Source organism: Ictalurus furcatus, chromosome 24 (genome assembly GCF_023375685.1).
Source record: "Ictalurus furcatus strain D&B chromosome 24, Billie_1.0, whole genome shotgun sequence".
In the NCBI taxonomy this organism is placed as follows: Eukaryota; Metazoa; Chordata; class Actinopteri; order Siluriformes; family Ictaluridae; genus Ictalurus; species Ictalurus furcatus.
This window is the reverse complement of record NC_071278.1, coordinates 13,992,384-14,126,746: the sequence shown is the minus strand read 5'-3', so window position 1 is coordinate 14,126,746 and position 134,363 is coordinate 13,992,384. Positions and strand designations below refer to the sequence as shown.

Sequence of the window (134,363 nt, the reverse complement as noted above, 5' to 3'; positions counted from 1 at the left end):
AAAGCATCCACAGTGATTTCTTACAATCCTCAATGGCTTTGATACCTCAGGCACAAGGGTTTCTGCTCTCATATGACTCTTGTGCATTCTGTGTTTTAGAAGAGGAGGCAGGGGTTCAGGGAGAGAAGCGGAAGAGAGACGCAGAAGACGAGGGTGAAGATGATGAAGATGACGACTAACCCCATGTGTCTGTTGAACAACTTTTTAAAAAATGTGTGATCTTGCAGATTGTTTTTCTCTTGTATACCATAGATATATCACTGTAGAGGCTAAATGTTTTCTTTTGATAAATACATAATATACTATATCAAAGGGGTTTATTGATAATTCATTTATAGCCATTCCGAGTTTTTGTCCCAGCATTAGAATCTAGTCATTGTTGCTGAGCGGTGGGAGGGGAGAGGTCTGTGGGCAGTTTTGATGTGTCTCCACACCTTTCCCAGAGGACACTGGGACATAAATACTGGTAGGGGAATTGACACAGCAACCTTGGTTTGTAAAGCATAAACTCACCCAGTTAGCTCATGCTAAACCTGCCAGTGACTTTACCCAAGATCTTCTCCAAGAGTCAGCCTGCTCCTCATCTACCTCTCCGGGCAGCCTCAGTCTCAGCCCACTACGGAGCATCGAGCCAATGATCTCCAGCTAGCAGCACTTGTGGTCCTGGATCGACCAGCCCATGCAGAAGATATCCTCCATGGCACTATCTTTGTAAGGGATGCCGCCTCTTGATTTACCTTAAGCCACGTTCAAATAGACAGCCCAGAGTGTGATGTATGTAAATGTGATGTAAATTAGGGAGGGGGTTTGGGTGCAGTATAGTATAAACATTTTGACAGGATTATAACCTATTTTAATTGGAATTGGTCTTTTTTTTAATTATTATTTTATTTTTTATTTCACAGTGGGACACCATGTTGAAATGAACAGAAACCATTTAAGCATTTCACCCTTTCTTTTAGAATCCAGTTATCCTTGATTTATTGTCTGTAGCAAGGTTTTTTGTTTTTTTTTTCTCTTTTAAGAGGGATATTGCTGGGAAATTTCACATAATGATCAGGTTTAATGGCTTTGTTGGATTAATTATAGTACCCTTATGAAGTTTTATTCCTATATCTTGGTGTGGAAACGGGTTAGTTTATACCTTTTGTGGGGGATATTTTACAGAATAGTACCTTTAAACTAATGTTCGTATGGCAATATGTACAGTATATAGTGTATGTTCCAACTGGTAAATGTTAGTGTGAGGGTTTTTTTTTTTTTTTTTTTTTTTTTTTTTTAAATAAATAATGAAGCTCTTTGGTTAATTGTTTTAATACAAACCATATGTTCAAGACTAAAATCCCTAGATGCGGGTCTCCTGTGTTTTTTATTATTTTTCAGTACTTTGCTGTGTTTCTGATTGTGTGAGTTAAACCTCTCTGGAGGGATTTAGTTTTGTTTGTTTTTAATGTTTGATTTCTTTTTTTCTTCTTCTTCTTTTCTTTTTTTCCCATTTTTTTAGAAAACAAAAAAATAAACACAAAAATGACAATTTAAGATAAATTATTTGATGAAGGTATACATTATTTTATCCAATAATGCATTGTGTAGAGCTTCACAAATTAGCAATTCTTGAGTTTGAAAGAATCTCCACAGGTGCTGATGTTCAAACAGGGTTGCTTGTGTTTCTTTGGGAGTAATGCTGATGATAAAATTGAATTGCTGTAAGTAGTTTATTACCATGTAATAGTGCAGTCATTCTCTGCAAAAGTGGGTCTAAAAACTGACAGGCAAATGTTTTGAATTTTTACAAATTTAGACCCAAATGTTGGGTCTTATTTAGTAGAACCGATGAGGAACAATAAACTGACTTTTTTTTTGTTCAGCTTCAGTTAACTTAAGAGTTACATCAAAATTAAACCTTCATCTAGTGTATAGTAGAATTACATTACCAATTTAGTGAAAAAGATTTTTCATTTGAAGCAAATCGCAATTTAATATTGTGCATATAGGAATGTTCATTTGAGAATATTTGCTTTTTGTTGTTCTTGAAGCTACACAAACAGTATGTAACATGTTTGACCAAAAGCAGGTTTTTTTTGGAGTGGTTTCCTAATAAACAAAGAGTTCCTTTGACTAACTATATTTTTAGTGCCCCTAAAGTTGTGTAAGTAACCTTACCCATGACATCTTAACCAGCTCAGTGCTGTGTGTGGCTTGCAGCATCTCTGAATGCAGTCTGCTGTGTTTAATACTATACAGAGCTGCCATCTGGAAACTGCCTGTACACAGCCTATTAGTTATTTATTAATGCACGTGCTTTCAGCGTTGGGTTAGTGGAAAGGGGTGTGGACTGTTTCAAGCATACAAGAGCAAAACAGACAGGGTTACAAAGAGCCATTAATAACTCATGAGTAGGGGACTGTCCTTTAAGCCAATGGGGTGTGTTGTAGTGCAATATAGGGGTGGAGCAATGAAATTTCTCATTGGTACTTTATTACATTGATGTGTATTGTACTATGGCAAATGAAAGAACAGGATCACTGGAACTGCTATTCTGTTTTCTCCAACAAAATAGGTAACTCTTGCACTGCATGGTAAAAATGATTCACTATGACCTATATAAAAGCATGATCCCTACACACTAATATGTAAACTAATTGTTTGTGTTAAGAGAAGAAGATGCAATCCAATTCTTCAGTAAATAGTACCATACCCCTCTGATAAATGTGTATTTGAGTTCGCATTTTACTATTTTACACATCAGTATACAGTCTTTGTACACATGGCTACACTGAGAATTGTTGCCCTATTTACACTGATGAGATCATGAATCATGAACAGAAAATAAACATGTTCCAAATCTTAATATCCATTTACTAATTTAGTGTCTCCACTGATGAGGAATAAAGAGTGCTGGCACTTGCCAATGGCATCTACCATTCGCAGAAACAATGGTATTTGATTCCAGTGCAAAACATTGCAAAAAGTACTTGAAGTTGACAACAACAATAAGAAGGATATCATTTTTAGAATTACAAACATTTCCAATTAGCTTCCCTGTACTTATTGAACAATATACTTAAAGATAAATAATTGAATAATGATGTGGGACTTCAGGGAGTTAACTTCACCTTCCAAATGTCCAAGAAACCAGAAGTGAGTCACATGTTCTGTGATGGCCAGCAGCTTCTTTCATGCTCCTCGGAAGAGTTTTACTGTGCAAGATGTTAGATGCTACATGCAAGAGTAAAACCTACTTCCAAAAGATAAGTAGAGCTTCTGCGAAGACTGGAGGAGAACATCTGAGGGATCTTAATACTTGATGTGCCAATGTTACCACACACTTACACAGCACTGAGTTTCGCTACTAATAAGGCTATTGGAGCATTTGCTAACATTTGGGCCATCACAAATTGTATACATCTTCACATAGTCATGGGGAAAATTCAGTTATCCTGAATCACTTCCTGAACTGTATTCAGCAGTTAGAAATAGAACTAGTTTTGCTAGCCACAAGATCAAGCTAAAACACTGCCACTGTCAGATTTGTTAGGGTTGTAAACTAACATTTATTTGCATATGTTCACCCCCTACTAATGCTATATGCCAGCTGAGTAAAATTCACCAGACCTTCCATCATTACACTGTAACAGAGTGGAGTTCTAAATCATTACAATGTAATGGCATGGAGTTTTAAGTCATTACACTGTAACGGCATGGAGTTCTAAATCATTACTCTGTAACAGCGTGGAGTTCAATCATTACACTGTAACAGCGTGGAGTTCTAATTTATTACTCTGTAACAGAGTGGAGTTCTAAATCATTACACGGTAATGGCATGGAGTTCTAAATTATTACACGGTAACAGTGTGGAGTTCTAAATCATTACATTTTAGTTCAGTGTGTTAATTTAGAGAAATAACATCACATTTTTAAAATTGAAGTGTCCTGATCAATTATCTGCTTAGTCAGTGGGAGGGTGAGTCATGGGCAATACCATCTTGTACCTTTTGAGTTTAAAACAGGAGCTGAAATAATTTATTTTACTTTAGACATAATGTACATGGTCACTATTTCATTCAAACGGGTCACAGTCCAATAACTTTTGGACTATAATTTGGTTCAATTCCACTAAGCCCTATTTCATTTGCTGCCCTTTTCATAGTATCGTTTAAGGTTTCATAATGTATATTATCTTGAAAACACCTGTGCTTCATCTGGAAACCAATCAGAGCTAAAAACACTCGTGTATGATGGCAGTAGCCCCTTTGATGTTGTGTTGCAGTTTGGCTCTACGCTAACTGATCTGCTGCTTAATAAATTCCAATAAATTAGAATGTCCTCAAAAAGAGAGAAACCACTGGTGTACTGAGAAACAGACACCGAATGGGTCGGCCAAGGAAAACAACAACAGCTGATGACAGAAACATTGTGAGAGCAGTGAGGAAAAGCCCAAAAACAACAGTCAGTGACATCACCAACAACCTCCACAGGGCAGGGGTGAAGGTGTCACAATCCACTACTTGAATAAGGCTTCGAAAGAAGAAATTTAGAGGCCATACCACAAGATGTAAACCACTCATCAGCAGTAAGAATCGGAAAGCTAGACTGGAATACAGAAATACAGAGATGAGCCACAAAAGTTCTGGAACCAAGATTAACCTCTACCAAAGTGATGGGAAGGCCAAAGTGTGGAGAAAGAAAGGACCTGCTCATGATCCAAAACATATGCACTTATCTGTGAAACATGTGAAGGTAGTGTCATGGCTTGGACTTGTATGGCTGCTTCTGGAATAGGCGCACTAATCTTTATTGATGATGTAACTCATGATGGTAGCTGCAGAATTTAGAGAGAAATGCATCCAAATTAATCGGAAGGAACTTTATAATGCAACAAGACAATGATCCAAAACACACTGCCAACACAACAAAGAACTTTATCAGGGGGAAATGTGGAAGTTTTTAGACTGGCCAATCAATCACCAGAGCTTAACTCAATTGAGCAACATTTCAGCTCCTTAAGTGACGAAACACCCAGAAACAACCAACAAGTGAAAGAGACTACGGTAAAAGCCTGGAAAAACATCACAAAACAAGAAACCAACAATTTGTTGATGTCAATGAGTTGCAGGCTTGATGCAGTTATTAATATTAAGTGTTATTTACTTTCATTTATTCCAAGACTTATCTGTTCCTATACTTTTGCACCCCTAAAATTGGATGGTCTAATATAAAGGTTCTATGTTTTATGTTGTTTGACACATCTAGATGTAAGTACCAGGGAATAAAAGCTGAAATTCTAAACTCTCGTCTCATATCCATCTTTTGATCTCAAACCCAAGTGTGTTTGGTGTATAGCACAAACAAACTGAATTGTCCTTGCAGTTGCAATACTTTCAGAGGGGGCTGTATATATATATATATATTTTATGACTTCACTTAGTTAAAACCATCCATCCATCCATCTTCTATACCGCTTATCCTTTTCAGGGTCACGGGGAACCTGGAGCCTATCCCACGGAGCATCGGGCACAAGGCGGGGTACACCCTGGACAGGGTGTCAATCCATCGCAGGGCACAATCAATAGAAACAAAATATATATGTCACAGAAGACACCATCTGTGCTGAACGTGCTGTTAATAAAAATGACTTTTAAGAAAAGAATAAACAAACATTCAGACTATGTAAATCATCCAGCACTGCTTTATAAAAGATTCATGCAACACTTATTAATGTTTATAAAGGCTCCAGTGTAGGTACAAAATGATACCAAGGACCTTTTAAAATTTTAATATTATCGTAGCTGTTAATGATGACCACTTGGAGGAGCTCTTCCACCAGCCGTCACTGATCGAACAGGAGAATTTTTTTTAATAGAAAATCATCCCACTGGTCTGCTCATGACATGATCGAGTGTGTTCATGCAACTCCTTGCATTTGAGAACACAGTGTGCATCTATTTTTCAGGGATGAACAGTAACATACAGTTCATATCAAATACACTGTCTATTCCAGACTCAGTTTACACTTTTAAACAGAATTAATCACACTGTAAAATGCAATTCCTACATACAGTATGTTGGCATAGGTCTGAAATGTAGGTAAGAACTAGTTTTCCACACCAATCTGCAAAGCTTGTAGTAAAATGTGGCTTTGAATTCCAGTTTAATGAATGATATTTGCATACTAGTTTGCCTATTGTACTATTACACAACATCCTATCCACCTGCATTTCCATGTCTACCAGTGCAAAGACACTGGCTTTGTGTTGATGGGAAGCACATATGCATGTGATGAATTGTAAGCAGGTCAGGTGTACATCAGCATTTCACAGCTTATAGCTCATGCAATGTTGAAAATATGAAATATTACATTTTATTTTGTTATATTTCGTAAATATTAAATAAATTCTATGTTGGGTGAATCTCTGCTCCCACATATACTCATACATGTCACACAGCCTAAATCTCGTGCATGAACACATTGCTCCGACCCCCACTGCCTTGCCTGAAGAGCAGAAGCTGTCCAATCAGAATGGTCGATCCTGTGGAAGCCTTATATGGAGAGTATTGGGGGGGGGGGGGGGAGTTGGCTTTTGTTGTGCAGCACAGTGTCTACACTAATCCCAAGGGAAAACATATATAACCCAAGCTCATATGTGCCTTTTTATAAACATTATATATAGAAACACAATCATAAACCCCCAGTCTAACATTATGTAAGCTTTGTACACTCACACAGCTGCACAATAACAGCTTAAAACAAAGCACTCAGGAATCATGACAATATGTTATATATTAACAAGAGCTATACAAATAAAACTGAACTTAATCGTTTAGACAACTGAGTGACAATTACGACAATTAAATATTTCTTAGCCTTTTCTTGTGCAAATGACACCACATACAAAATCGATATTTACAGATGATTCCATTTATTTAGTAATTTAGAGCAAAAAACATGGACATCCTATCAAAGCCAATAAAACCCAGGCTGAATTAAAAACAAAATAAATCTAAATCATTATACATTCCTGATATATATATATATATATATATATATATATATATATATATATATATATATATATATATATATATACACACACACACACACATACACATATACATATATTTTATATACGTTGGTTTCTTTTGACATATTTGGACAAGCAAACATTTGATCATCTTTGAAACAATGCCTATTAATAAAGTTGATACTTGAACAAAACCACAAGGAAAAATTGCTTTTTCAATAATTTATTCAACAGAAATCTTGGCATTAGATCTTGGCATGATGATACCACACACCTCAATAACAAAGGGAACACCAGACACTAGATATGAGAGGGGTATAAATAAGACCGGCTCCACCTGCACTCCCTAAACAGGTTCTAATAAATGGCTCACAATATTGAATATCTGATTCTAACTTTATGGATTTGAAGGTGTGATAAATGTAGGGGTGTACTTACTTTTTCTATGTGACTGATCTGTTTTTTGTTCATTTAAATCGTAAAAATTACTACGAAATGTCAATTTTATGTCATTTGAGTGTATCAACTTTATTAATATGCACTGTTTCAAAGAGGATCAAATGTTTTGTTGTCCAAATATGTAATACATTTTTTACATGATGTGTGTGTGTACAGTATCTCACAAAAGTGAGTACACTCCTCACATTTTTGTAAATATTTGATTATATCTTTTAAATTTGCCATCCCCTCAAAATAACTCAACACACAGCCATTAATGTCTAAATGTACTCACTTTTGTTGCCAGCGGTTTAGACATTAACGGCTGTGTGTTGAGTTATTTTGAGGGGATGGCAAATTTACACTGTTACACAAGCTGTACACTCACTACTTTACATTGTAGCAAAGTGTCATTTCTTCAGTGTTGTCACATGAAAAGATATAACCAAATATTTACAAAAATGTGAGGGGTGTACTCACTTTTGTGAGATACTGTGTATGTATACATACATACATACATACATATATATATATATATATATATATATATATATATATATATATATATATATATATATATACACACACACACACACACACACACACACACACACACACACACACAATCATGGGGGGAAAAAATTATTACATACAATTTTATTACATGTAACCCTGAAATTTATTTTGATTAGTAGGTCATGTTTGTGTGACTCTGTTAATGTCAGTGGGTGCAGGATCTGAAAGGCGCAGTTAAATAAAGTGTTCTGCCCTTTAAATTAATCTTAATGTATGATTATTTAATCAAACTGAGTTTATATTGGTTCCTCAACAGCACACATCCATAGTGAATGCTGACACAGTATTTATGGACACGTTATTTCGAAGATAAATTTGGAATGTTTCGGGCACCACTGAATCAGGAAACATCTCATCCTAGCACAATATATTATTATGCGGTCTAAATTATTTGAAACTATAATTATCTACACAATGAGAGTCATGAATTAAACGTTTTTCCCCTACTGGTATTTTTAAACAACCCTTGTTATTATAAATAAATCCATAATAAATGCTTGGTACTGCTTTTTCATCCTGGACACTCATGTTTAAGGCACGGTCATAGGGATACATCAGATTCCAAGGATGGACAGCACCATATAACTCACCCAGCAAAACAAATACCTATAATGAATGACTGTGGACAGAAATCTTACCATTTTGATTATTTCTTACAACACTGAACATTAACTGGACTGCTTTTTAGTCCAGCTTATTTGCACAGACATTAGTACAGGATCAATAACATCTCCTGACATGCTATTCTGCTAATGCGGTCATAGCACCTCCACAGTGTCAATAACCGCTGTCTCCTTGAGGTGAAAGCTGTGAGCTGACTCACATTTCGGTAGAGCAGTAATACAGCCTGTGATGAGTTCATTTGCTCATCAGTATTACACTGAGAGATGCAGTGGAATGCTTATTGTATTTGTTAATGCACATTTGTAGCACCCTGCTGGTTTTGCATTAATTAACTTTATATAAAACACAATGTAATAAGCTATTGTTTTACAAGTCCTAACATAGACATTATGTACAGTCCCCTCCAAAAATATTAGTTGTGCTCAACTGGGTTAAGGTCTGGTGATTGACTTGGCCAGTCTAAAACCTTCCACTTTTCCCTTTGATGAAGTCCTTTGTTGAGTTGGCAGTGGGTTTTGGGTCATTGTCTTGTTGCATGATGAAGTTCCTCCCAAATAGATAGGACGCATTTCTTTGTAAATTGGAAAACAGATTATAGACATCTGAATTCATTCTGCTGCTAACATCACGAGTAACATCATCAATAAAGAATAGTCTGTTCCAGAAGCAGCCATGCAAGCCCAAGACATCACACTACCTCCACCATGCTTGATTGATGAGCTTCTATGTTTTGGATAATTTTTGGATCATGAGCAGGTCCTTTCTCTCTCCACACTTTGGACTTTCCATCCCTTTGGTAGAGGTTAATCTTGGTTCCAGAACTTTTGTGGCTCATCTCTGTATTTTCTTTATTCCAATCAGAAATGGTTTTCTTTCTGCTCATGAGTGGTTTGCATCTTGTGGTATAACCTCTATATTTCTGCATTTGAAGGCGATGTCACTGTGTGTTGTGTTGGGGTTTTTCTTCACAGCTCTCACAATGTTTCTGTCATCAACTGCTGTTGTCTTACTTGGCCAACATGTCCCATGTCTGGTTGTTAGTACACCATTGGTTTCTTTCTTTTGTATTTAACAGCAAATGCAGTCTTCACAGACGAAACTTGGGCTCAACCAAAGAGTAGAGAGTCAGAACTGTTAATTCTTTAAACAATCAATTTAACAGGGCACACCTGGGCAGCAAGACACACCTAGAAATCAAATGTTCCAATATTTTTGATCACTTGAAAAAATGGGTGGGTTCAAACAAAAGATGCCATGTTCTAAGTTGTTGAACACAACTAGATGTAAATATAAGAAAATGAAAGCTGAAATTCTGATCTATCGCCTCATATTCATCTTTTGAGCTCAATTAATATAGAAAACAACAGATTTGGCCTTACTGTTCTAATACTTTCAGAGGGGATTGTATTGTTGTGCTATGGTAGTCCTTCCAAATGGGTAATATGTAAAAAAAAAAAAAAAAATTCCTGCCTCAGTGACCTTGGAGTTGAGGACAGACAAGAGGATTAGTCTCTGAATCTTAACACTGAAATATGAATATTTTCTGAATATTTTTTCATTCAGGTTAATGGAAGGAAAAATCCTACTGTGCTGGAGTCTACTTTCTCTGCCATATCACATCTTCTAAAATATGCAAAAGCCTGAGCATTTTGAAAGAGCTTTCTGTTTCAATGTTATTTTTTATAACTTGCCATGTGTACTACGGAAAATAATAGTTCAATAGTTACAAGCCCCTGCTCTTCTAGAACACGTTAACATGGCTGTTCACCTTTGTGCTGTGGTATTAATAATATGGGATATGTTTTTATCATTGTTTTTAGTGAGTTATGCCGATAATATAAATGCTGGAATCTTACAGTCAATGAAAATACAGACAGGTGAAAAATGTCAGGCACAAACAACATAAAGTGTCTCAGGTGTTGGGCCACCACTATCCACCATATTGGCTTCAGTGCTCTTGGACACAGATTAGAGTCTCTGGAAGTCTCTGGAACTGGCAGGTAGAGCACCATTCTTCTACAAAAATATTTCCTCAGTGTTGTTTTGATGCTAGCAGTGGGTGTAGCTGGGACGTTGGAACCTGGAATAGACCACTTCCATCAGGATAGAAATGTTTTATCACTTTGTATTGATTTGCAGTTACCCTTCCCCCTAAAGGGACAAATGGACACAAACCATCACAATAAAATGTCCCCAAACCATAATATAGTCACCAAGTCTTCCCTTAGCTTGAAACTTATCCGTATGTTGCATTGTGCTGGTTTCACATTTATTTAAATTAATATGGGATATGTTTTTAGAATTGTTGCTAGAAAATGGTGTTAAACTTGGGAGGAAAATCTTTTGTAACCAAGAGAATAATTTGGTCTCCTTTAACTCTGAATTTAGGACACTGTGGTGGTTTCAGATTTTTTTTCTCAGTCTTGTAAATGCATGCTTTTTTCCTTTACCTTTCATTGTAGTTACTCAATAATATGATTTATGACAAACAGCTGAATAACAAGCTGGGACATTGAGGCGTATATCTTATTTTAGACCTTCATATGTATTCTTTTTTGTTGTTGTTGTTGTTGTTTTTTTACAAACAAACATATTTTAAATTTATTAAATATGCATGAATGTGTAAATGAATGTTGTACACTTAGCATCTATTCCATTGCTTTAAAGTGTTTTATACTGTCTTACTACCTATGAAATGGGCAGTGGTAAGCCTGATGTTGTTTTTATTTTTACATTTTTCTGTGTATTGTGGTTGCCGAAATGTGTCAGTCAGAATCACATGTAGGTTATCCAACATGTATTTCATGCCAATGGTGGTAGTGTCATTTGCTTCCCATGGTGCGTGATGTGCATGAGGTAAAAATGGATGAAGATTTTGAACTCACACAGGGATGACTGACCAATAACATGCAGGCAAGGCATCTCCCAAGTGGAGAAGCCATATGGCCCTCTCTCTCTCTACTGCAGTGAGACTGATGTATTTGTGAATGTGGGTCATTTTTAGCAGCCATTCTTTTTGCCACTCTCCCTATATGGAAAATAGTACTGTCTGAAAGAGCAGGGCTTTAACATTTGGCTCTGGGGCCCCAGTTCCATAATGTCATCACTGTAATGTCTATATTAATCTGTTTGATTCAGCAGAGACACACTAAAGGTTTTCCTGCAAGGCTAATAAGTCACAAAGCTATGGTCCATCTGCCATCACACACAAACACGCTCATGTTTGTTTTATTATACTAGTGAGGACCTTCTAGACATAATTATAAATGCAGTTAATTAATGCTATATTACACCAAATCGAACCTTAGTCTTAATCTCAGTAACCAAAAGCTCTTTTAGCTTTTTTGGGTTTTACTTTTTTTTAAAAAGCCACACACACACACACACACACACACACACACACACACACACACACACACACGCATACACTGTGCTGTTAATGGAGTCATAGCACCTCTATATGAATGTTTCTATATATAAGCAACAGTGCAACAACTCCCAAACCCCTAGTCGCATACCCGGTTCCTTTTGTATCATCAGCCTTTAGACATTATTGATGTGTCATTAATGAACAAGTCAACTTGAGCTGGCTCTTTGAAGTGAACACCATATCTGTAGAGCAGTCATAAATCATGTGTGTCTTTCTTTGAAAGAATGAGCAGTATTTCGTTTTCATAATATGAATGCAGTGTTCATGATCATTATCATACTATGAATACAGTGTTCATACATTGAGATGTGCCGATAATATAAATGCTGGAATCTTACAGTCAATGAAAATACAGACAGGTGAAAAATGTCAGGCACAAACAACATAAAGTGTCTCAGGTGTTGGGCCACCACTATCCACCATATTGGCTTCAGTGCTCTTGGACACAGATTAGAGTCTCTGGAAGTCTCTGGAACTGGCAGGTAGAGCACCATTCTTCTACAAAAATATTTCCTCAGTGTTGTTTTGATGCTAGCGGTGGGTGTAGCTGGGACGTTGGAACCTGGAATAGACCACTTCCATCAGGATAGAAATGTTTTATCACTTTGTATTGATTTGCAGTTACCCTTCCCCCTAAAGGACAAGTGGACACAAACCATCACAATAAAATGTCCCCAAACCATAATATAGTCACCCAGTCTTCCCTTAGCTTGAAACTTATACGTATATAGCATTGTGCTGGTTTCACATTTATTTAAATTAATTTATAGCAAATGTGATGCAAACTATGCAGTTATTTTGTTAATCTACATCTAAATCTGAGCTACGGTATTTAATTAATAGATAAAGCTGAAAGAGTTGGCACTTACTGGGGAGGTGACCTGATTGCTTTCATTCGCTGAAAATAGCTGGAATTCCCATCACTATATCAGGGATGGTTTAACCACAGATCCACACTCTCCAAGAGATTACCTACTTACTGCTAGAATATGGCTAAAACTGACAATACGTTGGTGCACAGCAAAATCACCAGTTTTGATTTAACACCCACAGTGTTGAATTCACACCCTTCAGTGTTTATATAAGTCCACTGGACTCATATAAACACTCTGGGTGTTAATTCAACACTAGGGATTTTACTGTGTGTTTCACATATCATAACATGAATGTTATGTATGGTTGTGGCGTGGTAGTGACTTCAAATGGATATAAATGAATATGATGAAAGAAAATCCCTGCCCCATTGACTCTGGATGTAGTTAAAAGAGAAGTGAGTTGACAGTCAAAAGGATTAGCCTCTGAATCATTTATTCCAGTTGTGGAAACACACACCTTTTCTGAATATTTGAATACTTTGAAGTACTGAATACTGGACTGGATTTGGAATAAATGACTTTCAGTCATGTACTATTTGCTCAATGACAAGAGAATGTATTTCAAATGAAAGTGTGTTTGTGTTCATGAACACCCTTCTCCATTATAGAGGTGTTGATTATGCCCAAAGCTCATACATCCATGATTTTAACACCAGGAATAACTATTAGCGTAGATCTACTAACATGTTCTAAATGAAACAGATCTAGCTATGATCATAACTGCATCCAAGTTCAATCAGACATTAGACAACATGTGACTACAATTAACCTTAACTGTTTGGAGATTTTCACTGTTGTTAACAGTTCATATTGTACATAAAGCAGATGAGGCTATTACAGTTCAGTAATATACAGTGCATCCGGAAAGTATTCACAGCGCTTCACTTTTTCCAGATTTTGTTATGTTACAAAATTTTTATTTTTAATAAATTTGCAAAGATTTCAAACAAACTTCTTTCACCTTGTCATTATAGGGTAGTGTTTGTAGAATTTTGAGGAAAATTGTGAATTTAATCCATTTTGGAATAAGGCTGTAACATAACAAAATATGTTAAAAGTGAAGCGCCGTGAATACTTTCCGGATGCGCTTCATGTTCATGCCTGCTTCAGTATGGTGAGCTCACACTTGCCTTTAAGTACACTCATGTCAGCTGGTCAGAGTGATATGAATACACTCTATGTGATTAGTCAAGCATTCTGCATCCAAATCCGTACTGCATAACTATCAGCTCAATGCCACATTAGTAAATTAGTGACCTATGACTCACACCTATTCTGGCATAGAAAATTTAGCTGTAAATGGATTCTTATCCTAGACTGCCTGTTCCTTAAAATATACTCTAGTCCAGCTATTAGAGTAATCTTCAAAATATTTTATTCACATTGCTGACTTGAAAGAGCAACAGCACTAAAGAGCAAACAGTATATTAAGGGTACTTCTTTACATCCAGCTGACCCTACTTTAACCCTTTACATCCACTGTAATTAAAACCATATAATTACACACTACTTTGGAGAATCAAATGTAATTAATAAGTAGCTTCTGCAGCTCACAAAGATGCCATTGATCAGCATGCTTTCATGGAGTAAATCACTATCATTATTCAAGTCATTACAAGGCCTCTGAGGCGGAAGTGCGCTACTGAACTTTCAATTTAATGTTAATACTGACAAAGCAGTCAAAGTGTGATTAACTAGGTTGGCTGGTGCTTTGAAATAAAGTGATAAAATACACTGATTAAAATGCAGTGGTTCTTTGAGATAAATTGTCGTTTTATTTTGAAGTTTGTGCTAAAGTGATGTCATTTAATAGAAAGATTAGAATGAAATAAAAATGTACATTTTGGTCCAAAGGTCTGTGAGAGAGTATGTATGACAACATGACCACAGGTCTTTATCTGTGTCTGGTGTTTCTGCATCGTAATCATATCATATCTAAAACTGCTGTAAACAGATTTAACAATGACTCCAAACTGTAAACAATATAACAAATACATGAAGTATACTGATATTTAAAAGAAGGGTACAACTGACAGTTAAATTTACAGTCAAAATTTCCAGTGCAAAGACAAGGGCCTGAGGTGTTGAAGGGAATATTAAGAATGAATATTATCAACAATGTGTTATGAGAGAATTAAGTGTAGGATTAATATAAACAAAATGATCCCAGTGCAATTCATGTGTTTATTGTGCTCTCTCATGTCATTTATTTGGAATAGTTCGACTAGTTTACATCATTGTGACTAGGTGTGGAGGTGTCAGGTGGTTCCCTGCTTGCTGTCCGGTGAGAGTGCTGAAGGAGCTGGAGTTTGGTTCTGGTCTGCTTGATTCTGTCTAGCCTGGAGCTCCTTCACCTCTGCCAGAACCTCCCTTGCTTCCTCCCATGAGGAGATTGCTTCCTGTAGCAACCGTTCAGTCGCTGCCCTCCTGCTTTCCCAGTCCAGCAACTCAGTAAATGTGTCCGTGTCCTTCATCCCTTTAAAATGGGGCGAACTCAAAAGCCACAAATTGGGCGAGTCAACAGTCTTTGAATAGGGTGAATTGTTGCCAATGGAAATAGGTGACTCTGAACCTTTAATATGGGTCAGATCAATGCATTTCATACTGGGTGAGCAGGAAGCCTTTGAATCAGGCGAATCAACACTCTTTGAACGGAACTGGTCCTTGTACTGAGGTGACTTTGAGGATTTTGAATGAGGGGAATCCTTCCCTTTGATGCGAGGTGATTCCGTTGTCTTAGTGCGGGGTGAATCCTTGGCCTTAATTCGGAAGGGAGAGTCTGTGCTTTTCCCATGAGATGAGCTGTGGGAGCTGGAACTCTTAGACTGGGGGGAATCTGAGCCCTTTAAATGGCACAGCCATGGGGAGTCTATGCCCCTCAGATGGGGGTAGTAACCCATTCGTCCTCTTTGGGGCTCCTGCCCCTGGATCTCCGCCAGTAGTTCCTGGGTCCTCTGTAGCCGCTGAGTGATTAGGTCTTGAAGGTCTCTTGTGAGACTCATGGTGTTATCCAGTGAGCCACAGTGAATTCTTCCCTGGGCTACAGGATTCTTCCCTTGCTGAGGGGTTTGAGTCTGGCTCTGGTGGCTCCAGGAAAGTTCGCTTTCTCGGGGCAGGCTGCTGGTCTTCACCCTGCCCTCCACAGGGGTCTCACGGGGTCTGGAGACATCAGTGCCAGCACGCCTTCGTGCAGGGGCTAACAAGTCAAGGTTTCCCCGATGGTCCTTTACCCACACAGCATGATCATGTTCCAGCATGCCAGCATCTTCCTCATGCACAAGGTCAAGAGTCAGCATCCCATCTGAAGATGTTGAGGCCTGTGGATGAATCATCGACATCATCCTCACAATCACTGAAGTATCATAAGGACAGGAAGACGTTTAAATCATATTTCCTTATATATTGGTATACAGATATAAAAGTCTCATAGCAGAAAGTCTTGAGCTAAGGGATCATCACTGATATCTCTGAATAACTGACTTCTGACAGAGGTCAAAGCAATACTGAAAAGTCACCCACCACAGCCATAAGATGACCCCGTGTAGGCAAGCGGCGCCCAAGTGGGATCTTGGCGCGGTCTCGTGTTGGGTGAGATAACAGGCTGTCTTCCTCAATTGTAACCTGCAAGGACATAAAAAAACAAGAGAAGGTCTAGATAAACCAGTAAAGAATCTTAGTCAGTTAGTCATTTTCAGCCAGATGTTCTTCATTTGAACATGCCCCCTTTGAGTTAATTATTGACAAGACACAACATATGATGCAGTGAACTAAATTTGGTTCTAAGTGCTAATTAATTGTACATTTTTATTCTGTAGACGTCATAGCAAACTCACAGTTCCTTACATACTATATGCTCTACACAGATCGTACAAATTCACATTTCACACTTATACAGAAAGTGAAGCGTTACCATCACTGGGATTACATGGTTCACAGCTTACATCTGAGTGTCATCTCAGCAGGTTTTTCTTAGCTTTTCCTATAAATTGGAAACTATTGGTAAAGGATATTACAAAACATGTTGGAGTGGATGACAATTGTTTTTTTCTAAAATGAGATGGAAAAATGTGCTTACCACTTTATTAAACTGACCTCATCTGATTTCTAACTGTCAAAGCTGCCATGTTTTATGCAGGCTATGATTATGGAAATTAAGCCATATTTCAAGGAAACATCCACCACAGGGACAGTAATGACAGTTTGTAATTTTTTTTTCATCAGCAGTGGTGCTTTGCATATTCTTCTAAAATGATTACAAACATAAAGCTATCTATCCAATTCACCAAGAAAGCAAAAAAAAAGAAGAGAAAGCTGGGGTCTGGGAGAATGAATTAATATGGACAAATATTATAAGGGAAAAAAAAAGAGAAGAGAAAAGCAGACACTGGAGTGAATGGGTGGAAGTGGGAGCATGTGACCAACAAACAATTATGGGAACAAAAATATATAAATAAAATAGCCAGAAACAAAGAGCACCAGAGGATTTTTTTTAAGGTTTAAAAGCTTACCTCATCCAGAATGCGGTTCTTGGCTCTTGTAATGGCTGTGTTCAGAACATTGATCCAAGACTCCTTTTCCTCTGGACTAACAGCCAAGAACACAAGATTGGGAGTCTAAGAAAAAGAAAAAAATAATGAGAACCTTTATAGACTGTGTGTTTCTGGTGAAACAATTTTGTTGTAAATATATGTATTTCTTAATAACATCTGTCATCAAGAACAGTCATGTTTATTCAATAATGTTTATAGCAGTGCTGAAGGAAGTATAAAGTGGGAAGATAAAAGAAGATAAATTCTGAAGATAAATAAGCACTGCCTGGGGTTATATTTTGTGTGAAGCCTAAAGCCAGGAAAATTCAGGTGCAAAACATATCCATGTGTTCCCTTAAAAATCATGAAAAACTAACACACTTAGAAGAGAACTAAAGATGGTTGATTCTTAGTCCTGAAACCCTCTTTAACCAACACACACACACATACTCGCCCCCTCAAAGTTAGATACAGGCAGCTGTGAGTTTTACATTACACTGGGCACAACACAATCAACTATAGCACAATTTTCATCCAAGAAATTTTGTGTAAAAGTCTAAAAAGCAAGCAAAAATACATAATTTTCTCATAATTACTTAAAAAAAAATGATAAATGGTTAATCTAAATTTCCAGAAAAACGATCCAAAAATAGTATGCATTGTGTGATTTTATGAGATCTAATTCCTACACGCTGAACCTTGACAGTAACCTGACTCAGAGCAAACTGACTGACAATACACTGACAGATGCTGACATATTTCAAGGAGAGGGTTTGTTGTTGTGACAGAGCAATACACTGTAGTCAAAAACAGAAGCTGGACTATAGTTCATGATGTATTCTGTCTTCTACAGAAGAAGATACTCTTAAGGCACTGAGAAATGTATGTTTATGCCAGCTGAAGATATCGAAAAATCAGCTGAATTTTAATTAGTAGGCTGCAGGTGGAAAGCTTGTAAACCCATGTCTGTCTCAGTCAATTGTAATTACGACAGCATAATTTTTTTGGTGGATAAGAAATAGATTATCAAGCAGTTTGCTAAACATACAGATATGCAGCACATCTGTCTACCCTTTACCCTTTAGAGTTAAATGTAACTGATAATGAGGGTAGGAACCCTACCACTGGGATATTCTAATTTCTCCTCGCTAACCCATTATTTACTTCACCACGGTGTGTGTGTGTGTGTGTGTGTGTGTGTGTGCGCATGCAAATAGGACTCACGCGGGCCCCAGGCTGCCGGCAGCGCAAAAGAGTGAACTTGCTGTGGTTCTTCTTGCTGCGACTTTTGGCTTTGCGCACCTCCTCTGATCGCTCGTATTCAGCCAGGTCAAACACTTCATGTGTCTTACCATCATTCTTCATCTGCAAAGAAGTGTAGGGGGGAAGCATGCGCTGTGAGCACAAATAGCCCACTCAACCACATGGAAGGGTGCAAGTTGTTTCTCATGTGTCGATTAATTGACAGCCATCTGTGTCCCTTTAACAATGTGACTGTGCCACTGACAGTGGGGCACAGCAGGCCACATTGACTTCAGCCTGAGGGACAGAGATAATTACTGATCTCTGTTATCATTAAGCACATGCTGTGACAGTGAGGACTTGAAGCTCGGTCCTCACAAACACAAATTGAAAATATATGGACAAAATGGAAATTTTACAATTTATCTAGAAAAAACAGTATTCCAACATTTTTTTTAAAAAAATGACAATGGAACCTCAACAATACAACAGGAATAATGTGTGGGGGGATGTGATAAATTATGACTGAGAGGATCCAAAAGGAAACCAAAGATGCAAGATGCAGTTATAAAGACAAGTTATTAAAGAATATGTACATCACATTCGGAGAGACAGATGCAAAATTTTAAAATATATATATATATTATTAAATGCCCTGCGATGGATTGGCACCCTGTCCAGGGTGTACCCCGCCTTGTGCCCGATGCTCTCTGGGATATGCTCAAGGTTTCCCCGTGACCCTGAAAAGGATTAAGCGGTATAGAAAATGGATGGATGGATGGATATATTATTAAATTAACATTTTAATATTAATAACATCTTAACATTTTAATAGTAGTAGATCGCATTATAAACTGTTTTCTGTATGTTAGATTTAAACAACTGTTTCTACATACTACACGTTCATTTCTAAATTCATTTAAAAATCTTTTCGACTTTCAGTTTTGAATTTTTGTAAAACACCAAAGCTTCAGAGTGGACATTGTGTTTCAGACAAAGGCGAGTGCTGTTCCCAGTTGGTTTAGCTCTTCCTATTATTTTGCCTGTGAGATGGCTGTGAAAATGCCTCATTTAAACACAGGTCAATGCTCATTAAAGCTGGCTGAATGAAAAATTGATATATTTATTGAGTCTGAGCAAAGGGCCCAAACACAATATGTCCGCTGGGAGACTACAATTCCCAGAGGACCACGGTGAAGATCACATGAGTTCACTGTGAAACAGAGACAGAAAGCATCTGAAATAAGAGGTATAAAAATCACCTGTAGATGTCTGTGTTATTGCAGTGACCCCAGAAAAATGGTAAACTAGCAGCTACAGCGTACAGACTCTGAATTCTGTACGGTTACTAAGCTTTCACCATAGCAACAGAAAGGAGCAACAAGGGAATCAGTAAGCAGCTTTGGTCCAAAAGATCAAAGTGGTCAGAGTTGATGGACCATCATATACATCAAATACACACAGCGAGTATGCACTATTATCAAAAATATAGACAAAATTTGACATTTATTTTCTGGAAACCCTGAATATGCCTAATACTATGTGCATAGCCTCATTCCTTCTACTTAACTGGGCTCACACAGAATGTGAGCAATTAAAATGTGAGGTACACTCACAGTCACAGAGAATGTAGGGGTAATGGTTTTATGGGGCAAAAGTTCCCTGGAGGAGAATGCCAGGGTTCTCTCTATCACATCAATATTTCACTCCCATGCTGTTAGGCCAGCATGTTTCAGACAGGGGGCCATCGTGATCCAAGGATTAACCACCTCTAAAAATAACCTGCTAACCAACCAACCTCATACTGACAGTGGGGATTGCAATTAAGTACAAAAAGCATTAGGAGAAAAGCAGACACATTCTAAACTGACCTGCTTGTACTGGTCTTATAACATGCCTGGGTCATTATTAGAAAGAGGGGATTAAAATAGATGGAAGTTTTTTAAGGGACTACAAATCACTATATAATGTTTCCTGATTTAATAGTTTAATCATTTATAATTGATTATTATTATTATTATTATTATTATTATTATTATTATTTCAAATTACGATTGCGTGATATAAATAAATTATGTTCCTATATTTCAAGACATTTGTACATTTGTCAGTGAGGGAAAATAGTATCCAGAGACTTCCACCTTTGTTATTTAATATACTTCCAGTGCATATGGATTACAAAATTATGTATTCATATGCATGCAATATGCATGATTTCACAACATGCTCTCAGACTAATGATAAAGAAGGTAAGAGAGGAGCCGCTTGAAAAGCATTGCAGGATGACCTGAAAGTAGCAGGAACAACAGTTACACAGAGAACAATAAACAATGTCATACACCTCAATCATCTGTGTTCCTAAATGCCACACCAAACTCATCTGCTGATAAAGAAGCAAAGGGATGCGCTTCTAAATGCATTTAGTCAAATCAGAAGTTGGCATGTTTGGAGAAAGAAAGGTTGTGCTTATTATCCCAAGCATACCATACCACATCTCTGCAAAGGGTACTGGGGCATTACATGTCACTGAAGGAAACATAAATGGAGCAATGTACCAGAACATATTAAAGGAGAATTGCATCTCGTTGGCCAAGAAATTGAATCTGGGGAGAAGATGGAGACAGCGACCCCAAACATACAGACAAAATAACTAAAGAAGGTCTTGCATTGCCTAGCCAGTCTCCTGTTGTGTGTGCCATTGAAAATGTATGGGTTTTTTTAAATTTTGAGTCCTTCAGAGGAACCCTTGTAACCTTGGGGAATGGAAGACGATACTTCAAGGATATTTATTTCCCCTCAATGTATATAGGTTTCCTAACTTACAGCAAAACAGTGGTGCTGCATTTAGAAATAAACCTTTAAAAGTTAATTTAATGATACTTTTATTTATTTATTACGGCAGTGCAATGCACTAATGATTTTTGGAGCACATGCCTGGAAACAAAGGCACAGGGTTTCAAGTGTAGCTACTCGTTAAGTATTTAAAATTAGTGTAGACCAGAGCAGTGGGATTATGTACACACAGCCTGTGCTGAAAACCTTCACAGGGGAGCAATAAAACACGTTCTTATTTGTTTGGCTCCAAGCTGTAGTCAACATAATCCAAGTACCCTGCAATTACATGTCCAGTATTGCTTGTTTGTCTTGGGGTTTTTTTTTTCTTTTTTTGCACAAGCCAGGTTGGAATTAAAGGTGGGAAATGGGTTTGCAAAATCTCTTCAATCACTATGGAAAATGCTTTAAAATCTGATTGGCATTATATTGATGTAACAAGCTTCCCCATAATAAATATCTAATCCCAAGCATCTGCTACTCTAAATAAATTAAATATGGAGTGTAACACAAACTGAAAGGTCATGATTCACTGTATGAATAATTACACTGCTACTGCAATGGCTACATTAGATAACATTTTATACCACAAATATCATGTCTCATGCATGAATGACACACTCCTACTGCTGTGTGGTGCAGGTTGTGTGATACATTTCAACTCAAAGCTTTTGGAAAGGCCAGATCTGGCATAACTTATTAGCGTAACACTTGTGTACTCAACATCCAGAAAGAGCTACCTCCTATGTTGAAATGTATTTGCTAATTAAATGGAGGGTTACCTAAGAATACACACTGTACATATTTTCAAAAATAACATTTCCCTGATTAAAGAACAAAAGCATGTGAAGTATATAACAAGTTGTGTCCAATTCAGTCGTGCAATGTTTCAGCCAATAAAACGCTTGTCTAAACACAAATCTAAATACTTAAATGTTACTTAAACTATAACTGATTCAGTATAAACATCCTTCATTACATATAATAATCCCTGTTGCTTAGCATGAGTCTTCTACTTTCTCTCAACATGTCAATGATACAATGCACTTACGTGGCTTGTAACCATAGATTTTGGTGGGGCGGGACACCATTAATAAAGACACAGCCTCAAACAAACTTAGATAATTGGCTATCACACTTGACTTATGCCATAGGCTACGATCTAGTGAATTTTAGAGTAGTTTTAACATTTGACAACATATAGTCATCCAGTATACAGTTTATCAATGGAAACGTACATTATCCACACCATAATTCCCTCTTTCCCTCTCACAATCTTTGCACTGCATCTTACAATAGAAATGGCTCTGTACATCATAGACACACTGTATGTACTTACACCTTAACTTGCAAGCGCTGTTTTCAGAGAATTATTGGAGTTAATTCTGATTATTTGCTAGAAAACAAGTTCCTGGCGGCCGTTGACTATTTTTAAAATTAGCCCACCCTGGTCATTAACTGTCCTGTCCGCCGCTTCTCCCCTAAGCAAGGGGCAGTGTGATCGATCCATGCCTCAATGTCCCTCTATTAGCGCTCCTTCCCATTTTTGACCACTATATGCAATAATAACTCTATGGAGCTAAATATGGCAGTGAGCAGGCTGCCCCATGATTTCGTAACATCTTGAAAGGAGAGCAAAACAAGAGAACCTCTATTTATATCTGTCAAATAACATTATTTTAAACTGTTGTTCAGCCAAAAGATGTGATTAGTATTTCAACTGTATTTAAAATGTATGGAGTTTTCTGAATGAAGACTTTATGGAGATTAACTTTTGTTAAATAGCTGATATAAATGGTGGTGCTCTGCAGTACTCTATAGTACAAATATTATATGGCACACAAGTTAAGCACGAATAGTCTCGGCCTTTTTATCAGAGATAGATGGTGTGTAACATTTCCCCCTATGCCTATTAATCAGAATATATATCATATAGTTACTTGCACTGACATCATGCTGGCAGGCACAGGCCTGTAGCAGATATAGTAACACGTACTGTAGTGTATTCTGCCACTCAGTCTGGAGATCTAGAACCCTGTACATTTCACCCGCAGGTACCTGAGACAGCCAGCAGCAGCAGCAGCATGATGCAACCCACTGACACTCTCTGCTGCAGAAAAAAATAGCTCTGGGTTCTTGAGTGCTGAGATGGTACTAATGGAAGGTGATATAAAGCTTATACATATTTTATGGCATTGTAAGGCAGGTACATTGATGAAAGAGATATAAACGAAAGAGATATAAATAACATCTGAAATAATGTTTATATTGTTTTACCACACCAATATAAACCACCGTTTAAATATGCCACATAAACCAACTAAGGAACTTTCTGTATTTCGATAAAAAGATATTGCTTTTCCTTAGCCTTGAACCCACATCCAGTTTGTGCTTGCCAAGTTAATTTTTACAAGGCCTAATTATAAAAAAAAAGGTAACAAAGATAATTAGATTGCACAAATTTGCTTCTCATCACATAGTGCACATCCTGTGCACTTGCTCTGAGAGTGAAAATCCCAAAGTGCAAACTGTCACAGCAGCTCCCATAATAACATAAATGGCTTGTCCTGTCTTTATTCTGGCTTATTTTCTCAATTTACTTAATAATGAGACGAGCAATGATAACATCGCAGATTTAGTTCAATTTGACTCAAAGGGAGCAAACCATTTCCTCTACCACTTACGGCACAAAAATGACTAGCTGTAGAATTTTAATTATAGGATCATCAGTGTGCTGTTAACCATCCTTTCACTGAGATACTGGAATGAGGAGAGCATTTGCAGATAGATAACAGCTCAGTGTTGCAAATGTCTAAGTGTGCATGTGTGTATGGCTTGGCCTTGCATTCAGAGCTTTGGGGATCCTTCTGCACAAAAAGGGGTGCAGCTGCGTCTTTGATCTCCTAAGTGAGTACTCCCAATTGTACCTAATCCAAAAGGCTGCAGCTGAACTTGTAAGGACTAGGCCATGCAGAAACATTAAAATGCAACTGCAGTCATCATTAGAATAAAGGCATGGTCCAGACTGAAATGAGGAGAGGACAGCTGTAGATGGTCTTCTTATTTTGGAACAATCCAATGTGCTGGCTCCCAAAGTGACAGAGTTGCAAAATTAGTCACGCTTCAGGCTATGATATATCTGCTGCACTTCTGTGCAAATTACCATCATTTGCATCATCTTGGTAACACTTTCTATGACGGACATATAAGTAATGTACTACAAATATGTTCAAAACATGTGAGAATGCATGAATGAGTGAAAATGCATGAAAATGCATAGCAAAGAAACTCTGTTTCAGTTTGAACAATCTATTACTCATTGTTTATTTCTTTATCTCTATTAATAACTGCAGTATAGTTGGCTATTATTCCATGTATTAAGTGGAATATTGGGTTTGATTCAAATGAGAGAATTGTAATATTGTCAATCATGTTAAAATATATTGAAAATATCTCACAAATACTACTTATAAGTAGTATTTTTCATATTGGTAATGGGTTATGCACAATACTTAGCTTCATTAGTAGTTACAGAATAAGGTGAATAACTGAATAATAAGCTTGAACTTTAAGCAACTAAATCACAACTTCATCTTCAGTAATCACTGGTCAGTGTGGAGGTGAGTCCTATCTCAGAAACACTGGGAATAAGGTGTGAATACACTCTGAATGGAATGCCAGTCCATCACTAAAGACAATGCACACATATTCACACACTCATTCACACCTTGGAGCAATTTAGAAGAGCAGATCCACCTACTGGCATGTTTTTGGGAGGTGGGAGGAAACTGGTGAACCGAGAGGAAACCCACTTGGAGAGCATGTACAGGAACTCCGTACAAACAGTAACCTGAGCTCAGGACTGAACCAGGGACTCTGGAGCTGTGAGCAGCAACACTATTTGCTGCACCACTGTTCCACCCAAAATCATAATTACCATACTGTTTTCCAAAAATTAAAATGGCATGTTTAACCAATAGAATACGAAACATGTAGTACAGTAAACCTATGCCTTAGTTTATTAAACAACATCATACGTTTATTAAGTTCTACTGTACCTATCAAATTCTGGAAGATGGCCAGTTTTGGAGGCCGATAAATTTTAAGTGACAATCTGCAATAAACACAAACCTCTGGGACATCACAACGGAAAGAACGGTGAAACTAACTACCTAGGTCCCCTAGGGGGTAGGGGGCTCATAACTGGTCTGGAGTGGGAAGAAGATGGGAAAAGGGATCACAGGGATTTGCTTTGCATTTGTATAGTCACCAGACAGCCGACTTTATTGTATATCATTATGTATCGTGATACCAGAAATTCAGAAAATCTGACTCACTTCTTTTTCGAAAATATACAGATGGTCACCCTTGAGCATCACAAAGCGATTTCTCCAGATTTCTCTGAAAATGCCTTTGCCACAAAACTTCCGGATCCAGCCCACTTTGTCTGGCTGTGAAGATATCGGCACAGCATCCTGAACACCCTGTTAGAAAGAGACAGAGAGAGAGTAAACCTTGGCTTATATTACATAACAGAGGAATTAAAGTGCTGGGGAAAACTCTTTTAGACAAAGACTCTCCTATAACACACAGCAGTAGCCTGTGGTGCTGCTGAAAACATTGTAATGAACAATACATAGCTGCTTTAAATGGACTTTAAGGGCGTGGTCAATTAACTTAAATACTCAATTTTAGATTAGACAAAATATATAAACTTTATGTTCTCTACAAATGTGGGTAAAGAGTATTTGAAAAGGTTCTGTGCTATACGTTAGATAAGGCAAGACAAAGGGGTTAAACACAGTGATATCATGTACACTGATTTATGTGTAAAAGCATCAGCCTTGAATTAATATAAACAGCATCTCAATTTCGCAGGATAGCACATGTATAAAATTCCATATAAAACTGCTGCAGTGAAAGAGTAGATTTGTTCAAAATCTTACCCTTTTGACCAGATGGCTCTTCTTCATGGTGAACGCGAACTGTAAGACTTTATTTCCTGAACTGATCCCGCTTGCTTGATATAATCTGAACGGTGCTGTTTGTTGTACTGTTCTTCTTTTGTTGACTTTCTCCGTGTGCACTCGAAGATTAGGAGCGTTATGACGCCACTATTCGCCGTCGTGAGCCGCCTGCTCTCCAGACTGGCTGGTCGGCTCGTATATTGTAGGTTTACAAATCGCGGGCATACACACTCTCTCCATTGGCTTTTGGGTGGCTCCCTGAGAGATGCTGCGAGTTGCAGTGAAGCACCTAATCGACAATAGTCCGGGTTTATAAACGAACCCAACTGCTCCCCCTACTGGCTATATCAGGCTGGTGCTGGAGCTACAAGACTGATAAGGTGGAACACATGTATTGTTAACTAGGCTTACTTTTGAGTTGTTAGTCACTTTACACGTAAAGGGGATTTTTAAGTCGTAACACTTTTGTAACATTTGGAAAAGTTTTCCTGAAATGCTGGTAGTTGATAGTCAATACTTTATATGTTTATAGTGGTCTCTAAAGCAGTGGTCACCAACCCTGCTCATGGATATCTACTTCCTGCAGAGTTCACTTCCAGCCATGCTGAAAAGAAGAACAATAGAAATTGTGAAAGAATTTCTAATGGTTTCCACTACGAATACCATTACAAACTATAAGCTGTTAACCATTAAAACCATTACCAAATGTCAAAGGTGTTCTATTGGGCCATAATGGTATCCACAACATGGCACCAATAGAAGGCAACAAATTACCAGTAGAGACCCACAGGGACCATTATAGTTTGCATTAAAACCAAAACAATTCCCATTATAAACGCATTAAAACCATTACAAATTCTATGAGGGTTTCTTTTTTCCAGCAGGAAATCCTGACTGAATCTTATCAATATGAAAAATCCTCTTCATTAGACCAGGTGTATTAGATTTTGGTTGGAGCTGAATTCTGCAGGAAGGCAAATCTTCAGGAACTGCATTGGTGAGCACTGGTTTAGAGGGTTTTCTAAATGCAATGTTGGATCATCAGCATCCAACTATCAGGACAAGGAGGTATCTCTACTTACTGTTCAGTCATATTACTTGTCAATTCAGAAACCTAATTTGGGTACTTTGTTACTTTTACTTTGTATAGAGTTCAGGAATTAGAAAAGGCTACACATTTAAACATGAACATAATTATTCTCACTGTGAAATGACATTTTCAGTGATACATTAATTCATTAATTTTCTGTAACTACTGTGCTTCAATTATCCCGGAAACACTGGGCACCAGGGCAGGACTATACCCTGGATGGGATGCCATACGTTCACTCACTAGGGGCAATTTAGAATCACCAATCAATCCACCCATGTTTTTGGTAAGTAGAAAGAAACTGGAGAACCCAGAGGAAACCCACATGTACAGAAGGGAATATGTGAAACTCCACACAGACATACATATGTTAAGCAATGAATTGGGGACCCTTGTACTGTGAGCCAGGAACACTATCTACTGCACCACTGCTCCCATTTTCCCTTGATTTACATCATTAATTTTATTTTGATCACAAACAGGCTTATATACTGAAACAGATTTCATAGAAATGAACCTAGTAGCAGTGGCACTTTTAATCAGAAATATAGAATGTTAATGCCGGAGTCTACAAGTATTGGTGATTCATTCACATGTGTTTTGATTCATATGCAGTTCTAATAAGTGAAGTGTTAAGAAGTCTACAAAATAACACTTCCCTTAATAATATGAAAATGTGGAAAGAAAGAAAAAATTCATAGGAAAAATCTCACACAAGTTCAATGATTACCAATACTGTCATTTTGGTTTATTAAACTTAATTTAAAATATTCATTCTTCAGAATATCTTTAAAGTATATCACACTGTATATCTGCAAAGAGAAATCAAAAGAGTAAACAAAACATATATGTGATTCAGAATAGGCAGAAACAGTCTGCATTCATGACCTTACATTAAGAATCTCCTTAAGTGCAAATGCCCATGTGTCCATTCAGTAATTTTCTGAATGTCATCAATGATAGACCATGTATGTCACATACAAATCTAATGAAATCAATTAAATAGTTTTAATCACATAATAGCTAAAGGTTATTGGTGGCTGAGAAAGTTTGTAGTCAATAATAAAAAGCCCATCATATGCATTAGAAAGTATGTAAGTATACATAACCATTACACTATTACAGAAATAAGCTGTTTAATAAATTACACCAGTATCACATATGCATACAGTTACTTTTTTAAAAACATGTTTGTAGTTAAGGTCCAGTTTTGACTCTGAAGGGAGAAAATGTATCTCTGTGCAGATGGGTATTATAAACAATAATGTGAAATGTATATCAGTACATATGGACATAAGAGACTGTTATAATGTGGGTTACACCAACATGGAGACAGACCGCTCTGATAGGTCCTGTCATATTACATTAGCTGCAGTCAGTCCATTAAAAGACACAGCCGATCTATAGATGCCTCTAAATTTAGTTTTTACAGGAAGAACCTTATTTATATACAGCAGATCAGACACAACATACCGGCTGTACAGTCAGGTTTTGGGAGGGGCTGAGGGGGAGTGTTCTTGTTGTCATAATGCTGTCATAAGAAGTCATATTGACCACATTAACAAACATGACAGATCTTGAGTGTAACTCGCATGTACAAATCACTTTCTCTTGTTTTGGACACCAGGATCATATCATAGTTTTTCTTTGACTCACAATACAGTCTACTCCGGCCATTGGAGAGAGGAATGTTTGCACTGAGTGGGATGGTTACATGAAAGTAGCTTTCGGCTCTGAGCACACACAACACTATATTATATTAATAAGAGAACGACTGATGAGTGTTCAGCGCCTGGTTGGTGGACGTCCAGCTCCATGTGACACCCTGTCTCCCCCATGTCTCAAGCCAGCTGCTAATGTCACCTCCTCTAGGAAACTGTGAAAGAGGGAGGAGAAACATTACCATGTTTACACACAGTCAAATCAGCACTAACATACATACTAATCAATGTGCTTGGCGGTTCATCATATTTCTGCTATCATCTGGAACTCAACATCAAGTCTAGATAATAAAGAACTAGTTCATCTTAATCCTGGCCAACACATATTTCAGTTTATTCCTTGCTCTCATAAGGCAATCTTGTATCTCTGAGATGATATCTTTACAGAAGACTCGGACATTGTATATAAAATAGCAAAAATCTTTAAAATAAACAAACAAACAAACAAACAAACAAACAAACAAACAAGCAGTCTGAATACTTTCACAATAGTCAAAATATATAATACTACAGTACATACATATTATTACAGTAATATACTTTTTAAACAAATGCTGTTGGTACCGTGTGTAATCTTAATAACCTGTATGCTCTGTTATTTATTACATTTATACTGATATTGACTCCAGCACAGCACAAAGCCACAAATGAATATTATTAAGGCACAGTGCTGTCATTTACATGCCAAATAAAGATATATCTAGAATAAATCTAACTCTTATCTAATCTAATCTAGTCAGGCTGGGTAACTATGTTCTGAATGTTAAATGATGAATGAAGTCTCCTAATGAACAAGTGTAGATAGATGGATCCATATATGCACACTCATTGCATTTTAAATAACACAACTCATGGCTACCATAAAACTATCAAAACATAAAGATGATGCAAGTAAAATGTGAAGGGTTAGAAGTCAGAACAAGAGGTGAAGAATAAAAAGCTCCTGACCTCTTGGTGTTGTGAATGGTTGTTCCTCCAAGCACAATACGAACTCCTGGCATGGTGCGGTTCAGGTTGTACACAGTCAGTGCTTCTTCATACGTGGCTCCTCCGATGATGAACACAATGATGTCCTGTGGCCTGAATTGGAGGGATCCACAGTGTGTGACATACAATAACTACAGCAGTCTGCACTCATAAATGCATACAAGATGAATAAATATCAGCAGATTTTAAAAAGTATAGGTAATTTAATTAAAGTATTAAGGCCCTTGGAAATTTTCCAAATTTCTCTCTTTTTATTTTACACTTGCTGCAGTGTATTAATAGATAACTTAAAGCTAGATAACCTCTGCAGCTCTCCAGCTCCTCAGAGAATGTACAGTCATTAACAAATAATTACATAGCTGATAAGCTATACTCCAGGTTAAGATTTTCAGCCGCAATTTTCAATTTTCTGTCCATCATATGGATCATTAAAAGAAAGCATTAGAATATCTAGAGGCGGTGTTATCTACGTTCTCAAATTACATTTACAATATTTCTGCTATAAATATGTACTGTTAACCTTTAGTATTTAACTATTAAATGCCATACTTTTGCTCCCAAAACATTTTCAGCATGTTAAAACTCTAACGAGAAGAAACAATATGCTGGACTGTTGTTATAGTGATGTTAACAAGGCTTTTAGATTTCTCCTCCAAACTCTTTTTTGGTAAATCTGATTACTTATCACTTTTCCTTCAACCAACATCAATACACGCAGAGGACTAATAAACCCCAAAAACACATCATCTGGTGCTGGTCGGCTGGTCGGCTTTCTTTTATCACTGAGCAATCATATTGCAGCTCAGAATACACCTGATAACAACCAAGAGCCATCTCCTACTTACCATAGTTAGACTAAATGGTGAGAAAATAGTATCATCTTTATTACCGCCAAATTATAAATATTACAACGCTAGTTCATTAACCGGTAGAACGCAGTGTTGTGGTGATTGCAAGGTGAATTATATGAAACATCTAGTGGAAATACAGCTTTTGATGTATTCATGAGTCATTATGAGTCATTAGAGTGCTAAAGCTAAAGTCAAATTAAGCAGATTAGACATGCAAGACAGACCACAAAGAATCACAGCCATGAAGAAGAAAGGTTTAGCAAAGGTATATAATTGTCAGTGTATGTATCCGAGTATGTGCTGTATGAACCTGTCTCGCAGAGAACTCGGCCCGAGGTAGGGAAACTGACTGTCCTTCAAACGGCCTTTAATTAGCTGATCCAATGTGTCATGCAGCAGGGGCTGGTGCTGGGTATAGACATTCTCAACACCCTACACACACACACATAATTGTGTATTTTTGTCAGTAGAAGCGTACAGAGTGAGATACAAATATATACAGACAACCACTGGTTTACTCTGTGACAGTTTCACACAAACTCTCAGTAATCCATCAATAACTCTATGTCTAAAATGAGTTTGGAAGAACACTTATTGCCACTCAGTGAATAACTATGTACCTTGAGTCCTTTGAAAAACTGTTTGGTGATGGCCACAGCATCTGTAGGAGTAATGAGATCACTTCCTCTGACCCGTTTGCCTCCGTACTCGATCACAGCTTGTACCATCTGTTGTGTGGGAGGAAAAAGTAGAACTAGAATTTGCCAAAAAAATATTGCCATGACTCAGTTTAGCATACACTTGCCTTATTTACTAGCATGATTGCTGTTGCAGTGTAATAAACACATCAACAGAATCAGCATTTTATGAGTCATCACCTTGCGGTATTTTTCAGACACTCCTCTCCTGTTTAGTTCTTCCATGAGACTGGGCAGGATGCTGCTGCTGTGTCTCTCATAGCGCAGAGCATATAGCATCACCAGACGCACCGCATCAAGCTCCGTCAAACGTGGGTTCTGCAGCACACGCCGCACATACTGCAGGAACAGGGAAACACCTCAGCAAAGGTCCAAAGGACCAACCACAAATCCTTAAAACTCGAAACCAAAGCCAATAATGTCTTTATTCCTGTCTCTGTGCTCTTAGTTACCTTTGCTCCACTTTGGAGGAAACAGTCTAAGACTAAATAAAGCTGTGTGTTTTCACTTCAGCTTCAACTGTGAGGCATGTGTTAATGAGTGCGAGGTGTGCGAGGTACCTGCTGGGCGTTAGAGTGATCATTCTGGCATGCAAGCTCCTGCTCCACCTCAGATACCTCCATTAACTGCCTCTCACTGACTAGACGAGACAACTCGCCCACCACCGTCACATGCTTGGACACCGTGCCCGACATCTTCTTAAACTGCGGGTAGTTATCCACAAATGCCTGCAGACAGAGGGTGGGGGAGTATATATAAAATTTTGACATTGTAAATTTAAGTACTTACTAACTAAGCAGTAAACATGGAAATGTGGGTGGAGCCAGAAATGGAAAAAACTGAAGAAAATCGATTGATCAAACATAGTCACAGAATCAATTCAAACAATCAACATGTTGAGAAGAAAATACTAGCAAACCCAAATCACCTTTTTTTTTTTTTTTAACCAGACAGTATAGCACACTAATTTTAGTACTACTGTTACATTCCCATTGAGTACAATGGAAAACTGGGAAAAACAACATCACATAAAACTAAATGCTGAGTAAAAAGTAAATTAGACTTTAAACGTTCCTGCATAGTTGCTAATCTTGTAAGAGTTTACTGTTAACCTCCAGAGAACAAGTCCTACCTACTGTAATGAGATGGAAAAAAAGGACCCAGGTGTTCAACTGGGGAACCAATAGTTCTGGATTTAGAGGAGTAATGCTACAGTGCCAGTGGAAAATTGCTAATAAATAACTCTGCTTCAAGCTGAATCCAGAACTAAATAAACTTGACTTCACTCAATATCCTCACCTTCATGTCAGCAATGGACTCTAGTTTTTGTTGGTCCTTTGGCTTTTTCTTCTGAAAGTCCTCCATCAAGTTTTTAATGTTTGTTCCAATTTCACCAAAGTTCAGGTACAAGTTCTGTATCAGAGAAAGAGCGACAAGGAGGGATAGTTCATACCTCATTCCATGATATCTTTCTAGACAAAGATTAATAAAAAAATAAAAAGGATTAATTAATTTGAAAAATCTCCATTAACCCTAATTTGACTGGTCCAAAAAGTCCATGAAAATACGAACATGGACAACATTTTTATACACACAGCTTTGAGTATTAATTCCTGAGGTACCCACATTGGCATAGAATTCATCATTCTCTGCAGACAGCACCACCTCTCTCAGGTCTTTACTGATGCCAGGCACCCGGGACAGATCTATTCGGTTGTTGTTGAGGCCAAGAAGCTCATGAACCATAGCCTGATATGTCCACTAGAGGGGGGAAAATTACAGGCCAAGCATTCCGGTGTCAATTACTGTATCGAATTGCTGGACCAGGAAAAATTTTAAATATCAAAAAGGAAGAAACATTTGTTTAAGTAAACAAGAAATATAAGTATAATGAATGATTCTGGTTCCCCTGGGAAGGCAGTTCCATTAATAAAAGTATTAAACATTTAATATGAGCAGCATCATCTGAACATTGGGCTCTACTTCCATCCAGTGACCATAGCCAGGTTATACAAACTAAGCTATACTGTTTCATCGAAATGATTGATAGGTTAAAAACAAAGGCGAGACAAATCAAGAGATGAACTTTCACCTGGTTAAGAAGGGGTGTGATCGCATCATCACTTCGGTCCAGAATGAGCAGAAGAGGGGGAACTTCAGTTTTCCTGAAGTCAAATAGTTCATACTCCTTGCTGATGATTTGCTGCAGGATCAAAGACAAACGTAAAGCATATGATATATACAGTAATCATGTATGCCTTAAATATATAATGCAAATACAAATACATTTTAAAATGCTATTTACATTTGCTCTAATTGTGCAACATCCTGCAATTTATAATTAATAAGAAAGGAGTGAAGTGACAAATTGTAATTCACTTACAAAAGAAAACATGCTAAATCAACGTGTTACACTGTAAACAATAAACGATATAACATTGGCTCAGGCAGTAACTTGGAGCAGAGGAGTTAGAATGAATACATTATTCTCCGTTGTTACTTACAGATTTTAGGTTAACAACTTTATGTTATTTTGGATGAAACTAGATTTGAAAATCTTACTGCACCAATATATTTTCAAAGTAACGCCCTCATTGCATCACTTCACTCATGTCAACACAGGACCTTTCATTTCTGACAACCATGATAGCAACTGGATGAAAACTAAAAAAATTAGCCTACACTCAACAGAATGTGAAATACATGGGAGGAATGTCTGTAAGAACATACATCATACCTTAACACTTTCAGCCAGTCTCTTGGTCATGTCAGAGGAGAGCTGGTAACGAATCATGGGACATTTCTTTAAGGCCAACAGCACAGAGGTCAAACCTTGAGTGACACGTGGAAGAACACTGGGATCCCAACTGCGACCCTGAGCCAAACCACATAAACACACCTCATGGATCAAAAACAATGCAGAACTTAAAATAAAGGAGAAAACGTTTCACTAAATTAACAATAAAATGTTAAAGAGCTTTTTTTTCCCCGTATTGATTCTTATTGATGTTGAAACTAAACAATGAAACTCAGCTTCTTTAGTGTCTTGCATGTACTTTTTACTACACATTACTGAAAATAAGGCATACAACAGGACTACAATAGCCCAGGTTTCCTACCCTGGATACTCCTTGTAGATTGAGGGAGAAAAGATGAGGATTCACAGCGATGAAGTCTCCATAAAACTCCTACAACATTAATTTATCACAGTGATTGTCACAGTGATCTGTTAACCACAACTTATAAGGAGAATTGAAAAGATAATGATATAAATGTGTATGACCATATGTTCAGTCAGACAGACACAAACTTACAGACCTGCACATCTGCAACAACCTCCTGCTCATCAGCTTCTGCCAAGGCCTTCACTTCACTCTTACTGATGACATTGCTGAAAACTAGATGAAGCAAATCACAATGGTGTGAGAGCAGAGTGCTGCTGTTGGAATAACACAATCTGTATATGGAAACATGGGCTAGACAATTTTTTTTCCAAGTCAGTGCCATTACTCACAGATAAAGTAGACGCTATATTTGGGACGTCGCAGCTCCTGAATCAGATTCTCTACATTATCCTAAACACATCAAATTTTGTTAAAAGCAATTAATAAATGTCTGATCATGCCATATCCTTACAGGCTCATATAAAGTTAATATATAATAATTGCACACTCTACCTATGTGTGTGTATGTACATTATATTATATATATATATATATATATATATATATATATATATATATATATATATATATATATATATATATAATATAATGTACTATATATATATATATATATATATATATATATATATATATATATATATATATATACACACACACACAGTATCTCACAAAAGTGAGTACACCCCTCACATTTTTGTAAATATTTGATTATATCTTTTCATGTGACAACACTGAAGAAATGACACTTTGCTACAATGTAAAGTAGTGAGTATACAGCTTGTGTAACAGTGTAAATTTGCTGTCACCTCAAAATAACTCAACACACAGCCATTAATGTCTAAACCGCTGGCAACAAAAGGGAGTACACTTTTGTGTACCTCATGGCAAAGAACTCTGAGGATCTGAAAAAAAGAATTGCTGCTCTACATAAAGATGGCCTAGGTTATAAGAAGATTGCCAAGGTCCTGACACTGAGCTGCAGCACGGTGGCCAAGACCATACACGGTTTAACAGGACAGGTTCCACTCAGAACAGGCCTCGCCATGGTCGACCAAAGAAGTTGAGTGCACGTGCTCAGCATCATATCCAGAGGTTGTCTTTGGGAAATAGACGCATGAGTGCTGCCAGCATTGCTGCAGAGGTTGAAGGGGTGGGGGGTCAGCCTGTCAGTGCTCAGACCATACGCCGCACACTGCATCAAATTGGTCTGCATGGCTGTCGTCCCAGAAGGAAGCCTCTTCTAAAGATGATGCACAAGAAAGCCCGCAAAGACAAGCAGACTAAGGACATGGATTACTGGAACCATGTCCTGTGGTCTGATGAGACCAAGATAAACTTCAGATGGTGTCAAGCGTGTGTGGCGGCAACCAGGTGAGGAGTACAAAGACAAGTGTGTCTTGCCTACAGTCAAGCATGGTGGTGGGAGTGTCATGGTCTGGGGCTGCATGAGTGCTGCCGGCACTGGGAAGCTACAGTTCATTGAGGGAACCATAGAATACCAACATGTACTGTGACATACTGAAGCAGAACATGATCCCCTCCCTTCAGAGACTGGGCCGCAGGGCAGTATTCCAGTATGATAACGACCCCAAACACAACTCCAAGATAACCACTGCCTTGCTAAAGAAGCTGAGGGTGAAGGTGATGGACTGGCCAAGCATGTCTCCAGACCTAAACCCTATTGAGCATCTGTGGGACATCCTCAAACGGAATGTGGAGGAGCACAAGGTCTCTAACATCCACCAGCTCCGTGATGTCATCATGGAGGAGTGGAAGAGGACTCCAGTGGCAACCTGTGAAGCTCTGGTGAACTCCATGCCCAAGAGGGTTAAGGCAGTAATGGAAAATAATACTGAAAAATATTGACACTTTGGGCCCAATTTGGACATTTTCACTTAGGGGTGTACTCACTTTTGTTGCCAACGGTTTAGACATTAATGGCTGTGTGTTGAGTTATTTTGAGGTGACAGCAAATTTACACTGTTACACAAGCTGTACACTCACTACTTTACATTGTAGCAAAGTGTCATTTCTTCAGTGTTGTCACATGAAAAGATATAATCAAATATTTACAAAAATGTGAGGCGTGTACTCACTTTTGTGAGATACTGTATATATATAATATATTCTGTATGGAGGAATGGTCTCAGATCCCTTGCCATGTATTCTCCAACCTCATCAGGCATTATAGGAGAAGACTCAGAGCTGTTATCTTGGCAAAGGGAGGTAGCACAAAATATTGATTAAAGGGGTGCCAATAATTGTGGCACACCTTTATTTAACAAAGATTTATTTATTTTTTATAAACCTGTGTTGTGTTTGCAAATTGTTTGATATCCATGAGAGCAGAGTATTTTTGTTAATTTTTTAACAAAAGATTAAACAATAAAAACAATTTTTCACAGCCTTCTTTGTTCATGTTTACCAAGGGCGCCAATATTAGTGAAGGGCACTGTATATACCGGTCTCCTTTGTAAACCCACCAAAACTAAATAGAGTTGGTAGTGTTGGATGGAACACTGACACATCGCTCAAAAGATACTCTGCATTATTATTGTTACCTATTTAGATCGCATTTTGTAATAGTAGATTGTAACCAAAAAGTAGTGCTCTCATAGGTTCCATGGTTTTATTGCTAACTCATCCAACAGTTCTGCATTTGTATTTGTTTGCGTTATTAATTTAGGCTACTTTATAAAATCATATTGTGAACTGAAGTGCACTTATTCATTCATTCATCTTAAAGGTTGCAGTGAATCCAGAGCCTATCCCAGAAACACTTGGCACGAAGTGGAAGGGAACCAGAGAACTCAAACAAAACCCATACACACATAAAGAGGACATGTGAAACTCCTGACAGACAATAACCCCAGCTCAGAATTGAACCAAGGACCCTGGAGCTGTGAGGTGGCAATGCAACTCACTACAAAACTGTGCAGTCTACTACATGCACTGCTTACTTATTCTATCTAATTATCACAAAACTGCAATGTGTGTTCTTATTTGTATAAGACTATATAATGTAGTCAATATATACACAGTAGTGTGAGAGTACACTGCCTTCAACGCTGAAGTGAACTTTTTCAGCCCCTGTGGCACCCTACACAAACACTAATGCTAGACAGCGTTAGCTACATGAGGATGAAGTTGATGATCCAGAAGCATCTGGAGCTTTTCTTTGAAGAAATTTGTCCATATTCTTTTGCTCTACACATGCATCGTCACACGCTAATTATTAGGATAAAACACACGCATATGTTATGCATACTGATGTTGACATGCTGCTGACAGGTCAGTGAGGGGGGTCGAGGGGGAGGGAATTATTATTTTATATATGATTATTATTATTGTCATTATTAATATTATGCGTGTGTGTGTCCGTCTTATTATTTCTGTGTCTGTGTTATTTCAGACATCAGATATTTATCATATATATTAAAAGTTTTATACACATTTTAGAAATGTTTGAAGGATTTTTACACGCCACCCCTGCTCTCCTCAGATGGCACCCTGGTCGGGAAACACTGCACTAATCCATGCAGTTCTCTCCAAGAACCCAGTCTAATACCACAGGTTTATACTCTGCACAGGTTAAATGATGTTAAGTATTCTCTACCACTAATAACCTGACTCAAAGCACAGGCACCTTGGTTGGTCTCAGGAAGCAGATGGCCTTCAGATGTTTCATGTTGTCACGGTTCTGTGAGTCTATCCGTTCAAACAGGTAGACCTCCTTTTGCAGGATCTCGGATTGTGTGTAAACCATACTCACAATGCTGGTCTATGGTCAGAAGAATAAAGCAAAGTGGTTGTAAATTAGGAATTCCTAATTACTGCCTGGACATCTAAGCATATTTTTAGCTAATCTTGTATAGAAGAAACATTTATGTCATGCAAGACAATAGTGCAAAAAGAATTGTCACTAGTAATTGTACCATTTGTAACCAAGAGCAATGGTATGGAGGTGTATAGGTCATATTATAGTAGATCATTTACATACCGTTTCTTTATCCATGAGCAAAACCTTCATTCCTGGTCCGCTGCTTTCTATCATTTTGGTGACATACTGTTTAACAGCTAAAGTCACGTTCATTTTGTCAACAATCCTTTACTGTGTCTATTTAACCGAAATTCCGACTGAATCTTTAGCCTTTGTAAATGGTGACTAGTTAACATATACTGCGTATCTGATGATTTTATTGGCAATGGATGAAAAACAATGTATCGCCCATGAAAGCGGATTACTTCCGGTTTACAGAACGAACTTTAAGGCTGATCTGAGATCTGCTAATAGAGAGTTCAGAGGAAAGAGTTCTGCAGAAATTCTCAACGTCACAACCGATCTGGATTCAGCTCACAGGCAAGCGAAAGGCTATCCCACAATGCAACGCGCCACTGTAGCGTAGAGTAAATAAAACGCCATTTTGTTAAGGTAGCAAAGCGATTATAAGGAGTCCAATCACCCTTGCTTAGAAATCCTCTTGCTGCGAGTAAAATGCTTTCAAGAATTCAAACCGCTTTTCAGTTGTATGCACACTAAAACACACTACTGAATCAGAACATAAAATCCATATTGTGTCTTTCTTTCATTATATGTATGTCATATAAACATTATTATTAATTACACAGTAGTGAATTGTTAATACATATATTAGTGACTTTAAAAATAAATAATAAAAAAAACATTTTAACCCCTTAAACTACAGATACAACTGTATACAATTATTTATTAGAAAGTATATTATTTAGTGACAAGTAGGATTCATTCAGAAACTATAGAGAAAATAATAGGAAAGGTATGTAGTTAAGACAGTGAGTCTGGACCCAATGACATGTCCAGGGAGTTTAATTTAACAAAATGTCACATTTTATGATGTTTTATAAAGTGTACAGTAAACATTAAACTAATTTAAAAGCATACACTGCAGGCATATGATGGTGATGGAAGATCACTGTTTCTTTGGACCCTGGCTGATGTCAATCCTCTTCTTTGTAGCCTACCAGTTGAGAACTCACATCCCAAAGTTTGACTGCAGCAAGGTCATCTTTAGCCTCTAGTGGTGGCTCCTTCAGCTGACAATCACTGATATAAACAATAATCGTATCATAATTGTGCCAAATTCCCTTTTTTACTTTTATTTTAGTCTCATTTGTGCACACATTTTCTTATCATTTTAATTATTATTAACCATTAATTCTTATAGCAAATTTTGCCTTCTGCAATATGCAGATGTCAAATTTTGTAATATAGTAAAATGATGCAAAAAAGAGCCCTAAATGAAATTTCTTTGTGCATGTATACTGATATGATGTGATATAATGCAAAGTGTTTTGTTATACAGCTCTCTAAATATATAGCAATGGAATAAGATCATAATGCAACTCATTCATATACTTGGCTTTATATACATTTTAAATAACACATTATCATACATTAGGTAATGCAGGACATTATCATAAATTCACCTAAAGTAGCAACCACTGTAGTTTTCCAGCCCCTCAGCAACAGCGCAGTAGATAGAGGTCTGAGCTCCCTGCTTAGGGGTCTTCATCAGGAGGAGGGCTGGAATGATTAAAAGGGTGCTGAGAACAGGGTGGCGTGTCTGTACATACCGGCCCAATTCAGTGTGGATCACTCCAGGGTGCAGTGCATACACTGTTACTCCGGAACCTGATCAAGACAAAAACAAGCCAAGCAAACGATATACACATATATAATTAATGAGTCAATATTTGAATACGTAACTGATATCTAGACATATTTAAAAATCACTATAAAATATGCAGGGGTCAGTGTGTTTAAACCTTTGGTCCGACGTGCTAGCTCTCTGGTGAAGAGCATGTTCGCAAGTTTGCTCTGCCTGTAGCTAATCAAGGAGTCATATGGTGTTTTGGTGAAGTTGAGATCATTAAAGTGGATCTTTCCTGGAGGATAAACAACTGAAATTAATCATTTAAACCTGCAGAATTTTTAGAAATAGAAGGTTGTTACATTTTTATGACAAGCAAAATAAATTTCCACAAACTACACAGGTGTATTGTAAGAGATATAATTTATTTTAAAACGAGTAGAAAAGTAATTGCAGGCTCAGTGTAACAGATAGGGCCTACCCCCTTTATGAGCAATGCTGGACACGTTGACTACACGGCTGGGGGCAGATGTCTTCAGCATGTCCAGGAGCAAAACAGTCAGGAGGAAATGGCCCAAATGATTGACAGCAAACTGAGTTTCATACCCATCCACTGTTAGACTGTGGGGACACATCATCACTCCTAACAGAGAACAATAACAGTGTGTGTGTGTGTGTGTGTGTGTGCATGTGTGTGTGTGTGTGTGTGTGTGTGTGTGTGCATGTGTGTGTGTGTGTGTGTGTGTGTGTGTGTGTGTGTGTCCTGTTACCAAATGTAGTACATCACTATTTCATTATTCACTCATATATATCAATCTTAATAACTACTAGAAATGACCCAGTCTTATAATATATAAGGATTTTTTTAAATCCACGTAAAATGTTAAATCCGTGTAAAACGTAATTAATAAAATAACAGGAATATTTAGACACTTAAAGTCTCACCTCACTTGGTTCAGTAACAACCATGAATTATTCAATATTACAGTGAAATTAATAAGAAATGTATGAAGTTACAAGAGGGAGGAATACAAGTGTGGACCTGCCAGTGTTTGAGTTTAAGGCGTTAATGAAAACCCTTCTGAAACATTTGCTCTTGTATATTGCACACATTAAAAAATTTACTTTGTATTAATAATGATGATACAAACATATTTTACTATATAATACTTGAATGGTCTCACCAGCATTGTTAATTAGTATGTCCAATCGGTCTTCTGTGGCGATGTATTCCTGTGCAAACTGTCGTACTGAGAAGAAGGAGGCCAAATCCAAATGCCGTACCACCACATTACCATTTCCTGTGGAGCAGCGTATCTCTTCTGCAGCCTTCTCTGCTCTTGAGAGGTCTCGACAAGCCATCACAACACGTGCTCCTAAAAGGTATCAGAGACCCAAGTGACTATTTCTCTCTCATATATACTGTAGCTCCTAACTACCATAAGGAAAAAAATAATAATGATTGCATGGTTGTAAAGGTGGTTATTAGATATGTTTTTACCTCTCTTAGCCATATCATGCGCTGTCTCTTTTCCAATGCCAGTGTTGGCACCAGTGATGACAACAGTCCTGCCATCTAATCGCACACAACTGTAGCAAACTCCTCCTGCAATCCACTTTCTCAACACAGCCAGACCTGTATTTCATATAACATGATTACACATTCACTCAGGTCTGACTTACCATGGTAGTTACTACTTGCATACAATAAATCTTCGACATAGTACCATTACTTATACAGAGTAGAATGGTTAATTGAATTACAGTAGAACTCAATGAATAATTCCTTGCACACTGAGTCACAAGGTCCATATGGAGCTATTTTTCTGGAGCTGCCTCACCAGATTAGCTCTAATAATCTCTTGAAAGTGGAAGATTTACCTTGAGAATTGAATAAACCCTTACAGTCAACAGTATTTAAATAATTTAATAGAGCCTAAATTGTTTACGGTGATCCTTTGTATGTCTCTTCCTGTGTGCTGGAGATTCAACACAACAACAAACTATAGTATGAAGTGACACGAGAATAAACATATAACTTACTAATAACTGTAGCTGCAGTTATTACCCCATATTTAGCCAGATGATTCAACGTCATTTCCTCCCACAGATGAGAAACAGCGATATATAGATTCATGTCATATGCAAAATGGAGATCTCAGTTTTGCCAGCCAACAGAAAGTTAACTTCCAAACACTTGCCTGCTCATTAAATGTGCCTTGCAAATTGTATTATTACAACCTTGCACAGAGTGTAAATACGACTAAGCACCTCCCACATGGGCAGGGTTAAGGTTTTATAAGCAGATTAGACTGAGATCATGTTAGGCGATATGGCTCAGGGTCATGCAAGAAAAGCAGTGGTGAAGAGCAAAAATACTGGTGGATTGGTGGATAATATATAATCAGGTCCTGTTAAGGCAAATGGACTGCATACATACTAGCAAAAAACACTTTATTAGGTATACCTACTTTGTATCTAAACCGATTGGTCATTTTATCAGGTGCACTTTCCCATTCAGGCTCACACTGTATTTATACAAGTAATATCTAATATTACCTTTAACATTACTAAATGAATGTCTGATTATTGATGTTCTTTTTGTAGTTACAGTCTAATGATGGACAGTGTAGAGGGTTACTGCTAGATTGTTTGTAGTTTGTTGTTTGCCAAACAGGCTACAGTTAGTTACTGTATACCTACAAATTAGTAAAAGAACCAATAAGTCTAGGTACAAGGTATACCTAATAAATGGGGCATTAAGCATAGATCAATGAGTATACACTCACTAACCAATTTATTAGGAATGCCTGTACACCTGCTCATTCATGCAATTATCCAATCAGCCAATCATGTGGTACCAGTGCAATGCATAAAATCAAGCAGATACAGGTCAAGAGCTAGGCGGTTGAAAACTAAAAAATTAAATTAAATTATTTTTTTTAAATAGCTGACTAGTCAGAGTTTGGTGAGTTAGTGGCCACTGTAGCCTCAGGTTTCTGTTTATTAACTAACAAGATAGAAATCCGATGTGGTCTTCTGCTGTTGTAGCCCATCCCAGTCAAGGTTTGTGATGCGCATTCTGGGATGCTTTTCTGCTCACCATGTTTGCAAAGAGTAGTTATTTTAATTACCATAGCCTTCCTGTCAGCTCAAACCATTCTGTCCATTCTCCTTTGAGCTCTCTTATCAGCAAGTTCTGCCCCCAAAACTGGCGCTCACAATATGTTATAGTTTTTTCCCCCGCAGCATTCTGTTTAAACTGTACAGATTATTGTGCATGAAATCCCAGGAGTTTCTGAAATACTAACACCAGCCTGTATGGCACCAACAACCACACCACAGTCAAAGGTGGTCCTCATAAAGTGGTCACTGAGTGTTATTCTGTCATTTAGACTATCCATTCATTTTCAGGAACTGCTTTATCCTGGTTAGGTTTGTGGTGGATCAAGATTTCAAGTTTAATATTATGTTAAGTTTAATGTTAATGTTTCAAGATCAAGTTTAATGTTATGGCTGATCAGTGTATGGCAAATCCTGCATATTGGTCCAGCATTTCAGACCTGTATCAGCCTCAATATTCGATAACTATCACTTTGGTACATACTTATAATCTATAGCATTCAACCAAAGGGGAAAAACAGGACCCTTGGTACCAATAAAGATCAATCGGTATTACTGTAGTTTGTTCCAGGTACTAGTTAGTGGTAAGAACATGGTGTTGACCCAACCCCTTACAGCAATGACACCTAGCAGAATAGGCTATGCAGTGTTTTGAGTTGTTATTGAGTACAGAAATGTTTTAAAACATCAAAATGTTTGTCATTGTCAATTCTAGAGCAAATTTAGCTGTTCACACGAATTTACAAATTCATACAGAAAAATAATTTAGATGATATGCTTGTAAGTGTGCAAATGTCACGGTGCTGATATAGTTATCGTCGTGTCATACAAATATCGTTATTAGCACCATAACTAGCTAGCTGTTTGATCAACTGAGCCGAATTTTCTGTGTAACGTTGCAATCAAAACTATTCAACCCCCATTGCAAATCAGGTTTATTGTCAAATTGTATAGACTTTCAGCTGTTTGAAATGAGCAAGTCAAACAAAAGCAATTGAAATAGTTCAATACAACGAATTCTTCAAATGGTTTCCCCAAATTCAACTGAAAATGCAACTTATAATGACTTATAATAATTTATAATAGTTTCAAAATTATTCAACCCCTTCATGGCAAGCATCTTTAGTACATAGTAGTGCACCCTTTTGCTGTTATGACCGGCTGCAAATGAGATGCATAGCCAGACACCAGCTTCTGGCAGCATTCCTGAGGAATCTTAGCCCATTCGTCATGAGCAATGGCCTCCAGTTCAGTAATATTCTTGGGTTTGTGTGCTGCAACCGCCTTCTTCAAATCCCACCAGAAATTTTCTATGGGGTTCAAGTCAGGTGACTGTGATGGCCCTGTAGAATCTTCCAGGATTTTTTTTGCAACCAAGCCTTGGTGGAAATTGAGGTATGCTTGGGGTCATTGTCCTGTTGGAAGGTCCAATGACGCCCAAGCTTCAGCTACCTCACAGATGGCATGATATTTTCTCCTAGGATTTCCTGATACTTCAACGAATCCATCTTGCCTTCCACACGCTGCAGGTTTCCAGTGCCACAGGATGCAAAGCAGCCCCAGAGCATCACCGAGCCACCAACATGCTTGAGTGTGGACAGTGTTCTTTCTTCATTCTTCTTCCTCCAGACATACCACTGATCCATCGTGCTGAAAAGTTCCAATTTTGCTTCATTGCTCCACAGAACAGAATCCCAAAACATCTGTGGCTTATTTATATGATTTTGAGACGAATTTTCTTGTGCTTTTGGCTCAGTAGTGGTGTACGTCTTGGAGTTCTGGCATGGAAACCTTCTGCGTTTAGTATGCACTTTACTGTGCTCACTGAAACCTCAGTGCCTATTGCCACCAAGGCTTGCTGTAGGTCTTCTGCAGTCACCACAACCTGCCTTCTCAGAAATCTGGTTGCAGCCATTGATAGCTTCCTTTTTCTGCCCCGTCCAGGTATTTCATGAATTTTCTTCACCTAGCCAGTTCAGGTATTTCATGTGTTCCTGTTCAAGAACACCTGGTGCAACAAGTGAAGCCCTTGCTTAGTTCCATCAGGTGTGCTTGAGACAACACCTGTTTTGCATATTTGTGCTATTGTGAGTGATTCTATTCAGGGGGTTGAATAATTTTGAAACTGGAGAAGTCATTATAAGTTGCATTTTCAGTTGAATTTGGGGAAACCACTTGAAGGATTCGCTGCGTTTAACTATTTCAGTTGCTTTTGTTTGATTTGTTCATTGCAAACAGCTGAAAATCTGTAAATTTTGACAATAAACCTGATTTGCAATGGGGGTTGAATAATTTTGATTGCAACTGTAGATAGCTATAGCTCCCATATAGTTACATATTACTGACTAAACACACAATTTCTCATTTTTCTGTAATCACTGATGTTTTCTTGGTAGCAAGCAGACTGGAAATGAGCTATAAAAGAACTAATATATTCAGAAAATAAATCAAGTAACCAACGCAGTCAGTTATACAGTAATTATCACTGTAAAAACGTATTTATTAAATAAATATGGAACTCCTGACGTTATACATTTTATTCTGGGGATAGTAGAAACAATATACACCTCACATTTAGGATTATGTATGCTGAGTATCTACTTATTCAGCTGCAAACTGATTATTAAAGGAAAAGGACTTTCTTGGAAGAAGACAACTGAAATTAACGGGGCTAGCTAAACTAGCCATCGACAGACATGAGAGGAAGTGTAGACAACACCCTGTATCAAACAGGAGCATAGCAATAAAAATAAATAAATAAATAAAATTTACCAAAAAAAATCCTCAAAATGGATGATGGACGCGGAGTTATTCTGGGAATATTAGTCACTCATTAGAATGAAGATAAGACAAGTTAGTTTTGAGCTGCCAATTTGAAATATAATTTCAAATATAAATGTATTAATATGAAAGGCTAGCCGGCTATATGTTAGCTGAACTGGATTAGCTGTGTTACGTCACCATAGCGACCAAATTTAACAGGAACGGCATGAATCTTGTAAATACCTATAAATATAAATATGTAGTACGTTTCACAAAGCACACTTCGAGTTCATGTTTTTTAAACCTCGAACTAATAGCAACGTCACTCAAGTAAAATGTGATTAATGATGACTTTACTTGGTTAAAGCATATCTACTGTTAGCTGCCTAAGCTAGCCACTCTACTAGCTAGTTCCTGCTTAGCATGCTACAGCTAGTAGCAGCAAACTCCAAAACTAAACAACACATAACCTGTAGCAGCAGTAACGAGACAAAAAACTTATTAAGTACATATACATATACATTCAGTCTAATTTGACATGGATATTACAATGCTGGTAATTTTATTTATTTTCTGATATTATTTAGCTCTTTGTATGGTTAGCCTGAGGTGTCAAATGTACTTTAATAAATGTACTGATATTCAGGACTACGAGCAGTTGCAAATCTGCTCTGCATATCAAAACGCTGCATCTATATTCTTAGGAAAAGCGCAGCGTGTTAAATGAGTTGCAAGAATATACACATATACTATGATTATTTCATCATTTTTATTTCATAAATTGTACTAGGAACGATTATCCCGCCCCAAGACCAAAGATCGCAGCCAATCAGCGTGCCGATGAGAGTTTGGGGAAGTGACGTCACACCCTGTTCAACCTACCAGTGCGCGCGAGCTGGGGGAGTCAAAACGTTCGCACAGCTCAGATCATTGTTTTTCTCTCTGATGGCAAAGCCCGCGAACTAACAAACTGTCCGGGGAAAACTGATGCCCTTCATCTGTTTGCAAGCTCTATAAAAAGTGTACGAGGTAAGATATTAATCGCTTGTCTCGTTCACAGCGGCGAGTCGCGCGCGTTTGTTTGTAAGTTGTTAAACTCGTGTAGCCAGAGCAGCAGCAGGCTAATGCTACACAGTGCGGCTAACACAGCTGGAGGAGGACCCGAGCAGGAGGAATACACATGCAGTTAGCCGTTGTGGCTAATGTTAGCCTCGGACACTGGGGGGAAAGTGAGGAAGCGCAGATCGGGAGCCCGTGTGTGTCACAGCGGCCGTAAAAACTCAGATTTATCAAACAATTCTCCTGCTGAGAAACAGAAACTAAAATCAACATGACGATCCATCGCACTTTATACCGTTTATACCAGTGCACGTGCGCTCGTCCTGACTAAAAATAAAGCCAAAGTTTATATAATATGTAAAGGTTAATATATTTTATAATATTACTGTATAAATAAATAAATAGAATTGTTACTTCATTTTAAGTTAACATGAACAGTCGTTTTATATTGTACGTTTGTGTGTGTGTGTGTATATATATATATTTATATATATGTGTGTGTGTGTGTGTGTGTGTATATATATATATATATATATAAATTTGTTTCTGCAAATTAACATAAACTGTTAATGTTTTGAACGTTAGTTATAAACAAAATTAGATAATAAAATAAATCAAACACCACAGCAGTACGCACTATAATAAACAGTTAAAATACATGAAATATAGAGCATCATTTATTTAAACAAGCATAATTTAAGTTTAACATCATATTTAGTTTAATTAATTGAATCACAATTATAAGTAAAAAAAAAAAAATTATTCAGCTCTAGTAAGGTTTGAGTGATGCACTGTATGGAGAAAAGTTTCTGGACACTTGACCATCACACCTATATGTAAGCTTCCCCCAAACTATTGACACGTAGTTGGAAGCACACATTTGTATAGGATGTCTTTGTATACCGTAGCATTAAGATTTCGCTTCACTGGAACTAAGAGGTCCAAATCTGTTCCAGCATGACAACGCCCCTGTAAAAGCTAGCTCCATGAAGATACAGTTTGAGAAGGTTGAAATGGAGCAACTCAAGTGTCCCTGACCTCAACTCCACTGAACACTTTTGGGATGAACTGGAACGCTGACTGAGCTCCAGCCTGCCTCGCCCAACACCAGTGCCTGATATCATTAATGCTTTTGTGGCTGAATGAGCACAAATCCCCACATCCACGCTCCAACATCTAGTGGAAAAGTACATGTGGGTGTGATAGTCAGGTGTCCACAAACTTTTGGCCATATAGTGTATGTCAGCAAATGACACTGTTGAGAACTTATGACTAGTGAAGTGATCTAAGTAAAGGCACAGTTAAATTAAAGGCCTTGCATACAAAGGTCTAAATAAGCACCTATGATCACTGAATTTTGAAAACAGTTACCTTTTAAAGTCCCCATGATTTTTTAATTTGAATCAATGAAGTTTTGTGACTTTTAATATGAAGATGTTAGCTTTAAGGTTATCTATAAGCTAGTGTGCGCCAAAACAGTGACAAAATTCACTTTTAGAAGATATATGCATTAATAATATACAGTCTCTCTCTACCACTGATACGGATCAACAATTTTGATGACATCATTCTGCACTTCAGCTTCTCATCAGATTTTCCGTCCAATCAAACGCTCTCTAGAATCTGAAGTGTCCCGCCCCCGACACTATAAACATCACCTTGCTGAAGTTTCTGTTGTTGAGCGAGAAAAATCATCTCAGCAAGAATGGGTCATAAATGTGTCTCTGGCTGTTTGAACACAGGTTTTATTCAGTTTTCCAGCTGTACGTTGGTTAAGAAGGAAACGTCTTTAATTCATTTACTTTATTGCTCTGGCTCGTGTCACTGTCAACTGTCAAGTGTGGCTTAGGTAAGCTTACCGGGCTGAGGTAAGCTAAACGCTATTAGCTATTTAAAAAGGGGGAGGGGCCACTCGATATGTCCTGCTCTGACAACAGCATTACACTGTTTCAGTGTAAATTACGTCAACACATCGAATAAAGCTGCGTGATTCAAGACACTTCACGGGAACTTTAATGATTATCCATTAGTGATTAGTTTATGGCTGTAAATAAGACAGTTGAAGTTATGTTTTGTTTCAGACTGGTGTTTTACATTAGTACTATTGACTAGCGCTGTGGATTCTAAACAGATGAAACATTTATTTTGAATGTGATGCAGGGAAAATAAGCACATGCCTCTTGGTTTATTTGTATTTAAATGTTGTCATCGACTACTTTTTAAACAAGTAATGTCGTAGGTTTGCTGACCAGACTAGAGAGGGTAAATAAAATAAATATCTATGACAGTCTGTGAAAACTCCCCTTTATGACCACACATCTCTAGCCCTCTAGCGAGTCTCTGGTCCAATTAGCTGCCTTCAGCTAAATAATTTACATAAATGCATGTGTACAAGTACAATCTGCATGTGTTTTTTTTTTTTTTTTTTAGACAGTGTTTGTGTTTCGTTTCTTATAAATATGTTAAAATGTTTTATAGTTTTTATGGACCATGTCGGAGTCAGAATTTTACATGCAGTGTGAGGAGGAGGAACTTGCGCCATGTCAAAGTAACACGGATGAGACAAATCAGACGGACGACATAAATCTTGGTAAGCAACAGTAATAAAACTTGAAATGACCTCATTTTTATCTATAGGTGGAGAATTGATATTGGAATACTGATTTAAGGTGTGCGGTCAAGACTTTATGAAAATGTTTAAACAAGTACTCCGTGGACTTTTAAATAAACACGTATGCTGATTTTAATAGTAAAATATATAAATAAACAGTTTATGTTTTTAATGTGAAAATCTTTCCAGTACACAATGGACATGCAGCAGCTTCACCAGAACCCTCTGCATCTTCTGCTCCCTCTGTCCAGGCTCCAGCCATCAAGACAGCACTTCTGCCAATTGTTCCTGGTAAGTTTCCATAGAAAGTACTATAATGCATCTACACATTATATATGTACTACAAAAATGTATGGTACACAATGTTTCTAGAGATATAGAACATTTATGACAAACAAGTCATAAACTTCACTCAAAGTAAAATATTGCTGAACTTTACTACAAAAAAGATACTACATAAATGTACTGACTGTACCATGAAAATATACTGTACTTTTTAAAATGAAATAAATATATAAAAATGAAAGTAAATAAAAGATATACTTCCAAGCTGAACCAAAAAGTAACACTCCAAATAAAAATAGAGACCTCCAAATTGAATAAAAAAAAACACTTCAAATAACACAACAAAATTTGTTAGTGATAGTTTATATTTCGCCTCTAGAGGCCGCTCTCGTACTGTATAATCACAGCGGACCCTTCTCAGAAGTTCCGGCAACGGACACACCCAGGAAGAACTATCGGTGTGGATTTTTGCTGATAACCGATTTTCCAGCAATTGGTTATCGGTGCCGATTTAATCGGCAAAACCAATCAATCGGTCGACCTCTAACTACTCACTCCAGTCATGTAGCACCAGAGGAAGATGATGCATAGTAATCAGTATTTCCAGAGACTGCAAGATGCACTTTGCAGCAGCATTATGCTGCAGTGAGGACAAGGCTCTGTAAGCACCTGCTGCATATACTCAGGTTCCAAACAATTTGGGCATTTATCCAATCATCCAATACCACAAGTCGTGGCAGATCCTGCATTAAAATACCTGAGAGAGATTTTAAAAATTCACACAAATTATTGGATTATATCTTCCAACTATACATATACTCGCGTACAATTAAAATGTAATTCCCATTAAAACTACTATCGTAATTGTAATATATTTAAAAAGCCACAGACACATTTTACACTAAATTTGGGAGTTAGATGGTCGTCTTGTTTGAAACTAAAATACCAGTTTTCTTCATTTTACATTCACACTATTTGCTGAAAAAAATGTTGGATCCAGAGAAAACAACTTTGGGATTTGCAGAAGGTTTTCTTATGCAGACCACATTTTCAATTTTCCCAGAATTGGATTATTCAGTCATATTTCTGTTACTGTGAGTAGCAGAAAACCTACGTTTAAACATGAAGTTCTCAAGTGTTTGATAACCTTACAAAAGATGGCACTTTTACCACTTAAATCCAAAATGGCAGAATTTGTATTGGTACTAGCATATGTACATACGTATGTACATACATAGTAGTAATGGTTGTTTGTATCAACCCACAGTTTTAATGCTTATTGCTGACAAAAAAATAGTGTCTTTTTTTTGTGTAGGAACAAATTCTACAATTACAGTACATTACTTGGGTATAGTTTTATTCTGTGTTTTATTCAGCTCAGTTACATTTTATGCTGTTCTAAATATTTTGTTTGTGTGAAATCACACTTTTAGGAGCACAGCAAGTTACATTTGCGATGTATGTAAATTTCAAAAGGTCGTTTGTTTAAATAAAGTTTAAATGTTGTTGATCTCTTTAGGTTCTGTTATACCAAGAGCATTACTGGCTGGTGTTCTTCAGCATTTTCAGATTGCTGCAGGTGGTGTCAAGGGGCAGCCCATCTACATCGCTCCAAAGGTTTGCTGCACTTTTCTTTTGTTGTTTCTTTTTGCCTCCTCGGGCATGTTTTTTTCTTTATAAGAAAGAGAACATTTTATTTAGACAATAATCCCAAAACATGACTGTACAGTATATGCCACCTTCAAGTGCTCATCAGCATCTCATTATTTCTGTTTGCCATATCATTATGGTAAATGGAGGGTGTTAATGAAATATAAATTAGGGGTGCTACTTGTAATGTGTTTTCCCTTGTAAGAATTTGCTCAGTTCAGAGTAATTTAAAATTAGATTTCTATTTAAGATTGTATTTCTTGTTTATTTTGTCCTTTGCCATGTGTGTTTCTAGCCATCTGCAGGCACCCAACCGACCATTGCAACCCCAGTCGGTTACATCCTGCCTACAGGCCAAGCTGTCACTTTTCTGACTCCTAGTAAGGCTTAAAGTGCTCTTTTGTTTCTGCCAATAACTGTATAATAATATGGAGGGATGAGAAAGTGAAGCCAAAATGGCTCTGAGGCCTCTAGTGGCTGCAGGACCATTTTAACTCCACCTATTCACCTATGCAAGTGAATGGAAAACGAGCCAAACTTAGATGTGAAGTTACATCTCTACAAATTATTTTTGGGAATAGTGTTCTATCATTTTTACAAGTTATGTGGATCTTCATATCTCCCGGAATGTTTTTCTTTATAATAAATTAGGATTTTTTTAGGATTTGGTGATTTAAATAAAAGGGCGTGGTTGGTGAGGCGATTGACAGTTTTGGACAGTTGAGCCTCATGGCCACACACACGCTTTTCATACAGTTCTGTAGCAAAGCAGCATCTTGTTCTGCTGTAAACTGTTGGAACAGACTGTCGGAGCGACATTTTTTTTTCTGTTGTGTTATTGATGTCCAAGCTAGCTTGTTGATATTATAACTAGCAAACCAACATGAGTGAATGAAGTTATGGCATAAAGCAAGGCAGCTTGGTTACTGTATGCCCTCAGCAAGCCCTCAAAGTATTTTGGTATTGTTAGCCAATCACTGCTTTTTAAACAAACTCCACCAAGAGAACGAGTGGAGAATAAAAGAGCACACCTCCATTTAGATTGGTCATTTGCTTCAGGTGTCAGTGCTAGATGAAAATTATGGACAGCAGCTTTTTTCCCTTCAATCACGTGCGTCGAACATGAGTACAGCTAAAAGGTCTCATTTACCAACAAACATCATTGCAAAAGACCGTGCAAAACAATTTAATGCACTTGCAATTTTGCCAATTCAAGCAGTTTTCTGCAAAAAAACTGCAAGTATTCTCTTTATTGCCTCTGATGTCACATGCTTTTTTTACATACTGAATTAATTCTCTTTCCCAGCTCAGGCAGGCTCCTTGATTTCCCCTCAGCTTGCGTCTTCATCAAGCACACCACAACCAACAGCTATTAAGATCCCAGTCACTATCATCCACACCCCATCTACAGTACAAACCGTCACTACAGTAACCTCCAGTAGGATGCCTGCTGTGGGCACCTCACCCTCCAGCAGTCTTCCTCAAACCTCTCCAGCTGTCTCAGGTATCATCTATCACTTACTTAGAATGTAGTAGCTAGTGGTTTATCGTATTTTTATACGCAAATTTCCACAAGGGTTTTGTTTGGCTCAGTAATACTAATTTGTAGATAAACAGGTATAAGGGTAAATAGGGGCAAAGGAAATTTGTACAAATTTAATCTTGTCCAAAATGTTCTTTTAAAGCAACTGTATATAGGATCATTTTGGTGTGTGTGTTTGTGTCACAGCTTTTAGATTCGTCCATGATGCAATGCACCCTTCCACAAGTGGTTTATAATAACATTTTTCTACCAAAGCACGTGAAATTCTAAAATCTTGCAGCTTTAAGTTTTTGTATACTTTATTATTATGACCCTCACTTTAATATGATGAGTCTTTTCTTGCTTTTGTCATGGTCAGCAGTTGACAGACAATTGTTGCACTAGTTTTTCCACTCAACACTGTTCTGTTCTCCTGTTTCGTTGGCGTGACGTCGCGTCTTATGTATTTATTGTATTATTACCATACCTGTATCTTCAGAACTGCCGTCAACATCATCTTCAGCATCATCTCCTCCTCCTCCTGCTGCTGCTGATGATGATGATCATGAAGTGCAGAACCTGTTAACACAGCCTGCAAATAATGTCCTAGCTATGGGTTACACCAAAACGCCCTCTCAGGTCCCAACTCAGGTCTCCTCTGTAAAGACTCGAGCGCGAGCCCAGAGATCTGCTGCTTCTGCTACTGTTTCCTCCAAAGGTCAGCTACTAATTAGTGTGTGTGTGGAGCACACAACACAGCCACTAATGCCTTTCTCTTTCTTTTTTTTATGTTTCTCATTTATTTATGCATGCTTGTACCTTGCTAATGAGAGATGAACTTGAATGGAAGCTTTCGAAAGATTTAACTTTGATCTCCATTAATGGATGTATGGTTTTTAGGTGTTTCACTGATTTGCCTCATTCAAATATTTATTAATACGAGGGTGTGCTTTATGTTTTGCAGTATTTCAGAATGTTTTAAAGGCCCCACAGTTCTGTTCTCACTGTAATGTGGCCTACAAAGTTGTTCATGAGCTTCGTGGCTACATGTGTGTAAGTTTCATCTCTCTCACACAGAAGAAACACACTGTATTTGTTAACACTCACATTAGTGTATTTGTTTTATTAACCTATCAGTGAGTGTAGGTTATATCAGATAAATCGTTTGAGGCACTAATAGTCAATCACTGAAATTACTATTCGTTATACTTATTATACTTTGTGTCCACATGAAGTCAGTGAGAATATTTGAAAAAGAAAAGGCACATCTCGCAATATTTTGATATTATATTTACTCTCATGCAAGTGGTTCGATATGATGCTCAGGGTCAAAAAGAAAGATAATACTTGACCACTTCTCATCACACCACTAGGGCTGTGCCATATCGTATATTCCCTGATATACCGATACAGTTCCTCCCGATGATCAGAATTTGTCATCCCGCAACGTTGATGATATAGATGATGATGTGTTTACGTGCTGCAGCGTGGGCATCTCACACGTAGAACGAGAACAAGCTTCTAACTCTGGACGAGGAAGAAGAATTAATCTTCAAAAAAGGAGCATCCTCTGTAATACGGAAGTGGTTCGGATACAGAAGATCAGATGTGAATCAAAATTTGTAAAGTGTGTCAAAAGCTCATATCAACAAAGGGTGGAAAAACATCAAATTTATTCCATCATGCCAAACAAAAACACAGACCAGAATATGATTAGAGTCAGAATTTGCACGACGAGAAAGTGTCAACAAGTAATGTAAAGCAAACTCCTTTAATTCAGAAGGGTGTGGCCAGAAAGATAGTGTTGAATGTTACGATTTTCATATCGTCGTTTATGTCACTACCGCAAAAAATCCCATGAAGTATCGTGATATAGGTATAAGTCGCCCGTCACCCAGGATGCATCTTAACACAAGGTGTGAATGGAGCCTTACTCCAGAAGTGACTACACATGAAGCACAACAGCATCATGATCTATTTCATTTATAGAACCTGTGCTCTCACATGGAGCTTTGAAATTATGCACTGGTTTAGTTTATTATCCACTGGTTTAGTAAATAGAACTTATATAAATATTTGTGCTGACCTTAAGATTAATATAAACATGCATTATGACTAAATCCAATGAGATTTTCAGTCTATCACAGTTAGAACCAACACTAAATGACATTGTTATAGTAGCACCACAGGCTGAAATCTTTTGATGATATTTAGTACAGGTTTGCTGTGCTGTTCGTTGCACCACCTGGAGTGTGTTGTTCAAAAATACATGTGAAAAGATTTGTATAGCAGCAAAACCCAATTGGGAGCAGGATTTGGATAGGTACTTGTGACCACTATACCAGCAGCTTAATGAATCACTTGTCAGCTGAGCTATGAAGAAGATAAAACTAGGCTTGTACTTTATTCATTCTGGGTGTCCAGGCTAGTTATTTGTCTGACACTGACTCCTGTACATAAAAGTGGAAATGAAATGCCAGTGTACTGACAGACTGAGATAACATCTGTAATCTGTGGGAAATCATGAGCATGTCAGATCAGTCACTGCACACACTTGTTGAAGCTCTTATTTGATGATTAGTGCTATGTTTCGTTGTTCTCCTCTTATTTAATGTGCTTGCTCCTAAGCAGCAGAATGTATAAACTGTAGCCTTTCACTGACCGCAAAGTCCAAGCAAGTCACAAGTAATTATTGGATGTGATTATTTAAACCAAAAAAGTTCAAATTGATTGATTAATATTCCTGGTAAGTGGTCAGACTTACAATTTTTAATCACTGTTTTGTTTCAGCACTGTAATCCAGAGCTCATAAACAGAGTCCATGCATTGACCAGCAAACGCAAAAGAAGGGCCAAGCGTAGCAGTGACCCAATGCAATCCATGCCCCATATGCACGTTAGCACTATTTCCCCCACTTCCTCCTCAACCTCTACGAGCAGCAGACATCCAGCAGCCTCTCCTTCTCCTCTTCCTCCTGCTCCTTGTCTGAAACACATCACCACATCTGAGATCCCGGAGGGAGTGCACAGCCCTGGCACTGGCGACTATGACGCGCAAGGCAAGCTTATCATGCTAGTGGAAGACTTCTACTACGGGAAGGACCCTGGAAATCCTGTCCTGATAGAGAATAACCAGGTGCCCATTGTGATGAAATGCCATCTCTGCGACAAGAAGCTGAAGAACAACATCAAGTAAGATGCTTTGCTGGGATTTGGTTAGGAGAGCATTTTAAAAAGGATATTTTTGCATTTGGTCTGTAGCGTGTATGGTCCCTAGTGCAGCAGACTACTACATGTAAGGAATAAAAAAATAACAGGACGTTCTTTAGGAAAACAATCAACGATTGGGTAGTGTGATGCAGGCCAATGCGATGTGAAGTTTTTAAATGACATCACATCCGGAAGTGTTTTATTGAACATTAACACAATTTACTGCTGGAACTATTCTCAGAGCTGTGCTGTTAAATTTAATCGACACCTTCTGACCAATCAGATTCAAGATATCACTGCATCAGTGTGGTATAATGCATAATAGGAAAGTTTATTAGATGTGTTTATTACCTCCCTGCAGGCTGATGAACCACATGAAGCACCATATGGAAATGGCGCAGCAGAGGGGTGAGGAGAAATCCCACACTATGTGCCAGCACTGCTTCCGCACCTTTGGCACACCCTTCTCCCTGCAGTGCCACCTCGAGACCGTCCACAGCCAAGTAGAGTCCGCATGTGAGTCCCGTTTCATTTGATACAGAGAAGTTTGGACCTGACACGAAGAGTACTAAAAAGTTATCATTCGTCTTTCTACAGCACTCTGCAAGATCTGCGAGTTGTCATATGACAACACTCCCATTTTCCTGCATCATATGAAAAACTTTCACAAGCCAGGTGAAATGCCCTACATGTGTCAGGTAACCCTCATCTGTCTAAAGATTTCCTAAGACCCCTTGTACTAAAATGAATATTGTTCTCTTACATTCACGTGGGCTCTGAAATTGAATGTGGAGTAATTACATTTTTTTAGGTTTGCAATTTCCGCTCATCTTTCTACAATGACGTTTTAATTCACTTCCGTGAGCTCCACAAGGACACCGCCAATCTTCTATGCCCGTACTGCCTCAAAGTGTTCAAGTCTTGCAACAGCTATCAGCTCCACTACAACAAGCACCAGGTAAGCAATATTGGAGAGAACTAGAGAAGCTAGAAGAATTGTTTGATTTTATTACTTGTCTACAATACCTTCTTGCCTCACATAATGACCTGTCGTGATTCTGATATAATTGTTATATCTTATTTATTACATATTAATTAGATGCAAATGAAATCAGTAAATAGCAGATGCTTCTATAAATTCAACATGGTGCTGTTTTACAGTGGAATTGAAATGGAATTTTTAATTTTTTAACCCCTTTTTGCTTTTGGATATTAAAAATGCAAAAATGTTACTTCTGGTTTAGAGACATACAAAAGCAATAAAAACCCCAAAATATTTCAGTTGAGAAAAGCCTGTCGTTTTCAGTAGAAACAGACGTGCTGTTAGATTTGGTCAGGAGAACGCAGTAGAGCCAGTCACTGTTATAATTATGAATAATTACAGTTCACATGTCATGGCTTGCTCCGTCACTGTGTCAGTGTAGCTGCATTAGTAGCTTGTATGGGAAGTGAGCGTTTGCTGTTGCCAGGTTGTCGCTTGTTAGTGTACACATGGGGTAATTTGCATGTCTATTGAACTGAAGCTGGTGTCTTATTTATCACTGTTTCTGTGTCCAGAAAAAGTCAGTGTTGCATTGCGATAAGTGCCGGCTTCAGTTTCTTTACACAAAGGACAAGGTAGAGCACAAGCTTTTATTTCACCAGACCCATCTCAAGCCTGTGCAGCTGCTGGGGCTTAAGCCTGGTACTAAGGTAAGCAGAAGTGATGCACATTCTAACCAGAATGCCTTTCGTCTTTTATTGTAGTCCTCCTGCTTGATACCTTGAATTTTTTAGTTTAGAGTATATATCACGTCAATAAAGAGCTGCTGTTTGTGTTGAAGCTGATAAATTTATATACTAGTTGTTTATCTGCCTTTCAGATAACCATCCGGGCTTATTCCTTGACTAAGGTAAACGACAACACTAACTTCATTAAACCTAGTACGAACAGTGAAAGCTCTTCTGCGTCCTCAGTTCCTGCACCTCAGAGTGGTGTCCAGAGAATCACGCCTACAAAAAGGAAACCTGTCGAGAGCATGTTGGAAATCATGACCAAGTTTCAGAGACAGTGGTGAGTGAGAGTAATGACTTATCTTTTGTGCATCAAGGGTTATTAAATCACCATAAACGTAAGTCAGTGTTTTGGCTTTACTAATTATATTACAGTAGAAAGGTTTAAAATGCAGAATGCGTATTTTGGAGCTTTTGATGGGTTTTTTTAAATAGTATAAGTAGGACACTCCGTGAGCACTTTATTAAGTACATTCTTAGCAAAGCAGTAACACTGACATGATGGTGGCATGTTCGTGGGAGTTTCGTGGTTGTTGCAGTGATCTGAGTGGATCAGGTGCAGCAGTGTTAATGTGATTTTTGAACACCTTTATGTCACTGCTGAGTCCACCAATGAAAAATATCCAAACAGTAGTAGGCTATGGTCAGAACACTGGGACAGATTAGAGTCTAGAGGACAAACGTAAACCTACAAGGTAAACCAGTAGGGTGTGTGTGTGTGTGTCAGTAAGTTTTTGCAGTATTTAAAACCCCCAACATCGCAGCTGCACATGATAGACTCATAGCAGCACAGTGCCGACTAAGATGCCGCTGCAGTGTCAGTGCCACTGATGTTCTGAGTACGAGTATGGCCAACAACCCAAATAATATCTCACTCAGAGATTGAGAGATAACAAGGGGCTGACAAATTGTACATAGTAACAGATGGGCAAAAATCAGTATTTGTGTACCTACAGGTATGGACAAATCAAAAACTTATTATCCCATCAGGTTAGTGAAAGCTCTAGAGCTTGCCCAGTGTCATATTTTATTTGCCTGGAAACTTACAGGCTAATGTAATTTAACCCTGAAATATGACTAGCTAATATCTCCTGGGAGAGAAAGATTCTATGTAGTCATAGTTTTCATCCTCGCCTGAGAATGCCTTTGACGGTGCAGCTTTATTTTAGTAACATGTTTTGCATTATTAGTTGTCTGACAGCTTGATATTGCACTGTTGTGTATTTTACTCAGGTTTATCACAATTCCCACATCTCTTCATGTTGCTGGGGAGAAAAAAAGGGTCATCATCTTTAAAAGTTAATTTGTTCAACTAATAAAATAGTTCTTACTGTGGTTGTGTGTAGTGCAGCAGTGTGTTGCTCCACTATAAACCATATGAAGCAACTGGAATTTAAATAAACATCAAGTAAAATTGCTTTGTGAAATTGCCTGGTCACTAGACTTAAGAAAAGGGTATCCACCTTCTCAAAAGCCTACAAGCCATCTACTAAACCCATTTGTTTACCAGGACACACCGGGATGGTGACTTGTTCGCCCTTGACCTAGAAGCAACACTGTATGATAGATGAACCTGATAATGTGGCCACTAAAATGTTGTCTTGGGGAATATTTAAGCTGAAAGCACAAGTTTTACAAAAACACTGTGATCTTAACACAACCTCTTTCTTCTGTTTACAGCGAAACTTCAAGACGTTGGTTCTGTATCGAATGTAACTTTGAGATTCCAGATTTTTCCACTCACTTTCCCACGTTTGTGCACTGCTCCTTGTGCCGTTATAGCACCTGCTGCTCCAGAGCGTATGCTAACCACATGATCAGGTGTGTGTGTGTGTGTGTGTGTGTGTGTGTGTGTGTGTGTGAATAAGCGAATAATTAGTGAGCATGTTGGACACCATAAGCAAGAATTTCTGAATAGCAGTTATATCATAATAAATGGATCACTAGTCGTTGCTGCAAAGGTTTCACTAATCTTTCATGTTTCTGTTTGCAGTAATCATGTTTCTCGCAAAACCACTACTAAATACCTGAACTTATACAAGCCCTGTCCAAAGTAAGTGTCCTGATTTTTAGTCTCTGGTTTACTGGTAGAAATGAGGTAGAAGTGGTTGACGATCTAATGATTATGGTTTTCTGGCAGGCTGGGTAACCTAAGCTGCAATACCTGTGGCTATTCCACTGAGATTGGAGATCTGATGGCCACACATCTGGCTAAGAATCCAAGCCACGCCTTCAGCCACTGCAAATTCAATGGTGAGAGTGTTCGACGTATGCACCTTAATCAGAATAAATTAGATTGAGAAGCAAATCCGAATAAAATTTCTATCCGACCAAATGAAGTGGATAATCCATTAAATGGAAGAATCTTTTAAACAGATGAATAATTGTCATGTAAATATTTGAATCCAGTTACTTTCGCAACCGGTGTCTTTATGGATGTTCTGTGCCAGTGTGTTTGCATCTGACAAAATATAAGTCTTGTTAAATACAAGTGATGTAATTGAATATAAGTTTTCACAAATGTTACAGTAACACGCATTTGGTTTGTATTAGATGTAACATACACGTAGATTCAGAAAACAGATTATCTGAATGCTGAGCTTCAGGCACATATACTGCAAACAGTAACTTGAGCTCTTCAGTAGAAAGGCATTCAGACTGACAAAAATCTTTGCATGTAGATGATGACATATCAGTGATTTTCACTATTCTCCCTTTTTTTCCAGAGGGATTTTCTCATGGCTATAAAAGGTAATTTGATTTCTCTTTGTTTATCTACAATCAGTGGTGCACTTGAAAAATAATTAAGAATAATATGATGCAATAGAATACAGCATGCGTATTGATCTATTTCTTATTTATCTTTCTTGAATATTACCAATCCACTTTGAAGTGGATTTGTGTTTTTGCTGCAACAGTGGTGAAATTGGTGAATTAAGCAGAATAGAAACAGCCGAGTGTCGAAGCAGCTGAGACCCGTGATCTCTGATGTGCTGCACATCACAGAACAGAATAAACTGCAAAGGATTTACAGCATTAAAGCGAAAAAGTGGCAGCAAAGGAATGACTTGTATGATGAAGTGTGAGAGCCTTTCAGCTTTTTGTGGGACGTTGGATTTATAAGGTCCTATATGAGAATTATGTGATTTAAGGTATGGTGCCATAACATTTAGTGAGGTCAGGAATAAAAGTCTTTTTAGATGCATATTGATTATTGATAATCTCTTTAAAAGATTCTACATGGATGCATAGCTCTCAATCAGATTAAAACAGTCTAAATACATATTTATATATAATATATATACATATATATATAAATAAAATACACACACATATATATATATATATATACACACACACACACACACACACACATATATATATATATATATATATATATATATATATATATATATATATATATATATATATATAGTTTGTAGTATTTTTATCCAAAATACATTTTTGTACACATGTCAAAACTAGTTGGGTGGCAAAACAAAAAGGCTCAGAGCTGCACTTTTTGTTTCGAAAGCAACCGTGCGGGCATGCCAATGTTGAAAACCCAGGCTTTTGCTCAGTGTTGCACATGCTGGAGCCAAGATACATCACTCTACTTTGTGCTTTAAACCAGTGGTTTTCAATGTTGGAGCTGCCAGGGGGCCTCAACAATTTGGTGTGAAAAATAAATAAATACATGATTTTTTTCTTTCTCACATTCAGACAACCATACACATACACAATCAATTCCTAATGTAATGTAAAGATGTAAGATGTATTTACTAATAAAAAAGGGGGATATATTCAGAAGTCTGTATTTTTAATGTGTCTTAAAGACATCTTGCAAAAGGGGGGACTCGGTCAAATGTTAATGCCATTTGGGGGCCTTGCCCTGGAAAAGTTTGTGAACCCCTGCTTTAAACAGTGGTCACATAGTAACAAAAAAATTTACTCGTGTATATAATCACATCGTAGCACCCCAAATTGAAATTGCATTGAATTGTGGGGGGTTCCTCATAGTTCCTCACCCCTATCTTTGCACCCTCAATAAGGTCAAAGCAGCAGAAAGCTTTATAATTTGTCAGTGGCATTTCAAAAGAAAGTTGTATGTTCTTTGATATGTGCAGGTGTACTATGATTGGCTCTGTTACAGTGATTGGTCTTAAAACAGTAAGCAATGTGTACCCATGTATAGCAGTGTTGTGTTGTGATTTTTTTTTGTGTGTCTGTCTTGTTAACCTTGGGTTGTTTGTTTTGTAGATTTTTCTTCATACCAAGTGGCGTGGTTTGGAAAGGCCAGGTGCTCAACTCTGGGGTTATCATACAGAAGCAAGAAATGCAAGTGGATCAGAATTCACTTCCACAAGCCACTAATCCTGTGCCCCTTCCAAACCATTGCATAAACCCCCCTGATAGCTCTGCACACACCCCGTCTATTCCTGCTGAAGTACAGCCTGTAGTTGAAAGCACTGTGCCTGATGAGAATTGTGGGACACAGCCAAAGGATTTAACACCACAGAAAATGGCGCTTTCCAGTGAAGTCCACGCTGAAGACGGAGCTAAAGCCGGAGGATCTCTTACTGTAGCACAGCTGAAGATTGTACTCTACGCCCTGTGCTTTGGCATTCCTCAAGCAGCCAGCCAGTTTGATAGTCAGCCTGAGGAAGTTCAATCCTTGATACAAAAGCGTCAGCTTCAGCTTGGGCCTCCAAAGAGCAGAGAACGGTTAATTCCTCGAGCAAGTGATCGGTTAGCCGAGTGGGTATTGTGCCAGCGTGAGCAGCAGCTTCCTGTAGACGAAACCAATCTTTTTTCCAAAGCCGCACAGCTCATGAGCGCTGATGGTGGGCCAGGCATCTCTTATGGCTGGGCTGTGGACTTCCTGATAAACCATGATTTATCTCTGCAATCTCTGGCCACATCCCACCGACTGCTACCCCATAAAGTTCAGGAACGTCTGCACACTTTTACTTCTGTTATAAATAAGCAGATCACCTCACACTGCTTGGATCTGCCAGCCATTGCTGCTATGGATGAGCTTTCCATTTTTATAGACATGGAGCAGCTGGATCCTGCCTCAGCTGACTCCTCTTCCATGATGTCCGCTTTTAAGTTGGTTGGCGAAAAGGATCCGCTTCTAGATGTTGTACTTGCCTCTCTAGCTGACGGCACTATCTTGCCTACCGTAGTGTTTCTTAGAGGAGAGCCTCTAAGCCCAGATGCACCGACCTTGCCAGACATCATCATGGAGGCCAAGCCAGAGGGCTTTTCTGATGAAGAAAGACTCCAGCTATGGTTTGATAAAGTATGGAGTCGGCATGTGAAGCCAAACTCTGGAAGCAAGGGATTGCTGGTTATGGACCCGTATCGGGGTCACCTAAGCCACAAGTTCCTAGCATTGCTCAACACTACAAACACTTTGCCAAGTATCCTCCCTTATGCATGCTCCTGTCGTCTGCAGCCTCTAGAGGCCTGTGTTGGTCTGGTGCTACGAGAGTTCCTGCAAGCCCGATGGAGCCAGCATGTGACCGATGCTCCACAAGAACTGATTGGTGCTGTGCCTGCTGACCTAGCCCTTTTGTTCTCAGCCTGGCTCCTTGAAATGCTGGATGTCCTAGCAGAAAGGCCAGAATTTCTTCAGCGCTCTTTTGAGCTGTTGAACTCTAATTCAGAGCTGGCACCAGGAGGATTTTCTGAGTTGGTGCAGAATCTGACTGAAGCCCTTGTGGTGAACACAATTCAGGAACATGAATCTAATGAACCAGAGGCTGAACACAAAGGCAACACGTCATCAGTTGTTTCTCCGAGCTTGTTGCCTTCACCCTCCAATCCCCAAGCTCTGAAGAAAATCTTCGAGAAAGATAGTGATCTCGACTCTTTCCATGGATTTGAAGATGCAGAAATGACAAACTTGTGATTTTCTTAAAAGTAAAATCGACTAGATGTCGATGCTCCAGGTTGTTTTTATGCAGAGCTTTTCTCAATACAATGTTCTCTGATGGACAGTTTTGCTTTTGAATAAGAAAAGAACATTTGCTCAGTAGTTTATTGATCATGTCCTAATATTTCTTGACTGTTCTGTTCATTTTACATACACCGCCTAGCCTCATTCTGTCAGTTTCTTTCAGTCACCAGTGATGAAATAGAATTTATTGGATTAACAGTGTGTCATGTGTCGGTCCTTGAAGGTGCATTGTTTAATATTTTTTTCATTATTTCTGCCCTTCCTTATACAATCCCATGTTGGTAATAATTTCCCAAAGTTAGCAGAACCAGCAAAGGTCTTCTCAAACACTGCTGCAACAAGAAACAAGTGCTGCAGTGATAAATGTAGGTTTGCGATACTAATATTGCTTGCAGTACTTGTTTCGATCATTTACGCAATGTACAAAAGTCCTAAGAACATCTTGGCACACCTTTAAAATGTGTCTCCAAAAAACCCTACTGTAGCCATGTATAGATGAATATAATTATGTCTGCTTTGACTGCTGAACTGTTTTATAGTCCAGCCAAAGTGTTACTGTTCACTTATTTCTTTGAGTACTATTACTGCTGTGAAACGTGCACATTGCAAATGAGCAAAAAAAAGTCCTCCGTGTACAAGTGTTACAGATTATCTACTGTATTTAGGGCTGCTTGTTCATAATTAAAGGGCTGACCTTTGATATTACATAAACCTCATTTTATCCCTAAAACTTTTTTTTTCTAGACTTTTTCTAAAAGGGACATTTTATTTTGTAATCAATAAACACATTGTTAATGTTTGTTTGCAGTGGTTATTTTTTTTTCTTCCCTTGATACTCTTAATGGCAACTTTTCTATGGACTGGATGTGTCTGCAATATAATGCTATAGAACAAACAATCTAAGGGTGTATTTTGCAGTTGCAAATTTACATCATGCATGAGTCTGACCATTGCAAACATGTGATGAGTTTGTTTAGCTGTACCAACAGATGGTTTCATTTTGTCATAATATAATTAATATATACTACCAGTCAAAGGTTTAGACACATTCATTCTTTATTTTTATTTTTCCACATTTTAGAATAATAATAATAAAGTCAAATACAAACGTAAAACAAACTAAGTGTAGTCTTGATAACGCAGTTCCAACGTGGTACAAATAATCCATTTATGAAAGAAATTCAGATGAGCAAAATGAGCCTTCATTCAAAGCCACTGCAAGAAGAAGAAAATAGTACACTTGATCACTTATTTTATCTGGAATAATCAATTTTTTTTTTTTTAAATCTCCAAGATGAAATGAGACTCGAGCTTCAAGTGAGAGAAAGAAAAAAAAAAAAAAGGACAACCGCCACTTTTAAACTTTGACACAACCTATATCACAGCTGCTTCATTATTATTATTTTTCAATAATATTAGCATGTTCAAACACAACCGTCTCTACTGAGAAATACTGCAGATTTATTACTTAAAAAATGTTAATTAGGAAATTGCTAAACTTCTGTCCCGGTGTTTTTCAGCCTCCCACTACAAAAACCCGTCATAACACTTACAGAATAGTACATCATGTAACCCACCTGACCATACGGGCAATTTCCCAGTTTGTTTCTGATGACAGCGGTCCAAGAATCTCAACCCCTTCTTGAGTCACAATGGCAATCTCGTGCTAAAGCAAAACAGAAATAATGTAACATAACGTAATGTGTTCTGCAGATACAAAGATTTAACGCGATAAGGTAAAATGTTTCTTGTATATTTATTCATGAAGATCAGGAACAGTTCTCACTCGGTTGTAAGAACGAGCATCTCGGTAATACAGCACTTTGAGACATCGCTCAATCAGTGCCCTTGCCTCATCCTTGGAAACTTCTACTTTGTTCTCAAGCACCTCTCTCATCAAGGGCTGAAAAGAAACGGGCATACACAGTAACAGATAAGAAGCAATTCACATGATGTCTGGAAAAAAAAAGGACAAATGAAAAGAAGCCCTAAATAAGAAGCTGAGCAGACTAACACTCACCTGAGCCAAGTATGCACCAAATCCTGTGGCCACTGCTGGAGCTTCATATGCAACACCTAGCTTGTCTACATAGCCCAGGAAGCTACAAAATACAAACAGGAGGTTTGTGTAAAATAAAAAATATCCGTCAATTCCCAATAGCAAGTGGCTTGACACTTGCGCACACTAGTTTGTGCTCATGTCCTATAGCCTTAATTTCCAATTCCAGGTGACCATATTACTTGCAGAGACATCTGAGCTTTTTCACACAAAGTATGTGCTTCAATAAAACTACAGAATCCAGACATCCACACTTATAGAAGTCATAGTTCACTATTATTAAAAATGCCACTGCATTTTCAACCTAATCTCACCAAAATAAACCCAACACATATGTAGTGTATGTGCAATTGCCACTAACAAGAATACAGGAGGTACACACACTTCCTTCATACTGAGGAAGGCAGGAGTAGATACTTCCAACAACTGCCCCAAGACTTATAATATAAGTGAGTTTTGAGTAAACAGGTTGTCTGTTCTTTTCTGATTGCAGGAAAACATGGGGAATCGGTGTCTGTGGTAATGTGGTAAATATGCTACAGATGTAGTAGATAGAGATTAGGTTTAAAAAAATGTCAGGATAATTATACATCAATAATCAAATGTCCAAATAATTTTATTATGCTAAATGAAAGTACAACTATAGTTAGTAAAATCCAAGGTACAGTACTGTAAGGCTGTTTGCTTAACAGGGATTAGGAATTGCACTGTAGTTATGGAAAAACTTGTTATTTGAAAACTAACCTTTCTCCATTGTAAAATCCACCGATAACGACCGTGTTCCAGAGTGGGTTCATTCTGCTGCGGCGGTTGTACATGACACGAGTAAGCCAGGAGTGGATGGCTTTGGGACTGTAGCTGTGGCCATCTCCAAGGAGTTCCTCATCAATCCTAAACAATCAGCACTTTTTTTTTTTTTTTTGCTTCATAGCAATATAGATACATTACTTAATGCAAGTTTTCTGATGTCTTAAAATGATTTCCTGACATTTCTCTTGCCACTGGTTCTCCGGTTTTTTCCCTCCTCCCAAAAACATGCCGGTAAGTGGACTAGCTATGCTACATTGCTCCTAGTTGTGAATGTGTGCATGGTGCCCTGTGATGGCCTGGTGTCCCATCCAGGGCATATTCCTGCTTTATGTTCAGTGTTTCCAGAGTAGACTCTGGATCCACCAGCACCCTGACCAGGATAAATCAGTTACTAAAGGGGAAAGAATGAGCTCTCCATCTGGACACTGTATGTTAATTAGTCCAAATATCTTTGCATGCCTTGGCTGTACATGATTGGTAATTCAAAAGGTGTAGTGCGCTAAAAGAGTGACTAAAAGTGTTTAAAGAGCATACAGTGCCTGTCTTAACATAACTCGCACAGACTTGAATAGAGGATTTAGACTGTACAGAATAATACAGGCATAACTCCATGCAAAGACTTACACCATCTGTTCAATGACTTGTTTGATGTACTGGTAGTCTGCGTAGTCCCCTGAAGCTCCAAGGATGGTGGCGTCATTGACTTTCATGAGACGGGAGATGTTGCGGAAACGGGCCAGCGAGCCATAAGAGCCGAGCATGTCAGCAGCGATGATAACACCGCCTGTAAACTTCACCCCAAGCACCGATGTCCCGGTCACCATGGGATTACTATGTTAAAGACACAAAAACACTGAAGGTGTTGGTCACATTATAACGCTCTAAATATCTACATCAGAATTATTATTAGAGTATAATCAAAATGAGAGGTAAAAAAAAAAAAAAAAAGAAAACAGATTAGTGTTTAAATACAATATTTTGGTTGGGAAAACATATGTAAGCCATTATATATCTAACTAGTAACTCACATTTAAGTATTAAGCCAAAGTCTTTTTCTAATGTAGCTAAGCTACATTACAAGCAGAAAACGAGGGCTGTTATTAACTAATAATAGCTAATATTAAAGTTAGATTATACTAATGTTTCCTTTCTGCACTCACCAAATGCGTGTAACAAGATCTGATAGCTCTTTTTTGTTGTTGTTGTTGTTGTTTTTTCCCAATTCTCTACATAACGTAATCAATTAGCAGTTAGCTTATTAGCTTGTTAGCTAGCCAAGCGATTTCCTCCATGATGATACAGCACTGTTAGCTAAACTGAAACTAATACACCGCTAGCTAGCTAGGGAAATTGTGCGTTATTAAACGTCAAAAACACAAAACAGGAATTTTAGAGCTTACAGTGTGTGTCGTACGGGTCCACATCCAGGAACTGTACTATTACCGGCACCTGGAAATGAATAAAATTGTCCAGGTGCTGGTCCATTCTCCCAGAAATTTAACTTCAGTCCACTCGCCTCCATGTTGAACAAAGCCGGAAATGACGCCAAACCTCGCTTTCGGTTCAAATAACAAACGACAGGAAGAACCAATCATTTCTATTACACATGGATCAGTTTTATATTTGTTCTATTATCATTTTTAAACATTTAAACATTTCATTTATTATATTTTGTGGCCACACAAATATAATGCCCCCCCCCACTTGCAAACTAAAATTACATTGTAAATTAATACATTACTAAACAATTCATTACATGTCTCTGATTTAAACAAAAAGATATATAATATCGGGTTTTTTCAGCATGGATGCAAGTGAGGCAATAAATTAAATAATATGTATTTTACAGAATATAAAACATATTTTCCATCAAATGGAGCAGATATTATGCACAATGTCTTGGAAGATTAACTTAGATTTGTTTCATGTTTTTAAACATGCTGAACAATAAAGATACAATTATGACCTGACAGAACAGACGGGCTCATCCTGGCCAGAAAGAATCAGATAATAACTAAGAGCAACTACAGGTACCCCCTTCAGAGTTGGAGCTTGAGCCTTGAGACCGTAGATCACATGCAAACTATATTCATTAGTCTAAATGTATAAAGATAATAATAAAGACTTTTACAAAGAGAGAGTAATGTCCTTAATGCTTTTATTTTTAAGAAGTAGCTCTAATCTATGTTTTAAGTGGATGTTTCAAGAGTTTATTTTAATTCAGAACCTGTTTTGCTGTGTACATGCTCTCTACATGTCCGCATGGGTTTCTTCTAGGTTCTCCGGTTTCCATCCATTGTCCAAAAACATACCAGTAGGTGGATAGACAGTGGTAAATTGCTCCTAGTTGTGAATGAGTATGTGTATATATGTATGTGTATGTGTGTGTGTGAGTGCATGGTTGCCTGCGATGGACTAGCATCCTGCCCCTGGTGAGTATTCCCACCTCGCTCACAGTGTTCCTTGGATAGGCACTAGATTCACTGTGACCCTGACCCAGATAAAGCGAGATGTAACTATGGTGAGGGTCTGAAAGACATGTGTAAAGAATAGCAAAGCATGAGGTCTGGCTTGTGAGACTACTCTAAGAGTAACTGTGTGGTATATGAAGAATAGAACAAAAGTTATGTGCCGTTATTGGAAAATAATATTTTTTTCCATGCTCAGTCGGGTTTTTTCCTTATTAATAACAGCTCACAGTTGCATGAGACAGTGGTTTTCAAGGGGGTCCATGATTTTTTTTTTTTTTTTTACAGTGGTGGAAATCACAACCCACCATTATCAAGTTATTATATTTATTATTGAGTTCTTAGTGATTGAGCCCTGTGATGGACTGGCACCTTGTCCAGGGTGTACCCCGCCTTATGCCTGATGCTCCCTGGGATAGGCTCCAGGTTCCCTGTGACCCTGAAAAGGAGTAAGCAGTAGAAGATGGATGGATGGATTGAGTTCTTAGTAATCTGTCTGACTGGTCACGTAAATTGAACAGGTTTAAATCTAAACCTCAATTACTCGAAAACCAGTAAGCTTAACTGCAAGTGCATGCAAACTAAAAACATGAAAGTTTTGTCTGAGAAGTAATAAAGCAATGGAAATACTGGAAACGTTGATCATAAAACATTGCAACATTAAGCACAGAATTATTAAAAGGTAGACTGCTGCTTCTATGTGACTAAGAACTATTTTGTAACCTTCTGTTAATTGGCATTAAGCAATTTAGCAAACACACAATTTTAACCAGTAAAACATTTATTAAATTATGGCGGTAATGTGGGACAATGTTCACAACTCATTTTGAACAGTTTTAGACAAATCCAACATTCACACACACTCACAACTGTCTCTTTTAGATGTTTTGTAGTGTACGTAATTTTTTGTTGTTTGTTTCTTTTTAATGGACCTTGAGTCTGGAAATAAAAGATCTATCCATCCATCCATCTATCTATCTATCTATCCATAAATCCATCCATCCATCCATCCATCAATCCATCTATCTATCTATCTATCTATCCATCTATCTATCTATCTATCCATCAATCTATCCATCTATCTATCATCAATCCATCTATCTATCTATCTATCTATCTGTCTATCTATCTATCTATCTATCTATCTATCAATCCATCCATCTATCTATCTATCTATCTATCTATTTTTCGATCTATCCACGTATCTATCTATCTATCCATCAATCCATCAATCTATCTATCCATATATCAATCTATCTATCTATCTATCTATCTATTTATCGAACCATCCACGTATCTATCTATCCATCTATCTATCTATCTATCTGTCCATCCATCCATCTATCTATCTATCTATCTATCTATCTATCTATCTATGACATTGACACTGTAATGGCAGTCCATAGAACAAAAGCCATCAAATTATATCTCTGAATAAAATGCTATGAACAAGGCTTTCTGTCCATGGCCACGGTATCCCACAGGGTTTTTGTAGATTTTCCAACTTTGAACAGTTCGATGGAAATATAATCCTTGGTTCTTCTCACTGTAACATGTGTCTGCCAAAAACAATAAAATAATTCTAAAGCAGCAGATATAACGCAAATGAAGCAATAAATTAATTATGTTTGTATTTTAACCAGCTATTGTAATATCACACCACTTCCCCCATCTTATGCAGTCTAAAGCATATACCATATCTACATGGTTAATGCTGATTGACCAACGCAGTTCCAAGCGAGAAGCTCCTTTCACCAATGAGAAACCTTAAGATCCCCCCCCATATTTAGAACATAGTTTTAGGATTACAGTTACTGTTTGAATTCATGTGATTTCTGAGTGATAGAAGCTCCCACAGCATGGGGAAATTGTGGGGTGCTGTGGATGTCCTGTTGGCAGATGTATTCTCTGCTCCATAACCTACCATGAAACCCACCACACCAAGTAAAGGCGAGCTAAGATGTGTGCAGGCAAACCACACACGTTAACATTTAAACACGCAATCACAACTTTTAAACAAACTCAGAAAGGATGGCTACCTATGAAACTGAATTCAACACTATATATGTTGTAAATACAATTTCCCCATGGATGCTTCCAAGCAATGCTGTGCTGCCTGCATTGTGACCAGGTACCATTATTTTCCCAGAAGAGCAATAACTGACTTAGATCAGGGGTTCCCAAACTTTTCCAGGGCAAGGCCCCCCAAATGGCATTAACATTTGACCGAGGCCCCAATTTTGCAAGTTGTCTTTAAAACACATTAAAAATACAGACTTCTGAATATATCCCCCCCTTTTTTATTAATAATGACCTCTTTCATCTTTACATTAGATTACATTAGGAATTGATTGTGTGTGTGTGGTTGTCTGAGAGTGAGAATCATATATTTATTTATTTTTCACACCAAATTGTTGAGGCCCCCCGGGCGCCCCCTGGCGCCCACTTTGAAAACCACTGACTTAGATGATTAATTAAATTTGATAAACTGAATAATCTGTTTGTGTAACTGGTGTCATTTCTTATGTTAATGTCATCATGCTGTTTAGCTTGCTATGTAATAAGTGTACAAAGCGTACAACAATATATAGTGGTTATCTGAAACGTTAGCTAAGTAAAGGGTACTGGAGTTTTCTTTTCTTAATTCTAAAGACAAACTGCCATAACTAGTTCTGAATGGATAACTATAATATGGCCACAACTCAGACGTTAGTTCCATATTTCTCGTTGCCAAGCTAGCACACCTCAGCATTACGCTGAGCCTTATAATTGTAAAATCACTTAGTTGTCCTTAGCCCAAATGTAGTGTAAAGGAACGAAATGCTGTGCATCGTTCCTCACTTTCACTCGCATTTATAACAGTCTGTCACAACGTGAGGGTTCACAGCGAACTCAGTGGGAGGATATGCAAGTGAATGTAATGTTAATGGTCAAAAACTGGAATTGACGTTAGCCTAGCCTACTTCGTGGGTGTGCAAATATCAAAAGTTAATTGATGTTCTTAAGAACAAACCAAGCCATGGTATGATGCCTTCTATACTAAGCTAAGGTTACCTACTATTTAGGGATCTAGTTACTTACTGTCTGAAAAAAAGCTCGTATGTTCTGCTGCACTTTTCTATACTTGGCTGCTGTCTCCATTTCTTACAGACTGAGCTGCTAAAATATATCAATGAACTTGCGTAGAGTATGGGCACAACCAAGTGTACAATTGGAGGGGGGGAACACACCTATTTTCCTTAACAAACGGAAATATATTAAAAAGGAATAGACATAAATAATTAGAATCGAAACGACAGATCCGTTGGCAGGGTTCATTAAAGGGGGACATATAGAAAATATTTTGCACCGTAAATTGGGGGGGGGAGATGGGTATTTCCTCAACATTGGGGGGGGGGGGGGAACACGCCCCCATCCCCCCCCCAAAGAATGCGTGGTTACGCCCATGCCTGGGCTGTATTATTTTATTTGCCTGGGTTGTATTTTATTGGCCTGGGCTCTCACGTTTGGCTGTTTGTCGCTGTATTTGTTGTGTAAAATGTTTCCGCTTCAGAACTGACGACCAAAAGTTTTATGCTGCTTTGGATTTTGTACTTGGACTTGAAACACTTACCTTTGGCTTTAAACCTAGTTACTGTAGACGGGGAAATGAATTTCGATCAGCTGTTGGCGGAGGTCGACGGCTTTGGGAGATATCAGAAGATTCTGTATGTGTTGATTAGTCTCCCACAAATCTTCCTGGCCTTTCATATGATGGCAAGCATCTTCACAGGCTACACTCCAGCACATCAGTGCCGGAGCTCGGCTGCTGAACACTGGAACTCCAACGTGTCTGTAAACTACAGCGACTCGTGCAGCATCCCATCCGCACAGAACCGGACTGAGGACCTCTGTCCACACGGATGGGTTTACAGCCGAGACGTAATCCACACTAGCACTGTCACTGAGGTAAAACAACACACACAATGCAGAAGAACAGATTTTAGTTTTACAGTGAATTCAGTCGAGGTCATAAGTTTACATAAGCCTTGCAGAATCTGCTAAATGTTAATAATTAAATAATAATAATAATAATAATAATAATAATAATAATAATAATAGGCTAATAGGATCACAAAAATTCCATTTTGTTTTTTACTGCCCTGACTAAGCTATTTCACACAACAGATGTTTACATAAAGTCCACAAGACACAACAATAACTGAATTTACACAAATGAACCAGTTCAAATGTTTACATATGCTTGATTTATATAGGGCTTTTATCCCAATTTTAATAGTGTGTGTTGTTGCTTGGATGATCGACAACTCTTTTTATGTTTTGTGCTAGTTGTTCATTTAGTGATGGTTTGTCCTGAGCAGTTAAACTGCCCACTGTTCATCAGAAAACTCCTCCAGGTCCTGCACAATGTTTCCTTTTCCAGCATCCCCTGCATATTTGATCCCTTTCCAACAGCGGCTATATGATGATGAGATCCATCTTTTCACACTGAGGACAACTGAGGGACTCGTACACGACTATCACAAAAGGTGCAAAGATCCACTGATGCTCAAGAAGGCAACACGATACGTTAAGAGCCAGGGGCATGTAAACTTTTGAACAGGTTGATCGGTGTAAATGATGACCATTATGCAGATTCCGCAAGGCGTCTCTAAACGTATGACCTCAACTGTATTGGGACAGACCATTATGGTCATAATAAAATGCAAATAAAACTTAGCTACGTTAAAGCTGAGGTGATGAATCTCCTCAGAGATTTTCTCCATTAATGTTTAAAATAAACATTTATACCACTGCCATATTTCTGTAAAGCCGCTTTGTGGCAGTGTCCATTGTTAGAAGCGCTATATAAATTAAGTTGAATTGAATTGAATTGAATTCTAGATTCTGATTTGTCAGAAGGTGATTCATTTTCTATAACAGCAGGTAGTAAAGCAGATCATAGGATTATATTCATTCTCTGAGGTTATGTGTTTGTTATTGGAAAATCTAGTTCAGGGTGGTAATGGTCCTTGGGGAAACGAGTGCCTAAAAACTGTGGGGATTGTACACAGGTACACAACTTTTACAATCTTTCTTTAATAATCTCTCTCTCTCTCTCTCTCTCTCTCTCTCTCTCTCTGGATTTGTAAACAATACTGTATTTCAAAGTAAATATGTAATTTCTGCACAAATACCATCAAATGTATAAACATGATGCATAAAGGAGCTCTTGGAGTTGTTTTGTGGATGAAATCTAACTATTAACAAATTACATTTTTATCTCTGTTTGTATGTCCGTGTGTGTGTGTGTGTGTGTGTGTGTGTGTGTGTTTGTGCGTGTGTGTTAGTGGGATCTTGTCTGTGACAGGGCAACTCTAAACAGTCTTGGTTCTTCCATGTATATGCTGGGATTGCTTGTGGGAGCTATTGTCTTTGGATCTATGGCTGACAGGCACGTTTGAATCACTTCATTTCTGCACTGTAAAGAGTCACATTCTAGTATGTGTTTGATCAGTCTAAATTCTCTATTCATTTATAATTTATAAGTACATTTCGATTAATTTATGACTATTTAATAAGTGTTATGAAGCTGACAGACAGATGGAAGAGGCTGTGTTCTAAAAGAACACACACACACACACGCTTGCAGTAATTGTTGTGTTTCAGAAACAAAGAATAAATGAATAATTAATCATTTAATCAATTAATTTGTTTAAAACACTGTTCCATTAAACACACCTTTATGCTAATGCTTAAACGTTATGTGAAGTGCAACTTCACATTACTGATAATACTACATTTTGTTTATCTACAGTACTGTGCAAAAGTTTTAGGCTCCCTATATTTTTTTTAGTACAAACTTTGTTATAGATTTTTATTTTATGATTTGTACATTATCGAGTCAGTACAAAAAAACATGTTAGATTCCCAAACATTAGTTTTCCAGCACAAAATTAAATGTTACAGAAAAAATGTATATCTCAGTAAAGAAAACAGTATATTATGTAAAAGATACTTTTCAGACAAAAAACACAATGAAGGCTGCTGGGTTTTGCTGCAAAAATAAGACGCAGGTGTGAAAGTGAAAGTCTCCAGAAGATCCGTGACTGGTTCTGCAAGATACTCAATAAAACTTACAGCTTCCTTATAAAGCTGCACAAACTGTACCGGATACTACTATTTTTTTATTATTATTTTTTTTTTTTTAAATTTTGTCATACCAAATATTGACTTTGTTTCATTTGCTACTGTTTGTTGCTCTTTACGGTATTTTTATTTAATGTAGAAACTTTTAATTTCATTATACTGAAGGCATCTTTGCTCTAGAGCATTTCTTTGCATGTGCCTAAAACTTTTGCACAGTACTGTGCATGTAACATAGTCTACTATAGAGCACACGTTATACACACTTTATTCTGGTGTAAAATCAGACATGCACCTGGTCACAAAACAATCTCCATGTTAGCATCTTTTCTCAGCTAAAAGTGCTAGAAACCTTCGTAAGTTGATCCAGGCTTGTAGTTCTAAAGACATGTAGAAGTTTCTTACAGTGCAGGAATCTTCCTGGACTGGACCTTAGAAACCTGTTACTCACAGCTACATGTTCCTTCTTCTTGCCCAATTCTGCTGACCATTATTAGTTTTCTCTCTCGCTTTCAGGTTGGGAAGGAGGTTTGCCCTGCTCTTGTCTCTGGCCCTACAGACAGTGTTTGGGGTGGCTGCTGCCTTTGCTCCAAACTACCTGGTGTATGTGACTCTTCGCTTCATCATAGGTACCTCCATCTCAGGCATCATCATCAATGCTTTTGTGTTGGGTGAGTAACTGTACTATATCATAATTCCATTTGAATCACCCTTCATTATCCCCGCATGCTTGATTCAGCTTTATTTGGCTAGTTTGTAGTATGTAGACTGTAAAATTCCTTAATCTAATCTATGACAACCACCTCCAACGGCTCTGTAGGCACAGAATGGACGTCTACAAATAGACGTATGCTGGCTGGAATCATAACGGATTATTTATTTGGGTTTGGTTATATGCTGCTGGCTGGTGTGGCTTATTTTATTCGAAGCTGGAGGTATCTGCAGCTCGCCATCTCAGCACCAGGTTTCCTCTTTATTTTCTACATCTGGTGAGAGAATACAAACACACATACACATGCACACCCATATGTATGCAGAATATAAATTCTATTTTTGTGATGTGCTGATCATGTCTCACTTTGAATAGTAAATACTACAAATGGTAACACACAGCTGGTGAAGCAACTGGCTGAAATTAGCAAAATAGTTATAGAACAGAATGGAGAACATAAAACACACACTTATAAAACAAATGATCAGTGTGCTCATTTTATGTCCAGCAAAGTTACCCAAACTTACACTCTACAAAATACAAACTAGCCAATTAAGATTAGATAGATTCACAACTGAAACATTCCACAGAAAATATAAACAATAAGGATAACTTTTGGCTGGCTATCATTAAGTAGTGAGCTAGCAAATTAGCAAACAACTAAAGAACAGCTCCATGGATCTGGCTCAATGCTGGTTTTAGAATATTAACACTGTCACAACATGTTTATAGTAGCTGGGTCTTCTGTAATACCTAATATATGCTGTATTGTTAACTAAAAAATTCCATGATTCATGTGTTTATGCCTTCATTTTTAATTGTTAAGTGTAAAGTGCACATTTTTCATTGTGAAGTGCTTTCTCTGCCATGCTTCCATGAACTCTCGCAAACTTGGTTAGGTTAAGCTAGATTGTGGGCTAGCTGTGCCAGAGAGTGTAGATGATTCAACCAATAGTAACTTTTGTGAAACAACAGAGATTAAAGTGCATAACAAGAAGTGTTTGGGTTATACAAACAATGGAGTTGAGATCAGTGATTGGTCGTTGTGAAACAATGGTGATCAGTGATTGGTCGTTGGGAAACAATGGTGATCAGTGATTGGTTGTTGGGAAACGATGGTGATCAGTGATTGGTCATTGGGAAACAATGGTGATCAGTGATTGGATGTTGGGAAGAATTGTAATCAGTGATTGGATGTTGGGAAGAATTGTAATCCATGATTGGTCATTGGAAACAATGGAGATCAGCAGTTGCTTATTGGGAAAATAGCTGTAATGTGTGCTGGAAAGCTGTATCGAGTGCAAGACAGTCACTAACATCTCTTCAGAAAATCTCACAAGATTTGTCACTAGGCTCATTTTTTTTTAAATGAAGTCACTAAAGGGGTCTAAGAAGTCACCAAATCTAGAGAGAAGGTTGTTAAGTTGGCTTACTGAAGGACATAGTGCGGCAGACATCCCCAGCATTCTCAGAGTAAATAAAGACTTTAGGAAAAGCTTTATTAATGATGCCCTGATTTTTTTCAACAAGTGGTCCACAAACGTGGCAATAATGGGTGTTCATGTGGTTAAGAAGTCAGGCTAGCCTGTTGGCTATATCATGAATAGAAGTACTCAAGTCTCCCTTTAGCTTTCCCTTGTGTATATCACTCCTTCTTTATTTGTGTGCCTTCTTTATTTAAATCTCTCTTTGTCTCTTTCACCCTTTATCCCACCCTGTCTCTCTTATCCTTCAGGGTTCTTCCTAATTCAGCTCGTTGGCTGTTGGTAAATAACAGAAAAGAGGAAGCTCTAGTTCTTCTACGGAAAGCAGCTATAATGAATGGTCGTCCCTTGCCTACTACAGTGCAGGTACAGTATGACGGACTATCTCTCACACTCTCATTCTTTATTTTGCTGTCTTTTCAGTTACAAATGTCTGGCACTCATAAAACAAAAAACTCCAATGGCTCAATAGCTCCCTTAACATCTCTATGACAACAGGCCTTAACCCCTCGAGGCAGCTAGCCAATCAGGCTACCATTGTACCCTGTAAGTGACAGACTGAAGCTAGCAGATTGCCAAGGCAACTCTGGCATCACCTGAGCACTGGGAGCGAGTTGTCTCCCAGAGGTCCACATTTAGGTGTAATGTGAAATGAAAAAACAAGCTATGCAAACAGAATGTATGTTTGATTTGCTATGATTGTTTACTAGCTTGTTACTTGTAGGATGTTTAAAGTAGTGGTTTTCAAAGTGGGGTCTATGAAGCATAGTCTGTTAATTTTGCTATAGTGGTGGAAATCACAACCCACCATTATCAAACTTATTATATTTATTGAGTTCTTATAAATATTAGCCTGTCTGACACTTGCAGTAAGTGGGTTTATTCTAAAACTCAATAACCATAAACAAGCTGGCCTATAAATATTGATTATTTACAAATACTATATTTAAATGGAATGTATTCTGTTGGTGGAAAGTTCAGGAATAAAAAACTATGTCTTCAATAAATAGCCAGAATATGACAGCCATAAATAATAAGCCTAATACTGGAATAGTTGGATTATGTTCAGAGCGGGTCTGTAGAATTCATTTTTACAGTTAAAGGGGTCACTGTTCGCAAAAAAAGGTTGAGAACTCTTGATTTAAAGGAACAGAGAAGAGTGAACTGTTTAAATCTCCGCCATCTGGAATTCATTTCACCGGATCTGACCTCGTTACCTCAGTCTCCTCTGAATATAGCCCTAGTTAACGGTAGATCTGTGTGCAACAAAACTTTCATTTTAAATGACTTTTCTGCCAGACATAACGGATATTTTATTCCTGACGGAGACCTGGGTTAGTCCTGGTGAGTCAACAGTCTTCGAGAAACTCTGTCTGCCGAACTGTTGTTTTATTAGTACTCCAAGGCCTCCTGGCAAGGGTGTTGGAGTTGCTATGGTTTTTAAACAGTCACTTAACATACTGACAGTCTCTGTTGGGATTTACTCGTCGTTTGAGGTACAGTGTGTTGTGTTAGAGTCGACCTCTTGCACGCTATTCTGTGCTTTGATCTATAGGCCACCTAACCTGGACAATGCTTTTTTAAGTGATTTTTGTGATTTTTTTAACTTCTATTGTTCTGTTGTATGATCGTATGTTATTATTGGGTGATTTTAATGTGCATGTCTGCTGCCCTGGTCGACCCTTGGTTACTGAATTTTGTAATATCTTGGATTCCTTCAGTCTTATTCAACATATAATTCAGGCCACACATGTCCTTGGTCATACTCTAGACCTTATATTGTCATATGGAACCGCTGTTGATAATGTTAATACTGAAGAAGCTTCCTTCTCTGATCACAAGCCCATTGTTTTTAATGTCCCTGCTGCCAGCTCTGCCGTTGTGACTAGGCCTTCAGGATATTACTCCCGTTTTATTAATTCACTCACTGCCTCTCAGTTTAGTGAAAGTTATCGAGCTAATGCTGTTGAAACATCTATCTTGAGTGCTGCAGAGTCTTCCTCTGGGCCTGACGATTTGGTTGCCTTATTTTACACATTTTGCTCTAATATTTTAGATTCCATTTCCCCTTTTAAGCTGAAACAACCAAATCGTAAATCTTATTACTGGCTGGACGATAATACTCGTTCATTCTATCTATTCTCGTTTTCTCAGACAGGCTTGTCGTAAAGCCGAGCAGAGATGGAAGCATGATCATTTAACTGTGTCCTTTCAGATTTTTAAAGATTGTTTGTTTAAGTTTCAGAATGCAGCAAAGTCAGCTAGGTCTAGGCATTTCTCTGACTTAATTACTACACACTGTCATAAACCTAAGATTTTATTCACCACGATAAATTCAATTATTAATCCAAGTTGCCAGTTCCATGGGGAACCCTCGGCTGAACTTTGTGAGAAGTCTTTAAAGTTTGTTGCTGATAAAGTAATTACCATTCGTTCTTCCTTCACTTCGCAGTTCTCAGACCTGTCCCTGAATTTGCTGGTTATACTGGTTTCCTTTGATTAGTTTCAACATGTTTCTCTAAAGGAACTGTGTGATCTGGTTAACCAGATGAAAATAACATCCACTTCACTTGATGTTGTTCCCTCTGTGATTATGAAAGCAACTTTTTCTGAAATTGGCCCCAGTATCCAGGTGTTGATAAATTTATATTGGGATGCTGGGGTGGTCCCAAATTGTTTTGAGCATGCTATTGTTCAACCTTTGCTTAAGAAACAGGGTTTGGATGAAGGTTGCTTTAGTAATTATCAGCCTGTCTCTAAGCTATCATTTCTGTCAAAGCTGTTAGAGAAAGTAGTACAGTCACAATTGCTCCTGTTTTTAAATTCAGCTATGTTATTGGAACCTTTACAATCTGGTTTCACTGCTTATCATAGCACGAAGTCTGCTTTGTTAAAAGTGTCCAGTGACATTTTACTGGCAGTGGATGCTGGAAAAAATACTGTGTTGATGCTACTAGTTCTTACAGCTGCCGTTGATACTGTAGACCATAACATACTTCTTTGGCACTTAGAGCATCTGTTTGGTATCAAGGGTACTGCCCTACAATGGCTCAGCTCATATCTTAAGGACAGGTCCTTCTCGGTAGTGTTGGGTAATTTCTCCTCAATCTTCCGCTCCTATTATTAGTGGTGTACCTCAAGGCTCCATTCTGGGCCCACTTCTTTTTAACTTATATATGCATCCGTTGGGGAATATTATTAGGGCACACAATGTCTCTTTTCATTTATATGCTGATGATACCCAGTTGTACATTCCAGTGAAAGCTGGTGACTCCATTCAGCCATTGTTGGACTGTCTGGACGACATTAAAAAATGGTTAACAAATAATTTCCTCCAATTTAATGAAGACTGAAATAATTGTTTTTGGCCCCCTGAGATTGAGAGATGGGCTCATTAATGAGCTTCGTAATCACTCCTCAATTTCTTCCCAGGTTATGAACCTTGGCATCATTCTGGACTCAGAATTATGCTTAACCAAGCAAATAAATTTGGTTGTTAAGAATAGGATTATTTCGAAACTTAAAACATTTTTGTCTTTCCAAGATTTGGAGAAGGTTATTCATGCTTTTATCACTTCGTGCTTAGATTACTGTAATTCATTATACTTGGGTCTTCTTCAGTCATCTCTGGCTTGTGTCCAGATGGTTCAGAATGCAGCTGCAAGGCTGTTGACTAGGGCAAAGAAATTTGATCGTGTCACCCCAATTTTAGTATCGCTCCACTGGCTCCCAGTCCATTTTAGGATTCAGTTTAGGATTGTGATGTTTGTTTTTAAAACTCTTAATGATCAAGCTCCTTCCTATCTCAAGGATCTTCTTACACCACATTCATCGAACAGACTTCTAAGATCTTCTGATAGGTTTCTTTTGCATGTCCCTCGTTCCCGGTTAAAAACAAAGGGGGATAGAGCTTTTTCAGTTGCTGCCCCTCATGTATGGAATCAATTGCCACTAGACATCCGCCTTGCACCTTCTATTACCACTTTTTAGAGGCCTAAAACATATCTCTTCTCCCAGGCGTTTTAATATAATTTGACTAATTTTTACTATTGTCTGTTGTCTGTTTTTATTTGGTCTTATTCTGTTTCTATTTTTACTTTCCTTACTTTGTTCAGCACTTTGGTCAGCTTTGCTGGATGAAACGTGCTATATAAATAAAATTTACTTACTTACTTACTAGGCTATACATCACTTGGCTTTGTAATAATACAATTTGTACAAAATTATGTTTTGTCAAATAAATCATTGATCATCAATGAATCACTTCTAACATACAATCTTAAAACTCCACATCTACCTGAGACTGATGCTTGTGTACAGTGCTTAGAAAGTAATGCTTTAAGATGGCTACTATTGTTTTTAGCTATGAAGCAATCCTTTGTCAATTTTTACAGATAACAGTTACATTTATTAATTTTACAGTTAGCTACAGTTACATTTATATAAGCTCCTCAACCACCACCAGTGTGTAGCATCCACCTGGATGATGCGACGGCAGCCATAGTGCGCCAGAACATCCACCGAAACAAGCTACTAGTGGAAAGGAGAGAAAGGTCTGTTAAAGATTTTAAGATGCTTTGTCAGCTGTAAAGTTCCCTAACAACATTCTCTTTGTAGCTCAGACACCAAATACGTCTCCAGTGGCTGTCTACCTATACGATATATTTTTGGCTGAATGTTCACTAACTATTTCATCGAGGATATTAAGAAGAGGCGTAATACATCTTCAATTCTGATGTTCTTGCAGTTAGACAACTGTGAGGAGATGCAGGGGAGGAATAGGTACTCTGCTTTAGATCTAGTCCGTACCCCCCAGATGAGGAAACGATCTTTTATCCTGTTCTACATCTGGTAAGTAATAGTAGCTCTTCTATAAGTCAGTCATGGGGAGCCTATGCAGTGTATAGTATTTTCACTGGTTTAACTCATTCAGAGATGTATGCTTTCAACAAGCCTTGGATTTGGAAAAATGTAGTGACTAGTGACTTCTGTGTAAACAGAATGTCACAATGTAGTGACTAAAAATGATTAATTAATGATTAGTTCCAAATTGTCTTATCTATTCTCCATTAGATAGATTATCTTACATTCACTTTTTCCATCTGTAGGTTTGTTACCGTGTTAGTGTATTATGGTCTGTCTCTGGGTGTATCAGACCTGGGCACAAACCTTTACCTCACTCAGTTTCTGTTTGGTTTGGTGGAGATCCCCGCGAGGTCAGTGGTTTTGCTCTTCCTCCCCTACAGCCGTCGGATCTCACAGAGTGTGTTCCTTGCCATGGGGGGTACTGCCTGCCTCCTCATGCTCATTGTACCAGAAGGTGACCAGCAGCTTCATTCTTTACTATCCCTCTTTGAGAATGAGACTTCTCTAGCACTCCTTCAATCTGTCTCTCTCATTCTCCTGGTCTAATGTTCTGTCCCACTCTTCATATCACTGCCCATGTCATCACCATCTGTAGTTTGCTTGCTTTTGTTTCTTTGACCTCGTCTTTCCTCTCTGTTATCCTCTCAGATAGACCTAATGTACGGGCTGCTGTGGCTATGACTGGAAAATTTGGGATCACATCCTCTTTTGCTATCATCTATATTTATACAGCTGAGCTCTTCCCAACAGTGCTTAGGTATTTACTCAAACTTATTTATATAAAACATAACAATAACTGTTCTGTATTATACTCACTATGTGCCAAATAATAATTTCATTGGTTGTTATTGATCAAAGTCTATAGAGATGGGCACAGATGACTTATGATTGACTCTGTGTCATTGAATTGTCTTAGGACATCAGAACTAGAGGTTATGAGATTTGATCGTAGGTGATTTTGATGAATAAGTGCCATAAGGGTAAAGTGGGGTGTTTCGTATGCTTATGACATGTAAATTAGAGATTAGTGGGCAGGAGCTTGCATCCACCAATCATCAATCACGTTTTGTTTTGATATTATTCGACAGTTTTAGGAATCAGATGCAGATCCGCCCCTACATCATTCTGTGCACTCAAATCTGCCCCTGTTCCTTTGCAACCTTGATGAATAAGTGTTATGTGTTTTTCAGTTTTTCTTATGTACATTTATAAAATCTAAAGTCTTCCCCCCCCAGACAGACAGGAATTGGTTTGTCCTCCATGTTGGCACGAATTGGTGGAGTTTTAGCACCAATGATAAACCTGCTTGGAGAGAGTAACTCGGCTTTGTCCACGGTAATATTTGGCTTTGCCCCTCTGCTGGGTGCAGCTCTTGCATTGGGCCTGCCAGAGACAGCCAATAAACCACTTCCTGATACCATTCAAGATATCCAAGATGCTGAGAGGTCGTTACATACACAACACTGAACTGGACAGTACTTACTCATAATATATGCCATATACATAACATCTGCCTTAGTAACTTTTACGAGGTACATTTTATCCTTCTCTTTGTGCAGGTTTACTCCAGAGAATAATGACAGAAATTTCCCTGTAGACACCGTCCAGTCTCCAAACACCACAGAGGCACAGGAACTACAGTGCTTCACAAACAAGTCTCCATAGACTTACATGTGCCTGCATGCACAAACACAAACACTTCACTTCTTTCTAACCTTTGGGTTTCAGATCAGAATATGCAACCAATTCATTTACAGTTTTACATGTAACACTGTGACAAATATTTGTACATTTGAAATATTTTTAATGGTTTCATCTTTGGTCAAGGTCTGTTTGGGACATATTTTTATAGCTTCATGCTGAGAAAGCAGCTGTGTCATCAGAGGTTTTAACCCAAATGTCACAATGGATCAGTGAACAGCAGCTCTCTGTAGAAACTATACTGTTTTATCTGTCTATGCAACAAGAACACACAGTGCCTTTCACTTTTATACGTTGTATAAAAGTATATTATACTAATTTACATTTATATATTTTTCCATACAAGACAATCAGGTCATCAAACATATTCAGTTTCTATGTTGCTCTTGTATTGTTTGTGAAAAGCTTGTTTTCATATCGTTCTTCCTATATTGTTACATACATATGGGTGACAATTTAAAGGAAAAAACAGCGGTTTTGTTATGCTTTGGGGACATTTTGCTGGCATGGTTGGTTTCACGTGTCCACTTAGAGGGAGGACTCACTGCAAAGCTATACAAAGTTATTCCATCTGATCACATTTATCCTATGATGAATCATTTCTATCCTATTTGAGATGACCCTGTCTCCACCCACAGGGCACAGGGGTTCACTGAATGGTTTGAAGAGTATAAAAAATAATTTTTTACAGTCACCAGATCACCTAAAGGAGATTTTGGACCAATATGTTAAGACAGAATTCTCTGCCACCATCATTAAACATCAGCTAAGGAAATATGGGTTGGAAGAATGATGTTCATCTCTCCAGTATACTCTGGAGACTTTTAGAAAATGTGACAAGGTGCACTGAAGCAGTTCTTGCAGCTTCTGTTGGCCTAGCAGCTTACTAAGACATGTCATGTTGGGGTTTTCCTTTAATCTGTCACTCACCAAATACAGATAGTACAGTAAAATCATTTTCTTTGCATCTTCCAGCTTGTTAGAAGCTGGGGTCAGGGTCAGGGGCTGCCATGGTACAGCACCTTGGAGCAGACAGGGCTAGAGGTCTTGCTCATGGGCCCAACATTGGGAACTTGGTGGTGCTGTGATTTAAACTTCTGAACTTCAAGCATCTGATCAGTATCCCAGTACCTTAACCACTGAGCCACTACCATCAAATAATTTCAAACAGCTGTTACTGTAACTGGTACAAATGATGTCCGTGACAACAAATGGCCCATTGCTGATCTACACACCATCATAGAATAACTGCAATTAACTAATCCAAGTCTGACTGCCAGGACACTGACACAATTTACCCTTGATGAGACAGTAGATCAAATCAGAGCTTACAACAGCGCACAATATGTTAAATGTTTAAATAATATACATAACTCTTTAATGGAGAACCATCAAACTCTGAATTTCACTAAGAAGCACCAATATTGTCCCACACATTTTAAGTTTTAAATTTTGCCAGTCACATACGTTACAGTTTGGTTCCATTCCTTTCACAGCTACCAATCATTGCATAGAGAAGCTGGGCATCTGGGTAGGAACAAAATACATCCACTGATCATCAGATATTAAGCACTCAGTATGTGGCTCTTAGAGGCCTACTGAAGGCATGTGTCCAGGTGAATCTCTATGACGTTTTAATGCAAGTCTGTTGTTCAGGGTATGTTGATCTTTGCTCCATTAAAGACACAATGCTTGATTACACCACAAGTTCCTATTGAGGCATTGCTTTATAGAGGTTCTACGGGCTATGACTCCACTGGCTTTCATGTGGATAATGCAACAGATTAAATATGAGTAAATGGTGGCAATGCAGAAGTTCCCACACTGTTAAAAATTGTGGCATTTATAACATCTGTCAAGACAAGTGGGTTTTAATGTCATTTCTTTATATATAACTGGTATACTGGTACACATTGGAACAAAATGTTTCTTCAGGACCATAACACAGATCAATGCAGTATCATGGTAAATAGGACTACATAAAATGTAAATGATACGAGTGCAACAATGTATGATAAATACACAGCAGAGTGCATGTTAACTAGACAGGACAAGTAAACACTATGAGATGCAATTATGCATTACACAGATCTGATACTAAACTGATGCAGAGACAATAATATCTGCATGGAGATACATTAAATCACGCAGGCTAGCCAAGGTCCAACTTCATTCTGTTCAAGAACCTTAAGTAAGATCATGACAGAGTGTATGACAGGAAATGTCTTGTACCAACATGTTATGTGTAGAATATTGTTCATCAATATTACAGTCCTGCTCATGCACCTCCTTTGCTTATTCAAAGAAAAACATTTGAGTATAGCACACATAAGCAGCAAAAATACTAATATTTCATTATTCTTAGTGTTGTGTTTTAGTTGTTAAACCTGCACAATTAAGAGTTGATCACGACACACTCATGACAACAGGCCATTACATAAAAGAGCACCGAAGGGATCTAAGCAATGCTTTAGTTGTAGCATTGTCCTTTAAAGCAGCGTTCCCTTTCTTGGAAATGTAGTTCTGTTTCACCTTTCCCAACAGTCATGGAGGGTGAGACTCACCTGGACACCTTCTTGTGTACATATGCACACACGCCAAAGCCAGAGTACCTCCTATCCATTACATTGAGATGTTACCCATGGATTATGACAGATTACAACATTTCTGAAAATGGTCTTTCTATCCATTCCTTCAAATTGTATAATCCTACTTATTTGATTCTGAAAGACTTCTTGGTCTTTGCAGCTACTTCAGGAAGGAAACACATTCCCCTTCCCAAGTGTTTTGTGACCGTTTTAAAAATTCCTGTTTCTGATCTTCAATGGTTTGAGTATTTGTGAATAAAATATTAAATAAATAAAGTGAGAGTCATATAGACTATGGTAAACATAACTTTAATTATAAAAAGAGCAAACATTAGGATTTCCCAAAGCATAATGAATTCATTACATTTGGACATCCAAGCACTGGGCACCTGGATGTCAATTATTTCATAAAATTACTTGACCCAGATGCAAATAACTTTGCCCAAGAACCCTGCAGGAGTTAAAACTAATTAAAAACAGATTAAAAACTAATTTAAAAAAATATATACTTTAAAAAGTTGCTGTAATTCAGTAGCTAGCATTTCCAGCAGTTAACACTGCCACTACTCTGTGTATGTACAATAAAGCTGCACAACAAAACATAACATAGTGGTATTCATGTTAGTTGTGAAATGTGAAGGAGCATGAACAAACATTTTAATTTCTACATAACTGGTTTAAAAGACAGCAGTACAATACCTACAAAAAAAAAGAGAAAGAAATAAAAATTGCATCTGGCAGATTGATCATGCATGCTGTAATGAAACTTGTTTAACTTGAGTGTCATGTGGTCAGAACACACAATGCAATATTTGTAGCTGTTTTGAGCAAAGGAAATATTTCGAAGGAACTATTTAAAAGTTCAACATAAAATCAGCTCTATTTTGTCAACAGTTAGATCTGAGCATTTTTCTTTAATAATGTAGGCCTATATTAGGACAGTGTAACATATGTGGCCCCAGTTGCCACTCCGCAGTTGTTGTCCTTCATGGACATTAGCACATAACCATCATTACCCCAGTAAGTGGACCAGGAGTTCTTCACCAACCAGTAAGGCTGTCCTTCCAGTACCCCATAACCCACTGCCAGCACAGCGTGGTCCAAGTCATCTGGGCCGTTCTCTACATCATGAAGGGGGGGGGGGGGGACAAAAATCACTTTTATAGCAATGGAAAACGCCACACATATTGTCCACTGCATTTGTAGTATATAGGGGAAAAAAGTCATTTTTCTGTACCGAGTCCAAGAGCTGTTCTAAGAGCATGCTGCAAAATCTGCCATTATACCCATCTGACATTGTCATTATAAAGGAAAAGTCTTTGAATTGAAGTTCTTATTCCTGTACATGAGCAATTTCACTGAATGTGTGCCATTTCCATCCCCAGGACATTGTGTATAAATATGCATGAAAATTAACTGAAAAATACATTTTATTATTAAGCAGTGTCCTGCACATTAATCTAACTGCAAATTTAAAATATCGTTTAAAACATTCATAAAAACTACCTAGAACACCCATGCCACCAATGGTATGCAGCAGGGAAATGAGCAAGACACACCCACCACCTTGTCCATCTCCCCTCCCTCTGTGTCTCCCACCGTCTCTCTCCCCATCTTCCCCTCTACCCCCTCCATTCTTTCTCTTTCTACCTCCTTTGTGGTGAACAAGCACATAGCACACCCCTTCAATGCAGAAATCTCACTTGCATGCACACAACATGCACGCACATCCATGCACACACAAACGGCCACACATGCCTGTTGCCCAATGTTCATTCCCGTTAATCCACTGTTCATTCTTGTTACTAAAATGTCCCCCCACCCCTTCTAAAACACAAAGGTAACCACCATTTTCAATTATGTTTGCCCAATCATTTATCCACTTGTTTAATAAATTGCATGATAAATTTATAAAATGAGGTTTTGGTCTCCTTTAAAAGGAAAAAACATGGCTTTGCACTTTTTAAGCAAGATACGGCTTGTGTGCATATAGTGATTTTTTTTTTAGTCACAAATCAAATATTTGAATGTGTAACCAACCATTTCTTTAAAATAAATACTTTGAGGGGAAAACAAAAGGAATTAGTTGAGAATCTTTTAAACAGGCTTTTTAAAATGACACTCAAGTTTTGGTAACATGACTGAGAAAAATGCAACCATTGTCCACTTAGAAACCTTGTTTAAAAAATTTTTTTTTTTTAAATACAAAATATATAATATATCTAAAATAAAATGTAAATAAATAAATTACCTGAGATGGTCCAATGCACATTTTGAATAGTTAAGTGTGTGTGTGTGTGTCAGATTTAGTGTTGAAGAAATAAAAGAAGAAGGAAAAGGTTTAATTTGGAAGAGTTACAAAAAGCAAATGGCATCCATTCCATGAAATGGCCCAAATATAAAATGAAAGTATAAATGAATAACTTACTGCAATCTGGTTCATAATACACGCCATTACTGTAGAAGCTAAAGGAACGGTGAGCAGCGTCGATGCCGACCGCAGTAGGACCATATTTGTACAGCGCAGCCTTCAGAGCCTCCAAATCTCCACTGGTGACATTGGTGTAGCTTTTCACATGGGCAGTTAGAGAGGAGTCATTATAGTGACACAGGCCATTCTGAAACAAATCCAAAGAGGATGTAAATGTAAAAACAACAGTACAGTATGTGTAAACATTTACATATACCAGTTTAAAATAGTGCATTACAGGTTTTGCCCTTTCCATCCCTCTTAATATTTGTACTACAGGATTATTAATAATAAACAAACCCATTTCAAAATGAATCTTACCCTGTCAGGCACGAAAAAGCTTGTTTAAAAGCCCAAAAGAGCATGAACCAGTTGATTAGACAGCCAGAATACTAATGTAGTAGCCCCATTACTGCGATGTAGCATATTTTAACATCAAGTCCCTCTGCAATTTGATCCTAAACAAACCATCTTCTACTCACCTCCCTGACAAACATGGTCACCATGCACTACCATCTTACTTACTAGTCAACCCATCCTGTGGACTATCCATACATCATGTTATTGATTATCATACTATATTCATAGATCATATATGCTAGTCATTATGCACCGATACAATATAAGCACAGAATTATACAGGCTGTCTTTGTATGCTGTAGCTTTACAACTTCCCTTTATTAGAACTAAAGGACCCAAACATGTGTCAGCGTGACAGTGCCCCCTGTGCATAACATGAAGTCCATGAAGACATGATTTGTCAAGGTTGGCGTGGAAGAATTGGAGTATCCTGCACAGAAACCGAGCTCAACCTCACTGAACACCTTTGGGATAAACTGGAACAGTGACTGCACCCCAGGACTCCTCACCCAACATCAGTGCCTGAGCTCACTAATACTCTTGTGGTTGAATGGGCAAAACCCCATAGCCAAGCTCCAAAAGCTACTGGAAAGCCTTACCACAACAGTGGAGGTAATTAGAAAAGCAAAGTTATAACTAAAACTAAATCTGGAATGGGATGTTCAAAAAACAAATGCAAGTGTTATGGTCAGGTGTCCACAAACTTTTGGCAATATACTTATGAAAACTTGTGTTAAAATGTGATAAAATGTAAAACATGGAAAGTGTTGTATTTGGAGTTTAAAACATGGCACTCTTGTTGTATGTACATCTTTACCCATTTTCATGAGTGGTGCCAATAATTTGGGAGTTAACATCTTAAGTAATATCACAAAATATTCATTCAAACAGTATAAATAAATATAAAATTAGGATTTGGCAGTGGAGGGTAACTTGCAAGTTTTAACTGGGGGAGTGACATACATCTGAACTATGGTGGTAACATTAAAATCCTTAAGAGTTGTATGACTACAGTACACATGCCACTTGTTACTCATGGGTAATTAATACACACCATGCCAGTGTATCCACCATAACTCTCCGCGGTTGAGATGCCACCATGTTTCATGATCCATTCAAATGCTCTCCACTCCTCGCCTCCATCACAGCCATTGTTCCCAAAGCCCCATGTACAGTCCACTAGCATCTGCTGAGACAAAACCACACGCTCCCCGGTCTGTTAGGAGAAAGAAAAAGAAAGGACACGGTAAGAATGCTTAGCATTTGCAAGTTTTTCCGATGATCAGTGAAGGGAAGAGTAATAAGTGTGAAATATTTCAGTCATTCAACAGCACCTAGGTTTCATTAGTAGTTCATGTGTAACCAGAGTTCTACAAAGTGTCCCCTTTAGACAAACTGTAAGAAGGAAGAACAGTACATGCACAAAACAAGTATACATTCTGCATGCATTTACCTTTAGAAACAACGCTCCTTCTAGTGCTCCTGTTGCCGCAAAGCTCCAGCAAGACCCACACACTGCTTGGTCTTTTACAGGGGTCACAGCACCTAACAGTGCAGATGGTAATAAAGCCTTAATATTTATCAAAGAGGTCAACCCATGACCAAATCCAATGTACAGAACATACCATACAGCCTCCAGTCCACTGAGTCAGGCAGAGTGAGCGAGCGGAGTTCAGTGGGGAAAAGTTGAGCTTTGTTAGGGGTCTTCCTCCGTTTCCCACCTCTCATCATTGCCAGTTCTTCCTCTGTGCGATCAGCCAGGTGATTGACCGAGAGGGAATATGACAGGCCTGCTCTGTTCATAGACTGAATATACCTGCAAAAATGAGAAGCACAATTGTCAGCAAATCATACAGTTTTAGTATCTAATGGGCTTGATTAAATGTTTATACTGAAAAGAAAACCAATAAAGGCAACAATTTAACTGTCCAGAACCAACAGTCTAAAAACAACAACAAAAAAAAAGACAGGAACACAAGCATTTCTACTAGATCAGGTTTAAGGAGAGTAAGGGAAGGTGTAATATTGGCAGCTGTGGAGTCTGGAACTGCTTCTTGCCAGAGGCAATTGTGAAAATGAAGCATTTTTAGGTTATTCCATAGTAATGATCAGTAAAGAAGACCATAACAGCACACTTTAAATAAACATTTCATATATACTATAAATTGTATTTTATATTTCATAACTCGATTGGCACATCCCATTTTATTGGTGAGAAAAAGAGCTCTTTTGGTGTAACTGAATGACAACTCAAACTAGTGTACTCCAACGTTATATTGCACAGCTCCTGTGCAAAATGTGTAAGGGTTGGCAGGTAATGTAATGTAATGTAATGTAATATATCATTAAACATCACTGAACATCATTGCAGCATAATCACATAGAGTTGATCAAATCATTATGTTACACAAACCTAATGTCCAACACAACAGCAAACAAGTCTTGTCCTTTCAGACAGACATTTGACCCTGATGTGACCTTGAGCCTATTTGGATAAATTCCAAAACCCAAGATCACTTTATCTGCAGGTTACAATGATAATCCCATATAAAGCCTACAAACATTCAAACACTCGCTCTTGAGAGATCATGCAAACTTGAATCTTGGACAGACAGATGACCCCAAAACAATCCTCCACCACCTAGTGACCGAGGCATAAAATAGGGCTTTATGACTTTTAAATATTAAGTTATTTCCTTACCGAACATTATGTACAAAGTTGTGTTCTCGCTTTTCATGTTCCACTTCATCTTCATAGTTACGCTCATATTTTTCCTTAAAGTGTCCAAATAAGCGATGGGCATGGCCCACAGGAGAAGTATGAATCAGGTCTTGAATGGGATTGGCAAGAATTCTGTGTGCCACTCCTGGACCAGGAAAAGCACCACAGCTCATACCTAATAAAAAAAACATCAATTAGATATTTCATTATTAAGAAGCACAAAAATTTATACATGCCTGTATTAGCAAGTGTGAGAAAATAATGGGCACTTTACCTTCTGGCAGATCAAAGTCTTTAGGATTGGTTTGAGGGCTGAAGTCACTGTAGTCGATGAGGTATTTGTCATAGTGGGATCCCAGAAGCGTGTTGTAGCCCATCATTTCATAATGGTAAGGTTTGGCCAGTGATGCCCCACCCTCTGGTCGGGCCACCCACAGACGGTAAGTGTTCTTTTTGTGTCCAACAGTAGTGACATTCTTCCACACTTCACACAAGAGGCCCGCAAAGTATTCCATTTGTTCAAACTGTACACAAATGCAGACTCGTCAAAACTCTCAAAACAAAATTGTCTCATATTCAAGCATTAGGTTATGTGAACTACTTTCATGATGTATAATTCAAAGGTGGGCACAAACATTTATTAAAACAAAAAGTTTCTTAAAACAAAGTGGACACCTGAAAGCCCTGAAGATCAGGTAGTGCAGCCTGAGGCAGAACTGGATCCTCCTTAGTGCCATTGACTTGGAAGCATTTCATGGCATTAAATTCAGTCTCAGTTGTCACAGGTGTGATTTTGTAGCTGACACCTTGATCTCCTGCTGCTCCGAGCTGAAAAGTGGAGACTTGTCCTGCCAATGAGTTACCACAAAGCAGAAGTAACAGACATTAATTATGTATACATAAGCAGACCCTGTGTAAAGATAAGCGGTAGGTGCAGTAGCTTGGGAGTGGTCACAAACTAGACACACAAACTGAAAGAAATTTTTTTTTTTTTATTATTATTATTATTATTATTATTATTATTAATGTCAATATTCAAATTAACACTCTGTACTAAATTACATTATTCTTTGACAATTGCATGTTTCCCCAAGAGTTCCTGTAGAGTATAAGAAACTAAAAGATTCCAGAAATCCTGAAGAAAAGCTAGAAAGTTCCTGTTTTGTGTTTCCTTTGTACAGCATGATTTTTGTTGAGCATTAGATACTTGTCACAAGAAGCAGGTCACTAGAAGTGTACATCTTCTGAAAGACATTAAGGCTTGAAGAAATTCAAACTCTTCCTGCTCATGGAAATCTACACCGCTGTAGCATTTGATTCAAACACATCTGGACCCGATAGTGAAAACATAGAAAGTGGCCAAATCAGGTATAGAGACGGAACTACAGTGGACAGCAAATCAGCAGATCATGTAACACGACTGATCCAGCTCATCAGCTACTTATCTCACCATGATGAGCATACCAATCGTCATGAGATTTAAAAGGGTCTAAAGTGCCGGAGACTTTACTCTGAACAAATAGTTTATTGGCAGCTGCAGTAAAGCGAGGCGAACTTCCAAAACATGTTCTGACTCAAGACAACTGATACTATCCTTAAGTCACCAGGTCAGCACAATAAGAGGTAAAGGGGTCCTAAAAACCAATATTGTGAAACCAAACTCACCATGGTAATAATCGATTCTGCTTCTCTTCCCCTGTAGATCATACCAGCCTTCAAATGGTTCCTTGATTTCAGCATAGGGTAATGAGATCACACCTTCAAAAGGAGTGACAATGAGTCCCAATCTTAACAGCCATTGAAAGGATAAAGGACAAAAAGTCTTGTAACTACCTTTTATGTGGTACATTTGTCCAAAATCAGGAACTGTCCACACTGCAAGAGGTGAAGCTTGCAACACTATAGACATAGGAAAAAGAGAGTTTAAATATGGACATCAAAACAGTCATGTGTACCCTTTTTAACTCAGTATACTACATAACTGCTTAATTCTCTATTCTGATTGGTCAGAAGGTGTTTTGTAATTTTCTATATTTATGGCATTTGGCAGACACCCTTATCCAGAGCGACTTACATTTATTTAATTTATAAAGCCAAGCAGTTGAAGGTTAAGGGCCTTGCTCAAGGGCCCAACAGTGGTGGCTTGGCAGAGCTGCGGTTTGAACACACAACCCTCCAATCAGTAGCCCAACATTTTATCCACTGCCCTTTGTATAACAGCAGCTCCAACAATAGTTCCAGCTACATTAAGTCGTCCTAATACTTCATCATGTCTATAGCAACAACTCTCCTGCATGGGGGTCACTGCACACAGATTAGAAATGTGCAGTTCTTGATATTGTGAGATGTTTTTGGAAGGAGCCTCCAGATTCAGCCCTTTGTAAGAGTCAGACATGAAGCTATAACCTTCCTCTACATTAAAGGCTTCTGGACAGAGGGCTCTGAAATGACCAGATGTATTATTTTGTCTTAGCATTGAGAAAGAAGAGAGAGAGGCTGGTGAGGGAAGTACCATTATCCTGCTACTATAATGTAAGCGATAAGAGGAACTAACTTGTTTCATGGACGTTCTGCAACATTAAACATAAGTTAATAAGAGTACAATGTGTCTTTGTTTAATAAAAACTGCAATCGATGTCAAATTGCTGTGGCATGAGCTGAACTAAACACTACAGTGCGTGCTGTTAACAGAAAACACTTGACTCCGGGATGGTAACCCTCCACTTCATACCATGCCGAAGTTGCTTATTTTCCCAAATCAGAATGCCACATTATGTTTTTATCCCTTACTTAAACCAGGGGCCTGTACCATGAGAGTAATTGAACAAACTCAGGGTTATGGGATTTGTTTCAAGTTGACAAAACCAAACCAATCCAATCAGGCTTTATTGGTACCATAATGCTAGTTATCAACATACATTGTCAACTGGGGGGGGTGCTGTGTATACTTCCGGTTCAAAAGCAAGAAATAATTTTGCTTAAATGTGAGGAATTTAAACCTACACTAACCGCAAAAAGCAGTACCGCTGCGGCTGCCAAAGCTCGGGAACATTACTGATTGTGAAAGTGAGTAAGTTTACTTTTAAAAGTTTATTTTTATAGCCTCACAATGAGGATAAACGGATTGAAAACTTATAACCCCAACATCTTTGTCATTTCATTTAATATAAATTGTTATAATTAGAGGCTTCTCTGAGAAGCGCTCTTCTTATAGTTCGCGCTGGGGAGTTGAATTATTTGCGTCACTTTGCTCACAGCTGATTGGTCCATTTGGGTGGATGAGCTCTCTTACCCAGAACATCACCTGCCGCGCAGCAGGTTAGACATGGAGTGTAAGTTACTATGGCGATGAACACCGGTAAAAGCAGAGCCACTTTCATGGTACCTAAAACCCAGAGCTATCACAAATTAAACTGAAACTTACCTGGCCAGCCACCTAAACCGGCTTCAAGTTACAGGCCACAGATTTCAATATCCGGTTACAGAAAAATTAATTTTCGAGTACACATTGGGGGAATGCGTGTGTCTGAAAGGAGTCCTACCTGAAGCACAGCTGACCAACACGCCCGCAGCTAGGAAGATCCACATGGTGACGTGACGGGTTAGTAAAACATACATCAACAACTGCACAAAATCACCCGAAAACTTCACCGTGTTATTAACAGCTCTTCTTTATCAAGGTAGCGGCATGCGGCGCGCGCGCCAATCAAAATACGCAGCCCTGGCTCCATGAAGTCACGTGACTTCAACTGACTCGCGCTCACATGATCTCAGTCAGCTGAAACAACTCAAGTTCCGCACGCGCTGGGTGCACTTTTAAACAGCTTCATGCCCCCTATACAAGTGCACTTCATATGGGGTAGTCGCATAATAACTCACACACTAGATGGTGCACTGTGTATCAAATACGGAGTCGTTTAGTATCCAGCCGTTAAGATAAGATTTGCTTAGGTCAGGAATAAAAAACAGGTACTGCGGTTATTGTATAACCTAAGCAAAAGATTAAACCGACAAGACTGATCCAAATGTGACACGCACATAAAGACAGGATACAAAACACGTTGTGTAACTCAAGATTGGCTGAAACCTAAGATGAGAAGCAAAACTTGAAACTAAACATTATACTAGATAATGACACCTTATCTTCAAACTGTTTTTCTGTGGTTACTCTGAGTAGTACTTTACATTATGGTTGTGTGTAAAACAGCCAAGTCTAAAACAAACTGATAATGGAGTAAATTAAATCAAGTCCAACTGATTACATTAAGAACACTCCTCATATGCATTTTTATTTATTTATTTTTTGATTTGATTTAATTTTAAACCACTAAGGAAAACAGATCAAGTTCGGGGGTTTTTACCAAATGATGGTTCACACACTTTTTATATTCACCACAGTGAATGTAATCTGAATAAAATACGATAAATTAAAATGTAATCTAAGTGGAAATTCCAAGTGATTTGCCTGATCAAGCTTATGGTACACACAGCCATGAACACACACACTGAAACATTGTGATCACTTTTCTATTTATTTGATTAACAGATACAAAACCATTCTGTCTTTTACAACCTTAAGAACTCTTTGTTAAAAAATTATTTTAATACTCCCATGTTGGTAGTACCAAACTTGCCAGTGCAGTTGGCAATAGGAGGAGGACAGTATTACTTCCTTGTTGTACAACACCAGGCTGCTTGCTTCTGTTCAAAGCATGACTCCTGCAGAAAATAATCATGTAGCTCTAACTGCCGTTGGCAATGCTGTATGCATGTCTCATGTAATCCTGAAACATGGCAACATCTTTCACACCAGGTGCTCCCAATGCATACTATATAATTCATATACTATTTACAAAACATTTAATAAAGTAGGAATGTAACAAACTGTGAAAAAAATATCACTGAATGGACATGTGACATTTTCAGTTACTGGCATTTTGTCAAAGATTCCACAATTATTATTTTTATCTTAGCTGATGAAACTCTGGAAAGCTTAAAAGAGTAATTCAGAGCTTTCCGAGCTGATTTTGCACACAGTTTTTGAACTCATATGCCAGCATGGATTTGTCATATGTCATACGTCATCTCACCACAACCCAGAGAGGAGGCTTAACAGAGCAGAAAACTCACAATCCCAACCACTATGATTTTCTGAGGGGTCAGCATTGATGTCCAGAGAGGTCCTCAAAATTTACATATTGCTGCTAATAAATAGCAAAATACATATTTTTCCTTATAGGAACCAAGAATGCACAGACCAACATATTATATTTTATAGTTGAAGTTACTTGCAGAATGTCATAGAGAGAAAGAAATAATTCTCTGTCAAAGAACAAAGGAGGAAGTCACTGGACTTTCTTGTTAGATAGACAAGGCCAGGTATGTTACTCTCAGGACAGCTGTAGGTTGGTTCTGACTGGCAGAGAGATGTCCACCCAGTTGTTGGGGTTCTGGATTACTGTATTCCACAGACTGATTTCTTCTTCAGTGGAGTCCATCCAACAAACCTTCTGACCATAACTCACACCTAATTAACACACACACACACACACACACACACATTTTATACATGTAAGATGTACAGAGTTGCACATGCACTAAACGATCATTTTGAGCTGCTCTGCTGTGTTGTGTTGTGTAGCCATGTTTAGTCCAATCAACCAGCATTGTAACATTCTATGTTTAAGAAATCCTTACTGATAATAAAGGTATAAAATCTGTGCTTGTTTATTCCCTTTTACACAGGCACTTTTGCATGGGAATTCAACAATCCTTGTGAATATAGGTCAAATCCGAGGAAGATTAAAATCCCTGGGAAGATTGGCATGTTAGTCTAGTATCAGTTCTACAAAACCTGAGAAATCATCAAGGGGGAATCATGTGTAAACCGAAGCTAATATATTACTAGGAAACATGACATCCTTATGAATATTTTTTCTACACTGTCTGAGGTGGAATACATTAGCACAGTCAAGCTACAACAGTAGGAAAACTTAAAGTTGATGAAAAAGAAGAACAGGAGATATGACAGGAGTGATTCATAAATTAAACAAAAACCCATTAAATTTTGTGAGATGAATTGCACAGTATTCTGCAGAATGTGAGACAGACTCTATGAATGTAATGTAAGTAGAGAGAAGTGGAAGGTGATATAAAACAAAAGTAAAGGATCATTCCAGCAAGACCATCGCATTTGGAAATTGTTATGCATCACATTTTGTGTAATGGATGTTTTGGAGGGGAAAACATGATAGTGTATTTGTGAGTATCAATGTATGCATCTGAATACCCACTGTACCTGAGCCTGTGCTGAGGTGCACGCCTCCAAGATAGCTGGACGTGTTCCACACAGTAATTTCAACACAGGCCTGTATGAGGTCAGCAGACTGCAGACCATCATACACCATAGTGTGGTTGAATACAGGACTGACTGAGCCACGGACAACCCGTGTCTGTTGACCACTAACACCGCTCTCATCTGGCAAAATCACACTGCAAACACACCATACACACTCAAATGTACTTTTTCTATGAAGACAAGTACAGATTAGTTCTTGTTATATCATATTGGTACTGTTACCTACAGAGTTATTCATTTTTCTGCAGATTTTTGTGAATGTGTGTATGTTTACCTTTTTACAGAGATATTTGGAGTGCCACGTTTTGGGGGAAGGAGTCCAACAATCTCTTTCAGCCAAATATGTAGCTCACCAGTGAGAGGGAACCCTCCTTCTGTATCAACAAATTTGCAAAGCTATCACATATACATATGTGCAAATGCATAATATATTATTTATTATTATTGTATACATCGGTTTCTATATTTGTGTGTGTTCAGTGACCTTCAGAGCCAGGTGGTATGAATTTAAGTGTTAGTAAGATGGTTCCCCTGCTGAGGACAGATTCAGGATTCATTTGTACCTGAGACAGAAAGTGATAGTGCAGTCAAACAGATCATTTTTACATGACACAGCACACTCAATTGGCTCTGCATTTGTCTGTTTTGGTTGCAGGTTGTATTTCACTCACCCTGGGCTGAAGAGGGTACCAGGCTGGTTTACTCTGGCTCCAATCACACTGATTGAGCTGCACCTCCACCTCCCCCAAGAACAGGTTCCTCCGGACACGCTCCATATGCCACACTGACACACTGAGGACACGAGCCAGCAGGTCCGATTTACGTACTTTATACTGGGATGAAGATTGGAGTATTTTTTTCATTAATGTGCATAATTTATAAATATGGAGTTATAGATGAGCTGTACCATTTTATGTTAAAATCTATTAAAATATACAAAATTATTAATATGTATGCATTTTAAATCATATTGTTTTACTCTTACTCCTCATGGTGTTTACTGAATACAAATGAAAGAAGACTCCAGTTCAAATCAAATCTAAACAAACATTAATGTTTCTTTAAATAAAATAATTTGTGACAAATTAACATTATCAATATAAAATCTACATTAATACACCATAAATAATGTAAACAAAGTAATTAATGCTTGTATTAATCAATATTGTTTAACAGTGGGTTACAATGAATTTATCATTTAGGAACATAGTCATTTTATTCATGATAATTTATGTATACTTATTTTTAGACATGTATGGAATAAGCATTGGCTAATGTAGGTATATTATTCGCTCATTTATTTATTTTCCATCACAGACTTCTTCAGCCCCAGCCACAGGTCTAGGGGATCTCCAATGAGCCCAAGCCAACTAAGAAACCTAATCTCTCTAGCAGGTCCTAGGCCTGCCCACAAGGTCTTCATCCAATGGGATATGCTTGATACAGCTCTACCGAGAACCAATTCCAGGCATGCTTGTAAGATAAACCACTTCAACTGTCTCCTATCAATTCAGAGGAGAAGCTCCCTACTCAAAATCTCCACTTGATTATCAAGCTTTTCACCTTATTACAAAGAGTATGCCCAGCAACCTTGCAGAGAATTTATACTGCCTGTATTGGCGATCTTATTCTTTCAATTACAGCCCTAAGTCAGGCCACCACAGAAGGGACCCAATCAGTTTGTCAATCTCACACTCTATTTTTCTATTACTCGTGAATAAGATCCTAAGTTACTTAAACTCCTTTCCCAGAGTCAAGGTTTTTCTCTCTCTAATTTTGATTCCAACACCCACCTTAAATGGTTTCAACTTAATGTAAATTGACAATCCAAGGTTCACTGAAGTTCACAAAACCCTTCATCAAGGCTGTATATGTATTAATATTTTAAAAAATCAATTACTTGTTACTTTAACATTGTGCTTATTCATGCTAAGACATATGGCTTGTTAATGTTAAGTAATGGATTGTATTATGCAATGCAATTGTACTGTATACCTACAAAGTGACTTATGTGGTAGGTTTTTATGATATGTAGTTAATAGCATCATCAACAACAAGAACAACAATAATAGCATACTTGAAAGCTATACTTTACTATGCAATTATAACTGATATAGATTCTTACCTTGAGTGTTTCATCATATACAGGATTTAAGGTTTTCCTCTTTACTGAAGTTTTCCTTTTACTGTGAGATGTGTTATCTGGAAGGAGGTATAATTTCACATACCTGCATAAAAAACAAGTGTGTGTGAATGTGGATATACATACACTTGTGAAATGGCCTCTCAACATTAATGTTTAAATATCCCAACGCTTACGGGTCAGAGCGGTTTTTACGCGCTGGAGCCAGGTCCTGACAGCGACACACTCGCACATGAAGCTCCTCTTTCCTAGAGTCATACTGCAGAGAGAACTGGATCTGGCCACTCACAGTAACACTTCCAAAATCCCCAACACTGTATAGGCTCATCATGCTGCCACTCATCTATGGGAGACAAACACAGTCACACTGTTAGCTAATGTTAGCACAGACTTACTGATAGACAGCATGATCTTGGCACTGCTTAGGACACACGAGTTGTTTTTTTCCCCACTGTCTGTTCAGTTAAATATGTTGCCTAACGGTATTGCCAGTCACTGGACACAAGGTATACATAACATCCGACACGGACAGTCCTCCAAAAAGCCACCAGATGGCAGGCTACCCTGAATACTGAACCCATCCTCAGAGGCTATGCTCATTTTCTGTCTGCATCATATAAAACGCAGGTGAACTTGCTAGTTTGCTATTCTTTTGAGTAAGTGCTGAGCTTTGGTTATTGTGATTTGTCCCTGCGTTTGACACCTGCCTTGCTTTTCTGGTTTTCCTGCCTTAGATATCACTTTGTTCTGGTTTGCATCTGATATTCTGTGCATCTACTCAGCCCTGTGTTCTTTAAATACGATTTTGGATTTGCACATTGGATTGTTTAATACCAAGCTTATATTCTGTATGACCCAGAACTCTTGTTGATTTTTTTGATCATGGACATTGTTTAGTCCTCTTTGTTACGGCAGAATTACAAAATAAAAAAAACTACTGCATCTCATGCTTGGGACAATTTAGAGCCAGGTTTTTGTATGATGGGGGGAAACCAGAGTACTCAGTGGAAATCCCAATGAACACAGGGTGAACATACAGAACTCCATGCAGACAATAACCAGAGCTCAGGATTGAACCCTGGAACTGTGAGACACCAAGCCCATGTTACCCATGTATTTGTTGGTCCCATTTTCTTATATATTTTGGGAATTTCAGTGAAAGTGGGGAGTTTATTCCATAAGCTTACGTTACATACTGTAACGTGGTTTTAAAAAACCATGTAGGCCTTCATAGGAAGCACTCACTCTGGTGGCCTCTTCTCTTCAATTCTTTATTCCTCGAGAGGATTTAAATATTTGACACTTTTGTTTTATAATTCTAGAACCATCTATGCATGTGAATGTGAGACAAACTTTTCTTTTATAATGTTGCCTTGATATATTTATGCTAGATGTTTACACTTTCCTGACTCTACTAGGGAGCTAGTGCCCAGCTGTCTGTACTCTGTGAACATCTTCTGATTAAGTCAAGGTGAAGGTGCAAATAAATACATAGTAAAGGCTGCTGAGATCTTCATGGTGTAACATGTCTTTTTCCTGAATAAAGAAACAACCCCTCTATTCCTCATTCTGTTTATTTATAGAAGTATCTTATATGTCATAACCATCCTAACAAAACATTCATGGATTGAAGTTGATTTTGGTATCATTGGCTAAAGGTTGTAGGATTGAGGAGGTGAGGATGTGTCAGTTAAAGCACTGCGAAGTGTGAAATGGGTGTAAATTGCTGCATTTCTGCAGTACAATGCATAGCTGTATGCAGGAGTGTTTGCTTCATACCGTATGATTAGAGTACAAGTTGTTAACTGAGCCAAATCTGGTGTAGTCCAGTTCAGTGCTGCCAGAATCAATATCGCCATCAGAATCAGCCTATAGATAAGCAGACCACATACAAGACAGAGTTTTCAACTGATGGCATTCTTAGTCTATGACCAGTATCAAGGTGTATTTACTGATAAATACTTCAAAACAATTCTGTAAGTCGCTCTGGATAAGACCATCTGCCAAATGCCATAAATGTGAATGAAAAAAAGAGCTCATGATCTGAATATAGGGTACATCACACATTATTGCATAATCAATCCAACTAGACATCTTAATAAGTACATACAACAAATACATGTGTATTTTGTGTAAATACCTGTAGCGACAATGTTGTGTTCTGCAGTGATCTGTCCTCTAAAGCCTCTGAATCTGTAACACTTCCTGAAACAGTAGGATGGACAGAAAGAAGAGACAGATAAGGACACAGACACGTCTGTTAGTTCCTGTTGGGACATTTGTTTTGAAAATAACTTACCTTCAGTAATTTCCCTTGACTCAACTTCTGAAATGTCTTCTCTTTGTTCAATATTCATCTAGAGAGAAGAATAGCAAAATGTCAATTATATACGAGTTGGGATAACTTATTCTTTAGCAAAATAAAAAACAACCAAAAAAAGTGTACAATCAAATACTCAAATGCATAAAAAAGATATTCACTGTTCAATCTCAGATTCCACCGTGAGTCTAAATTAGACTGTAAGGTACACTATATGGTCAAAGGTATTTGGATACCTGGCAATCACACCAATATGTGCCCATTCCAAAACCGGGGCAGTAATACAGTATAAACACACAAGAGCATTAGTGAAGTCAGGCATTGAAGTCAAGTGACAAGCCTAGAGCACAGCTGGCATTTCAATTCGCACCAAAGGTGTTCAGTGCAGTTGAGGTCAGTTCTTCCACTCTAACCTTGTCAAACCATGTCTTTATGGACCTCACATTGTGCACAGGGATATTGTCATGATGAAACAGGTTTGGGCCTCTTAGTTCCAGTGAAGAGAAATTATAAAACTACAGCAAAATGTCAGCAAAATAAATATTGACTTTGTTTCATTTATTACTGTTTATTACTGCACTTTCTAGTATTTTTTTTTTAATGTTTCTTTATGTTTGAAGGCATCTTTGCTGTTGCCTAAGACTTTTGCACAGTACTGTATATATATTTTTAACGTTAATATATGGTGTATACATACACACACACCACCTGCAAAACTAACCTTTGCGCTTCGTTTGGTCCTTGGTCGTGGTTCAGGGGCCACAATAAGGTTGAGACTGAGGAAGATTTATTTAAGTTAGCTCAGGTTCTGGGAAGTTTAGGCTGACGTTTATTCATGTGATTATAGGATTGAAATAGGATGTAAACAACCTTTCTTTTTTCTTGTCCTCTATTTTTGTTTCTTTTTCTATAATTTCTCCATCTTCCAGGTCTACTGTGTTCACTTCTATGGTCTCTTCCTGCTTCTTAGATTTCTGTTCTTTAAACACCGACATCACAGGCAAATCTACACAATGAAAAACACCGTAAAATTTGACAAAAATGGTAAATAAGTGCAAAGCTGAACAAAGTATTAAAATTTTACATATGCAGTACTAAGATATGGCATACAGTGAGAGCATACAGCTTTGACACATTGTCTGATTTAAATGGGCAGTGAGAGATCAAATGACCTTTATCCCTCCTTTTGCGGCGTATAGAGGTTTGAACAACATCGGTCCCTTGATTCTGATAGCGCTTGGCTCGCTGCTCATTGAACCACGCACCCGTGAGGAAGTGAAGGCGCACGGGGTCTGACTCCACTTGTTTGAGTTTGCTAAACACACACACACACACACACACATACAGATTACATGGAAGCGTGATAACACATACACAACAAATAGCAATACTTTCCCTTTAATCACCATATTTTACAATATATTATAATAATATTAACATTTTAACTCACAAACACACCTGATCCGGCCCTCCTCATAGTTGCGCAATTCATTATCCCTCAACAACACATTTAAAATGATGGTTTGTTCCGCTTCAGTCAGATGACCCAAATCCAAGAGAGTTTCCTCCTCCATAATAGACTCACTTCACAGCAAACACTGCATCAGGAACATCAACAAGATCATCACCACCAATCAGTCAACTTGGCATAATTCTTCAATCCCCATCCCACAGACTTGATTTTAATCAAGGATATAGTAAGATTAATAGTACACTGTTGACCTAAAGGGGCTGTATTCATGAAAATCTACAAATAAGCATATGTTGAATATGGGACACATTAAGAAATTTTTGCACACCATAATTTAAGAATCATTTATATGCAAATATTTCCCTCTGAAATTCTAGATAAATACCTCTTGCCCAATAAAACATGACTTTGCATAATGACATCATGAGAGGACAAACATCAAAACGGATTCCTGTCCTGTAGAGAATGCAGGAATATCAGACGTATTGGATTTTGGTTCATTTATTGTGAGGCTTTTAGCTGGGTTTTAACTGAGTTTTTACTTATATATTTTAACTTATATATAAATAACCAGGCTTGGGGGGCAGGCTGGCTTAGTGGTTAGCATGTTTGCCTCACACCTGGGCGTTTGATTCTCACCACTGCCCTGTGTGTGTGTGAATTTGCATGTTCTCCCTGTGCTTCGTAGATTTTCTCCAGGTACTCTGGTTTTCTCCCCAGTCCAACAACATGCATTGTAGGCTGATTGGCATCTCTAAATTATTCATAGTGTGTGAATGTGTATGTGAGTGAGTGTGTGATCGTGATCGTGCCCTGTGCTGGACTGGTACCCCGCCCGGGGTGTTTCCCCAACTTGTGCCCCGAGTCCCCTGGGTTAGGCTCCACGCTCCCCCGCAACCCTGTGTAGGATAATGGATGGATGGATGGATGGATGGATGGATATCTACAGAAAATGGATAGATATCCAGGCCTTTTTTTTTTTGCTTTTTTATTAATTATGCAACCAACAACATAATCACATACTAACACAAAAAACAATACTACATGCATATAAAGGACAAAAACGTTTTGAAAGAGTGGTCTTACTACTGATAATCCCGAAGATGGCTGTTAGAGAGTTAATCAGTAGTTCCTATTGTAAACAAAATTCTTCAAAATTAGGAGTAATGTTCATTTTTTTTCCAATTAGTTGAGGCATCTTTAAGTGGAGTTGAAATGACATGTTCTCCCTTTTGTTACGTAACCAGATTTTTAAAATTCTAGAATATTCTAGAACCCAACATTAAAAATTCACAATGTGAAGGGTTTTCCCAGACCGCCATTCATATGTCTACATGTCCAGGGCATCAATTAAATCATCATTGCTTTAGATATTTTATAATACTCCCACCAAAAAAACAAAACAATGGTATACTTCTTTAGTATGGTATACTTGGTATACTTCTTTTGGCCACTATGCAAATCTATTGTAATTAGGGTGCCCCATCTAATGTAATGTCCTATACCAAACAAGAAACAGTGATTCTGTCTCCACTAAATGACACAAAAAAATAACACAAAGTAGAAATATTAAAAAGCGTCTTACAATACCATCATTCACACTATTCAATGGGGTAATACACAGCTGAAGGGGAAGACGTACTTCCCTGCAGAACAAAGAGAGTTCCAGTCAGGTAAACCAATGCCTGAGCCTGAGATAGAGAGTTACTGCTGAAGGGAAACTTGCCAAATATCAGCGCGCATGCGCGGTACAACTGCCACAAGAGTACTTAAGTAAACAACCTTCAGTTTTTGGAAGGAAACCGTTTTACTCTAAATACGAAATCTAGTTGAAGAACCTCTTCACACTCCTGGAAGTTGTCCAGGTAGTCAGGAACTGTACATCCAACACTACTGTCAAGTCATTACTCCTGAATGACATCCACACCCTCAGGATTTAATCCTCGCGCACTGCTTGCCACCTCACCATGCGCACCATGTATGTTCACTAAAACCATCCTCCTACTAATCAGAACGAGTCACGTCTACTATGTGTCGTATGTGGCAGGTGTGATAACGCACATAACGCACCTGTCTCTGTCGCCAAGTTCCCCAGGTGTCTCAGTTCAGGATCTCTGAAGGGCAGCCAGTGTGGAAAACAAATTGTCACACCAACACAGTGAACGCGTCCTGTTTAAAGTAGCATTTATTCGAGTTGGGGTTAACATTAACTCTCCGTTAGACTCTGTGGTCTGAGTTAGTGGCATTAACAGTCTGAATGTGTCCGATCCCGCCCTGCAGGCGCAGTACAAAACGTGAACCGGATTTTCACACACACGTGCGCGCGCAAGCACGCACACACACATAAGCACACGTACGCACAGGGAACCATCCCATTTATCAATTCACCTCATGTTTATTCTACTCATTTCTCTCTCCCACGCGCTCTCGCCTCTGACCATATGCTTCACAGGACTACAGAGTTTGCGCAATTGCGCAATCATAAAAGCAATAGTGAAAAGTCATCCACTTTATGGAGCAAATCGGTTCTCTGCTTTTTCGTTCTCTCCGTAATATATGCACACACAAACAAACAGGGAGAAATGCGCATACGTAAATTTGCATGGCGTTGTTGTTTCGTGTGGCAGTGCCTACATCTAGTTCTGTCCCAATAGCTATTAGTCCACACCTGCAAAATACACAGTCTTGCCCAAGTACACCCACTAAATACACAGGAAAGAACACAAGCAGCATGCAGTCATTTTGCAATTATTCAAGTGCATGCAGTCACTAAGTGGCTGAAATTCTCCACTTGGAGAATCAGTATTAGCTTTCAATAATAATAATAACAATAATAATAACAACAACAATAAACAAGTTTACCTCACACCTCCAGGGTTTGGGGTTCGAATCCCACCTCTGCCCTCTGTACAGAGTTTGAATGTTCTCCCTGTGCTTTAGGGGTTTCCTCCAGGTACTCCAGTTTCCTCCCCCAGTCCGAAGACATGCATTGTAGGCTGATAGGCATTTCCAAATTGTCAGTACTGTGTGAATGTGTGTGCGATTGTCCCCTGCAATGGGTTAGTCCCCTGCCTTGTGCCCCGAGTTCCCTGGGGTCCCCCGCGACCCTGTGTAGGATAAGCGGTATGGATTATGGATTGATTATTATTATTATTATTATTATTATTATTATTATTTATAAATAACTAGACCAGTAACCCCGCCTTGTGCCCGATGTTCCCTGGGATAGGCTCCAGGTTCCCCATGACCCTGAAAAGGATAAGCAGTATAGAAGATGGATGGATAGACCAGTAAATCTTAACTGTCATCTAGAAGTAACCTCACAGAACAGAAAAATATGGGTTGGAAACTATGGGTCCATAAAAAATTATAAATGGATTCTTCAGATAGAATATTTCAACCCTTTGGTTTGATGATCAGTTATAACATTATTTATTTTAATTTGGTGTAATTTTCCTCTTTTCTTTCCGTTTCTTACTTGCAGGTATGACATTTTCTTATTTTGTACATTTAGTGTTTCTAGGTTCTATCGTAGCAGACACACTCCTGAGTGAAATGAGGAAGATAGGGTAATAATATAATGGGTTATTGCAGGTAAGCATGCAGGGAGGACAAGTGGCCTACCATGGTTTATAGTTACATGCAATTTCTCACTCTGCTGCCTTTCACACAACTACTGTTTAATCAACTTCAATACTATTCTGTTTGGCTGTTTGGATTGTCTAGTTAGCCTATTTATACTGTACTATGTATGTATTGTTTTGCACATAGTTTTTTTTTTTTATAATAGTTCTAGTATATAATTTTAGTAGTTTTATTTGTAGTTCTGTGTATAAAGGATGTTTTTCCCCCACTGCATGCATGTACAGTATATAGACATGACAACCCACTTGTTTGTGGTGTATTAATAGGCCATGCACCACAATATCAGTATTTTATCATTAACATATTGTTAACATAACATTAACATGTCCACCATTAAACAGAAAATGGGGCTAATATAATTGAACTTTCTAATTAAAGTTGCAGTCAGCAAAATTAAGTCACTTCTCTGTCAATGCGCCATACATTTAAACTAAAATGTTGTTATCTGTGGGGCTTGAGGAAGAGAAAACACAAGATGTTGTGTACTACCAAAATTCAACCAATCGGAACTAGCCTTTTTGGAGGTATGTTTTAGAGGGAAAGAGGTTTGATTTGTTTGGATTTTCAAAACAGCTAGCTTCATCTTTGACAAAATTTGAACTGTACTTTGATCAAGGCCTTAACTGGATTCGTCTACAGCATAGAATCACTTCATTTGACTAAATAGTTGTGTCCAATAATATATAGAAAATCCCCACCCAACTGGAAACTCTGACTAATAAAATATAATAGTCTATAATTGTCAGATGCTGCATGCAGATCCAGTATTGCAAGTAACAAGTCATGATCTGAGGAAAAAAATTAGGTCAATAATCATGCAGACTAGGTTTGATTTTATATTGTGCTAAGGTCCAAGTCTGAAAAAAATCAATGAGCAGTATTGGTTGTGGTGCGGTGTTAGAATGTTACAGTGAGATGCTTAGCAACACACACCCAAACAGAAATTGAACAGAGTTTACGTCATATCATGTGCTTTGTACAGTCACAGAAACCCTGTGGTTACGCACTGTGTTTATCCAATCATGGTTGTTGACGCAGCAAATATGCAAATAAGAACATTAACCCAGAGTTTAGGAATGTACAGTGTGAAACGTCATATTATAAATACCCAGGATTAATTGTTAACCCTGTGTAAAGTATGAGCAGTGTGAAACGTGAAGCAACCCAGGATAACCCAGGATTCTGTTTACCCGGGGTTTAGAATGACCCAGGGTTAACTATTTCAAGTGTGAAAAGCCCTAACGAATGATTAGTCACTTAACCACAATTAGTAATATTTTTAGAGATGCTAAAATAAGGGGATTCACATAGGGGTTCGGAATGTGTTTATTAAAGGGACATTTTTTTTAAAAATATCACATATTTTTGGCACTCTGAAAATGTTTTTAAAATAATCACGCACAGACACGCACACACCCATTCAAACGTCCAAACATGTCTCACATACACAACAACACTCATTCCAAACAGCACTGACTATTCGCACTGCTGAATGTATTATCTTCTTTACCCCACCCTCACCCACACCTCTACTTTACTATCCAGACACACATCCAATCCCATTCCTTTCATCCATGAATGTGCTATCATAACTCATCATGAGCAGCTGCTTCATCTGCCTTCAGTTTAAACTCCTCCTCAGTGATCCGTCCATCCTTATTGCGGTCCTGGTTGTTAAACATGTTCTCAATGATACGCTGAGGATCATAGCCAGGAGCCAGACGACCTTTGCCTTCTGCCACTTGAAGCATGATGTAGTCTGAGAACTAGGGAGATAGAGATTATTCAGACACAGTTACAGACATGTGCAAATATATATATATATATATATATTTTTTTTTTACACACTAACAAAAATGTATACACACAGTCTATACCTCAGTGGGGTCCACTTGTAGGTCCTTGTTTTTGTCCATTTCACTGAAGAGATTGGGTGACACTTCATTATTCCATATAAACATGTAGCCCTCGGGAAGACCCTCCTCAACACCGATCAACTCGATATTGAACACCAGCACTGCACTGCCAGGGACTTCTCCATCTACACACATTGATGTACTGTTTCAACATTACTGTACATTCCTTATGTGTAGTTGTGTTTTTATTGTACAGTATGCTTAATTCTTTCAGCTGTATTCTTTTTTCATGAGTTGAGAGATGTGATATATGAAGAGGACTGTACTAAAGAGGAAAACCATCAGTACGGGCCAGGGTGAGAGGGGTGCGTTGGGTGCTCCTTTTTAAAGAATTGAACACTTGTGTCAGAAGTGAATGTAATTCCACACTGCATTGCATTTTAGCTTCATCAGCAGTGTGTTGCAGCAGTGCCATATTGAAAGCAATCACTGTCCACTCGTAGCTCTAAGCCACAGTTGGAGACATGGTTCTAATCAGAGAAAAGGAGGTGTTGCTTTATTCGTACTGCACCAATCCATTAATCAAGACTTTCAGAACTGTTACTAAAACATGATAAAAGTGTTAGTATCGCTATAAATACTTAAAGCTCACCGAACTTTGCTTTTGTGATTGCTTTTCTACCCAGCATGGAATCTTTTCCACAGGGATCCTATGTCTGTTCAACATTCAGGAATGCCTGGTTTGATCGCTCTCTGCTGGTTCTATCAAGTATTGCAGTCAGAATCATGACCACAGGACTGATGTGTACAATTGTGTACATAAATATATTGTGTACTTGACAAGGAAATGTCCATACTGTAATACACTTATTCTTTCATGTGTATACTTTTAATGGTGTGTGCATTTTATGACTCCACTGCTTTGCTTTTTATAAATTCACCATAGTCTTGATTAAATGAAAAATGATAAGTAGCCTACCCACATAAAGTTAACTGACATCCAGTAATAAGTCCTTGTCAAAAATTATTGGTGAAGCCCTTTCCAATAAAGTTGCTTGTGTTTTGGGCTTCTAAATTCAGGGTAATTGGGATATTGGTGTTAATAATGGATAGAGTACAGCACAAATGACAGGCTAAGACTGCACTGATGTACCTAATGATAATGGTAATGGTGAAGATGACTGGCTTGTTTTGAGTTGTTTGTAGATTTCCAAGGGACATCCTCTTGGAAATGGGATCTGAATTTGAGCCAGATGATCATGGAGATAGTTTATGGATACTGAAAACTTTGTGGTAGTTGCAATAGATAGTTATGAGTGAAAACTTGAGCTGTCTATTATTTATTGATTGATTGATTTTTTTTAAATAAATCTGGGACATTCTGAGTTTGTCCAAATATTTAGGATGGAACCTATGAAAAGTTTTATGCATGAGGCCCCAAACTCTCCTGAATTTCCTTTCCCCACAGAGAAAATATGAGGCACATGTTCTTTAAAGCTGTTAACAATAAAGCGCTCTTGTGTGAAACACCAACACTTGTCTGGGTCACATGGTGGATCAGCCTTTGTTGTGCATGTGCGTGTGTGCATGCACGCGTGATAAAGAAACAGATTACATTACATTTATTCAGTCAGCAAACGTGTTTATCCAAAGAAAACCAGAATACCAAACTAAAGCTGAGCTCAATGGTTCTGTAGTGTCACCGTGGTCACTGTTGGATTTTACTAAATGAAAAAGAGAGACTTACCCACTCCCCTTTCTCCATAGCCCAGGTGAGGAGGTACAACGGCTTCGCGTTTCTCCCCTACACACATTCCCAACAGCGCCTGCTCCATACCTATAATCACATGTCCTGCTCCCAGAACCACATCATATGTCTTCTCATACCTGTAACTACACACACATATACAAACTTAATTTGATTGTGTGTTTCATCTATGAAGCGATGCATGAAAAATGGCATATCTAATCAGCCAACTTCAGCATGTATTATTTCATATTGATGGGTAAGACGTGGAACTTTAAACCTCAAAACAACAGCATAGCACATTTATGTACTGTATATTAATACTGTGTGTTACTTACGAAGCATCAATGTTAGTGCCATCCATAAGTGAAGCGTTGTAATGGTATTTCACAAAGTCACCACGTTTTGTGGTGTAATTGCAGTTCTCTGGCTTCTCACTAGTGATCTGCACTGTGTCAGTTGGGTTGTGGAAGTCAATGATGTGGACGTCAAACACCAGCACAGCAGAGCCAGGGATCTTAGTGCCTGATACAGAGCCAGAGGGAATGAAAGTTATACAGACTTGAACCCATTAAACTGGACTGCAAACTGAAAAAAGGTGAAGTGCAAAACCAGCCTACAGTGTAGAATACAGAAAAAGGAGTCGAGCGTGACACAAAATATCCTAATGTAGATAGTATGAGAAAATCTTAAAATGATCATGCCTGCAAAGAGAGTATGGCCTGTAGAGGGTGTAGGGATAAAGCAGTGTGAGCTTGTATGTAGCTGCATCTACCACAGAGTACTCAATGAAGTATCCTCCTGATTCACAATAAGGTAACTAAACATACCTGTTCCTTCTTCTCCATATGCCAGATGTGGTGGGATAGTAATCCTTCTGTGCTCTCCGACACACACGCCCAGAAGGCCCTGGTCCATTCCAGCAATCACATAGCCTTTCCCAATGTATGTATCATATGTGCGATTCCTTGAATAGCTGCAACATGTACACACAAGAGTGTCCAAACTTTTGATGCATACTACTGGTATTTGTAGTTTTATTTTTGTTTATGTTAAAATTCTTTACATTTTTTTATTCTTTGTTTTATTTCATTTAGTCTTTTTTATATATTTCATTTTATTCTATAATTGTGTACTGTTGAGGTCTTTTCACTATTTGTACTTACAGTTTATGTTTTTGTAATTATACTTCGCTTTATTTTTTTATTTAATCCTGTACAGTGCACTATAAAAAGTTTATTATTATTATTATTATTATTATCATTATTATTTATATTGCAAATCATACACGTACAGTGTGTATGAACATGCTCTGCATACGAGACATGTATTTTGAATTGCCTATTGAAAAGAATATATATGCCATAAGCTTCTGTAGTTTTTCAATTACCTGGAGTCAAAGGGGGTTCCATCCAGCAGTGTCCCGTTATAGTGGTAGCGCATGAAATCTCCCTCCTTGCTCTTGCGTAGGCAGGACTCTGGCAGACTTTGAACCTCCACTGTAATCTCATCTTTGGGGTTATGAAGGTCCAACAGAACCACATCAAATACTAGAGAAGCCTGACCAGGAATATCACTTCCTGCAGAGTTTTTGAGAGTGAGAGAGATCAAACATTTTCTCATTCGGCAACCAATTTCACCGGAAAAATTACGTTTCTCCTCTATTTAGCTGTTAACTCCGACCAAGCTACTATGACAGATCTGAGACACTTGAGACATGTGAAGCCATGTGAAGTTTCATTTCAAACTGCAATCATAGGACAGCTGTGAATGTGCTTGGATTGAAGAGATAATGCACACCTGTACAAACTGATGCATATCATATTAGCTATTACACAAAGTCATAGATTCTCAACCTTGTGGCTGTGACCCCATCTGCTAGCTGTTATTTGTGAGAACCAGGGTTCCGTGCTGTTCTGTGCATTAAATTAAAGTAGCAATCTATGTTGGATGTAACAGTTGAGATGAGACACATCTTTCAACTTGTGCAATACACAAGACCAGTCCAATCATTAGATGTGATGAATACAGAGTGCCTGCAGTTGTGGGCTCTTAGACACATAAAAGCATCATTAAATGTATGTGTGTGTATATATATATATATATATATATATATATATATATATATATATATATATATATATATATATATATATATATATGTATATAAACAACATTTAACATACATGTATATTTTTATGTGCTATGTTTTTGCATTGATTTGCTAAAATCATGTAATTTTTTTTGAGAAAGGTGCATAGAATTCTGTGGAATGTGCACTTATTTGCAGTAATGCACAGTAAATTAGTAGAGTAGTAAAGTAGACAGCCTAGAGTTTCTATTAATTCCCACTGGGACTGATTACAAATTATACTTTGTAAGTCGTATCTTTGTTCAACTTACAGCAGAACTCAGAAACCAACATGACTGTCAGAAAAACATGTCTACCATTGATGTCTACATCACAAACATTTACTATAATTGAATTTGCACTGATCCATACCACATCATTGACATCTGTCATACTGTCAAATACTGAGATATGTTCAGATCTTTAATTCCAGCACTTCACTGAACGATATTTACCGTCTCCATGTTCCCCATAGCCAAGGGCCGGCGGCATAGTGATGATGCGTTTCTCTCCCACACACATTCCCAGAAGACCTTGGTCCATACCAGCGATCAGCCAGCCAATCCCCACATATGTATCATAGGTCCTCATGCGTGTGTGACTATAATGAGAATAAAGAGCACACTAAGCACACTTACAGTGGTTACACAGCAAATCTGCACAGCAGGTGTGTGGACTACTGTTTAGACTGTTTTGCTCACCTGGAGTCGAAGAGTGTGCCATCGAGCAGAGTACCATTGTAGTGGTAGCGTACATAGTCAGAGACCTGCACGGTTCGGACACACTTCTCTGGAAGGTAGTAAGTCTGAATCTGCACCTTGTCTTCTGTGTTCCAGATATCAAGCAAAAGCACATCAAAGTGCAGGATGGAATCAGGGGGGATGATGTCACCTGGGGAGGAAGTTCACAAACAGTGATGCTCATTCTTGTTAGGCAAATAAGCAAAAACCTTTCAGAATGTACATTATCACAGACTCCTTCATTCTTGAGGCCTTACACACAGGCTTTACTCATCTACCCTGATTTCAGTTAACATCAGGAAACAGTAACGTGACAGTAAATGGAGTTTTAACAATTCTGTGACTGTACAAATACAACCTATGAAGTGTGTATGCCCTTTCCCACATACGCATCATGATTTCAAAATAGTAAACTTTGTGTGGAAATGTGCATGTTGCCATGCATCCTCTCAACCATGTTTACTGGTGTGTATGCTTTGGCACTTTAACTGGTAAAGTAATACATTAACTCTAGTATGGTGTTTGGGGTCTATATGACCCCATTTAAACTTTCCTTGGTCAATAAACATGGTTCCCTTCATCTCAGATAATGTAGAAAAAATGACTAAATCTTCCATCCATCCATCTTCTATACCACTTATCCTTTTCTTCAGGGTCACGGGGAAATCTGGAGCCTATCCCAGGGAGCATCGGGAACAAGGCGGGGTACACCCTGGACAGGGTGCCAGTCCATCGCAGGGCACCATCACATTCACACTCACACACCCATTCATACAGACACTATGGACACTTTAGACATGCCAATCAGCCTACCATGCATGTCTTTGGACTGGGGGAGGAAACCGGAGTTTCACACCATTCATACGGACACTTTAGACATGCCAATCAGCCTACCATGCATGTCTTTGGACTGGGGGAGGAAACAGGAGTTTCACACCCATTCATACGGACACTACGGACACTTTAGACATGCCAATCAGCCTACCATGCATGTCTTTGGACTGGGGGAGGAAACCAGAGTACCCGGAGGAAACCCCTGCAACATCGGGAGAACATGCAAACTCCACGCACACATATGGCCACGGTGGGAATCGAACCCCTGACCCTGGAGGTGTGAGACGAACGTGCAAACATGCTAACCACTAAGCCACCATGCGCCCAATTACTAAATCTTATTCCACTAAATTACTAAATCTTATTCCACACACACGCATGCACAGTGTTCACGCTTCACTCCTGTTCATTTCTCCATTTGCTGTTGGTTTTATTTACCTATTATTTAATTAATTTCTTCTAAATTCTAAAGTTAATTTTTTTTTTTTTACCTTTGGTTGATTAAAAGAAATAATATGCAACTACAATCTGACTCTAAGTCTTGTCTTTTAGGTGTGTCTAATGTGCCATATTTTTGTGGCATTTTGTAAAAACAGACATCAAAAACTGCAAAAAATTCTAATATTTGAAAAAATATTAATAAAAATATTTCTTTTTAATTTATTTTATAATGTTTACATATATATATTCAGAAAATGTATCACAAAAGTTGGTCACGTCCAGAAAAATGAATGGCTCTCTATGGCCCTCTGCTGGATGTATATGGTCAAAACACATTCTTTCTGAAACTGTAATTCCTACAGGTTTTTCTCTAACCAGCAGATGGCAGATTTCTGCTCCTAACACCTTGATCGATATCCAGAAACATATTTAATTTAGATAATCATTAAAGCTTTTTTTCATAAAAATGTTATATTGTATATGCAAGTTAAAGGTGTAGTTGAGGAATTTTGTGGTAAATAGGTAAAAAGGTACTTCATAGTAGTGATGTGTTGTTCATGAACGATTAGTTAATTTTAAACAAATCTTTAATATGACTCACGAACAACGAGTTGTCTCAGAGAGTGATTCGTTCATTATTGACCACGCAACATCCCCATAGGTTCTGTACTGGAAACAGAAATGATTAGTTCACCTCTCGAGTCTTCAGGTTTGAGTCATTCGTTCATCACATCACAGCCCCACTGCATTCAGCCTATGGGGCAGTCACGGGATGAACAAACGACTCGTACCCAAAGACTCGAGACGTGAACTAATCATTTCTGTTTCTGGGGAACAGACGTGACAAATGTGATGTGACAAAAGAAAGAATAACTCGGATCGGGAGGTGAGGTGAACTAACAGACTGCATAACCTGAAGACCCAGCTAAGCTATTAATTAATCATTTCGGTTTCTCATAATTTGGCCTTGGCTGCATTAGCCTATAGTTTATTTTTTATTCCAAATGTGATCAACGTTTGCATAAGTACTAGACGTGTTGGCGAACTTAACATGTAACATTTTAATTATATTCTGCTGAACTGAACGAAATGACAGTTTCGTTCATTTTGCTGAACGAGATTCAAAGATCTGAGTCAGAAAAATGATCCAAACTTCCCATCACTACTTCATATCTCCCAAAACGCAGCATAAACATATAGATGAGAAGTAAACAAAAAATTCTATATAATTTGTATTATTAAAAAAGTTGATTTTTTGTTTTTCTTTTACAATCACTCAATAAATGTTTGGGGTCAGACCCCAAACACCATGAATGTAAACAGGAAATGAGGAGAATATACGGGTTAATAAAACATAACAACTGATATTGGGAATGTTGGCAATGTTAGAGGGCCATCATCTTGAAAATGTGTTCTGAACTGAAACTAGCATGGTTAGATCATCTTGATTGCATCCTGCAACATAAGTCATTTTGAATAAAAGCCTCAGCTCTGCTCTACTGCCTGCCCTAGCATCTCTCAATCATTTCTGAGCCATATCATGCCATCTTTCTCTCATAATTAAGATGGCACCCAAACACATCAATAGTTTATTGAGATATATCAGGTTTTTTTCTTCATAACTTGTACTAACATGTGAACATATCTTTACAAATACCTCTACAAAGCCATTGCCTTCAGCAGTACACACCCCCAGCTGTTCGCTCTTCCCCACCCCCAACATTTGTCCTCATCCCAGGTTTACCTAAACACCTTCCCTCTTTGAACATCCCCTTCCCACACACCCACTCACACTCACACGCACACACTCACACAGTACAGGCTCAATGAGCAATGGCTATGGTATGTTTGAACCAGATAAGTGGTAATGGGAGCCATAACATGCCTCAAGACAGATTAATACCACACATGTCTAAGAGCCACTCACACACATACTAAAAGATGACACAAAGGCATGAGACCAGTGATATGAGAAGGTATATGAAATTACCATATCCGTCTTTCCCATAGGCAAGCTGTGGAGGGACTTTGACAAGGCGTCTCTCGTTCACGCACATTCCCAGTAACGCTTTGTCCATCCCAGCAATCAGTTGTTTTCGGCCAACATACACATTGTAAGTGGTGCCACGATCATAACTGCAAATACACACACATGCACACAAACAAGTAGATTAGTCAAGTGGGTTACTGTCATCAGTCAGTGTTGCATATTTGCATATTGCAATTGGAATTGGAGTTGCATATTGGAATGAAATGTCATTTTTAGGACCATTTGTGTGAGACAGTAAAACAGCAGCACGGCATACAGGACTATTTGCATTTGCATAAAAAAAAGCACTCAGTTTCTGAGATCAGGAAGGAGACTGCAGTTTGACCGCCTGCATACACCAGATCTCTATCTCTGCATTCTCCTCATCACGTGTGTCATCAGCTCTTCTTCTGCATGCAGTTGTAGCATAGTGGTTAATATAGGACTATTGGACTACTGATTGGAAGGTCATGAGCTCAAATCCCAGCACCACAAAACTACCACTGTTGGGCTCTTGAACAAGGCCCTTAATCCTCAACTGCTCAGGTGTATAAATTAAATTTTAAAAAAAAATGAAAGTCACTCTGGATAAGGACTTAAACAGGTAAGATCCTGTAAACAGGATCTTTTCATAGTTCCTCAGCCTGAAGGAACTCATCTGTCCATGCTCATCTGCCTGCGTGGCTGAACTCCACTAAACATAAACTCTGTTAGATGCGCTGCCTGGATGGAGCAAACCTTATCCTTAAACACCAATCAAGTAATAAAGTGCTTCGGTGCGTTTACTGACCTGGAATCAAACTTCTTGCCGTCGGGAAACATGCCGTGGTAATGATACCGGACGAAGTCGTCTGACTTCACGGCTCGGTCGCAGCGCTCGGGGACAAAAGTCTTCTCTATAATGATGTCGTCTAACGGAACCGGTGGGGCGTTACAGGCCACAAAAGTAACCAGAAACGCAAGGAAAATCATCCTCATCGTGAGGCGGATCATCTTCCGCTTGGTTTCTGCTCGGTTTGCAAGATGTTTTCGCGAACAGGCCCGGTGTCCCCAAACTGTGTGCCTATGTGATCCAGGAAAGGGGGATGTGGAGCGGAGCAGGCACTCGGCGCAGATTTGTAGACGTGGTAAGGCAGGCCAGCCTTCGACCAGAGAGAATATAGTGACGGGATTTACGACTCACTTTACCGAATCGATTCTTTCCAAGTGAATCGAACTAGGCGAGTTTTGATTCATTTGATACTCAGGTCGGAATACAGAAATAAAGGCAGCGTTTCACTACAGGTTTTAATGAAAAGAATTTAAAAAAATAGATTTAAGCTTCTTTCAACAAATAGAAATACAACTTATTGTGAAGTATTAACGTTACACCACCTTTCCCCCTTTTGTACTTCCTGTATTTATTTGGTTTGACATAGGCTACTACTTGACCCTTTGTGTCTTCTATTGTGGTTTAGTGTGCTTCATTGTGTTTTCTGCCTGTGATATTCCTGATTTTATATTTCTTACTACTTTATTATTATTATTATTATTATTATTATTATTATTATTATTATTTAAACGAGTTAAGGTCCAAGGCTGGGGGTTCAAATTCCGCGCCTGCCCTGTGTGCATGGAGTTTGCATGTTCTCCCCATGCTTCCTCTGGGTACTCCGGTTTCCTCCCCCAGTCCAAAGACATGCGCTGTAGGCTGATTAGCATTTCCAAATTGTCTGTAGTGTGTGAATGGGTGTGTGAATATGTGCACAATTGTGCCCTGAGATGGATTGGCACCCAGTCCAGGGAATCCCCCACCTTGTGCCTGGAGTTCCCTGAGATAGGCTCCAGACTACCCCGAAACCCTGTGTAGGATAAGTGGTATAGAAAATGGTCTAACTAAAGTCTTCTATCTGTTCTATGGCCCGATTATTGACGCTGGATTTTGAATTTCATTCACTCATGTTTTAAAAATCGGCTCGCTTGTGAATCAATTCTCTCGACTCGTTTAAAAGAGTTGTTCAAAATGAAATGATTCACTAGAGAAAACGCCCATCACAACGAAAGGAAGCTCCTCCATTCCCAAACTTTCCACTGTCTCCGGTCTCAGTTTACGTGGGGGTTGCGTTTTGAACGGAAACGCGTAAACAGCGCAGCGCTTCCAACGTGGCACGGAGTGGGGAGGAGGAACAAGGGCACTTCTCTGAGGGGGGTCGTATGAGGGTTTAATTATAGAGGACCAAAAAAAGTTCTAACTGATACAGGCCCCGTGCTTCACGACAAAGCTACTGTATTTCAGCACACTTCTCTGATGATGTCCACGGTTCCTTTTATCAGTGTGCTTGCTAATAAGCCAAAAGTGAGCTTATATATATATATATATATATATATATATATATATATATATATATATATATATATATATATACACACCTAAGCTAAATTCAGTCCTGCTACACAATACAGTTTTCGATTCTTCATACCAGTTAGTTACTTTAGCCAGGTTGTAGACTGTTTTTAGCGTTTAAAGATGTTTGGTTTCGCTTTATGAGCAAAGCAAATCAGTGCAATCTGAATTCCTGCACTGAAGGGGGAAGGGTGCAGCGCAGACCGTGTAGACGTGGAGCGCGCGCGCGAGAGAGAGAGGGGCTTGCGTCGGGTTGCCAGATTGTAATATTATCACCACCCTAAGTCGGAAGCCTGCTTGATGTTCACACAGATTATATATATCGACTGCACGAAATTAGATATTACTCACTGGAGAGTGTTATGTTCTGAAAGGTTTCATATTTTACAGCTATGTCTGGATCATAGCTTATAATGAACAGAATATCCAGTGCTAAAATAATCCTGCTCTGCACTGTCCAATCCAAAAGACCACAATGGTACTTTCCAATGCATGTATCTACACTTAGGGAAAAAGTGGTTCCTTTGTGGTTCTTTGGATTGTTGTGTTCCTCACTTCCTGTTGAGGTTTGATTTAGAGTCCACTTTGATTGGGAGACATTGGTTCAAGGAATTGACTATATTTAAGGGTATACCCAAGAGGCAAAATCCAAAGAATACGGAGAGCACTATTTATAGGACACATAAAAGCCAAAGGCTGGGGAAGTGGTGGCTTGACGGTTAAGGCTCTGGGTTACTGATCGGAAGGTCGGGGGTTCAAACCCGGGCACTGCCAGACTGCCACTGTTGGGCTCTTGAGCAAGGCCTTTAACCCTGTCTGCTACTGACCATGCGTTCTGATCCTACGATTTATGCGATATCGTCCAATCTGGCAACCCCACGCACTGGTCCTCTCTTCAACTTGCTCAAACTCACACACGCTCCGTAATTCTCCCTCATCAGACCCAAAATGGCCTCCTTGTCCTACTGCGTGACTTTCGCTCTGGTTTTCGGTTCCTTCTTTACGGTTCTGGCTCAGTATGAGAAGTACAACTTCCGAAGCTTTCCGCGTCACGAGCTCATGCCACTGGACTCGGCGTACAGGTACGCGCTGGACCAGTACACTGCGGAGAAGTGGAAGGAGACTGTGGAGTATCTGGAGGTGAGCCTCCGCCTGCACCGGCTTCTCCGTGACAGCGAGGCCTTCTGCAACCTGAACTGCAGCTCAGCGCGCCTGGACTCAGAGGAGCGCTTCTCTGACTTCCCCGAGCTGCGCGCTTTCGGGAACGTGATGAAGCGCGCGCAGTGCCTCAAGCGCTGCAAGCAGGGCCTCCCAGCCTTCCGCCAAACTCTTCCCAGCAGAGAAACCCTGGACGAGTTTGAAAAACGAGAACCTTACCGATACCTGCAGTTTGCTTACTTTAAGGTGAGTCTTATAATTACTGTTGGCTACCAGTACCGAATACCCAAATGAGTCCTCAGACACAGAGCCATCCCCATGAAGCATTAGAAGTCATAATGGAAATTGATATCCCAATATATATATATATATATATATATATATATATATATATATATCAGTATTTTCCTGAAGTGCAAGGACATTTAAAATATTTTAAAAATCAATTAGGTCCATTGAACTGCCCTTAAAGAGTATGGTTACCATCAGAGTCCCATGGATTCCTGTAGGACACCTTTAAATCCCATTAGAAAACCATCAAACACATCTCTAATCAATTATAGGACACGTTTTTAAACTACTAAGACCTTACACACTGTGATAAACCATTTGGAAAACAAAGAAAGGTCTTACTAATCAAAAAAACTCCTTACAAAGCAACATAGATTTGTACTGGTTTCCACTATTTTCTTCAGCAGGACCTTTTCAGTGTAAAACAAAAATCCATGACTCCTCATGATCACAGAACATATTTATTTTATTAACAAAACCCAATTATTAAAATACTAGGCACCTTAAGCGAGCACGTGCCATATTATCTATTTTTCTGAGCCCCGAGTGTTTTATTCCATAACTTCCATAGACACAGAACCCAAAGTCGTTAATTCATGATAAGATGTAGAGTTTTACAAAAATATTATATACAGTCCCGTCTGAAAGTATCTGTACAGCAAGGTCAATTTTTGTGTTTTTGTTATACACTGAAGACATTTTGGGAATGAGATGTTTAAACAATCAATCTAACAGGCCTCACCTACGTGACAAGACACACTTGTTAGTCACATGTTCCAATATTTTTGATAAAATTGGGTTGGCAAAATGCCATGTTCGAAGTTGTTTAACACATCTAAGGAAATGAACGCTGAAATTCTGATCTATCATCTCGTATTCATCTCTTGATCTCAAATCCGAATATCTTCAGTGTATAACAAAAACAAAAGAATTGGCCTTGTTGTTCCAATACTTTCAGAGAGGACTACATATCATACTGCTAGCGCTGTTTCTAGATTTATTCAGTTAGATTCAAGTTGATATTGTATTTACTTGTTTCTCAGTTATTGATGTTTGACCATAAACATTATTTTCTGTTAACGTATTATCTTCCACATGTGTGGGTAGAAATAAAGTTGATGATTTTTTTCTTTATTTTTCCAGTTTTAATAATTGCACTGTGTAGCAGAAATAATTTCATTCTGCTATATTGTCCGTATCAGCATATGCAGCATATCATTACATAAATCACTTCCCCTGCTTTGAAGACATGAATGTAAGATAAACTGTTATAAGTGGGACCATTTGTACAGTTATTTTGCTTTGTGTTATGTTTGAAAATCGGTTGGATTGATCATCTATGTGAGGTGGTTGCATGTTTCAGAGCGATAAACTGGCAAAAGCTGTGTCTGCTGCACACACCTACCTAGTAAAGCATCCTGATGATGAGATGATGCAGAGGAACATGAACTACTACAAGAGTTTACCTGGAGCTGAAGAGCACCTTAAAGACCTGGAGACCAAGTCATATGAGGCAAGACACACACACACACTAACACTTACACTTACACACTTCTCATTCACGCCATTTAAACAGGTGACGGGCGTTTTGTGAAGAGTTACTCCTGTAGCTATTAAAGCAATAAAATAGACATTTACACACATGAAATATCTTGCCAGGTCACTTAAATTGGGTGTATGAAAAGGAGACACACAGCATGTTTGTCATATTTGCCAATGATTTCAACTCAACTGGAATACAGTGCAACAGTACAAGCCTCCTTATTGAAATTCCAACGTCAGTTTTTTAATGATTGAGTCACTATATGACAGATAGATGTGTTTTGTGTGTTGTGTTTTCTTTCACTGTTACAGATGCTGTTTATTCGAGCAGTGCGGGCTTATAACGGTGATAATTATCGAACGTCTGTGTCTGATATGGAGCTGGCACTCCAAGACTTCTTCAAGGCTTATGATGAATGTATTGCTGCCTCAGAGAGTTCCAGGGAAATCACTGACTTTCAAGATTTTTACCCCTCCATTGCAGGTTGGTTAACACTTCACTTTCTCCACGATTGGACAAAGAGACACACTGATAATGAATTTCCATGTGCCGTCAAATTAAAGGAAAAACCAACGTAAAGTGTCTTAGTAAGGTGTTGACCCACCACTAGCCACCAGAACAGTTTCATTATGCCTTGTCATGGATTCTACAAGTCTCTGGAACACCATTCTTCCAAAAGATTCCCTCAGTTGGTGTTTTGATGATGGTGGTAGAGAGTGCTTTGTAACATATCAGTCCAAAATCGCCCATAGGTGTTCAGTTTGGTTGAGATCTAGTGACTGTGAAAGCCATAGTATATGATCTACTTCATTTTTATACTCATGATGCCATTTAGTGAGCCTTTGTGCTCTGTGCATGGGGACACTGTCCACTCCCATCAGAAGAGAAATGTTTCATCATAGGTGAACATCAGTCAGGAGAACTTTGTATAGATTTGCAGTGATGTTTCTCTCTGAGGCAGTGGTCACCAACCCTGTTCCTGGAGCTCTACCTTCCTGAAGACTTTAGCTCCAACCATAATCGTGCCCACCTTACCATCTAATCATTGCTTTAAGAAGTTCTTGATCAACTAAAACAGGTTGGTGACCACTGCTCTAAGGGGACAAATGGACCCAAACCATGCCAGTAAAATTCCCCTCACAACAAAACAGAATCACTTGTTTTTACTTTTAATTTTTTGACCTGTCTACATCCTTCTGTATTGTATGTTTTAGTATCTACCTTTATCCACCTAGCTGAATACCAGAAGTGTCATGTTCTACTCATCCCTCTTGTGATCTCTTTAGATCACTACACTGAGATTCTTGAAAGGAAGGTCCGTTGTGAGAGCGATCTGACTCCAGTCGTTGGTGGATATGTTGTGGAGAAGTTTGTGGCAACCATGTATCACTACCTTCAGTTTGCCTATTATAAATGTAAGACAAAATCCCATTTAGCCTGCACATCTAAACATTCAATGGGAAAAAGTGCTATATTAAAGGAGTTTGTTTCATTACTGTTTAAGAATTAAAAGGTTTGTGTGTGTGTGTGTGTGTGTCTCATCTTGGCTACAGTGAGTGACTTGAAGAATGCTGTGCCATGTGTTGCAAGCTACATGCTCTTTGACCCTGCTGATGAGGTGATGAAGAATAATGTGGATTATTATCGGTATCACAAAGAGAAGTTGGGTCTTGCTGATGAGGACTTCCTACCCAGAACAGTCAGTGTTTCCTATCTTTATAAACACGAAGCACCCATACAAGCATACCATGTATAAGAACATACATAGACATGTTTTTGCATAACATTTACAGAAGTAATGCACTGTCTCATCGGTTTCTTTGTGTCTCATCACAGGAGGCGATACGATATTACAATCAGACAACACTACAGCTCCAGATGTTAAACTTTACCAAAGAAAACCTGCGGCATGATGATGAGGTGAGCAGAGCAGAATCAATAGTCATGTTGTTATGTTTAGTCATTAACACTTCCTAACCCAAAATGTTTAATATATTATTGATATTCTGTGAGTTCACGATACAGTGAGCAAATAATCTTACTGTAAATAAATAACCTTAAATAAACTTACCATTAATTGGGAACATATGTATTTAAAAAAACAACGTTCTGCAGGTTGTGGATAGTCCTGACATCAACAATTAGGAAAAGCATATTACATATATGTTACATGTTATAGTGTATAGAATTAGAAGGTAGGGGAGCCCTACTTCATGACTGCCACCAATCTAGGAATAGCATTGTTCAATTTATGTTACTTTGATTATTCAAACACAGCACTGTTGAATTCTTAAATCTGATTGGTCAGAAGGTGGTGATTAATTTTCTAAAACAGCAGCTCTAACAATAGTGTTCCGGCTGCGAGGTATATATTAAAGCTGAACTTGTGTGGAGGCCACTCATTAAAAAAACACGTTATCATTGATATAGTGGTGTTTTCTGTAAGGAGACATTTATTTAGCATTTGTGGAAAGAGTCTCCAATAATTTCAGTGCTTTTATAATTGTCAGAGGTAAAGCTGTTCCTTTGTTTTCTGTCAAGCTGCATTTTTTTTTTATCTTATTAACTGAAAGAAAAACCAAAGCAAAGAGGCTGGTGAGGACACAACTGTTTATAGCTGTTTTAATGTAAGTGCTAACGGATGTTGCGCAACATTAAACATAACTTTAATAGAAAAATATGTATGAAAAAAATGTTATGCAATGTTAGCATTGGCATTTGCTGTTGGAAAATTATAAGAGGAATAAGTCGCTCGGGACATGGGACATGCTGTTTTAGGAAAAGAATCAACTTATTATTATGGTTCATGCAGGTATCCAGTCAGCCAATCACATGGCTTTTGTATCCCAGCCACCTCAATGTTTTATGTGTTGTGTGTTCTGAGATGCTTTTCTGCTCACCACGGTTGTAAAGAGTGGTTATTTTAGTTACTGTAGAATTCCTGTCAGCTCTGGTCCAATCTGGTCATTCTCCTCCGATCTTTCTCATGAACAAGGTGTTTCAGCCCGCAGACCCTCTGCACACGGGATGTTTTTGTTTTTCGCACCATTCTGTGGAAACTCTAGAGAATTTTTGTGTGTGAAAATCCAGCAGTTTATGAAATACCTAGACTAGCTCTTCTGGTACCAACATCCATGCCATGATCAAAGTCTCAGAGATCACACTTTTTCTTCATTTGGATGTTTAATGTGAACATTAACTAAAGCTCTTGACATGTATGAAGTTTTTTTTTGCACATGATTGGCTGATTATATAACTGCATGAATGTGCAGGTGTACAGGTGCTTCTAATAAAGTGGACGGTGAGTGCATTTTTATAGAAAACCTTGCATCAGGCTTTATCACACAACCATGTATTTGATTATTTTCCTGTATTAGCACACCCAGTCATGTTTTAATCCATACTTATTATATGCTCTCAACACTGGTGTCATGAAAATGGGATTTAAACAGGTTTATATCTGCTTAACTTCAGAAATGTGATTATTTGGCCAAATATTTCAGTATTTAATGTTTTTTTTTCTGTCAGTTCTGCCATCGATCTAATGCCAACATCTTATTCTTCTTTTCTCACACATAAAGCTTTTAACACATTTTGCTCAATAATCAAATGCATATATATTAACAGCAGTTAACAACTGACATGCCTGAAAGAAGATTTTACAATTCTGAAAATAAAGCATATCTCTTTAAATCAGTCTGAAACTGCTTTATTACATAATTCATTTAATCATGATTATTCCACACTCTGATTTCCATCAAATGATAGTAGAAACCAAATGCAATGAAGCTGCAGTATTGCATAGCTCCATTTGTGTGTACCATAACACATGTAGCCATTAGGGTGCAGTGTGCACTTGTGTCATGTTTTGAGAAGAGGAGCACTCAAATTTGCACTGCCCTCTAGTGATTCACCTTGAAACCACCACCATGAAAGTCTACTTTGATTCAAGTGCGCTTTCTCTTTTTCAGGGAGAAGTTCTGGAGTTTCTAGACGAATATCTTGATGAAGAGGAGTAGTATGGAATGAATATTTTATGCACTGAAAAGTAAGGATAGGAGCAAAACAGTTTTGTAAACAACGATCTTTTTCCTGCATATGTATGTATTTATTTCGGGCAATGAGGATCTTTTGTATTCTATAGGTACCAAACACATGGTCCATATAAGCAAATTGATAATCATTTGTTCCATGATGTCTGACAGTACAATCACTGTATTTCAGAAGGATGAATAAAAATTCTATTTGTTGTCATTTTAGAATAAATGGAAAATTTCCCTAGTTGTTGCTTTCAATTGTTTTACTCTTTGGTTTAAAGGGTGCAAGCATATACACATATCAGTATAATTCATATCACAAAATATACACTCAGCTACAGATTATGGTATTGACACCAGGCCTGTACTCTCATAATTGTGCAATATTAAATTATGATTACCTTTTGACTGAGGTACTTATATTGCCTTATGTTGAATGTATCAAGGCTGTGTGGGACCGGCCATTGGTGATTTTCCACTGTACGGTACGGCTAGACTCGGCTCACTTTACTTTTCTTCGCTTGCTTTTCCACTGCATTTTAGTGCCCCCTCAACATGGGTGCCATCTTCCACTCACCTTCATGCAGGAATAATGTTGTATTATTGAAGCCCTGTACAAATACACGGTCAGGCCGTATTCCAATGCCTTTCCTGTTCACTGAACACGGACCCTATTAAATATGTAAAATAACAGCGTTCTAGAACCTATGTAGTGCTCTATTGGGGGTTTTCCACTATGAATATTACCTGGTACTTTTTTTAGTACCACCTCGGTCGAGGTTCCAAGCAAACTCATACTCAACTCGACCTTGTACTCAGAGCCAGTCACAAGCTTCCACAGTGCAATGGCCACTCTCTTCTTTAGATGTACACACACGTGGAAGTTTGTGTCCTGTCTCTCCATCGCTGGACGCAGCTTGTTGCACAGTTAGGTAAATGGACCTTCGGACATTCTAAAGTTCTCCATCCACTGAACAATAACAGGAACAATCACATCCCACCACTCAGACGGTCAGTTGAAGGTCCAAACAGACGGTCTATGGTGGCGACTTTGCAAAAATTGAGAGATCTGAAAAATACAGAATATGCATTTTAATGCGTAATATTGGCAGTTAAGTTCATTATATGTTTTGTGACAGTGGTACGTATACCAATTGAGACCCTAAACACATTGCTATAAGCTAGATGTCAGGTTAGCGTACCCTCGTGTGTCGTCTGCGCTTTGGTGTATGATTTCCCAAACTCTCCTGGTTTTTTTAGTAGTACTCTGTCTTGCTGCCATCAGCCTCTTTTGAAACAAAGTTTGTCGTCTTGCTGTGCAAAACAGCCACATGCCGAGAATCAATAACACCATTCCTTCTATATTCTCCATTGCTCCATATCCTCCATTGCCCCTGTGTTGTTTGTTGGTGTTGCGTTTAAGATGATGCCATGGCATTAGAGGCGGCACAACCATGACAATAAGCCTATAATCCCACCCACATTGAGGCAGCACTGAACTGCAGTGGAAAAGCAAGCCGAGTCAAGCCGTACCACGCACTGGAAAAGTGGCCTTAGTATCGGCTCCACTCGCTTGGAACCTCAACCTTGGTGGCACTAAAAAAAGCACCAGGTACCAGGTATTATCCACAGTGGAAAGCCTCCAAAAAGCGAGCAGAGTCGAGTCGAGTCGAGCTGTACCGTGTAGTGGAAAAGTACCAATGTCCGGTCCCACACAGACTTGATACTTTCAACTTAAGGCAATATTAGTACCTCAGTCAAAAGGTAATCATAATTTAATATTGCACAATTATGAGAGTACAGGCCTGGTGTCAATACCATAATCTGTAGCTGAGGGTATATTATGTGATATGAATTATACTGATATGTGTACTGCTGTGGATAAAAATGACATAAAATAAACATGAGGGAGACCTAGTATGAGTAATATGTAATTTTATTGATAATTCACAGGACTGGTGGGTGCGTAATCTTGAGGAGAGCGGTAGGGGGAAGAAAATGGGGTGTGTCCTGGGGACATGGGATAGTCAGCAAAGGTGAAATAAGGAGACCACTGAGAGTAGGGCGGACTGACAGGTGAGAAGAGGGAAGAATGGTCCGATTCAAATCCAGCCCCTCCAGTAAAGGAGAGAAGGAAAAATGACGACAGGCACCTAGACACACAGAAGCGGTATTGGGCGGATATTGACGAATTGGATTCACACTTTAAGAGTAACACACTATGGTTTATTAGTCAAAAAGTCAAAAAGAAGTATAAGAGCTGAGGAGTGCAAACACACACACACCCTCTCGTACAGTCAAGGGCGGGCATGTAGACATAACACACACACACACTCTCTCTGTCTCTCTCTCTCTCACACACACATAACATTATAACTTTATAAGAATAATAAAAAGGAGTATTAAGATATTATAAGGGTAATATCTTATAATAATAAAATATAAAAATAAAGAGTAGTAGGATATGTAGGATAGTAGAAGGGTAATATGATATTATGAAGTAGGAAGTACAGTAAACCATTTTGCAAGCAGTATAACTATATATAAAATAGAGATATAGAGCAAATATGAAAATAAATTATAAACTAGAAATACAGAAAAATGTAACTTACTCATAATTCAGATGGTGAAGATTCTTGTCTCACAAGGAAGGCCTTAATTTTAAGAGAAAACCATGAGGAGCCATTTATAAGGGTAGCTGAGTCAAGCTGACCCCCCCCCCCCCCCACGCGAGATAATAGTGAGACCAAGGTCACTCTAAATTGTTTTGTCTCTCCACTTTTGAACCTAATGGTAACTTGGAAAGCCCTTTTTCAAAACATAATGGTAACTTGGAAAGCCCTTTTTCAGAACCTAATGGTAAATTGGAAAGGCCTTTTTCAAAACATAATGGTAATGTAGATGAGCTCTTTTTTAACCCTATTGGTATTGATATCATAGTCTTTCTGAAATATATTGGTTATCTACTGTGTAAATACAGTATAAATATTGGAGCTTGAGCTCCGGGTGTCAGATCAATTCTGAGAATTCTCATCGGTGTGGATCTCGTGTGGTGGAACGGAACCAATAAATCTGGACCCTTGCTTCTTCTCACTCACGGCTGGTGTCTTTATTACTATCTCCAACTGGGTTCAGAGGTAGATGTGAGTATTTGCTTCTATGTTGAATTTTAAGTGTTTTTGGGTAATAGGCTAAATTTGAGCCAGCAGTACACACACGTTTAACTTTTAAATCTTTTAAACTTAAATATTTCAATCTTTTTGCTCAAATTTTGTTTTACAAATTGACCAAGGTATAATTTATTTATCTTGTACAATGGATAATATTATAGAATGGTTAAAGAATGGTTAAATGGTTAAATTATAAGATGTCTGTTAAGTTGCATGTTGGAAAATGTCAATTACAAAATTGTAAGTACACACTAAGGAACAAAATTCCTAGACTCATGCAGAAAAATGAAGAGTGCTGATCCTAAAATAACCTGACTAAATTTAACAGCAAAAGACTAAACACTGAAGCTTATGTTCAAACCCTTAAACTTTAGATGTGAATGTGTACTTAGACACGGACCCACACACACAAACCCTATTTTCTGCCAGAAATGCTGACCCATGACTCTCTCTCTCTCTCTCTCTCTCTCTCTCTCTCTCTCTCTCTCTCTCTCTGTGAATGTTTCTTACATTGGTGTGATAAACTGCACAGATGCTCCATGTTCAAACACTTTAAAATGAGCCTCTGTTCCTCCTGTTACTGGGCATGCATGTGTTTGACTTTAACCATAGATATTTTTTCTCTGTAGTTAAAAAAAAATACTCTTTAACTTATTACTAGTATGTATACAATTACCATGGACACAGACAAATTCATACACATACACATAAATATTTCAAATAAGAACAAGTGTAAAATGAATAAAATGGATTTTATTTGTAATTGTTCAGTTAGTTTGTCACACAAGTGTGCAGCAGTCAGATGCCACAATAAAGCTTCCCTCTGAAGATGTATTAAACATTGATCACATGTGTAATATTCTGATATTATATCCTGATACATCAAAACCCCTAAAAAGAAATGGTATTGATCAAATCTTATAACAGGGTATATCATTTCATAGGCCAAATAAAAATAGCAGGAAAAAAAGGCCACAATGGGCCATGCCTGTTACACCTACAGACTATAAATTCATTTCAGCTTAAACACTTATACAGTGATATCTGTGTCTGAAGAATATAACATTCCCATGTACTCATTTAAAGAAGCGTCACTTTCAGCAGTACTACTAGTAACATGCTGGGAGTCTGCCTAGTCACAGAGAAGTGTGAGGTACTTAGTCTACAGGTACGTAGCGTACAAATAGAGCTGCTGTGCAACAGCAGAGAGACCTACACTAGATTGAAACTGGTACATAACACTGAAAAGTATTCACAGGCAAGTCATATCATATAATAATATGATATTATCATATTATAATAATATGATACAAAGAATAATGTTAAATTACAGCACCTACCTTGATCATACTCCTGAATAAATAAAAGGCTTCATGTCTTATTGATATTTAGCACACAGTTGCTTTTGGCATTGGCGATGCATTTTTGAGGACCTGTACAAATATCTAATTATTTTACAAAGAATCATAATAAGTATAAAAAGGTAATTCCTCTAAAATATGTGAACAATTATGTGTTTCTGAATTATAGGGAGCGTAAACTGAAAATAAAGATAGTAACTCGCCCTGGCATCCTGCTTCTTCGGAAAAATTATGTGAATACTTTGGGATGTATTAAAAAGAAAAAAAAATCATTTAATTATTCCGACTGGTTAATTAAACGTTTCATAGAGAACATTTAAAATGATGTTTAAAATGATAAGCATGCAATTTATAACATTAAAATTAACTGACATTCAAATAGTCATCTGGTCAATAAAATTGACCATCAAACTTCTTAATCAGACTATGTCACATTTAAAGTTTTTAATTGAAAAACATTTTCAATTTCAGACAAATAGGTATAGTTACACTACTCGACACTGTGTTGTTTACCTCAGCTCTATAGGATAAATCCTTAATAACACTTTGTATTGCTTTAATACTCCAGAGTAATGTTACTACCCCATAATGTGACTACCTATGGACATTTATGGGTGACTGCTTTTACTTAGTAAAAATGAACTGAAGAATTTTGAAGATGGCTATCAGACCACTTGAAACAGCAGCACTAGGGATACCTATCTAGCTAACATGCATACTTCAACTCTGGTTAATTACAAAATGTGTAAAGCTTTACAATATATCTTACTCTAATTAACTCCAAAGAACTGATGAAGAAATCAGTCAATGTCATCTGCTGGAAGCAGAAAAGTGCTAGACAAAAACAATAAAACATTAACGTACAGTATTTGTTACACCCAATAGGTTTAAATTTGGTCTCCACCACCATGTTTGTGGGCATCCACAAAAATACCTCATCTGCCCTTCAAGCTGAATATATAACTGTCACAGAATCTCCACCCTTTAGGAGACACAACACTGATTGCACTACAGCTGAATTATCCTCTCTTGCTCTGCCTTTGTTCTGGCTCCACATTCTCGATATCACCTTCACTTATTCCTTGTCCATGGAATCATTAAGAGTTAGATATGTACTTTCAAAGTTCTCACAGTACTTTGCAATATCTTGCAATATCTTGTAAGGAGCATTTCTGAACCAATTCCTTACTTATTGGAGATCCTGGCTACTTATTGTGTGTTTTTTCCTGTTTTCTAGTATTGATTACCTGTGTAACCTGTACTCCTGGCCTTTCTGCCAACGCTGATTCTTTTAAAAGAAAAAAGAAAAAATCCACTTTTTCAGACAAAACCTGCCATTGATGACTTTGTTACATTATAATTACATTTCAAATACTTCCTAAAGAATGACTATTTCTTGTATTTTTTATATAGTGTTTATTGCTAACATGTATGTGATTGATACTTGCTAGAGGTGCTATAAAACTATATTACGCAGTAAGTACTGTAGAATGAATGTGAATATAAAAACAGGGTTGAATATGCAGTATCAGTTCCATAAGCATATTCTCCACTGATGGAGCACTAAAATATTCAACACTACAGTTTCACTGTCTCTATTTGTCTTCATGCCAATTGTCAGCATTTATATTCAGTGTACAAACACTATACTGGTCACATTATATTGAATCTGCTAAGGCTGA

General features: G+C 38.2%; 11 protein-coding genes across 17 annotated transcripts in view; 4 read left to right on the top strand and 7 right to left on the bottom strand.

Moving 5' to 3' along the window:
- anp32e (acidic (leucine-rich) nuclear phosphoprotein 32 family, member E) overlaps positions 1-1,545 on the top strand; it is a 6,943-nt gene extending 5,398 nt beyond the window's left edge. For 2 of the 3 annotated variants that reach the window (XM_053613119.1, XM_053613117.1), the window contains exon 7: positions 100-1,545. In XM_053613119.1, coding sequence (XP_053469094.1) covers positions 100-179 — 80 coding nt within the window. In that variant the 3' untranslated portion in view covers positions 180-1,545. The remainder of the gene's footprint in view (positions 1-99) is intronic. The other variant, XM_053613118.1, reaches the window with a different exon arrangement.
- Positions 1,546-14,531: 12,986 nt separating this feature from the next.
- Positions 14,532-26,887, bottom strand: plekho1a (pleckstrin homology domain containing, family O member 1a). Its single transcript, XM_053613343.1, has 6 exons — positions 26,515-26,887; positions 25,906-26,052; positions 18,719-18,859; positions 17,474-17,578; positions 16,485-16,586; positions 14,532-16,282 (listed from the first exon to the last, which is right to left on the bottom strand). Exons 1-6 carry the CDS (start codon positions 26,539-26,541, stop codon positions 15,224-15,226), a joined length of 1,581 nt encoding a protein of 526 aa, XP_053469318.1. The 5' UTR covers positions 26,542-26,887; the 3' UTR covers positions 14,532-15,223.
- Positions 26,888-27,874: 987 nt separating this feature from the next.
- vps45 (vacuolar protein sorting 45 homolog) lies at positions 27,875-39,458 on the bottom strand. The gene is made up of 15 exons (XM_053613143.1): positions 39,068-39,458; positions 38,714-38,848; positions 35,397-35,457; positions 35,201-35,280; positions 35,002-35,070; positions 34,620-34,757; positions 33,975-34,085; positions 33,509-33,643; positions 33,182-33,295; positions 32,443-32,610; positions 32,063-32,221; positions 31,805-31,912; positions 31,495-31,616; positions 30,295-30,426; positions 27,875-29,501 (listed from the first exon to the last, which is right to left on the bottom strand). The coding sequence occupies exons 1-15, from the start codon at positions 39,158-39,160 to the stop codon at positions 29,411-29,413; spliced, it is 1,716 nt and encodes a 571-aa protein (XP_053469118.1). The 5' UTR covers positions 39,161-39,458; the 3' UTR covers positions 27,875-29,410.
- A 363-nt stretch (positions 39,459-39,821) lies between these two features.
- zgc:153441 (retinol-DH_like_SDR_c domain-containing protein) lies at positions 39,822-43,100 on the bottom strand. 2 transcript variants are annotated; one of them, XM_053613145.1, is made up of 7 exons: positions 42,741-43,100; positions 42,199-42,333; positions 41,882-42,073; positions 41,179-41,340; positions 40,873-40,992; positions 40,534-40,738; positions 39,822-40,150 (listed from the first exon to the last, which is right to left on the bottom strand). In XM_053613145.1, exons 1-7 carry the CDS (start codon positions 42,832-42,834, stop codon positions 40,045-40,047), a joined length of 1,014 nt encoding a protein of 337 aa, XP_053469120.1. In that variant the 5' UTR covers positions 42,835-43,100; the 3' UTR covers positions 39,822-40,044. The 2 variants fall into 2 exon arrangements, with proteins under 2 accessions (XP_053469120.1, XP_053469119.1); XM_053613144.1 differs by lacking the exon at positions 42,741-43,100 and having other exon boundaries at positions 42,199-42,535.
- A 4,356-nt stretch (positions 43,101-47,456) lies between these two features.
- pogza (pogo transposable element derived with ZNF domain a) lies at positions 47,457-65,601 on the top strand. The gene is made up of 19 exons (XM_053613066.1): positions 47,457-47,612; positions 50,121-50,232; positions 50,443-50,544; positions 52,058-52,155; positions 52,484-52,568; positions 53,495-53,692; positions 54,210-54,428; positions 54,675-54,763; positions 56,501-56,901; positions 57,281-57,435; positions 57,517-57,617; positions 57,731-57,877; positions 58,477-58,611; positions 58,782-58,972; positions 60,373-60,513; positions 60,686-60,745; positions 60,833-60,945; positions 61,419-61,443; positions 62,953-65,601. Exons 2-19 carry the CDS (start codon positions 50,133-50,135, stop codon positions 64,607-64,609), a joined length of 4,017 nt encoding a protein of 1,338 aa, XP_053469041.1. The 5' UTR covers positions 47,457-47,612; positions 50,121-50,132; the 3' UTR covers positions 64,610-65,601.
- A 94-nt stretch (positions 65,602-65,695) lies between these two features.
- psmb4 (proteasome 20S subunit beta 4) lies at positions 65,696-69,082 on the bottom strand. Its single transcript, XM_053613067.1, has 7 exons — positions 68,927-69,082; positions 68,151-68,357; positions 67,461-67,607; positions 66,678-66,759; positions 66,444-66,560; positions 66,235-66,323; positions 65,696-65,872 (listed from the first exon to the last, which is right to left on the bottom strand). The coding sequence occupies exons 1-7, from the start codon at positions 69,046-69,048 to the stop codon at positions 65,860-65,862; spliced, it is 777 nt and encodes a 258-aa protein (XP_053469042.1). The 5' UTR covers positions 69,049-69,082; the 3' UTR covers positions 65,696-65,859.
- Positions 69,083-73,469: 4,387 nt separating this feature from the next.
- Positions 73,470-87,686, top strand: si:dkey-166k12.1 (solute carrier family 22 member 13). Of its 2 annotated transcripts, none has more exons than XM_053612681.1 (10): positions 73,470-73,942; positions 75,325-75,428; positions 76,637-76,749; positions 76,941-77,109; positions 78,568-78,682; positions 83,064-83,167; positions 83,425-83,636; positions 83,831-83,939; positions 84,418-84,627; positions 84,742-87,686. In XM_053612681.1, the coding sequence occupies exons 1-10, from the start codon at positions 73,568-73,570 to the stop codon at positions 84,845-84,847; spliced, it is 1,617 nt and encodes a 538-aa protein (XP_053468656.1). In that variant the 5' UTR covers positions 73,470-73,567; the 3' UTR covers positions 84,848-87,686. The 2 variants fall into 2 exon arrangements, with proteins under 2 accessions (XP_053468656.1, XP_053468655.1); XM_053612680.1 differs by having other exon boundaries at positions 76,637-76,791.
- A 78-nt stretch (positions 87,687-87,764) lies between these two features.
- On the bottom strand, positions 87,765-96,756 carry LOC128600313 (digestive cysteine proteinase 2). The gene is made up of 11 exons (XM_053612678.1): positions 96,566-96,756; positions 94,857-94,922; positions 94,689-94,781; positions 93,699-93,871; positions 93,298-93,547; positions 93,003-93,198; positions 91,927-92,117; positions 91,755-91,846; positions 91,356-91,517; positions 89,900-90,089; positions 87,765-88,592 (listed from the first exon to the last, which is right to left on the bottom strand). Exons 1-11 carry the CDS (start codon positions 96,639-96,641, stop codon positions 88,405-88,407), a joined length of 1,677 nt encoding a protein of 558 aa, XP_053468653.1. The 5' UTR covers positions 96,642-96,756; the 3' UTR covers positions 87,765-88,404.
- Positions 96,757-97,199: 443 nt separating this feature from the next.
- Positions 97,200-107,986, bottom strand: sytl1 (synaptotagmin-like 1). Of its 3 annotated transcripts, none has more exons than XM_053612682.1 (15): positions 107,386-107,986; positions 105,303-105,442; positions 105,017-105,159; positions 104,715-104,850; positions 104,566-104,620; positions 103,824-103,881; positions 103,665-103,729; positions 103,304-103,393; positions 101,701-101,867; positions 101,507-101,609; positions 100,053-100,214; positions 99,866-99,944; positions 99,656-99,755; positions 99,322-99,515; positions 97,200-98,550 (listed from the first exon to the last, which is right to left on the bottom strand). In XM_053612682.1, exons 2-15 carry the CDS (start codon positions 105,416-105,418, stop codon positions 98,414-98,416), a joined length of 1,605 nt encoding a protein of 534 aa, XP_053468657.1. In that variant the 5' UTR covers positions 105,419-105,442; positions 107,386-107,986; the 3' UTR covers positions 97,200-98,413. The 3 variants fall into 3 exon arrangements, with proteins under 3 accessions (XP_053468657.1, XP_053468658.1, XP_053468659.1); XM_053612683.1 differs by lacking the exon at positions 107,386-107,986 and adding an exon at positions 106,901-107,379; XM_053612684.1 differs by lacking the exon at positions 107,386-107,986 and adding an exon at positions 106,906-107,379.
- A 2,282-nt stretch (positions 107,987-110,268) lies between these two features.
- On the bottom strand, positions 110,269-119,896 carry fkbp9 (FKBP prolyl isomerase 9). The gene is made up of 10 exons (XM_053612677.1): positions 119,529-119,896; positions 118,700-118,845; positions 115,396-115,585; positions 115,150-115,295; positions 113,954-114,143; positions 113,394-113,539; positions 112,902-113,088; positions 112,564-112,709; positions 110,838-111,001; positions 110,269-110,726 (listed from the first exon to the last, which is right to left on the bottom strand). The coding sequence occupies exons 1-10, from the start codon at positions 119,729-119,731 to the stop codon at positions 110,547-110,549; spliced, it is 1,698 nt and encodes a 565-aa protein (XP_053468652.1). The 5' UTR covers positions 119,732-119,896; the 3' UTR covers positions 110,269-110,546.
- Positions 119,897-121,750: 1,854 nt separating this feature from the next.
- crtap (cartilage associated protein) lies at positions 121,751-129,346 on the top strand. The gene is made up of 7 exons (XM_053613416.1): positions 121,751-122,525; positions 123,934-124,083; positions 124,425-124,596; positions 125,400-125,528; positions 125,667-125,812; positions 125,950-126,033; positions 128,085-129,346. Exons 1-7 carry the CDS (start codon positions 122,070-122,072, stop codon positions 128,130-128,132), a joined length of 1,185 nt encoding a protein of 394 aa, XP_053469391.1. The 5' UTR covers positions 121,751-122,069; the 3' UTR covers positions 128,133-129,346.
- Positions 129,347-134,363: the final 5,017 nt, after the last annotated feature.

What these genes read in the sequence shown, in the direction of transcription:
- psmb4 (XM_053613067.1), bottom strand. Translation starts at nt 69,048, where the DNA reads ATGGAGGCGAGTGGACTGAAGTTAAATTTCTGGGAGAATGGACCAGCA. An exon ending in GGACCCGTACGACACACACT is followed by an intron (nt 68,358 to 68,926) that starts GTAAGCTCTAAA and finishes TCTTTAACATAG; the next exon opens with TAATCCCATGGTGACCGGGA. An exon ending in ATGCTCGTTCTTACAACCGA is followed by an intron (nt 66,324 to 66,443) that starts GTGAGAACTGTT and finishes GTTTTGCTTTAG; the next exon opens with CACGAGATTGCCATTGTGAC.
- fkbp9 (XM_053612677.1), bottom strand. Translation starts at nt 119,731, where the DNA reads ATGATCCGCCTCACGATGAGGATGATTTTCCTTGCGTTTCTGGTTACT. An exon ending in GGCAAGAAGTTTGATTCCAG is followed by an intron (nt 118,846 to 119,528) that starts GTCAGTAAACGC and finishes GTGTATTTGCAG; the next exon opens with TTATGATCGTGGCACCACTT. An exon ending in ATATGGAGAAGAAGGAACAG is followed by an intron (nt 113,089 to 113,393) that starts GTATGTTTAGTT and finishes GCTCTGTATCAG; the next exon opens with GCACTAAGATCCCTGGCTCT.
- crtap (XM_053613416.1), top strand. Translation starts at nt 122,070, where the DNA reads ATGGCCTCCTTGTCCTACTGCGTGACTTTCGCTCTGGTTTTCGGTTCC. An exon ending in TGCAGTTTGCTTACTTTAAG is followed by an intron (nt 122,526 to 123,933) that starts GTGAGTCTTATA and finishes TGCATGTTTCAG; the next exon opens with AGCGATAAACTGGCAAAAGC. An exon ending in TCAGTTTGCCTATTATAAAT is followed by an intron (nt 125,529 to 125,666) that starts GTAAGACAAAAT and finishes TCTTGGCTACAG; the next exon opens with TGAGTGACTTGAAGAATGCT.
- vps45 (XM_053613143.1), bottom strand. Translation starts at nt 39,160, where the DNA reads ATGAACGTGACTTTAGCTGTTAAACAGTATGTCACCAAAATGATAGAA. An exon ending in AGGTTGTTGCAGATGTGCAG is followed by an intron (nt 35,071 to 35,200) that starts GTCTGTAAGTTT and finishes TTAATGTTGTAG; the next exon opens with GAGTTTTATGGAGACTTCAT. An exon ending in AGTTTTTCAAAGGACTCAAG is followed by an intron (nt 31,617 to 31,804) that starts GTACATAGTTAT and finishes GTGTGTGTGTAG; the next exon opens with GGTGTTGAGAATGTCTATAC.
- sytl1 (XM_053612682.1), bottom strand. Translation starts at nt 105,418, where the DNA reads ATGGAGGAGGAAACTCTCTTGGATTTGGGTCATCTGACTGAAGCGGAA. An exon ending in CCGCAAAAGGAGGGATAAAG is followed by an intron (nt 104,851 to 105,016) that starts GTCATTTGATCT and finishes TTCATTGTGTAG; the next exon opens with ATTTGCCTGTGATGTCGGTG. An exon ending in GTCAAGGGAAATTACTGAAG is followed by an intron (nt 103,730 to 103,823) that starts GTAAGTTATTTT and finishes CTACTGTTTCAG; the next exon opens with GAAGTGTTACAGATTCAGAG.
- plekho1a (XM_053613343.1), bottom strand. Translation starts at nt 26,541, where the DNA reads ATGAAGAAGAGCCATCTGGTCAAAAGG. An exon ending in AGAGCCATCTGGTCAAAAGG is followed by an intron (nt 26,053 to 26,514) that starts GTAAGATTTTGA and finishes TCTTTCTAACAG; the next exon opens with GGTGTTCAGGATGCTGTGCC. An exon ending in GCCGGCAGCCTGGGGCCCGC is followed by an intron (nt 17,579 to 18,718) that starts GTGAGTCCTATT and finishes TCTTTTTCTTAG; the next exon opens with ACTCCCAATCTTGTGTTCTT.
- si:dkey-166k12.1 (XM_053612680.1), top strand. Translation starts at nt 73,568, where the DNA reads ATGCTGCTTTGGATTTTGTACTTGGACTTGAAACACTTACCTTTGGCT. An exon ending in TTTATCCTGTTCTACATCTG is followed by an intron (nt 83,168 to 83,424) that starts GTAAGTAATAGT and finishes TTCCATCTGTAG; the next exon opens with GTTTGTTACCGTGTTAGTGT. An exon ending in CATGCTCATTGTACCAGAAG is followed by an intron (nt 83,637 to 83,830) that starts GTGACCAGCAGC and finishes TTATCCTCTCAG; the next exon opens with ATAGACCTAATGTACGGGCT.
- pogza (XM_053613066.1), top strand. Translation starts at nt 50,133, where the DNA reads ATGTCGGAGTCAGAATTTTACATGCAGTGTGAGGAGGAGGAACTTGCG. An exon ending in AAGCTGAAGAACAACATCAA is followed by an intron (nt 56,902 to 57,280) that starts GTAAGATGCTTT and finishes ACCTCCCTGCAG; the next exon opens with GCTGATGAACCACATGAAGC. An exon ending in CAGCCAAGTAGAGTCCGCAT is followed by an intron (nt 57,436 to 57,516) that starts GTGAGTCCCGTT and finishes GTCTTTCTACAG; the next exon opens with CACTCTGCAAGATCTGCGAG.
- LOC128600313 (XM_053612678.1), bottom strand. Translation starts at nt 96,641, where the DNA reads ATGTATGTTTTACTAACCCGTCACGTCACCATGTGGATCTTCCTAGCT. An exon ending in GTTGGTCAGCTGTGCTTCAG is followed by an intron (nt 94,923 to 96,565) that starts GTAGGACTCCTT and finishes CTATGTCTATAG; the next exon opens with TGTTGCAAGCTTCACCTCTT. An exon ending in AGACTTTGATCTGCCAGAAG is followed by an intron (nt 93,199 to 93,297) that starts GTAAAGTGCCCA and finishes TTTTTTTATTAG; the next exon opens with GTATGAGCTGTGGTGCTTTT.
- zgc:153441 (XM_053613145.1), bottom strand. Translation starts at nt 42,834, where the DNA reads ATGAATCTATATATCGCTGTTTCTCATCTGTGGGAGGAAATGACGTTG. An exon ending in AACTGCAGCTACAGTTATTA is followed by an intron (nt 42,334 to 42,740) that starts GTAAGTTATATG and finishes TATGAAATACAG; the next exon opens with GTCTGGCTGTGTTGAGAAAG. An exon ending in TACAGTGGTTGCTACTTTAG is followed by an intron (nt 40,151 to 40,533) that starts GTGAATTTATGA and finishes TGTTTATATCAG; the next exon opens with TGATTGTCAGCTGAAGGAGC.